Consider the following 144,179-nt stretch of genomic DNA (forward strand, 5'->3'; position numbering starts at 1 on the left):
TCCAAATCAGGGATCGCATAAGGGTGGCAAGAGATAGACAGAAAAGTTATGCCGATAATAGACGTAAGCCGTTAGAGTTCAATGTCGGAGATAAAGTTCTTCTTAAAGTTTCACCTTGGAAGGGTGTTGCTAGGTTTGGTAAGCGAGGGAAACTCAACCCTAGGTACATTGGACCATTCGAAAATTTGGCAAGAATTGGTCATGTTGCTTACAAACTCATGTTGCCGTTAGAACTTGGTAGCATTCACGACACCTTCCACATGTCAAATCTGAAAAAATGCCTAACTGATGAGACACTTATCATACCACCTGACGAGATCAGAATCGACGACAAACTTCACTTTGTTGAAGAACCCGTTGAGGTTTCGGATTGGAAGATTCAAAAGCTCCGTAGAAGCCGAATCAAGTTGGTTAAGGTGCGTTGGGATTCACAACGAGGTCCCGAGTACACATGGGAACGTGAAGACCAAATAAAACGCAAATACCCTCACCTATTTCCAAAAGAACCGGTCCCGGATAGCACGACTTAAATTTCGGGACAAAATTTTCTTAACTGAGGGAGAATGTGACAACCAGCACTTTCAGGTCAATATCCGTACAAATTCTTAGCATTTATTTATACATAATTGTCATTTAATAACATCTTAGACTGCATGCACATGCGTAAAAAGATTTGGGTTGAATAAATACCATGCATGCATATTATATACTTTTAGTTACTTGGGAAATTACTACGTCCCACACGTAACGGGCGACAAACAATCATAGATTATAAACAAATATCAATATAATCAGTAACGTAAAAATTCATTTAGCATTTAGGCTTCATACAACGATCACTAGAATTGTTAGTCATGAAGGAAGTTATATAATAATGAACAAACTCATTAGATACAAAGGCCAAGTTTGGATTTAACATGTTTAGATATTTGGCTGCACATTCATGGGTCACATCCCTCAATAAAATAAATCGGTCAACATGAAGCCACAGAATTAAACTAGACTTGCTTTATAGATATACTTCTTCAGCCTCCCACCCTATGGCCGAACTATGTTCATAGTCAAGAAAATAAAATCATACCAAAAAATATATAACTAGTTGCATCATGTCAATGACCTATTCTGGCACTCACCAAACAAAAAGGAATGCATAAGACCTTCCTATTCCTGAATAAATTATGCATAAAGAAAAGTAGGAGTGTGGATTTAGTTGGATACCAACAAACACCAACTCTATATAATCAACAGGGATTGTATTTTAGGCCTAAAAACAAGTGATGGGACTACTCTAGATTGATTAAGGATGATTAAAGACCTGTTGGATATTTCATGCACACAATAGTTTTGGAATATGGATAAAACAAGGATTTAGGAATAAATTGATATAAAGTTGGTGCATGTTATAAAGTTGGAGCCGCCATATTAGAACAAAACACTAGGCGAAATGACAAGTCCTTATTAGAGTATAATCAAGTTAAATAAATATTGGATAACCTCCTTTTGGTTTTACTGCATGTTCCTAACATGCAACAAACCGTTATACACACAAGTGACCCTTATCTTTAGTACACCAAGGTTGACTCTACACCACACACTCACAACCAACGATGAGAATGTGTGTAGTCACAAACACATTTTCTTGAAACCTTGTGACCACTAGTTTTAAACTTAGATTCTTTATATTAAACCCCCACCCTTTGATCGATAACATGCAGACCCTTAGGCCTATATAAAGGGTGCTAACTTACCTTCATTTCACCACACCCTCACTTCACAAACCATACTCTTTTGAAAGATGTTCTAACTAGTCGAGAAGAAGGAAAACACTCATCAAGCAGCAAGGCTTGGATGCTAGGAGGTGCCATCCAGAAATCAAGCTCATCACCCTTGCCTTAATTTTTTTTAGTAGTAAGTTAAACAAGCTTTAGAGCATCACACTTAAGTAAAAATAATAGCCAAACCCGTAGGGTCTTGGTTAACCCAAGAACCGAACCCTATAGTTTATATATGGGTTCGTAAGTTATCACCCAACAACAAAAAAAATAAAATAAAATAAAATTTTAAGCATAATAAACTATACACGCACTCTTATATAGATAATGTCACTTAGAAATTAAGTGTTGAACCTTGAATAAACAGACCTACATGTACTATCTTCAGTAATATAAACTAATTAACTTCTTAAAGAGAAATGGGTCCATTTTAAAATAACTAGTAGAATAAAATTTGTATAAAATAGAATGTAGTAATAAGATAACACTTTAATTATATATATAAAAACTTGGTCAGTTAGTGTTTCTATTTTACAAAAGGTGGCCAAGTATTTTAAATACATAAAATTTTCCATCGGAAGTAGTTTTATAAGGGGGCATGCTGCTATATATAATTTAAACCGACCGCTATGTTTAGACAGTTTTCATCCGTAAGAACTATGGTGAATAAAGATGATGATAATATAAAATTTTTAACAATTACTAGACACGTAAAATATCACCAATATGTCATAACATTATATGAAATTATAAGTGTTGGGTGAAACCGTTATAAAAACCGACATAACCGTTAAAAATGTTGTGCCAACTCTAAAGTAGTCCGTACTTGTCATAGGATACGCATAGGTCGGATACTGTCAAGATTTTCTATCGTTATTATTATAACTCACCAACCCAACAAGGTGAGTTTCACAACCCCTTTTTACTGTTTTACTATTTTTGGGGTGGCAAAATATGCGCTCCAGCCACACCTTCGTAACTCCAAATACCCGGATTAGTTATAGTCCCCCCCGTGATAAATGATCTTTATATAATCATGAGTAACTCGAGGCCCTTAGATCCTCGGATCAATACGTTCTATAATCATTAACTATGGGTTTAGCCGAGGAATATGTGGGTAGTACTATCGGGATGGATCCCCCGCTCATGGTTAGTAGCTCTAACCAACGTGATAATGGGTGTATATATTCTAACTTTATACCGTGGTGTTACGGTAACGGGCAAGCAACAACAGATTTAGGGTTGATTATAGGCTCATGTGTTATATTAATTCGTACTCCTTGCAAGCTTACGGAGGATCATGCATTACATTATTCTTATACCTTACATGTTTTAAATTCTTTATTTGACATAAACGTTTTAACTTTTGGAAACAAATGTTTTATATTGTGTCATTAAACTTGTGAGCTCACCAACATTATGTTGACGTTTTCAAGTATGTTTTTCAAGACGCTAAACAAGTAGGAAGAAGTATTGTGGGTACCGAGCATTGCATGTCGGATCACCTATTTTGAAGGATTTTTGTCTATAACTTAACTTGTTTTTAAGTCATAGACATGGAAATCCTATAACTAAGTCATGTTTTGAAATACTTTCAAACCTTTTATCTTGTAAAATAATTAAACTATTTGGTGATCTATGAATGTGATGTTTGCTTTAGTCAATAGCTGTGATTATCCATGATTCGTCGCACGCTCGCGTTTTCGCCAATGCGGGGTGTGACATTTTTCCATCCCCAATTGAATATCCTTTGATATGTTTTTGATTTTTAGTAAGTTTATGTAACATCCTACATCGGTTGGGGCGGAGAACAAAACCTTTTTTATAAGGAGGCTGTAACATCCTGAAAATTTTGAACCAATTCTGATAACTCATGAAATATGAAGGACCGAAAATATTTCCAAAATATGTGATTGAGAATGGTGAAATAAGAAAGCGGGTTTGTCCCACATGGGTGGAATAAGAAAGTGGATTTGTCGCATTGATAAAAAGATAAACTTGTGAGTTTCTTACAAGAAGAAGGGCTTATAAGATAATATTCTTGTGTGACAAGACACTTCATGGCCTTAGTAAGGGTACGAAGCACCCGACATGCACGCGAATGAGCGATGGGCGCAATTTGACGCTTTGATGATGCATTTTGCATTTCGCACACTCGCATCACCGCGAGTTGCCTTAGTATTTTTGTGAAGAGGAACCAAAATGAAAAATTAAATTTTTGCTCCATCGCATTGCGCAACAGGCTCAAGACCAAGCCTATCGCGATACGCGATGGAAGTCTCACAAAACCCAATAAATGGGAGGTGTCGCGCAACGTGACCATATTAGCATTAAGTCATCGCAATACGTAATGACTAGGTTAAGTAAAAGGAATGCGTACCGAACCACGTGGAAACATGTGGCACAACGTGATAGGCCATGTGGCAGCACACGAAGGTGCTGTGTCATCTTATTACGCGATGGCCCCTCAGAAAAGCCATCGTAATACACGATGAGACCCAAAAATTCACCTAGGGAGGTCGGGTTCTGGACAACAGCATCCCACAACACCCTCTAATACACACATAACATTGGATGTTGTGCAAGGGGCTGATTTCCGAACCCGAAGTTCCGACAGTGTAATTGCTAGTACACAAAGTGAAGTAGAAGTGTTGTCTGATCAACCTTAGGCGTCTAACTCCAAATACTCTCAGAAGATAGGGGTGCCGTTTAACTAAATTATTATATTGGCTTAGACCCTAGTCAGCGGTATAGCCCGTGTGACATTTGTCAATTTCGGGTTATTTTATACTTGTATTCTTTATGTAAACCCGACCCGTTTTGTATCCTGAATATTTCGATATTATCAAAACGATGAATTGTATGTTAAATTTTTGTTTTATAGTTGTTGGATAAAAAAAACACCCTTTTCGGTTCTTAAAATTCCCCGAAAACGCTCAAAACGAACTCCAGGGACTAAAACTACCAAAATGGAGACTTGAATGACCCATTTGTAGTTTGTGCTTTCTTGGGTCTATAACCAACCCATTTTCATGAAACACCCTTTATGAAAGACCCATTCAACTTACCATATATATACACACCCATCTTCTTCATTTGTGCTTGCTCATTTCTTCATTTCTCTCTCAAATTCTTGAATTCTAAGGTTGTTCTTCATAAGCTAATCTTTCATTTTAATTAACTTCTCAATACTTAAAGCTTGATGTTACAACATATATATAATACACACTCCTTGTTTACCTTCGGTCTTTCATTTCTCCGGTCTCGGCCGGTTGAAATGTCGGGCTAGTAAGGCAAGGTTACATGGATGACTTTGTAGTCATTGTTTATATATTTAACAAATCTAACCATATAACTTGTTATACTTGCTTAACTTCTACATATTTTAGTTTATTGTTCATATTTGTCAAGCTCCATGGTATTGGGTATGTGGTGACTAGCCTCGGTTTCATCCCGAGTTGAGAAACGAACCAAAAACCGAACTTTTGTTTAAAAGCATTATTGTTAACTTTTTGAATGTAAAACTTGAGGATTATTATTTATAAGTTATTTTACAAGTTCCATGGTAATTGGGTATGTGGTAACCATCCTCGGTCTTATTCCGAGTCAAGGACCGAACCAAAAACCGAACTTTTGTTTAAAAGCTTTATTGTTAACTTTTTGAATGTAAAACTTGAATATTATTATTTATAAGTTATTTTACAAGTTCCATGGTAATTGGGTATGTGGTAGCCATCCTCGGTCTTATTCCGAGTCAAGGACCGAACCAAAAACCCAACTAAACCGAGTTCACTCGCTTAAGACACACAAGTGTGTTTTTAGCCACCAAAACTCATATTTTTCTTCAAGATTATATTTTAAATCAATTTTAGTTAGTTTCTCATACTTGGCATGTCGGTAACCAACTTGATCTTATAACAAGTTCGAACCGATAAGGTCGTATACTCGCTTAACGAACGTTAAGGTTCTTCACAATAGAACTACATACTTGGTTAAGTCTATTTTGATTTTATTGAGTTATCTCATAACATTTATTATCTTGGGAAGTTAACTGTGAGCTTGGTCAATTATCAAGTCTCGAACCGACAAACCCGAACACTCGTTTAAATCTCGTTTTGGGTATTCTCGAACCGACAAACCCGGCTCCACATTGCTTGCTAGCTAGTATAGTACAGGTAGAGGAAATAAAATTAAAGTGGTAATACATACGCACACCAAAGTCATCCATTACAACTATATACGAATCTAAAACTTTGAGGAAACTAATTAGTAGCTTTCTTTATTCATGTTTATTGTAGGTACACACAACAACAGGTTACATTTAAACAGCCAACTTACAGCTTTCAAAAAGGAAATAAAGGAATTAAACCAATGACATAAGAGTCTAAAAAACAATAAAAGAAATTAGAGAAAATACAGAAAGGTTTTAGGCATAAATAGAATTACTTATGACAAATAAATATGATGAATAGATCCTCTTTTAACACTTTGGCATATCTGATGGCGGAGGCAAGATTCTTTCGTCTACCCCTTTTCCATTTCTTACAATGAATATCATCTCCATCCCCCAACTTACATGGCGCTCGAAGTGACAATGCATAAACCATACTCCTGGAAAATGAAGTGTATATATTAGATAATTAAAATATTAACAAATGTAGAGATTAATTACGTGCATGGAAATGGGCTTAATTACCAGGGTTATTTGCTCTAAATCTGATGGCTGTCCAACCATTTTGAGGAACCGCAATAGTCTGTTGAAGTGGAGGGTCAACAAGATTATAGTTCAGAGGATCCCGTTGTCGATCGAAATTTCCAAATCCGGATCCCACAACATAGAAACTGTATCCATGCAAATGCATGGGATGATCTACCCCTGAAACCACGTTTGTTCCTTGGAAAACAAGCTCCACCGCGTCATTATATTTCAGGACTTTAACCTCAGTCCCATTCGTAGGAGTTTGTAGCGAGATATTCAGATTATCTTGTGTGTAGTTGAAGACGAAAGGGGGGTTATCAGGAAAGTCGTCACCATAAACACCATTCACTCCGCGGTAGTAAGCTCCAAGAATGGAAGTCCCTGGAACGTCAAATGTAATATTGTTTATGCTTGCGGCAAACCTGTTATCCCTCGGTCCCAAACACGTAGTGTTACTAGCACAAGGCAATGCGTTAATAGAGAGTGTGTATAGTAACTTCCTTGTAATTTTCATTGGCACGTCGATCGGATGATCCCTGCTTGCCAAACTTCGTAAACTGCTAGTGAAGTTAGCAGATGCATTTCGGTTATTAAAAGCAGGAAGAAGAGGGAAAATAGGTGAGGGTGAGGGGGTGTATTTTCCATTGTACTCGATGATGGCTGTGGTGGTGGTGTTATCAAAGACACTGCGAGGATTGCTGTTATAGAACTTTGCGGCCATATAGTAGCGATTGCGAGGCTGGTTTGCTACTAGCAAGACGTCTATGGTTTGTCCGGGTGATATTGCCACATAGCTGGCTTTCAGTGGCTTTGTGTAGGCACCATCAGTTCCTACGACGGTGAGCTGGTGGTCCGCAATTGCAAAGAACATGATGTTGTTCATGGCCGCGTTTACCATTCGAAGCAGGTAAGTCTTTCCTTTGTCCACATTTACTTTTGTTGTTTCTGGAGACATTATATAGGATCCGTTAGTATATATATTTTTAGTTAACTATATATAACATGTTAAGTCGATATATATCTACCTGGACGAGAGCAATTGTAGAAATCACCGGGCTGACCATTAATTGTTAGAGCATCAGAGGGAGCTGGATCACCTCCATTACGCATGAAGTCTTCCATAACCGTCTGTATATCATTCTTCCACCAGTCACCTGAATTGTTTTGAATATATATAATTAGAACAAAGTTTATGAAGTTATTCATGATGTGGAAATTAGCAGGGAAAGCTGGTTAATTAAAGACCTAAGATGACCGGAACCTCGGCATGAGGTTTTGGAAATGGAAAACTTGTTCCAATCTTGGGAGAGACGACTAGTAAACCATGCACGGTGGCTCGAGACCAGTCGCTGTGTGCATGCCACCATAATGTGCCTTCCTCATCGGAGAGGATAACCTTCTGGCTGAATCGAGTGCCAGGTTGGATTGGGCATTGAGTGATAAACTCAGGCCCGTCCGACCATGGATATCGCGGTAGTTTCACTCCGTGCCTACAATTGCACCACTAATCATGCTATTAACGAATCATTTCAAAGGAGACCACCCTTTATAACATATATAGTAACTGAGGTCATAAACATATATTATTTACCAGTGAATTGTTATATTCTGGGATGCTTTGTTGATAACATCCACAATAACGGTGTCTCCTCTTCGAGCAGAGATTGTTGGACCAGGGTACTGCCCATTAACTGTCAAGATGTTCTTGCTGCTGCATAGCCTTGTGTACTTGGTTTCTTGAATCTGCAAAAAGAAAGGACATGTATATATTGATCGAACTCAAGAAATACATTCAAATTTCTTAATACGAGTACTAATTATTACAGAATTGAAACCATACCACAAAGTTGTATCGAACCAGCGCTGCTTGTGATTGCCACAAATTACCAAGAAGCACAAAGAGCCCCAAAACAAGAACATGAATGTTCATGTCGGCCTTCATATGTACGTATTTGATGAAACTTAATAATTAAGACGTGCTTAGTAATTAGTTATGTGTTTTATTTAGTATGTTCTTGAAGAGATGGGTTGCATACGATATTTATAGCAGCTTGTTAAAAAGGTGGCTGCTGGTGGGTTGGTACTTGGTCGTCTAAATCGTCCTAGAATAGAAACAAACTCGTTTTGTTTACTGTACGTGTTAACGTGCATGCAAATCGATTTGGACCCAGTACCAAGTATTCAATATATATTCCAACTTTTTCCTTGACCTTTCTCTCAAGTTCAGTCTTTTGAAAATTCTATTTCACTGTCTATAATATTCTTTTTAATTTCATCAGATAATTATCCTTTATAAAAAATATGGATGGCCCTCTATTGGGTCAATGTTAGGTGCGAGTTCCTAAAATTAAATAACATATTCCAATGGTGATCCTTTATTAGATTATCCTTCATATTTATTTTTTAAAAATAAATTAAGGCTGTGAAACGATTTACTACTGTAATTCCATAACTAAGGTAGCGTTTGGTACGTAAGAATGACAGTAGAAATGGAATGATTCATTACGTATGAATGAAAAAAGTGGTGTTTGGTTGCTCAATGAATTGAATCATCCATTATACATGGAATCCCATCCATCAAATCCATTCCTTCCCACCCCCCTTCTTTTTTGGCATTCCATTCCTCCTTCACCCTACTCTCTCAACAACACCATCACCTAACAACCACCACCACCACCACTACCATCGGCACCACCACCAACTCCGCCGACACCACCACCGCTGCCACCACCATCGCCACCGCCACCACCATTTTCGTCGTCGAAGCTACCACCGTCGCCATTGTAGGGTTTTTTTTTTTTTTTGGGTTTAAAAAGTATTCACTTTTTTGAGATAGAAGTGTTTTTATTATTTCTATTTCATTTCGACAATTTTTTTAGATACCAAACAATAAAAATTAATAATTGATTTCATTCTCATATGTTAACCAAACAAGGAAAATGAATGGTAATGATACATTTCATTCCTTTGTCCATTCCATTCCTTCTCTCATTCCATTCCTCCTTCATTCCATTACCTCCAACCAAACATACCCTAATTGTTAATTGATCAATCGATTCTATGGATTTTTTATTGCGTTAATTTGTAGGTGAAATGATGGACATCAAAAGTTATTTGGTGTTGTCAGATCTTTCCTGATGATTTGAAGGTTTTGTCTGAGATTCACCATTTGAAATGGTGGAACCTATAAATCTATCATTTGAAATGACATATCTTGAATAAATACTCGTCAGTACGTACGTTTCAGATATGATTACATCTTCTTTTTTTTTTGGGATAAGTTACTTCAAATGAAGGATTACACCTTGTCTTTGTGGCTTCCGCCATTTCAAATAACGGATCTCAAACAAAACTTCCATGTCACCAAATAGATCTGACAGCTTCATAACAACTTTCTAGATCCGTTATTTTAAATGACGAATAACCTGTAAACACAAAGAAATATTTTCTCTCTCCTATAAACCATTTACCCACTTAGATGATGATGTTTTAGCGTCCTCGTTTTTTTAATTGGGTTAATACCTTGACTAGAGTTGGACCCAGTACCATGTTATGTTTTGCAAATTCTTACTTTTCTATTTTGACATTCTTATTATATTATGTTAGATACATATCCAATTCCAGATATAGGGTCCTTCGGTACAATGGTCCTTTGTCTATTTCTTACTAACAAATCTTTTATATCTTATTCGGTCAATATTGTCAAAGCATCCACTAAAATTTCTAATTTCTTGAACAGCTAATTTAAATTTTACGGTTATTGATCTTTCATTTTTGTTGAAACTAATTCCGTCTTATTAACAACGCTAGAGTTCTTTTGTTAATTGTAAAGAGATATTTTTAGGTAGCGTCTGGTATACAGAAATGAAGGGCGGAATGGAATGACCTACTACGAGAGAATGGAGAAAAGTGTGTTTAGTTGACCAAAGGAATGAAATGACTCATTACTTAGTCCATTCCATTCCCTCTAAAATACTTCAATTTCATTCCATCCATACCCCATGTTTTTTTTCATTCAATTCCCTCTTTCATCCTAGATCACCTCCACCACCCTCCCACCACCACCACCACCACCACTGCCACCACTAACCACCATTGCCATCCACCGCCACCGTTACCGCCACCACCCAGTGCCAGCCACCCACCACCGTCGACCGCTCGCCACCACCATCAACCGTCTCCCCCACCCCTCAACATCAACACCCGCTGCCCACCACCGCTACTGCTACCACCACATCCACCGTTACCGCCACCACCCACTCCCAATACCACCACCCACCTCCAACCACCATTATCTCCCGTCGCCCACCACCACTGCCACCACCAACCACCATCACAGCCCACCAATGCCACGACCACCACTTACCTCCCACCACCACCGTCACTCACTACCATTTTAATTTTAATTTTTCTTTCTTTCCTACCTACCAAATAACGCAAAGTGATCATACATTTCATTTTCATATGGTAACCAAACATCTCATTAGAATGGTAATAACCTATTTTATTCCTTGGTCCATTCCATTACCACGTTCATTCCATTCCGCCGTCTATTCTATTACCTCATACCAAACAGACCATTAGCCTTTTCACCTTTTCAAATGTAACATCCTAAACCCCCGTTTAAGTAAGATTATAAATTTTAGAAATCTTTAAAATAATAATGGTAGTGATATAATTGTCTTGTGTAAAAATAACATTTTACAAGCTTAAATTTAACTTGGGCATTATTATAAAATATAGTGGGCTGTGTTTGACTTAGTCAAGAGTGACCACTTATTAAGATTAGTCCAGCAAAAAAGAAAAATAGAGTGTGTGTGTGTGTTCATTTGGGCGACAGGAAGAAGGGAGAGAAAGGGGAGAGCAAAACCCAAATCCTCCCTTTTAAATCTCCATTTGTGCTAGTGATCATCTAAGCTTCAAAACCCATCATAGGCACCATCTATTCTCTTGTAATTTCTCCATCTTGTAAGCTCCATGGCTGAGCTTGCAACCCTTTGAATGGGTGTAAGGCCCCGAACCCCGGGAAACCCCACAGTTGGTAATCATACAAAACACTTGATAAATTAAATAAACTTAAAAACAATTCTTCGCATTAAAATAGCATTACAGAGTATAATTTAGCGGAAAACGTAAATAGATGAATTTCAAGTTCCCAAAATCAAAATTAATTATAATTTTTAAAAGTTGAAATAAAAGGTTTGTAAGTAATTCTTCATTCCAGTATGCCCTTCACCGTCCAAGTAGCTCCGTGCACGTCCAAGCGATAAGGCATCCTCTTCCTAACTTAAAACTCACACTAACATGCACACAAAGTCAGCTTAAGCTGAGTGAGTTCAAGTTTTAAATAAGTAGCAACAGTTTTAATAATCATTCCAACGGTTTTAAAACGATAAACGGAAGTACATCGGTTAGGTCACCACATTCAAATAAATAATCATCCTTACGTATGAGCATCTCTATACGTACATTCCTATATATATATATATCACTATATATATATATATATATATATATATATATATCATTCAATAATAACATTCAGGGCCGAGAAAACGTACAACCCAAACACGTAACATTCAGCGCATGCAAACACAAAGTAAGCATACGCAACATTCAGTAGTCGAGACGACTACAAACATTCAGGGCCAAGAAAACGTACAACCCAAACACGCAACATTCGGCGCATGCAAACACAAGGTAGGCATACGCAACATTCAGTAGTCGAGACGACTACAACATTCGCCAAATAATGGCCATTCTAAATATATATAAATATATATATACATACACATTCCATAACATTCCAAGGCCTACCGATACTAGCAAGCCTATGTAAAACCATTCAAAACATTTCATCAAGTAAGAAAAACACTTAGGTGTGCATGCTAGCCCAAAACTTAAAAAGAGTTAAACGGGGCATCGAGAACTCACCTAAAATCAATCGAACACTTGCAACGAGCTAGGAAAATCCCTAAGTGCACAATCACAAGCAAATGCCTGTAAATTATACACAACACGTTACTAAACTAGACTGTAAGAACACTCTTGCCTAATGGGCCGTTCAAGCCTAACACTTTGGCCCAAGGCCCAACAACTTGGCCCAAGGCCCAACACTTGGCCCAAGGCCCAACGACTGTCCCAAGGCCCAACGACTGGCCCAAGGCCCAACGACTTGGCCCAAGGCCCAACAACTTGGCCTAAGGCCCGACGAAAATCAATTCGGGTCGAATGCGCGTGTAATAAACCTTAAAACCATTTGTTAAACGAATCAGCCCCGAATGGACCAAATTCCGTTTTAAATCTTTTCATTCGTCAAGATTATGTCACCCGAGTTGATAGGGTTGACGGTTACTTTTTACAACTCTTACTTTACCGTTTAAAAGAAAATTCGCGCACCGCCGACTCTATTGATGAAGCACTAACCACAACAGCCCCGAGCATCAAAAAATAATTTTTCAACAGCCCTTAAACTCCCCTAGGGCCATGCAAACTGATTCGGTTGGTCATCCAACCGATTAACGCATCGAACTAAACAATTCTAGACAACCGAACATAACAATCAAACTACAACTAGTTGATCAACTTAACGAAAACCTAAGATCATGATATTTAAGTATGATATACGGGACATACCTAGGAAGATTGTGGTGCAAAAACTCACTTCAAACAGCCCCGACAAGAACACAATTGAACATCCACCGGTTAAGCCTAAAACGAACTTATCGATCAATAACGAGTAAAACATGTATATTTTAGCATGCGAAGATGCATTTAATTACATAGGATAACCTTTTATTTCAAATTTTTACCAGACTTTAATAAATGTCTTAGGTTTATAAAAATATTTTTATTATCTTTTTCTTTTGGACACGAAAATTATAAAAATTCCTCCAACACAGCAAGGTACGCGCAGCTATTTCAGCAATGGTTTTATTTTTATAAAATTCATTACCGAACCAAATTAAACGATTCCAATTGGGTTTGGTTACTAACTCAAAATACTAACTTCCAGAAGTGGAACCAACCAATTTGGACCTGTCGAAAAAAGGTTATGACGTCGAGAAGACAGACCAGAATCCGTCATCCCGCATCAGCTTTGACACTCGATTTTATAAATTCATAAAAACCATTCAAATCTCGTCCAAAAATTACGTATTATACATTTCTGGAAACTAGACTCAAGGTAGAACATCATGGAATCAAGAATCGATCAAAAACAGTGGATTATCATCGCGTTACAGACCCTACAATAAACGTATACGAATCTGTCAGCAAACTGATATCATCAAAACTCAACCTTAACGACCAATAAGCGCGTTAATATGATCAATTAAGGTGTAAAAGACATGGGGAATCATAAAACCGACCTTGAATTGAAGTTTTCACGGCGGAAACATGGTGGGGCAGAAGAAAAACGAGCAGGGGGGGTCTTGAGGTCCGATCGGCAGCTAGAAGGGTTAGGGTTTATTTGTTTTATGATATAATAAAAATAGTTACATCCAAGTCCCTCCAAATTGAAGTGTAAGGCAAAATGGAAGGAAAAGTTAAGTTCTTTAACGTACATGGATAACGTAAAGGCTTCCGAGACACGTCAGATAAATCCCGAGAATTATACATACTCTACAAGCTTTAATTCTTGGAACCGGAATTAACGGGCGTTACAATGGGTTTTGGGGATTTGACTCAAAACTAAGTGAAATATGATACATGTTAGTTTGCAAATAGCTTAGATGATGATTGCATGTGGTTGATTGATGCTAGATTGTTTGTAGATTAATGTTTCTAGTAACTTAATTTTTAGTGCTCATTAGTAAAAATAGGGGGTTTTATAAATTGATGTTTTATGTGGATTCGGATGAGATAAACAAGTAGAAATCTAGTAGAACTAAAGAAAATGTCTTTTTGTGAATTTAATTTGTAAAATTAGAGTTGTTTTATAAACTCTTTTTCATACTAAAACAAAAGTTGCAAGCTTGATGAAAGGTGGACTGTAAGTTTACGGATATGTGTTGGCTTTAGCCAAAGTCAAAGTTGCTAATTGGAGTAAATAATATGACGAACCGAAATTTGATGCATCTTTTATGATTGTAAAATACAAGGTGCATAATGGTATGAAAAATGATGAACTAATAATCTAAACGGTAAATGTTTAGGTAACCAAGCCATTAAGATTGAAGATTATCGAGCGGGATCTTCTTCGTCTATGAAAGGTACACATCTCATCGACATCCTAAATAAGTACGATGCTGAAATTTTACAGGTACAATCACTTAGTTGACAAATTTATGTAATGCTTAAGTTAACCAATGTGTGAAATATGCAAAGTAAGTAATGCTTTGGTTATAAACATGTGTTTTGGGATGCTTGGAATAAAGTTTGAATTGCTATATATATTGTTCAAAAACATTCTCATTAAAGAGTCTAGAATCATTTGTTGTCATTTGGGACCTCTTTTTACAAAATGTTTCGCGGTACTTATTTCATGTGTACGATTTTTAAGATGTAAATAGCTTATCTTACTAATGTTTATAACGCGTGCTATGGTGTTAGGTAAAGCTCAGCAGTGATGGTTCTCACGTGTGACCAAGACCTCAGATCAAGTAAAGACATTATGGTCTGATATTTTGTAAAACCTCTTGTTTTGTGGCTGTTAAAAAAAAGATTGTAACACAAGGGATGTGTGTTTTAGGTTCTATGTTTTATTATGGCACGTTAACTTTTAAAACTTTGGTCAATCATATGCCTTTTGTGGAAACTGTATATCAAAACAGTTTGTTTCTGTCCACTTTTATTTTGTTTATTTGTCAAATGGAACCTAGCTGTGCTCAATTTTATATAAATTTATGTATTACAAATTAGGGTGTTAAATCAAATAACATATTTTTATGAAATGATGAAGGTTAGAAGAGGCTAACCAAGCATCTAAAACACTATAAGAAAGGGGTTCTTAGGCCACTTGACCTAGGTTAAATGTTTGAGTCAAACGTAAGGTCCGTATTTAAGTCGTTTGTTTGAAAATAACTTCATTCCGAGTCTTCCAAATCACCCACAAAACGTATAAATAATACTTCCACCATTTCTTTCTTTTAGTTTGGACAATTCTAGCGAGTCTATGCAGGTTGCCATAATGATCAGCCTCATCACGGTGGGGCCGTCTATATTTAGCCATGCCATAATCGATCTCCAAGCACGAAACATGATATGATATGGCAGATACCAAGCAAGTGTTCCATAGTTTTTATGTCATTAGAACCAAACGTACACATGATGAATGGTATATCAATACGCTCATTGCAAAGATTCGTCTGAGTCGAAAATTAGTCAACGTGAAAATGTTGATCTTCTTAGGTACTCTTTGGCCAAACGGGTCGGATGACATGCATCTAGGAGGATTCTCTTTTGATAGCTTTTATCGCTCGTTTAACACAAAAATCGTTTTGGTACCATTCCTACCTATCGTTTTTGAACCACGATCAGATTAGTGTGTTTTCTAGGTTTCATAGCATTACTATTACTATTACTAATTAACATCTTTACAACAAAAAAAATTCCAAAATCCAGCAATTAGTTATGTGTTTTTGAACCACGATCAGATTAGTGAGTTTAATTGGCTTGCTTAGTAATTAGTTATGTGTTTTATTTAGTATGTTCTTGAAGAGATGGGTTGCATACGATATTTATAGCAGCTGGTTAAAAAGGTGGCTGCTGGTGGGTTGGTCGTCTAAATCATCCTAGAATAGAAACAAACTCGTTTTGTTTACTGTACGTGTTAACGTGCATGCAAATCGATTTGGACCCAGTACCAAGTATTCAATATATATTCCAACTTTTTCCTTGACCTTTCTCTCAAGTTCAATCTTTTGAAAATTCTATTCCACTGTATATATTACTGTTTTTAATTACTTTCTTCATCAGATAATTATCCTTTATAAAAAAAATGGATGATCCTCTGGTGGGTCAATGTTAGGTGCCCATCAGAGTTCCTAAAATTAAATAACATATTCCAATGGTGATAATGCTTTATTAGATTATCCTTCATATTTATTTTTAAATAAATTATGTCTGTGAAACGATTTACTGTAATTCCATAATTATTATGACTAGAGTTGGACCCAGTACCATGTTTTGCAAATTCTTATTTTTCTATTTTGACTTTCTTATTATATCATGTTAAATACATATCCAATTTCAGGTATGGGATCCTTCGGTACAATGGTCCTTTGTCTATTTCTTACTAACAAATCTTTTGTATCTTATTCGGTCAATGTTTTTTAAAGCATTCACTAAAATTTCTAGTTTCTTGACCAACTATTTTAAATTTTACAGTTATCGATCTTTCATTTTCGTTGAAACTAACTCCGTCTTATTAACAACGTTAGAGTTCTTTTGTTAAGTAGAGAGATATTTTAGTCTTTCCACCTTTTCAAATAACATTTTTTTTATTAAATTATGATTTGTTAGAAGAGGCTAACCAAGCATCTAAAACACTACAAGAAGGGGGTTCTTAGGCCACTCGACCTAGGATAAATGTTTGAGTCAAACGTAAGGTCTGTATTTAAGTAGTTTGTTTGAAAATAACTTCATTCCGAGTCTTCCAAATCACCCACAAAAAACGTATAAATAATACCTTCCACCATTTCTTTTTTAGTTTGGACAATTCTAGCGAGTCTATCCAGGTTGCCATAATGATCGGCCTCATCACAGTGGGGCGATCTATATTTAGCCATACCATAATCGATCTCCACGCACGAAACGTGATATGATATGACAGATACCAGCAAGTGTTCCATAGTTTTTATGTCATTAGAACCAAACGCACACATGATGAATGCTATATCAATACGCTTATTGCAAAGATTCAAATGAGTCGACAATTAGTCAAGTAAAAGTCCATGTGAAAATGGTGATCTTCTTAGGTACTCTTTGGCCAAATGGGTGGGAGGACATGCATCTTGGAGGATTCTCTTTTTGATAGCTTTTATCACTCGTTTAACACAAAAATCGTTTTGGTACCATTCCTACATATCGTTTTTAAACCACGACCAGATTAGTGTGTTTTCTTGGTTTTATAACATTACGATTACTATTACTAATTAACATCTTTACAACAAAAATAATTCCAAAACCCACACGTTGCTATGGCGAACCGACACTAATTTGGTAGGTATCAACAGTATCGGCACTAAATCGTAAACATAATTTTGTAAGCAAAAAGTAATAACATGCAAAAAAAAGAAAAAACATAAAATAAGAAAGAAAACAAAGCAGGTTCGCGTTGCGCAACCACATGTCGTCACGTAACAATAAATGTTAACAAATTGACAAAATTCGCTGAGCACTCCCAAGGATTTATAGAGGAAAATGACATTTTGAACTTAGAGGAAAGTAACAAGAGCATCGATCATATACTTAGTGGAAGACTTTCCAAATATTTGGATTTGTATCAAACATGGATTGAAATAATACAGATGTGTAGAATATTCAAATTTCAAACCATGGTATCGGGTCCAAATCAATTTGCATTTTGCAAGCTTGTTAGGCACGGTTAACATAGGTGTGGAAATTACATCGATCACATTTTGAAGCATTTGGTGGCCGTGAAACAATTGAGTTTTGTACACTATTATGGTACCTGAAGAAAACATCATTCAAGAGATTAAAATCTTGAGGCTTCTGTGGATAAAAAAAATAGAGACAAATTGAAGATTCATGGTCGGAGTTCTTGTACAAATTTAACATTACTTGTAACTTGTAATAAGTTTCCCTTTTGGGTTCATACCGCCTTGCTATGGCCTAGTTTTTAATGATATTCCCCTTGCCGTTAAAAAATGTAATTAAGTTTTTTGACGAGAGTCGTAGAGTTAACATATTATTAGGTCCTTTTCGTTTCAAGGATTTGGAAGGAATTCTAAGGAATGAGATTTTATATCCCATGAATTGATATGTTCGTTTCATTAAATGAAAGAATGGAAATGGAAACTAAATCCCATCAAATCCCACATTTCATGGGATTTCAAAATCCCACCTATTTTAAAAGATTGTTAGGGAAAATAAAAACCCCTCTAAAAAAATTCAAAAAAATTAATAAAAAAATCATAACTCAAAATATAAATCAAAAACGAAAAATGTAAAAAAACTAAAACGTTTCCTTCGTTATCCTCGTTCTTCAAAAAAAAAGAAAAAAAACCCGAGAATAAAGAAGATTCCAATTCCAATACATATTAACCAACCAAACACATGAAAGGGATTCTCAAACATTTTATTCCATTCCAATTCCAATTCCAATTCCAAATCCTTTAAAAAAAGTCCATAAAACGAACGGGCCCTTAGGGTATATTTTTATCATAATTAATGAATATAATTTGATTAAGTTTCCTTTGTAACTATCTCTGTTCCACTCTTATATATAGTTGAAAAAACATACAATTGGGTTATTGTACTCTCATAAACAATACCCTGCAAATTTATCAATTGAACTTTGGCCATTCATCTTCAAGATTTCAAATTCCGACATTAGAGTTTGAAGTCTTACTTTTCTGACCCAACCTACCCCAAGATGTCAGGCTTTGATTGCATCCCACTTCTCGTTAGATGTTATTAAACTCAAATACCCCCATTAAATTTAAAAATTGTTCCGCCCTTTTTTTTCCGACCCACTCCGATATGAATTATAACGAAAACAGTTAATTATGCAATCACCGTAGGTAATTAGCAGTAGATACATGATAAGGATAGATAATCATTAATTATTTCACCCCAATTAAGTCAAATCCTCATAACTTCTACAAGAACACGTCCACAAAGAACTTACTTGGATTGGAGATTTAATCACTAAATTCATTCAATCACTGAACTCCGTATTACATTCTATAATTTACCTTTATCTCCTAGAAAACTTTTTATTCTTATTTGAACCATTTTCTATATAATATGAAATATATAGGGGATGGATCTTACGAGAAGTGATATTATAGCGAGAAGTGCGAGAAATAAATCTTAGCCATTGATATGTTTGATCTATGGTTCATAATCATAATGGCGTTCTTGTAATAAATATGGAATTCATTTATAGAATCATTTAATGATTAATACTAACATAATATTCCTATCCGAATTTAATACCAAGGTTTGACTTCATTTTTTATTTATTTTGTTTTTAATAGACAATTATTAAATATACATCACGATATAACTTTAATTTGTTGTTTTTCTTTTTTTTTTCATTTGTTTCAAATCATAAATAACGTGATTTATGAAATTATTTTACAAACTATTTTACACAAATGATATTGTGTAAGTTCATATATATACTGTGTATGTGATATCACGAATGTGTATGTAAAAATTTTATAAGTGTAGGTTATTACCATGAACTGTTATTTATTATATGTAGTTTAATGTAAAATATAAAACAAAATTATTTTATAGTGTGTATGTACTATGTAGGTGATATTTCGAATTGTGTATTATAAATTATATCTTGTGTAAATTCATATATGTACTGTGTAGGTGATATTTCGAATTGTATATACGTATATTATATCATGTGTAGGTCCATATATGTACCATGTACCTGATATTACGATTTGTGTATATGTAAATTTTATCGTATGTGGTTATGTAAGTTCATGTATGTACTATGTATGTGGTATTTTTAATTGTGTATGTGTAAATTTTATCGTGTGTAGGTTTATATATATATATATACACACACTGTGGGGGTGGCATTTCAAATTGTATGTATAAATTTTATCGTGTGTATGATCATTTATGTACTGTGTATGTGATTTTACGAATTCAGTATAAAGTTAAAAATCTTCCTAAATTTGGTAAGTTATTAAAATGAACGAATTAATCATATTAAATATACAAAAAAAAAACAATTTTAAAGAAAATAAATAGTTTGTAACTTAGTTATATTTGTTGATAAAATGGAATTATGAAGATCGATTATTTTATGGTAAATGAAACTAGTTATATTATAAAAATATTTTAAATTAAAAACAAAAAATATGTAACTTACCCCACACATAAGTTACTTGCCATATATGAAAAACTTTTAATAAGATGCCCATTCTATTCAAATAAATCATAAATAAAAGAAAAAATATGATTGGTTGTAATTACTTCTCACACTTTTCACACTTCTGAAATAAACATAATCCTATATATATATATATATAGAAAATGGTTCAAATAAGAATAAAGAGTTTTCTAGGAATTGTAAGAACCAATATATTTTTGCATTTGACATTAAAATCTATGGTAAAAGAATATATATATATATATATATATATATATATAATATAGGGATAGGTTATTGTAAAAAGACAATGTTTTCTAAGAATGGTAAGAATAATTATAGACCATTAGATTAGGGGATCCAAGGGTTGAGATTTAAAATTACCAAAAACCGACATAGTTTCCTAGAATTACTCTTTCACCATTATAACCGACATAGTTTTCTAGAATTATTCATTTACAATAGGTTTTAATACCAAATGTCAAAAATCTATTGGTCATTCCTAGAAACTCTTTATTCTTATTTGAACCCTTATATATATATATATATATATATATATATATATATATATGAGAGAGAGGAGGGCAAATTAAGACGATCCATATTAAGAAATTTACAAATAATATTGCATATGGTACAAACTTGAATGAGGGTAAAAGAGTAATTTCCCATATTAAAAGTCAAGTTCTATTCAATTCTATTTAATATACTTACAATATTGGTCCCTCAACTATAATTAACATTTGTAAATTTAAAGAATATTTATAACAATGGCCCTTAATCTTTTATCTATATCTTATTTTAATTTTCACTTTTAACCCAATTACCCCCATGATTTTTAATCTTTAGTAACTTTTTCATACTTTAATATTTTTTAAAAAAAATTACACCATAAAAACGAGCATATTTTTATCTTTAATTTGAGTATGATATTGTTATAGTTTTTTATTTCAGTTAAAAAAATATCGTTTTATGTACATAGAGTGTTTGCGGTCTGGTTTAAATTGCTTTAATTAAACAGTGGGCCAAATCGGTAGTAGCGGTTTTTGTCGTCGAAAACCAAAGCATAGCCTTTAAAAATATCGGCCGAAAGTTGAAGAAAAAAAATTAACTGTGAAATCAAACCAAAGACTGGTTTGAACAATTTTACGGCTTCAAACCGTACAATGAACACCCATAAACTTATTACGTAATTACCGACGCCTACGTTTCCCGCTGCATGACGCGGGCACTCGACTAGTGTGTGTGTGTGTGTGTATAGGCGAAGTATAAAATGAAAACCCACTTGAGTTGTGAAAACTCTAGAAACTCATTCTCAACCACATGTTTTTAATTAATGTTTAAATCTTGTGGTCCACAATTAAAGTGAATAAAAAATGTAAATATAAATATAATTTTTTCTCTCTCCTGAAAACATATATAAAAATTAGTAAAAAATGTTAAAAAATAGCAAAACATTTTTTTTGATGTTTCGATGTTTTGTATTAAATGTTACAACATATATTACATGTAACAAAAAAAAACAAACGATGTTACATAGGGTTTTCGTATATATATATATATATATATATATATATATATATATATATATATATATATATATATATGGTAAGGTTAAAATGAAAACCCACTTGAGTTATGAAAACCCGCGAAAACCCTATGTAACATCGTTTGTTTTTTTTTTTGTTACATGTAATATATGTTGTAACATTTAATACAAAACATCGAAATATCAAAAAAAAATGTTTTGCTATTTTTTAACATTTTTTTACTAATTTTTATATATGCTTTCAGGAGAAAGAAAAAGTTATATTTATATTTACATTTTTTATTCACTTTAATTGTGGAACACATCATTTAAACATTAATTAAAAACATGTGGTTGAAAATGGGTTTTTAGAGTTTTCACAACTTAAATAGGTTTTTATTTTTTACTTAGCTTATATATATATATGTTAAGGTTAAAATGAAAACCCATTTGAGTTGTGAAAACCCGCGAAAACCTTATGTAACATCGTTTTTTTTGTTACATGTAATATATGTTGTAACATTTAATACAAAACATCGAAACATCAAAAAAAAATGTTTTGCTATTTTTTAACATTTTGTTACTAATTTTTATATATGTTTTCATGAGAGAGAAAAAGTTATATTTATATTTACATTTTTTATTCACTTTAATTGTGGACCACAAGATTTAAACATTAATTAAAAACATGTGGTTGAGAATGGTTTTCTAGAGTTTTCACAACTTAAATAGGTTTTTATTTTATACTTAGCCTATATATATATATATATATATATATATATATAGGATGATTGTCATTTAAGAACTCTAATCTAGTTTGATAACTTTAAGAACTCATCTAGATCATAGATCATTTAAAATTAATGGTTCAAAAGAATAGTGACATTGAGGTAATTAAATAAAAAGGTTGTGGACAATAGTTAAATTGGAAAAAGGGTGTTATAGGGATTAATCTGTCGTGGGATGTCTTTGACGGTTATTCAAATTATTTTTTAGATTTCATTCAATTTAATTTATGTTATGGTATAAGTGCATTTCTAAAATCCAGTGGGAAATAATGGAAGAACATGGCTGAGAATGTTAATTTGCTGAAGCAAAATATTATTTTTATATTATTTCGATGCTTGCCGATTCCAAGTAATTAAATTTAGTTTCATTGCGTTTGTATTATATCATTAAACATTAACATTGTTGGTGGCTCATGCCACTATTATATATATGTTCCCTAAGGTATATACGTATAAAATAGTTAAGTTACGTATATTTAGACGTCTATTTTTTTATTTAAAGCTACACATAAAAGAAATTAAAAACTGATGTTAAACAATGTATATGCACATATGTAAAAGCCTATTATTTATTTTGTGCATATAGGTACACACAACAATAAAATAAAAAAAAAAAACAATGTTAAACGATATATATATACACAAATGTAATTTACTAATTTTTAAACATATGTAAATAGTTCACTTACATTTATGTAAACATCTATTTTACAACACAAACGTAATTTTCTAACTTTTACACATGCGTAAATACTTAACTTACATATATGTGATGTTCGGTCAATTTGTATGTAGTTCGTGTGTTTATTTTACTTGTTTTAGTTGTTTATTTCATGAACTTTGGTACTTCATACGTGTTTGTTATATTTCATGTCATAGGTGATTAAAGCAGTTAATGGACCTGTACGAGCACGGAATGAAGACCCGGGATGATGTGTGACTAGCATGATAAAAAACTAGAGAATCTGGGTAAAAGTTGGTTTAGCATATCATTTGCTGAAAACAGAGTATCATATGCTGAGCATAAAAGGAGCGTACATCAGAAGTTTTTAAAGTATGGTTTGTTGAATTAGAGTATCATACTCTAAAGTTAGAGTACCATTTGCTGAGTAGAGTATCATTTGCTGAAACTAGAGTATCATATGCTGAGCAAAATAAAACCACGTGATTCCAAATTTAAAACCCTATATAAGAAAAAAGTTAGCGTTTGAGAAAAGGGATCTCTGGATTCAGTTCCATGCAGTTTCTAGAGCAGCAAGAGGAGAAAACCTTCATTCCTATTCATCTCAAGGCCATATATATGATCCAAATCATCAGAATCGAAGATCGAGAGATGCCGAGACGCCGCTAGATCCTTCGAGTCATACTCGGGATGTATAGTTTGTAATATTTCAGTTTATTTCTCATGTACTAGAACAACTAATTATAATTGTCTTGATGTTAATCTATGAGTATTGATGTTTAGTATGTCCGTGCATTCAGTCGGTTTAGGTTTTTGTCGATCAGAACGATTAGTTTGTCGGTTACTATAATAATTGCTCATAGGATTGTTTTGACCTGTTAATCGTGAGAAAGCATACGTTTGCCCTTAGTTGAGTCACACTTGCAGGGACCGTTTGATAACCAATGCCGTATGTTAGCAAGCGTGGATACCTAAGGTTTAACCGGTTAGTCAGTCTGTAGTTGACACAAGATAGTTTATCTGTTAAGTTACATGAGTTTGCTGTTAGTTTGCTTACTTTAATTCCCGGGTGTGATTTGTTTTGTTTAATTGATTGAATACTTGATTACTTGTTTGTCTGTTATAAAACTCAATTTGTTTGCTAGTGTGATCAGCGCTTTGAATAGTTACTTCATAATGTTAGGAATTGGTTTCACTTTACACTCACCACATACTTCTCGTGGTTCGACACCCTACTTACCCTGACTAGCTTAAGGTGATTAGGACACTGATTTAATTGTTTTTTACTAGAAAACGACAGTCTAGCATCAATATGTAAGCATCTATATTTTGTTATGTATTTGTGGATTACAATAAGATTCTAAAAAACATAATTAATTTCTAAGAGTAATTTAATTCCTAACATATTTGTAAAACCTAAAAATTGAAAAGAGACAATACAGATGAGAGAAAATAGGAGCAAAATTAATTAATTGGTTGAGATATATATATATTACTATTCTACCCTTTTGATTTATTTTTAAAATTTAATTAGTAAAGAAAATGAGTGGCTAATATTGGTTTTTAGAGTTCTTAAATGAAAGTAACCTTATATATATATATATATAGGGAGAGGATTAAAAGAAAATTCATCTTTAGGGAGAAAACTTAAAAACTTCTAAAGAATTATTTTTAATTAAATATAAAAAAATATTTTTAAATTTCCGTTTTTGCCATTATTTTTATATTTTGGTCCCCTTCACTAGAAAAAAATAAAAAAAATAAAAAAAAACCCACTGTAATGCACATACGTATTACTTTGCGAAACCGTTGTATTACACATGTGTATTACTATGTTTTTTTAAGTTCAATAGTGTTTAGTTGTATATATTCAATATTTGTGTATTGTATATGTGTAGTAGTGTTATATTATATGGAAAAAATAATAATAAAATAAAAGTCGATGTAGTGCACATGTGCGTTAATGTTGTATTACACATACTAACCAATGTGTAATCGATGTGCGTATTAGTCTTATATTGCATATATACAATAGTGTGTATCAAATATGTGCAATAGTGTTGTATACTATGCAATACAAACACTTTTGCATACATGCAATGCACACAATTACACATGTGCACTACACCGACGAGGTTACCGACAAGGTTTTTTTTTTTTTTTTTGAACTAATAACAAAATATAAGAATAATGGAAAAAACAGAAACTTCAAAAAAAAAATTTTAAAAAAGTTAAAAATAGTTTTTAAGAGTTTTCAAGTTTTCTCTTTAAGTGGAGTTTTTACTGGATCCCACCCCTATATATATATATATAGGGGATTGAGGAGAAAGTGAATATTGGGGGCTATTAAGCACCTAAGCTTAGACGTGAAACCATAAAAACGACATAGTTTTGATTAAAAACTAGTTAAATCTTAATTTAAATTCCTATTTTTATGTGCAAACAAAATTGCAAACCCAGGTAAGGTTTTCTCTCTGATCCAAATGATGCTCCAATTCAATTATAATTCATCACTCTATGATGATACATAGAATCCATTCTTCATAAATAATTCCTCACATCCATTCTAATGCACAAAACAAAATTCTTCGTAACCACATCTGGTCATTAAAAATTGAAATTAAGTTGACATTACATATGGTCATAAACAGTTTAACTTAAATCATGTTAATCAAAAAGCGTGATTGATTTCCCTATATGGTCAATTAGTCAAAGTTTACAAGTCTTTTTTTTTTTAACAATCCTGTTAGGGCTTTTTTAATTTCATTAAAGAGTAGTCTGGACATGAATCGTAATCAAGTTAGGGATGATCGGATAAGAATTTTATGATCAGACTGAATTTGTAACCCGGGTAATTGAAGATCAATTGTGATTTGCAAATTGAAGAAGATGAATTGCCAGACATAATTGCTCATGATCAACGAATAATAAATTAAGTATTTATGAAGTTTTCCTAAATTAGTGGAGATGGAACAGGAATAAAATAAATAAAATGATATTCTTTGCACAAAAAATAGGAATTTAAATTAAGATTTAACTAGTTTTTAATCAAAACTACGTCATTTTGATGGTTCTACGTCTAAGCTTAGGTACTTAACAGCCCTATATTCACTTTCCCCATATATATATATATATATAGGGATAGATTATTGTAAAAAGACAATCTTTCCTAGGAATGGTAAGAATAATTATGGGCCATTAGCTTAGGGGATCTAAGGGTTGAGATTTAAAATTACCAAAAACCGACATAATTTCCTAGAATTACTCTTTCACCATTATAACCGACATAGTTTCCTATAATTATTCTTTTACCATAGGTTTTAATGCCAAATGTCAAAAATACATTGTTTCTTACCATTCCTAGGAAACTCTTTATTCTTATTTAAACAGTTATATATATATATATATGTATATATATATAGGGGAAGGTTCATGTGCATTTTAGTCTTAACATGAGAACGTAGGAAATAATACCAATTTATAAAAAAATGAGAATATAATACACAATACTAACTAAAATATCAATATACATAAACAATTATTTATAATAACAAAGAAAAAAACTTAAAAATTACAACAAAAGAATCAAAATCAAGAAGAAAACAAGAACAGCAAATACTAATATAAGCAAAAGAAAAAATATAATAATAACAACAAAATATAAATAAGCAAATGCTTATAACGTCTCATAATCGAAAATTAGCAAATACGAACAAAAAATAACATCAAACACTTAGAAAAATAAACCTAAATAATAATAACAAATTGGTTCTCACTGTTTTCATGTTAAGAATAAAATGTATTTGATCATGTTTCTATATATATATATATATATATATATATAGGTTATTTTATAAAGACAATGTTTCCTAGGAATGGTAAGAATAATTATGGGCCATTAGATTAGGGGATCCAAGGGTTGAGATTTAAAATTACCAAAAACCGACATAGTTTCCTAGAATTATTCTTTTACCATAGGTTTTAATACCAAATGTCAAAAATATATTGGTTATTACCATTCCTATAAAACTTTTTATTCTTATTTGAACCATTTTCTATATATATATATATAGAAAAGGGTTTAAATAAGAATAAGAAATTTCCTAAGAATAATAAGAACCACTAGGAAATTAACATGTGGAATTATTTTAATTTTTATTGAAGGGTAGTTACGTAATTTTATATTTTCATATAATTTAATTAAAAAATCATAAAAACCGTTTTAGTTCCAACAATTATGGGATTTGAACGTGGTCTTTGTTTTCCAAAATACCAAAAGTCAATTAATAAGAAACTGCATCTTCAATCTTAAGAATTTTTGCTAGGAACATGATTTATTATGCAAACCCTTCCCGATAAATTCTATGAATGGACGGCGAGAACTGTAAATGATCAATTGATTACTAATAGTGTTTATTATTATTAATACCGATGGTGTGTTATTTCCGATTCAGTCGTTCAGTAATAGTGTTTTAGTTCATATAAAATATCATGCATGGTTTTCTACAAAAATTGTCCGATGTATTCAAGGTTGACACAATTCCATTTACAGTGTGTTAGGAATTAAACGAATAGTTTTTAAAGTGCCTTACAATTGTTTAAATTTAAATTATTATTGTTTAGATTGAAGATACAAAGCATTTAAATGCATGTTGCAAGCTACAACGTTATATTTTTTAAATTTTTAGTGATAACTATAAGTGTTTGTTCACTGCCACACAATTGAAAGTATATTAGATGGTGTTTGAATTGCTTGAGCACACCTTGTATACATGGAGTTTGATCCGATCGATGATTTCAAAATAAATCTTAAAAGGTAGAATTATGAGATATGGTGTTTTGAAAATAATGGAAAACCCTATATATTAGCCATAATAATCGCATCTTCCTATCGTATTTTGACTAAAAAAATTGGCTGTTCCAAATTTTAATAAATTAGGTGGACGATTTTGCCCCTTAGAAACTACGGGAAGAGTAAAGTTAAGAAATACCATGGTTTTTTTACAATTTCTAATCTCAACCGTTAGATTGGTTGATCTAATGGCCTATATTTATTCCTACCATTTTTAGAAAATAATGTGTTTTTCCTATAACCTTACCCTATATATATATATATATATATATATATAGAAAATGGTTCAAATAAAAATAAGAAGTTTCTTAGGAATGGTAAGAACCAATAGATTTTTGACATGTGACATTACAAATTATGGTTAAAGAACAATTATAGGAAATTATGTCGGTTATAATGATAAAAGAGTTAATTATATGAAACTATGTCGATTTTTGTTAATTTTAAACCTCAACCCTTTGATCTCCTAATCTAATGGCCCATAATTATTCTTACCATTCGTAGGAAACATTGTCTTTTTACAATAACCTATCCCTATATATATATATATATATATATGTTTAAGTTCAGGAGAGAAACGAAATTAATGTGATAAATGAATATGAGCCACTAGTTTTATTTTAGGTTTTATATGTTTAAAAATAAATGAAAAAAATGTAAATGCAACAATAAATGCATTCTCTCTCTTCAATTAATACAACTAATATAACTATAATAAATCACTATCTAATTATGGATACACATATCATATACGTGTGTAGGTTATATGTTTTTCGTGTGTAGGTAATATGTTTTCTTATTCTTAGAACAAGTGTATGTTATATGTTTTTATTTAGGTTGTATATTTTTTATTGACATTTAATGCTAACGTATGTAAGATAGTTTTTTGTATTATTCATCACAATGTACCTACTTGTTGATTGATATTGATATATTGAGTTGAAAGAAATTGGTTTTGGATAGAAAAAATTTAATATATGAATAAATTGTATTTTTGTAGGATAAAATTTCCAAGGGCTGCTCAACCAAACCCCCGACCCATGCCATACATCCAACCCATTAACCAAATGCGGGCTTGCTATAATTGTGGTGAACTTGGCCACTTTCATAGTGCGTGTCCACGACTCGCAAACGTGAACACACTTCGGCTGGCTCCTGCTCCGCAATTCCAGCTCCAAGCTTACCAAGCCTACCAATCGATTCAGCCACAAGTTCCTCAATTGATGGCTAATCAAGCTCCACCATTGCTAGCTATTCAAGCACCTGCACCTCATGAGGCTCAAGCCGCTCAAGTCGCTCAAGCCGTTCAAGCTCCTCAAGATAACCGTGGGCGTGCTTTCATGATGAATGCCCACCAAGCGCAACAAAACGGCGATGTGGTGAACGGTACGTTTCTTGTAGACAACCACTTTGCTACCATTTTATTTGATACCGGTGCCGATATGAGTTTTGTGTCTTTTGAATTTGAGTCCTTGCTTGCTAAGCCCCGATCTAGACTTAAGAGCTCATACACTGTTGAAGTAGCGAATGGTAAATCCGTGACGATCGACTCTGTTATTCGAGGTTGCAAGATAAATCTTAATGGCCACACGTTCTCAATCGACCTCATCCCGATGCAATTGGGAAGTTTCGACATCATAGTAGGCATGGATTGGTTGTCCTCTCACCGTGCCGAAATTGTTTGCTTCGAGAAGATAATTCGTATTCCGATTGCCGATGGTCAAACCCTTCGTGTTATTGGTGAAAAGCCTTCTCCTTCGAGTCTTAACCTCATAACGTGTTTTCAAGCCCAAACATACTTGCGCAAGAAGTATGTAGCGTTCGTGGCTCACGTTGTTGAAAATAAGGAGAAAAAGATTGAAGACATTCCGGTTGTTCGCGACTATCCCGAAGTGTTTCCCGATGACGTTTCTGGTCTTCCTCCCGTTCGAGAAGTCGATTCCGCATTGATCTTGTGCCTGGTGCAACTCCGATTGCGAAGGCTCCTTACCGTCTTGCACCCTCCGAGATGCAAGAATTGTCTACCCAACTCCAAGAACTTTCGGAAAAAGGGTTCATTCGCCCTAGTTCGTCTCCATGGGCCGCACCCGTTTTGTTTGTCAAGAAGAAAGATGGTTCCTTCCGTATGTGTATCGACTACCGCGAGCTCAACAAGCTTACAGTCAAGAATTGTTACCCCTTGCCTCGCATCGACGATCTTTTCGATCAACTTCAAGGAGCTTCTTGCTTCTCCAAGATTGATCTTCGTTCGGGTTATCATCAACTACGCGTGCATGAAGATGATGTACCCAAGACCGCCTTTCGGACTCGATACGGACATTATGAGTTTAGGGTTATGCCCTTTGGGTTAACCAATGCACCCGCGGTATTCATGGACCTCATGAACCGCGTGTGCAAGCCATACTTAAACAAATTCGTGATTGTCTTTATTGATGATATCCTCATATATTATAAGTCCAAAACCGAGCATACAAAGCACCTTCATTCCATCCTTGATCTCTTGAGGAAGGAACAACTTTACGCGAAGTTCTCGAAGTGTGAATTCTGGTTGAGCGAAATTCCGTTCTTGGGGCACATAGTAAACGAAAAAGGAATTCACGTTGACCCCGCCAAGGTCGAAGCCATCAAGAATTGGAAGACTCCAACCTCTCCTACCGAAGTTCGTTGGTTTCTTGGTCTCGCGGGTTATTATCGTCGCTTCATCCTCAATTTTTCCAAGATTGCTTTGCCCCCTAACCGCTTTGACTCACAAATATAAGCCTTTCGTGTGGGGGCCAAAGCAAGATGAAGCATTCCAAACTCTTAAACGTATGCTTTGCGATGCGCCGATCCTTGCTCTCCCCGAGGGCAACGAGGACTTTGTTGTTTATTGCGATGCTTCTAACCAAGGCCTCGGTTGTGTCCTTATGCAACGAGGTAAAGTCATCGCCTATGCTTCACGGCAACTCAAAGTTCATGAAAGAAATTACACGACGCATGATCTCGAGCTTGGTGCTATGGTTTTTGCGTTAAAAATTTGGAGACATTACCTTTATGGCACAAAATGTGTGGTATTCACCGACCACAAGAGTCTTTAACACATTTTTGACCAAAAGGATTTAAACATGCGGCAACGTCGATGGGCCGAATTACTTAGTGATTACGACTGCGAAATTCGCTACCACCCCGGTAAAGCGAATGTTGTAGCCGATGCCCTTAGCCGAAAAACTCATGTCAAATCTATCTTGCTTCATAGTGTGACCGTCCAAACCGATCTCCAACTCCGAATCTTTGAAGCTCAACATGTCTTTGTCACCGAGGGTAATATGCACGACGAAATGTCTTGTGGCGCTGAGCTTCAACTCGAAATCAAGCGCAATGGTTTGTTGTATTACCTTAATCGTTTGTGGGTTCCCAATCGTGACGATCTTCGTACTTTCATCATGGAAGAAGCTCATAAGTCGCGATATTCTATTCATCCCGATGCGGATAAGATGTATTTCGACTTACGGTCCACATTTTGGTGGCCTGGTATGAAGAAAGACATTGCATTGTACGTCGCAAGGTGCCTTACTTGCTCTAAAGTTAAGGCCGAGCATCAACAACCATCTGGTTTACTCGTGCAACCGCACATCCCGATTTGGAAATGGGAAGATGTGACCATGGATTTCGTGTTTAAACTTCCAACCACTCGAAACCGCCACGATGGAATTTGGGTTATTGTTGACCGTTTGACTAAGTCCGCGCACTTCACTCCGATCAATGAAAAATTCTCGGTTGATCAACTCACTCAAATCTATGTTCAACGTATCGTGTGCCGTCATGGTGTACCCTTGCGTATTATTTTCGATAATGATAGTCGTTTTACTTCTCACTTTTGGTCATCTCTGCAAACCGCGTTGGGAACTCGTTTGGACCTTAGCACCGCCTATCATCCTCAAACCGATGGGCAATCCAAGCGGACAATTCAAACGCTTGAGGATATGCTTAGGTCTTGTGTTTTGGATTTTGGTGGAAACTGGGATTCTCATCTTCATTTGGTTGAGTTCTCCTACAATAAAAGTTTTCATACGAGCATCGGTATGGCTCCATTCGAAGCACTCTATGGTCGTAAGTGTCGTTCTCCGATTTGTTGGAACGAGATTGGTGAAACCCAAATCATCGGTCCCGAACTTGTCCAAGAGACCACTGATCGAATCGCACAAATTCGACAAAATCTCTTAGCCGCTCGTATTCGCCAAAAGAGCTACGCGGATAATCGTCGACGACCTCTCGAGTTTAATGTTGGTGATCGTGTTCTTCTCAAGGTATCTCCTTGGAAGGGTGTTGTTCGTTTCGGTAATAAGGGAAAACTGTCTTCTCGATATGTTGGACCTTTCAAAATTCTCAATCGTGTTGGTAGCGTGGCCTATACTCTTGAACTTCCGCAAGAACTCGCGAATATTCATCCGACGTTCCATGTGTGGAACCTTAAGAAATGCTTAGCCGAGGAAAATCTCCACATACCACTTGACGAAGTGCGCATCGATGAATCTATGCACTTTGTTGAGAAGCCGGTGGAAATCATGGACCGCATGGACAAAGAGACCAAACTTAGCCGTATACCTTTGGTAAAGGTTCGTTGGGAATCTAAACGAGGCGCTGAATTTACTTGGGAGCGGGAATACCAAATGCGAACTAAGTATCCCCATTCGTCAGTTTTTCGATTTGTTTTCGTATTTGTAAACCCGACTCGTTGGGTCGTTTCGATGTACTAAATATTTTAATAAAGTGATTCTCGACATTTAATATTCATTATTCGATGTTCGTTGTCATTCAAGTATTTATAAAGTCCCGAGCCTTAAAGTAATCAAGCCGTACGGGTTAAACACGTAAAACCGAAAACTATTTAATTTAATTATAAAGTTTAGGGTTAAAAAATGTAAACTTGAAAACTTTATTTAACTTAAAAGATATTTATATTATCATTTAAAGGTTCTTTAAACTTCAGGGGCTAATAGTGTAACATTTTTAATTCAATTTATATTAAAATAAAACCCTACCCGCCTCCCCCCGCCCACCCCCGTTTTTCCGGCCACCCTCCGGCCGCCGGAAGCGGCACCGGAGGTGACCCAAACACCACCAAACTTCGTCGTTTTAACCAAATAAATATGTAAACGCGTTTCTCCGTCAATATAAAACATTAACCAACTATTTAATTGCGTTTAACATCCGTAAATCACCCCGTAATCGTCGCCGGAAATCCGGGTAAATCACATTAATGCATTGACGCGTATACGCTCCGATTAGTTGTATAAATAGGGACCTAAGCCTTGTTACAACTCGCTCATACCTTCTTTCCCTCTAATTCTCTCTACAATAGTCGTAATAATCCGGCAAAGCTTCGGCTCCGGCGAGTTCTTGTTCTTCACCAAATCAACACCTTTTGAGGTAATTGTAACATGTTTTTGATTAGTTTTGATCCAATAAACAAAAACCCTATACTAATTTAAACACACATGAAACAGAAACTGAGATTGAATTATTAGGGTTTATGTTCTTCATGTGAAGAAGATGAACCTGAAGTATTATATATATATAATGTTTTTCAGATGTAAAACGAATATGACTCACAGCCCAACTGGTTAACTACATAACATGTATCCAACAGACCCGGGTTCGAAACCCGGGTCAAGCGCTATTTCATTCTTTTTTTCTGATGATCTGTTTATTATTATTATTAATATTAAATAAAATCATTAAACTGTAATACTATATATGTATATTTACAACTAAGATCTTAACGAATATGAGGCCTAGCTCAGTTGGTTAAACATGAAACTAATAACCTCCGGACCAAGGTTCGAAACCCGGGTCAGTCACGTTTTTATATATATATTATTTAATAACAGTTTATTTATTTATAACTAATAAATCATTTTAAGCAATTAAAAATCAAAATAAAATTATAAATTTTTTTTAAGTTAAATAAAAATTATATAAATTAACTATAAAATGTATCTCACCATTTTACACTAGAAACCGAGTTTTTCATTCGTAAGCCGTAACTAAAAATCGTATATTAATTGCGACGTAAACTTTAATATATTAAAAATCATCTCGTTAAAACAAAAATTATATTTTTTCGACTTGTAAACATTAGTTCAAGTATTTCAAACATACAAACTTCGTATCCCCGCCGTTAAAATAATTAAACCATATTAATAACCGATTTCCGTTAAAACATAAATAATAATATAATAATCTAAGAGCCATAGGATTCGTAATAAAATTATAAAATAATAACTAAATTCTAAAAATTATTCGTGCAATTAATCAACTTTAGAATCCCGTTAGAATAGCCGTTAAAAGTCGTGTTTATTCTTATTTATAGTTCGTACGGATTGACCGCTTCGGTTTCCTTTGACGCCTTCAAGTTATTCTTATTCCTTTTTCACTAGAACTACTAAGGTGAGTTTTTCACCACCCCTTTTTAATGTTTTAATGTTTCGGGGTAGCATATGTATCCTTATAAAGATTCAAGTATTATTTCTTCTATTACAAAACTACAATTCGTATATGGACTTGTGTGTTACTTGTATTACTTGCACGATTGGGAAGCCTCATTAAGTATGATCATACGCCCCCCTTTGCACTCTGGTCCATTTGTATCGAGTGGAAAAGGGCCTCATTATCCAAGTACGTTGGTTGTTACCAATTGGAAAGGACCTTACTTGCGCGATTATCCAGGTACATTGGTTGTACCAACTGGAAAGGACTTACTTGCTCGTTTATCACATGTCTATGAATTGTATGGTTTTTATGTACGTATTTAAACTGTGGAAACTCACCAGCTATATTTATAGCTGACCATATTTTATACATATGTTACAGGTACCGTGATTAGAGGTTGAAGTATTGAAGACACTTAGATTACTTAGGGTAATTCAATAAAAGAACTATTGTTATGGCTATGTTTTGGTTTGAACTTGTATTGTTACTTTCGAACTTGTGTTACTTGGCTTATTAAATGAATTAATGTTATTATGATCACTTAATAGTGCCACGTGTGTTTGAGCAATCTGTACATCACACTCGGGCGTTTCCGCTTAAGCCGGGGTGTTACAGTTACATGGAGGACTTTGTAGTCCTTGTTTATATTTTTAACAAATCTAACCATATAACTTGATATACTTGCTTAACTTCTACATATTTTAGTTTATTGTTCATATTTGTCAAGTTCCATGGTATTGGGTATGTGGTGACTAGCCTCGGTTTCATCCCGAGTTGAGAACCGAACCAAAAACCGAACTTTTGTTTAAAAGCATTATTGTTAACTTTTTGAATGTAAAACTTGTGTATTATTATTTATAAGTTATTTTACAAGTTCCATGATAATTGGGTATGTGGTAACCATCCTCGGTCTTATTCCGAGTCAAGGACCAAACCAAAAACCGAACTTTTGTTTAAAAGCTTTATTGTTAACTTTTTGAATGTAAAACTTGAGTATTATTATTTATAATTTATTTTACAAGTTCCATGGTAATTGGGTATGTGGTAACCATCCTCGGTCTTATTCCGAGTCAAGGACCGAACTAAACCGATTTCACTCGCTTAAGACACACAAGTGTGTTTTTAGCCACCAAAACTCATATTTTTCTTCAAGATTATATTTTAAATCAATTTTAGTTAGTTTCTCATACTTGGCATGTCGGTAACCAACTTGATCTTATAACAAGTTCGAACCGATAAGGTCGTATACTCGCTTAACGAACGTTAAGGTTCTTCACAATAGAACTACATACTTGGTTAAGTCTATTTTGATTTTATTGAGTTATCTCATAACATTTATTATCTTGGGAAGTTAACTGTGAGCTTGGTCAATTATCAAGTCTCGAACCGACAAACCCGAACACTCGTTTAAATCTCGTTTTGGGTATTCTTATAACCAAGGGTTTTGCAATATCGCATTTTAACCCACATTATTACTTAACATAGGTTGAGTAAAAAAGAAAAAAACTAATGAATTGAATACCGAGACCCGGTTTCGAGTAAACTTATTTTACAAAACTCGTTTCTTTAATTTCTCAAATATTTATATTTTAAATCCTAAACTTTATTTATTTACTTTATTTGTCATGTATTTTATTTTAAACCCTTCCAAGACTACCTACTAACACAAGACCCGTTTAATATAGGTCGTGCTCGTTAAACCGATCTCTCCGATTATTCACGACACTATCTTTCAAGTTACTTGTTAATGTGAGTACTTTTTCATCCCCCGTTTTCCATCTTTCATTTGGGGGTGGCATTGCATACTTATTCAAATTCAAATGATTTATACTTGAGTCTTAAACCACAACACGTATTGTATATGTTTACTTAAATAAATGCTCGATTTGGTGTTATATGCTTTACATGATTATGTGCAAATTCTTGAATGCTAAGGCGGGTAGCCTCTTGAATGCTAAGGCGGGTAGCCTCATCAAAGTATGATCATACGTTAATTCCGAGTATATATGGTATCCCCATATAGAAATGTGTCGTCAATGTATTCCTATTGACGATTTCATTATTGTCATCAATGTATTCTTATTGACGGTTTTATTATCTAAATTGTTGCTATTATTTATTGTTTTCATATACTAGTTGTGGATTTCATACTATATACTTATTGTCCAAAACTATGAAAATTGCTCACCAACCTTCGTGTTGACAAACTCTATTTTATGCAATGTTACAGGTTTGATGTTAGCTTGATTGGATTACTTGAAGAAACTTATTATCTTGGCTTTAGGATATTAGAAAATAAAAGAACAAGTGATTTGTTTATCTATCTATTTGGCATTTTGTATGTACAATTGTTGTGTTATTTATGATGATATGGATTTAAATGAGTTGTTTAAATATTGTAACCTTATAGTGTCATTGTGCAATGAGCAATCATGTCGCGCCTCGACGTTTCCGCCTTCATTGGTCGGGGTGTGACAAACATGAATACTTTGATATGATTAGGGGTGATAGTATTTTACCTAAATACCCAGTCCTAATTTAATAATGTTGTTTCTTTCTCTTTCCTTATATTATATTTTTTATAGTGGTTTAATTACAACCACAAAATACCAAAATTGAAATGAAATGTGTGGTTAGAATGTGGTTTTTAAAGTTCTTAAAACTCAATAAGGTTCTCAAAATATACCTCTCATATATATATATATATATATATATATATATATATATATATATATAGGGGAGATTTCAAATGAGAACCCCTTTGAGTTTTAAGAACTCGAAAGAACTCAATGTAACGATTTTTTTTTCGAAATTTTTTTTACACATGCGTAATATGTGTAGGTTACATACATGTAAAAAAATTACAGAATTTTTTATGCACCGAGTCGACTTTTTACATATGTGTAACGGACGTAAAAGCTAGTGTAACCACTTACATCTTTATTCTCTCTCCTACTTTGACTTTTTTGCTAGATTTAATCTCAACCACATATTTCAATTCAATTAGTTAAATGTGTGGCCTAGAATTGAGTTATTAAATTCTTAAAACTCACCATGATTCTCAAAATATCCCTCCCATATATATATATATATATATGATATTTATATGAAATACCGTGAGTCCATGTCTTCTTTGTTTAAGATCTAAGCAGGGATTTAATGTTACAAATATAATTTAAGATGTAAATTCGATATTAGTATGCAATACCGTTACGTCTTTGTTTAGGATGAATTGTTAAATCACAATGTTGACTATCATTAAAGCTAACAATGATGACGTCGATTTAAATGATCGGCCACACTTTGACTCATCATCACACTTTTGTCATGCTACAATGTCTCCAAAGACATTACATTGATCTCAAAATGAGACAGCTCAATTACTGTCAACAAAATCAGTGATACACCCGTCAGTGCCACGGATCAGTCCACCTCTGCATCCGCATCAATGGGCCTGCCACCACCGACGCCAAATCCAAGTTCAACGAGGCCAATGCAAGATCAACCAGGTAATCATCAGGTAATCAACTGCCTCTGACTCCCACATAGTGAAAGCACACAGCTCCCCATGTCCATCATCTGCCTCTTAACTTCATATACACTAAACCGTATCAACTAACATATATATATATATATATATATATTTCTGAAATGATGTTTTTAACTATGACCACACCGACCATCTTACAATATTTGACATTTGGTCCAAAATCCAAATGAATGGAGAATAAATGAAACGAACAATCTGTCCATGTCTGTAAAAATCTTTATGTTCTTTAAGGACTCTTCAATATAAAAACTTAGTTATTTATCCTGTGTTTAATATTACAGCCACTTTAATTATTGTTAGGCTTCTTTACAATTGGGTTTATGCTTATATATTGTGCTTTCAGTTGTATACACATAATGGCATAAAGTGCATAATTTATCTTGATATTTGTTCAATAACTCTTCAATATAAAAACTCAGTTATATATTCTGTGTTTAATATTTGTCACTTTCAAGTTTTTGAAAGTGAAAATGCTATTTTGACTTTTGAAAGTCAAACCTAGATTTTAGCATCATTCTTTAGGAATTTAGGATTATGCTTATGTCAATTGCTATTTTCTGTTTCACTAACGGTCACTAGCAGCTGCAATATTATTACAGATCCAACACCAAAGAAGCATATGTAACATGTGGCAGCATATTAGACTACTTTTGCCAGGACTTGCAAGTCTCTACGACTAATTTTGGAAATGACTACTACTTTTGGCAGGACTAATAAATATATGGAAGGGCTACATTACTATAATGTAGCACAAAGAACTTAGATATAGGTATTTTTGTGACCCCAGAAAGCCCTCATGGGCTTAGATGGAATGACTAGATAACCAAAAATGTGTAAGCCTTATATGTGTAAAATCGTTTATAATGATCACCAAAACACCCCGTGTTGCGGCGGGTCAATCTGCTAGTTAAATAACATATTCCAACGGTGATACTTTATTGATTATCCTTCATATTTATTTTTTAAAAATAAATTATGACTATGAAACGATATACTGTAATTCCATAATTAGTTGTTAATTGATCAATCGATTCCATGGATTTTTTTTTTCAAAATAGGAAAAATCTAGGTGAATAAATTGAGAGAGGAAATTTTTTATTGCATTTGTAGGTGAGATGCGGATATCAAAAGTTATTTTGGTGTTGTCAGATTTTTCCTGGTGACCTAAAGGTTTTGTCTGAGATTCACCATTTGAAATGGCAGAACCTATAAATTTGTCAGTTGAAATGACATATCTTGACACACACCTGTCAGTACGTACATTTCAGATATAATTACATCTTTTTTTTTGGGACAAGTTACTTCAAATGACGGATCAAACCTTTTGTGGCTTACGCCAATCCAAATAACATATCTCAAACAAAACTTCCATGTCACCAACTAGATCTGACAACACCATAACAACTTTTTAGATCCGTCATTTTACGGATAACATACAAACACAAAAAAATATTTCTCTCTCCTATAAACAATTTACCCACTTAGATGTTTTTTTTTCAGAGTTAAAATGTTCGCAGTCTGTGGACCACATCTGCAGACTTTTGTAGAAAAATATGTGAACCAAGCCTCTGCAGTTTGCAAGAAGAAGGCTGCTTATTTTTTAACATCTGTAGACAACTAAAATAAATTGGAGGTAGTAGACGGCGACGGTGGGTGCTGGTGTGTGGCGAACGGTGGGTGGTGATGATGGAATATAGGTGTTGGTAAATTGTGGTCTTTAACCTTTTGTAGACCTTGAATTTTCGTCCGGAGTGTTGTTTTTGCGTACTCGTTTTTTTAATTGGGTTAATACCTTGACTAGAGTTGGACCCAGCACCATGTTAGCGAATTCTAATTTTTGTGTTTTGACTTTCTTATTATATCATGTTAAATGCATATCCAATTCCAGGTATGGGACCCTTCGGTACGATGGTCCTTTGTCTATTTCTTACTAACAAATCTTTATATCTTATTCGGTCAATGTTTTTAAAGCATCCACTAAAATTTCTAATTTCTTGAACTATTTTAAATTTTACGATTACTGATCTTTCATTAATATATATATATTGAAAAGAAGATTGAATCCCTCTTACAAAATTATTATTCAATTTACTATTCATTTTCTTAATATTTTATTAATTATTATAACCACTAATTCCCTAATCATAATTCCATAAATAAAAATAATAATTTTTATTTCCTTTATTATAATTTTTTTGTCAACTAATTAAAAGATTTAATAAACTATATTTTTAAACACTAAGCTTGGACAAGTGTCGGCTTTACATATTTTATTTGTTGGTTAAATTATTTTCTTAAACTTTGCTTTCATATTTTTTATATTCCGTCTTTACAATGACCGAAATTTTTTTTTCTGATTTAAAAATATCTCATCGTCGCATTGTTTTATATCCGCGTTTCAACGTTTGATACCTAACTAGCCTTTAAAATATTTTTTTTTTACTAATTTATGTTTACAAATTTGTGTTGGTATCGTTGATACTAACCGGATTTGTTTTGGTTCGCAACTATAACATGCCGGTCTTTGTGGTTTCACATATGATAATTTATTGTATTTTGGCATTGACGGGTTTATTTCTTTTTGTTTAGTTCCGATGTCATAATTTGATACAGACTGACTTCGCGTCGACTTCCAGCGAGTTTATGGTTTAATGTTTTTACTTATGTGTAAGGCCCCGAACCCGGTAGCCTTACTTTAGCGTCGGATTTACTCATAAACACAGTTCTTACAAATCAGAGTTCATTAAAACTTTCGCGGAATATAAAAACTTTCATAAAACATTTCATAACAAAACACGTCTTGTCTTAAAACATCATTTTGTCTTTCAAAATAAACGAAACATTAAACTTAAACGTCTTGAGTCTTCCGATGCCAGCCTCTTAATCAGTGCCACATGTCTCCTCAAGCGAGATGCCTCATCCTACTTACCTGCGTGCATACTAAAAGTCAGCTATGCTGAGTGAGTTCTAGTTAATCATACACTATACAATACACATAAACTTATATTCTTTCATTCATACTTTCATACTTTCATACTTTCTTTACATACATAATCATACGTTTTAAAGAGCCTTTCGCCCTATAACCTCACAGATATTATAAGGGTCTGGTCCCTAACATCACAGATATTATAAGGGTCTGTTCCTAACATCACAGATATTATAAGGGTCTGGTCCCTAACATCACAGATATTATAAGGGTCTGGTCCCTAACATCACATATATTATTAGGGTCTGGTCCCTCTTCGTTACCATACAACCATACATCATACCTCGAGTATTATTAGGGCTCGGTACCCTTTTCGTAACCATACAACCATCATTTCCTTCTTTTATTAATTTTATCGCATTCATACATATGAGCAAATACATTATACTTACCTTATACGTAACACTACAACCTGACAGTACGTGCAATATCCGAAGATCGTTCACGTACTGACAAGCAATCATTCATACATTTCACATCATTCATATAAGGCATACACTTATCACTTAGGATAAGTGTATTAACAAACATATCGAGTATGCACACAGCCCCGAAAACATAACACAGAAGTGGGGCTAGAAACTCACCTGAACTCTGCTTCTTCCTCCGATAGTTGTAAATCTCTCCTTTAACTGAGCTCGGCTGACTGCATAAGTTACACGTATCAATACTCGCCTGATCTAATCTGGTGGCCTAGTATTGGCTTACTTTTACTTATCGTTTTTAATCTATTTTCTAATCGAACTTGACTTTAGGCGAAGTTAAACCTTAGGCGAACTTAGCTTTAGGCGAAGTTAAACCTTTGGCGAACTTAGCTTTAGGCGAAGTTGTCATCAGGCGAACTTAGCTTTAGGCGAAGTTGTCATCAGGCGAACTTAGCTTTGCAGGCGAAGTTCATCAGGCGAACTTAGCTTGCAGGCGAAGTTCATCAGCTGCAGTTACTGTTCGCTCTTAAATCCTTCGTTTCTTAACCAAATAACTCGATTTAGGTATCCACGGAATCGTCTGACCAGCGCCTACAAACCCCAACCATCAAATCGACCAAACATTGATGTTTAAAGGGTGCGATTTAGGCATATAGGTTACGGGTTCTTTTTATCAATCGATTAACCCATCAAATCATAACCATATTCTGTAAGTTTAGCTTTGTTGGATTCGTTTTTACCATACAAACACAGATCTATCATTTCTATACTAATCCAAACCTAAACGAACAAGTTCTCGATATAAACGTACCGTAAATGAGTCGAACCACGAACACGAGCTAGTCTCGTTGCTTTGGTTCGTCACGACGATCTAGCACCAACAAGCTCGGGTCCTCGCCTTTGGATCTTGGTTCGGGTCGTGTGTGTTTTGGGTGTGTGTAGAGATATGGATAAATGGATAGAATGGAAAGGATTGGGGTTTAAGGGGGTATTTATACTCTCTTAAGCCCATGGACCGAAGGCCCATATTTCCTTTTGGTCCATATCTAATCCCATCTAATTATCCTACTAAGTCTTCATATTTAGCTATTATTATCGTTCCACTAACTCGTTTATTTCACCCGACAAAATAATATATTAAATATTACTTTAGAAATTTCAGGATGTTACATTATGTTTTTTGTTCGATTTAATAGTCCCGTCGCGAAGCGCAGGGTCCTAAATTCTAGTTTTCATTAAAACTAACTCCGTCTTATTAACAACGTTAGAGTTCTTTTGTTAAGCAGAGAGATATTTTAGTCTTTTAATCTTTTCAAATAACAATTTTTTTATGAAATGATGATGGTTAGAAAAGGCTAACCAAGCATCTAAAACACTACAAGAAGGGGGTTCTTAGGCCACTCGACCTAGGATAAATGTTTGAGTCAAACGTAAGGTCCGTATTTAAGTCGTTTGTTTGATAACAACTTCATTCCGAGTCTTCCAAATCACCCACAAAAAAGTATAAATAATACCTTCCACCATTTCATTTTTTAGTTTGGACAATTCTAGCAAGTTTATTCAGGTTACCATAATGATCGGCCTCATCACAGTGGGGTCTTCTATATTTAGCCATACCATAATCGATCTCCAAGCACGAAACGCGATATGATATGGCAGATACCAAGCAAGTGTTCCATAGTTTTTATATCATTAGAACCAAACGCACACATGAAGAATGGTATATCAATACGTTTATTGCAAAGATTCGCCTGAGTCAACAAACGTGAAAATGTTGATCTTCTTAGGTACTCTTTGGCCAAATGGGTCGGATGACATGCATCTAGGAGGATCTTATTTTTGATAGCTTTTATCACTCGTTTACACAAAAATCGTTTTGATACCAATCCTGCCTATCACTTTTGGACCATGACCAGATTAGTGTGTTTTCTTGGTTTCATAGCATTACTATTACTATTACTGATTAACGTCTTTACAACCAAAAAAAAAATTCAAAACCCTTGCGTTGCCGTGGCAAACTGACACTAATTTGGTAGGTATCGACGGTATCGACACTAAATCATAAACATAATTTTGTAAGCAAAAAATAATATGAAAAAAAATCACATAAAATAAGAAAGAAAACAAACGGATTGGCGTCGCGCATCACATGCCACCACGTGACAATAAATGTTAACAAATAGACAAAAATCATTGTATTGAGTACTCATAAGGATTTTTTTGAGAAAAATGACAATTTGAACTTCGAAGAAAGTAACAACAACATCGATCATACTTAGTGGAAGACTTTTCAAATATTTGGATTTGTAGAAAATATGGATTGAAGTAAAAATACAAATGAATTAGAATATTCAAATTTCAAACTATGGTATCGAGTCCAAATCAATTTGCATTTTGCAAGCATGTTAGGCACAATTAACATATGTGTAGAAATTACATCGATCACATTTTGAAGCATTTGGTGGCTGTGAAACAATTGAGTTTTATACACCGTTATGGTACCTGAAGAAAACATCATTCAAGAGATTTAAATCCTGAGGCTTCTATGGAAAAAAATATAGCCAAATTGAAGATTCATAGTTGGAGTTCTTGTACAAATTTAACATTACTTGTAAGTTGTAATAAGTTTCCGTTTTATGGGTTCATACCACCTCGTTAGGGCCTAGTTTTCAATGATATTCCCCTTGCCGTTAAAAAATTTAATCAAGTTTATTACGAGAGTCAAAGAGGTAATGTATTATTAGGGTGTATTTTTATCATAATTAACGGATATAATTTGACTAAGTTTCCTTTGTAACTATCTCTATTCCACTTTTGTATAATAGGTACTCTCATAAACAATACCTTGCAAATTTATCAATTGAACTTTGGCCACTCGTCTTCAAGATTTCAAATTCCGACATTAGAGCTTGAAGTCTTGCTTCTCTGACCCAACCAACGTCACACCCCTACCAAAATCGACGGAACATATCTGGGCGTAACGTATTGATCGGACAGTAGTTTAAAAAACATTAATTAAAGTGACAATAATTATTTAATTCATTAACATCAAAACAAGTACACAATTACAATAATCAAATCAAATACATATTTTGAAGAAATATCCTAAGGCCAACTAACTATTTTCGATCTTGATTACATCAAAGACTTGAATAAATATCCTAAAAATAGAGCATGCAATAATCACACATAAACATAAATTGAATTATGTTTTGAATAAATGTGGTAATAAAATTCAAATGATACATAAGGTATACATGCTACCCCCAAAATATATAAAAGATGAAAAAAAGGGGGTATGTAAACTCACATTGAATTACTTGGGTTGAAAGGTTAAGGTCTTGGTTAAGCGTGTGAATGTCCAATTTGTAAGCCCTAATAAATAAAAGTAATAAGGCTAGTTTTATTTTGTGTTTGACGAATAATTAATTATAAGGATTATAATGGTAAGATGATATGATAACTTGTACTTGAAAAAGGAAAAGAAAGATGAAAACATAATTAGGATAACTTGCTGTCAAAACATAGATAAATTATTAAAAAATATGAAACAATTCCCAAAAATTATAAAAAAACTCCAGTCAACTAAATCAATGTTTTAGGAACAACATTTATTTAGAAAGTTGTGTAACATTTCAGGTTTTATTGTATTCGTTTATCTTATTTTATCCGTGTTTGAACATTATTCGGGTCCTAAACTCTATTAATATTTTGAATTTATGAATTATTAAGTTTCATTATATTCATTCTTAGCCCTTAATGTTTTATATATTGTTCATACATTTAAACATAACAAAACAAGTTCAACAATTAACCATTTAACAAACGTAAGGGACCATTCTTTTACAAACGGAAAACACCCCTCCATTGAACGCCGGAGCGCTGTGCGGCGGCCCTAGGCCCGTCGTCGCGCGACGCCTTGGGATACCTGCACAGTCAGTTCGTATTATATTGTTTCCTAAACTCGTTTAAGGCATAAAATCGCTTATTTTCGGCATATTAGAGAGAATTAAGGGCCAAGACATCTCCATATAACTAAGATACATGTTATAACTCGTTTCTTAACAATCAAGATCAAATCTTCTTGATTATTTCAGTGATTTCATCATTAAAACGTATATTATTACTTAAACGGGTCAAAAAGTCCAAAAATGGTTCGGTTTAGCTTTTTCAATATAAACAAGGCTTAAACCCTGCCACAAAACTTTACCTAAACCCTAATCATCATCCTCCAGCCGTCCATACTCTCTGCCTCTCTCAAATCTCTCGGTTTTTGGTGATTTGTTGAAGAACCGTTCAATAAACGGTTGACTTTGCAAGACTAAAGACCTTTGACTTGTTATATCTCATCATTCGTGCACTTTTCGGGTAAGTTGTAAACTGAGTTTTTGTTCATAAACATCTTCTAGTCGATAACCTTCAATCAATTTCTGAGATTGAAGGGTATTGACTGGTCAATTGCTTTAAAACCCGATGAAGGGTAAAACAGTCAACATCTTTGACTTCTTGTTTTCTCATACTTCTGGTCGGATTCAATGTTCGATCCAGAAGACTTTTCTTCTCGTAATTAAATTTCAAGGGTTCTGACCAAAACCCGACTCTCGACTCGAAGTTCGGATTCTGGTCAGACTCGACTCGTTTAAACGTTAAAATCGCCATAACTCGAGTTATACTTATCCGTTTGGATTGATTCCAGCGGCATTAGATTCTCTTTTACTTATACTTTCATACCGTTAAGTTTCAGGTTCTGTTGGATATTCTCGTTCGGCGCGTTAATCGGAAGACTCTTCGTTTATTCTTTAATATATTATTAACTCGCTTGTTCTAAGGTGAGTTTTGTCATTCCCCCGTTTTCACATATTTTCAAAATTTTTGGGGGCATATACGTACTTAAAGTATTTCGTATTACATATATCTTAATCATTAGCAAACGTTGTATTGTGTGTGAATTGCTAGACATATTTGCTATTTGACTACTTGTTTAATTTACGCATTCGGAGAGGTCCACCATATTCTCATTATAGTATGATCATACGACCGTCTTTTTTTAACCGGAGCCCGATTCGCTTGGTAATGGTTCACTTGACACCTAATTGCTCATTGGTTTAGTTATATTTGCCGCTTTACTTACGTTTTGCTACTTTTCATATTATTATGCATCATTGCAAAATTAATGGCATGCTCACTCAACCTATGTGTTGACAAACCTATTTATTTTCTACGTATATGTAGGTTATCGTTTGATTTGAAGATTGGAAGTATTGGATTGCTAAATGAGACCATAGGATTTTAAGAATAATTTAATTTAAGTATTTGGATTATTTTCTATTCTTGTTATGATATATTGTTTGGATTATTTGGTTATTTATGGATATTGTGATTGGAATTTAATGAATTTAATTATTAGATATTGTCACAATTATTGCATGATAGTTACCTCGAGCTATGAGCAATCATGCTCATGCCACGACATTTTCACCTTAGGTTGGGGTGTGACAAGTTGGGTCAGATTCAGACCCGAGATTGACTAACACAAGCCATTCATCTAAAAGCGTACAGATCTGCGCACTAATTTTAGTTTGACCGCTATGGAGTCATAAAAATGAATTAAAATGCAAATAAAATGTCATTATAACCACAACTCAATGAATTTAGTCATAGGCTTTGGTCTCGCACCACTTCAGTTTATTATGACAAAGTTATGGCTCAATCTTTGTTGTCCAAGAATTCTGTCAATTCTGAGTCATTACAATTAGTAATGTCCTTTGCACTTTGAAATGGTTTTTGATGGAAATAAATTATAAGCCATTTGATAGGGTGAAGGATACATCATATAAAGAATATGTATCATCAAACCCTTATGGTTATTGTATCAAAAAAAATCAAATTAAAACATAAAGTTACAAGAAATGTAAGAACTTTGGTTAAGGTGTCACCTTCCAACCTTTAGTTCTTTGTCTCCTCCACAACACACACCATGGTGTATAGATTATGTGGGATTCTTGAAATGAATATATGATGGCTTTGCAACCATGTAAATGAAGAAGATGAACAAGAATAAAAGAAACCTCAAAGATAGTACAACTACTGTTACATAACAACTTCATTACCTTAATTTTTGACAAAATAGTAACAATAAGAAAAATGAAGAAGATGGAGATGAGAGAGGAGAGAGCAGAAGATAAATTCTTCTTTAAATTTTAAAAAAGAATAATAATGGCATAAAAGAAAAAGAGGGGATGATAGTCTCATATAAATAACAAGATTTAGAGGGGCTAACTTAGAAAAGTTTGTTTTGAAAAAGGTTGTAAAACTTAGAGAAGGGGAAAGGGGGTGGGGTGAACGGTTTTGAGTTAGATTATATTGTATTTTTAACATATGGGAAGAAACATTTGCTACAATAATTAGTTAGATATAGTACTTAGGCTAGTTACATGTTTAAAGGTTCATGTAAAAATTTATTATATTATAAAATGAAGGAAACACACTTATGATATAACTTTAATATCAATGAGCAATAACATGATTAAAACATAAGCATCCAACATTTCATTGATTAAAAAGGTTTCTAATCACATCGAAAACTACAACTGGGTGGGTTTCGGGTTTGTTCGGGCTAACGTATCTATCGAGATTACTTTGTTTAATGACGCTTTATTTCCCATTCATACTCTTCAATTATTATATAAATTCATCCCCTTTATTATAAAAGATCTGGTTATCCACACACCCTTTCACGTGGGGTTCCATACGATCGTGTAGCCCCTATGTAGGGTGTGTGAGTTTTGAGAGGGTGTACGAATATCATATCACATTATAAATATGTTCATTTCCTTTAATATATATATATACACACACACATATATATATATCTTCTTTACCGGATCAGTTATCTTTAAAAAGTATCGGGACATACGAATGTGACGAGTTTGGTTTATTTTGTTAGATCATATTTGGATAAGTTAGGGGAAAAGACCAAATCAGCTCTTGGGCTTGGCTAGATTAGGCTCGTCGGGTTATAATAGCCTTTGGATCCAAATGGATCACATGGCCTAAACAAATCGCATGGCCCAAATGGATCACATGGATCCAATTCCAATCGCACTCCATTCCATTCGCGTCGCATAGGCAAAAATGTTGGCGGGAACCGGGATTTGAACCCGGGACCCTCCATTCATTCCACAACAGGCCTACCATGCTGCCAAGGCAGCTGGATGTTAATCTTATGAATCCCATTCTTTATATACAATTACTCCTTTACCACCACCATTCAATCCCTTTCTAAAAGCTTGTAACTTTTTTTTAAACACTATTAGTTGCAGCTTTTAGCTTCAAGCTTTTTCTCCTAACCTAAAAGTTTCAAGCTACTCCAACTAAATAAGACTTTTTATTAAATATGAGATTTTTCTTTAAATCTTGTAGCTAAAAGGTATGCTTGGTATGGAGCTTTTAAGAGATTCTAGCTTTAAGGTTTTAATAAAAAACTCATACCCAATAAAAAGTCTTGTTTGGTTGAAAGAGCTTGAAACTTTTAAGTTATGAGTAAAATTTAAAGCTTGAAGCTCCTACTAGTAGCGTTTAGAAAAAGCTACAAGCTTTTATTATTTAAAATTACTTAAATAACCTTCCAAGATATGTATATTTAGTATTATTTTTTTGGTAAGTCCATTTTGGTTATTTTATATATTTTATTAAAGCTCCAGCTACTTTGTCAAACATGTAAATATATCTAAAAAGCTAGCTACCAACTACAACTACCAACTTCCAGCCACGACCCACCAGCTAGTTTTGCCAAACATACCCATAGTTTTTGAATCATTGTATTATGTACCTTAGATACAAGGCCGACTTAACGAGTTTGGAGGCCTAAATCGAAATGAAATTTTGTGGCAATTTCATGACCGTTGTGAAAAAAATAAAATTAAATAAAAAACGCTTACTACAAGTTTTGAACTTAGGACCTACAAGTTAGCAACAATTAATCTTGCCACCAGGACTATAAATAACTTTGAATTCACTTTGCCCATTATATATAAAATGTAATATTTATTATTATTTTTTGTGAAGTTGGAGGCCTAAATTAAACATGAACCTAAAACCCTTGTCTGATTTTACTGGCCCACAGGCCGGCCCTGCTTAGATACAGACCATTTAAGGGGTTACATTTAGGGGTGGTAATCCTGACCCAAACCTATTGATATGGGTCAGTTTGGGTATTTTTTAAAGCTTTATGGGTTGATTTGGGTAAGTTGTTTAAATCAGATGGGTCAGAATGGGCCATTACAAAAAACAGGGGGGTGTAAGTATGGGTGAATATGGGTTGAAGAATTCTAATGAACGGGTTGTTAGGGTTTACTCGTTTGAAACTCAACGCCATCCGCCACCGTCATTACGATACATCTGCTGCCGCCATCCATCAATCTGCTGTTAACCCAATCACAAACTCGTCTCTACATATCTCTATTTGAAACCCAATCGCCACCGTCACCGCCATCCGTCAAGCCAAGATGCATCTTCCTCTCCAGGACTTCGAAAAGGTACTTTTGGGACACCAATTGGCATTAAATGAAATAAAAAAGAACTAAGTACTATATTTTACTTTGATGTGGAAACGTAACAAAGCCTTTCTTTTTCTTTATAATATTGTACTTTATCCTAATCAGATTTTATTCAATTCATAAGATTTTATTCATCATTTATGAAAATTTTATAAAGAAAGCAAGAAAAAAAGGGAAAATTATTACGAATAGTGTCCTCTAATGATGAACAAGTATGGGCACATTCGCTCATAGAAAATGGCATTCACTTCCCCATTGCGTATTGGTACTTATCGAGTATAGAATAAATCTGCTTCTCTTTGTTCCTACGAACAAAATTGTTCAACTATTACCAACAGAATAGAACAAATATGAACCCTTGCGTTGAAATAATTTACTAAAACTAAATAGGGGGGTCCATAACATAGTCATAGTATAGTCTTTTCCAATGCAATAAAGTTACATAGTGTCTTTTTTCTTTCATAAAGGGGTATTTCCATGGGTTTGCCTTGGTATCGTGTTCATACCGTTGTATTGAATGATCCAGGACGGTTGCTTTCTATTCATATAATGCATACAACTTTGGTTGTTGGTTGGGCCGGTTTGATGGCCCTGTATGAAATAACAGTTTTTGATCCTTCTGACCCTGTTCTTGATCCAATGTGGAGACAGGGTATGTTTGTTATATCCTTCATGACTCGTTTACGAATAACCAATTCCTGGGGCGGTTGGAGTATCACGGGGGGGGACTATAACTAATCCGGGTATTTGGAGTTACGAAGGTGTGGCTGGAGCGCATATTTTGTTTTCTGGGTTGTGCTTTTTGGCAGCTATCTGGCATTGGGTATATTGGGATCTCGAAATATTTCAGTCAGCCATCGTCATTCATCCAATCAATCCGTCAGCCCGTCATCCAAAGCTGCCACTGATACCTCCGACATCCTCCGATACCTACGGCATCCTTCAACCTCCGTCATCCAAAGCCGCCGCCGCCGCTGTGAGCTACTGAGTGGTTGACAGTTGACACCTCCGCCGTGAGCTGCTGAACCGATTAACTCAAAGCGGCCACCTTGAGCTACTTACTGATTAATGTGATGATTGTGTCATTTGTTAGCTTTTGTAGCTTTAAATATTACTGTTTCATTTGCTTGCTTTTGTTATTATTTTATCAAAATTGATTTTATCAGACAATTGATTCTTAAATATGATTGTGAGAATTTGTTAGCTTTTGGTGATTTTCTTTGGTCTTTTGGTGATGATTGTCATTTGTAGCTTTTGCTAGCTTTAAATATATAAGGAGAAAATAGAAATATCTAGGGTATGTTTGGTTGGAGGTAACGGAATGAAGGGGCAATGGAATGGAAGAAGGAATGGAATGGATAAGGGAATGAAATGGATTATTCTATTCCTTTGTATTGTTTGGTTAACCTATGTGAATGAAATGAATTATTACTTTATGTTGTTTGGTATCCTAAAAAATTGTATGATCGAAATATAAATAATAATAACACTCCTATCTCAAAATAATTTTTTTTACAAAAAAAATCGCAATGGCGATGGTGGTGGTATTAGCTCCGGCAACGAAAATGGTGATGGTAGTGGCGACGGTGGTGGGGGGGGTAGCGGTGGTAGCATTGGCAGTGATGGCAATGCTAGGGTGCAGTGATGGTCAGGCGGCGGTGGTGACAATGTTTTCGGTGGTTACAGCGACGGTGTTGGTGACGGTAGTGGCGGTGGTTGCGCTGGTGGTAAGGTGGTGGTGGTGGAGGCGATGGTGGCGGTAAGGTGTCGGTGATGGTGATGGTAGTGGTAGTTGTTAGGTGGTGATTGTGTTGTTGAGAAAGTAGGGTGAAGGAGGAATGGAATGAAAAAAAAGAAGGGGGGTAGGAAGGAATGGTTTTGATGGAATGGGATTCCATGTGTAATGGATGATTCAATTCCATTGAGCAACCAAACACCACTTTTTTCATTCCTACGTAATAAATCATCCCATTCCCCCTATCATTCATGCATACCAAACGCTACCCTACTGTTGTGAAAACTTGATGGTTGAGTTTCTTTACTGTTGTGAAAACTTGATATTTGTTCATGTGGTTTGAATTGTTTTTTCCTTTTTTACTTGAATTTTGGTAGGTCAAGACTTATGAATATTTGGCAAATATGTCAAGTAGCACTGGCTTTGATCGAATAGTAGACATAGTATAGGTGAGGAACAAGATGATGAAGTTCATTCAGATATTTTGAGTAAACTACATTCTCGTTATCGGGACTACTTTGATCACTTACCGGTTGAACCTGATGGGAGTAAGAAAGTAAGTTGTAAAGCATGTGGAAAGAAGTACAAAACTAGTTCGAGGACATCTAACTTAAAACGACATATCCCTAAGTGTTTTGATCTTGATGAGCCAGGTCCACCAAAAAACGTGGCCCTTTAGATCTAGAAATGTACAAGGAGAAGATAGCAATTTCTATCATCAAACAAAACTATCCTTTTAGCTATGTTGAACATGAGGGAACAAGAGATTTGCACAAATTCTTGCATCCTAATGTTAAAGACATGACAAGAAACACTGCAAAGGCATATATCATAAAAGTATATGATCTAGAGAAGATGATTCTTAAAGATAAATTACAACGTGTAACTAGTAGGATATGTTTGACTTCCGATTTATGGACTTCTCTCATGACAGACGAATATATGGCGTTAACAGCTCATTATGTTGCTGTTGATTGGGTTCTAAGGAAAAAAGTGCTGAATTTTAGAGTTATACCTCCCCCTTCACAGTGGTTTTAGAATAGCAGAGCACATAATCAATTTGTTAGCAGATTGGGGTATTGAGAAAAAGATTTTTACAATTACACTAGATAATGCAAAGTATAATGATGTTTTAGTAGCTTCTTCAAAGAGTCATTTGCGTTTGAATGACGTACTACTATGTGATGGAGATTTTACTCATGTGCGTTGTTCAGCTCATGTGTTAAATCTTGTTGTTCAAGCTGGATTGAAAGTAATTGAAGGATCCATTGAATAGGTTCGAGATTCGGTTAAGTATGTCAGAGGAAGTGCTACCAGGAAATGTAAGTTCACAGATTGCATCGAATCACTTTCATTAAGATGCGGGAAACATGTTCGTCAAGATATTGTAACGAGATGGAATTCTACCTTTCTTATGCTTGATTGTGCATTAGCTTATCGTCGGGCTTATTCTCGGTTAGCACTAGTTGATTCCAATTTTAATACAAATCCATCATAATAGGAATGGACAGGGGCGGAAATAATCACAAAATTTTTGAAACCTTTCTATGATATCACGACTTTGTTTTCTGGAAGCTCGTATCCTACTTCCAACTTATATTTTCATTACATGTGGAAAATTCAATTGCATATCGAAGAAGCGATTCGCAATACGGATGATGTTATAAGTAACATGGCAAAAGGCATGAAAGAAAAGTTTCATAAATATTGGGAAAGTTATAGTATGGTCTTGTCTTTTGCGGTTATTCTAGATCCACGGTACAAGGTTAAGCTTGTTGAGTATTGTTTTTCAAAACTTGACATGACACATAAAGAGCGAAAAGAGAAATTGGCGAGTATTGTTGATAGCATGCATAAGCTATTTATGGAGTATGATATTCAATCGAAGACAATGCATGATTCTTCGATACCCGAGAGTTCAAATTTTGGTGACGACACGTTGGACGAGTTGGAGGGATTTGAGTCATTTCAAAGAGGAATATAGAAACATTGTTAACGAAAAGTCTCAGTTAACATTGCATTTAGAGGAACCTCGACTTGACAAAAACAACTTGATGTTTTACAATATTGGAAGGACAATCAACGAAGGTATCCAAAAATGGCTATAATGGCTCGCGATATATTGAGCATCCCAATTAGGGATGAGCAAAAATCGGTATGGTACCGATTGGTACCGGTACCGATTTGGTATCGTCGGTACCGATTCGGTACCAAGGTTTTAAGTTTTCGGGACCGGTATGGTACGGTACGGTACTGGTATTTCCTGAATTTTACCTTAAATACCCGTACCGGTACCAAAAATTTGCGATTTTCGGTATCGGTACCGGTCGGTACCGAGGTCATCCCTAATCCCAATTACTATCATTTCTTCCGAATCATCTTTTAGCATTAGGGGTCGAGTTTTGAACAAGTAGAGAACTTCACTACTATCATCAAATGTTGAGGCGTTGCTATGCACTCAAGATTGGTTGGATATTTTAGAAGGTATTAAAAACTCGTAATTCACTTAATTTTATGTTTGTATATATATTAATATAACATTCATTTTTTACATATTTAGATGAAAACGAGATCGATATTGAGGAACAACTTGTAGAAGACATAGAAGCATTGATTCCGACTTATAATGGTAGCAACTTATATTGATCAAGAAGGTATTAAAGTTCATTCTCTTTGCAACTTAATTTTATGTTTGTATATGTATTAATAAAACAACTATATTTTTTTAAAAAAGAAAAAGAGATCGAGATGGAGGAACAACTTTTAAGAATGAAGCATTGATACTTTCATTGTCTAGGTGAAGCATTAATCTTTTAATGTTATGGTTTTTTTTTTTTTTTTTTTTTAGAAAAATTTGAAATATATCATTGTCTAGTGGCATGATGAATGATTAATCTTTTAATATTACGATTGTTTTTAGTTGAAAAATTGAAATATATCATTGTCTAGTGACTTGATGAATCATTAATTTTTTAATGTTATGGTTGTTTTGGGTTGAAAATTTGAAATACATTTCATTAAGCCATAGTGATAATTTGGTAATAGTTTAATAGATAAGGTTCTTTTTAAATATATAACCATAAAAACAACCAAAGAGAAAAAAAAACACCAAAAAAATAATCTTTAGCTCCAAACATGATTTTAAATCCTTTCGATGATTTTCTTATGGTGTTCAACTGCTCACCTTTCGCATGACCTTTAAATATAATACAATCAGCATAGGTTATTATGGGTTTAAGTAGAGGTGATGAATAGGTCAGAATGTGTCAAGCTAAAAGTTGGAATGAGTCCAAATGGGTTGAGACCAAAAACCCCTCCAAAAAAATTCAAAAAAATAATAATAATAATAAAAAATCATAACTTAAAATATAAATAAAAAACAAAAAAAGTAAAGAAAAAAAAAACTAAAATGTTTAATCTGTTGTCCTCATTTAAAAAAAAAACCCTGAAACCCGTTCCGACCATAACCTGTTCTGACCCAAACCAAAACAACCCATTTTATAATTGACTCGTTCTGACCCTAACCCGTTTCGACCCATGACCCATTCAAGTATTCGACCCAACCTAACCTGTTTGCCACCCCTAGTTACATGCTTAATTTGTTATAATGTACGTGCGAAGGGAACTTGCATAATGAAAACTCATTATAACAACAAATCATTCTTGTAAAACTAGACACGTCGTTGTAATGTGTTGCACATACCAATTTAATAATTAAGCGGGCCATCAAAACTCATTATATTATATATTAAAATGCATCGTTCGGTTGTCTCACAAGATCCACTGTAACAACAATGTATAATTTGTGAAGCTACTAGTACAAACTACTGAAGCTACTTTCCAACTGCTTATCTGTACAAACGTTTCTTTATACATGGCTTCATCTTCTGTACACGTGCCCTTATCTGCCTCTTTTTCTATGCTACCTGGACATCACATATCATCTTTATATTCAGGTTTGTCTCTCTCTCTATTCATCGTCACTCTCTTTCGCTTGAGAGATCAAACGATTGTCCATTTTTCGTTGTTTATGGTGGCGATTGTAACTCACAAATCGTTCTGTTTCCGGCGCCGGACGACGATTGTGACTTGCTGGCGGCTTTACGGCTATCTATGGCGGCGGAGAGCAGTTGCAACTCACAAATCATGTTGTTGCCGGCGTCAGACGACGATTATAACTTGGTGGCTTTTCACAATCGTTTTGCGGCTGACTCACCGGCACCACTCCGAGTTTCCACTCTGCTATTGAGGATTTACCCATGAAGAAACGTGGATTGACTTACTGGTAGACGATCTACTTTCCTCGGGTGTGATTATGCTATTTCACCGATGGTTCTCTGGATCTGGGTTCTTCCACCTACAAAATGAACAGCACCGTAAACTTACCCCTCAGAAAGAGACAGAGGGGTCCTCTTTGGGGTAACCCTCCGGTGTGAGAATAAGTGTTTGTAGGAGAAGATAATAATATGAGAGTAAGGAAATTGGAGTGTATTGCTTAATATAGCTGAATACTGTGTAATTGAGTGTGTCTCCTTGTGGAGTTGATGTGGTATTTATAGTGCTAGGGTTTCCCATGATTGGGCTCAGACCTAATTAGGGCCTTGTTGGCCTCCTCCAATTGCTTTGCGCCACGTGTCCTTGGGACACCTGGTGCTTTTTCATTGGTTATAATCACGTGGTAGCACATGGGTTTTGCTGAGTTGTCCACCTTTCATTGGCAGCTGTCAACATCAGCATATTCTTATTCCTTAAAAAGATACCTTCTGGAAGGTTGTCTGACGTGCACAATCAAGGTTGCCCTAATCCTGATTTGGATAAGGACGAGGTTGATTATGTGCATGTGTGATATGCGCCTATCCTGAGGATGCGCGAGGTCTTCTCTTTATTCTCACGCGCAGATGTTTCATGCGCAAATGTGATATGCACGAGCATGAGATATGCGCCACGCGCGGATGCGCCACGCGCATATGTGATATGCGTGAGCATATGTGATGCGTGAGCATCTGTGGTGCCTGAGCATGTGATGCCTGAGCATGTGATGCATGAGCATATGTGATATGCGTGAGCATATGTGATATGCGCCATGCGCATAGGTTTTGGCTTTGTGCCTTCATAATGTCTTAATTTCAAGCCTCTTGTCTATATCTTGTGGGTTGACCCGCCTCGGTCGGTGTTGAGGCGGGTACATACCTCTTCAAGCCCCCCCAGTCTAATGTGTGTCTTGTCTCGCGCGAGCGAGGTAAGATAGATATTAGACTTAGTAGTTTGCTCTTCTAGTAGGGGTTTGTCTTTTTCTTCTTATTATTCATCGTTGCGCGAAATTCTATCCTTTTGGTTGAAAACGAATCGTCCCTGTACGTGGTTGGTTGTTGCTGACATGCGTCAGTGATGGAGACGTGTCAGACCTTTCGTGTGCTCGAGGTGCTACAGTTGCCTTTCGTGTCCCCTCACATAGTGTCAGGGACACGTGTCGCGCTCGCGTTGGTCCGTTCATGCGAGTGGTGGCGCGTGAACTCTGGCTGCACCTGTATAGTTTCTTTTCGTGTCCCCTCACACAGTGTCAGGGACACGTGTCGCGCTCGCGTTGGTTTACACCTGCGAGTGGGGGCGCGTGAAGTCCGATCAGCACCATTTTTTCTCTCTCCTGGGCCTATAAAAGCCAGCCCTTAGAGTTTTTATTCTTCATCTTCTTTGTTGTTTATTCGAAGCTTTCCTTTCTTTCATTCTATTCCGATTAGCTGTCTTCTGCTTCCAGATCTCTGTTCTTCAGATCATCCTTTGTCCGTTTTTACAGTTGTATGTCTGATAGCTCAGACAACACAATCTCCCCTATCCATCGCCGTGTTAAATCGTTAGTAATGTCTACATTGAAGAAGACCGGCAAGGGGAAAAGGGCTGCTGAGGCCTCATCGGAGGAGGTAGGGAGGACCAAGGCAGTGAAGAAGTGGGATGAGATCCCCTGTAAACTTAGGCAATCCGATTTTGATAGCCTTATCGCCTCTCAGGGTTTTCTCCCTGAGTTTGGCTGCATGTTGCCTGGGGCCGGGCAAACGGCGGCGGACCCGCCCACCGGCTATATATCCCTTTACTGCCATTTTTTCACCCACTGCAACCTTCGTCTCCCGATGACAAGGTTTGTGGGTGCGCTGCTTAAGTTTTATGGGATTCATATATCCCAAGTCCATCCGTTTGGACTCGTGCGCATGACTCACTTTGAGTTCATGTGCAAATCTCAGCGCGAGGAGCCCACCCCTCGTCGCTTTCAATTTTTTTATAAGCCCAAGATCCAAGATTCTTGGTTCTCATTTATTCCTCGCAGTCAGAAGGTCAAGTGCTGCACTGTTTCATTCAAGAGCCTTCATGACTGGTCTGAGAGGTTTTTTTATATCAGGGCTGGTGTGATCCCCATCCGCATGACCATGCGCGCGATATCTTCTGCGCCTGCGGATGTGGGCGTCTTCAAGAACCCAACTGGCGCCTGGGTTAAAAAGTTGACTGCCGAACCATCCCCCGCCAAGAACATTTGCGAGGAGGCACTAGTGGGGGTTGGTATGAGCAGGAGGTGGGCCGACAGCGCGACTGAACCCGTTATCCAAGTTGACGGCTTGTGTAAGTTAACTCATTGCCTTACTTCTGCGCGAACATAAATCGTTTTTCTGATATCATTTGACTTGTTTTGTGCAGTCAGCAAGGAGTATGTCCACGCCACCTATGACGAGCATATGGAGGGTGGCTCCGTCGCGCTGGGCGCTGGTGAGGTTGGCTTCCCCGATCGCTTCGATGACATGTTCATCCCTGTTGATCTGGGATTTCTCTTTGACAGCGATGCGCCTGGTAAGCCCTTGTACTTATGCATTTGCCTTTATAATACCAAATTTGGCTAACACTTTTGTTGCACGTATCGTAGACGCGCTTGAGAACTACGAGCTGGAGCTCGCGGAAGAGGAGGAGGAGGAGGAGGCGCCCCAACTAAAGCGTAAAGCTAAAGGGAAAACTGGCGCAGGGGCCAGTAAGAAACAGAAGAAAGATGATGCCCCTGTTGTTCAGGATCCTCCTACTCAGGCGAAGGGACTTGAGAAGACCCAGGTGTTTACCACCAAGTTTTCCTTGTCTTCCCTGCCTCAAAAAGTGGGCAGACCTCCTGTCCATACGAGGTATGGTGCCGCTACCTCCTCCCTTCGCGCGGCGGAAAAGGGAAGCGGCGTTGCGCCTTCGACAGGTATACTTTGCTTATCCTTTGGTTATCTTTTATGGTTCTATGAGCGCGATTCTGATAGAATTACTAATGAATCTTTGCTCACTCAAATGTTTGTAGATCCGGCGACCTTGGTGGATCAACCTCAAGCGCAACAAGATGCCGAGGCTGCGCCGGAGGTCGCTTCGAAGTCCCCTGTTTTACCCTCGAAAAAGGGTAGAATGGACTTCATGGCGATGTTCGCCTCGCGAACGGAGTTGCGCCAAGGTACGTATTGTGCTTTTATTTTCTGACTTTTTTCTTTTAGATCAAGTCATGAACCATTTCTTTTTGTTGATTTTTTCATAGGAGTCATAGCTGGCGTACAAGCTACTGGCGGCACTCCTGGCGCCGGTGCCAGCGCCGTTGGTTCTGCTCCTGCTCCTGCAAGCGCTGAATCTCCCCTTATCGGGATTACTAAGGAGCAGGAGGCCGTTTTACGCGCCGACCTGGCGGCGTCGAGACCTCCCTCACCTCCTCCTGCGCACAGCCCTCCTCGCGAGACTGATTTTGATTCTAGGTTGCAGGAGAAAAGGCCTGTTTCAGAGGAGGATGAGGAGTTTGAAGTTGAAGACTCCGACGGTGGCCGCGCCAGCCCTGCAGCGCCACGAGGTTTCGCGGCGCCGTCTTCTCGTGGGCCTGGCGCTGACTTTTCTGCTTCGTCCCCGCAGGTATAAGTTCGTTTTTGCTCCGCTGCGCGGACTTTCATATTAGTGTTTTGATGACTTAGATCATTACTTTGTGTTTGCAGGAAGCCGATCACATTTACCGCCCGAGATGGAACATTACTGAGGACAGCTCATTTCAGTCCATGGGTGTGTGTGAGGACTTCTGGGCTCATTCTGTGCCTCCAGCTGAAAGGAGGTTTCAGGAGGGCCGCGCTCGCGATGACTTGCTCAAAGATCATCTGTTTGCTGGGTCGGCTTTCTTTGCTGCCTCCCAAGAGCTTCGCTATGATTACGTAAAGGTACGTGATGCTCTTGCGGAAGCCAAGCAAGAGGCTAAAGTGTCTGCTTGGCATCTTTCTGATGCTCGAGAGAGAGCTGAGAAGCTCCAAGCAGAGCTCAGTGAGAACATAGCAAGTGCCAACACCGCCTTCGTGAAGCGCGGGCATGAGCTACAGGCTGCGCGGGAGAAGCTACAGGCGGCCGAGGCGGACGCGGCCAAGTACGCGCGTAGAGTGAGCGACTTGGAGCTTGATGCGGAGGCGCGTGACCAAGCTCTCGTCCAGTCTATAACTGACAAATCATCACTGGAGAGTGAGGTTGCGCGCCTGAAGAAGGAGCTGGTGGCCGCGCAGGCCGAGAAAGATGAAGCCTTGGCGACGGCAGCGTCTAGCCAGGAAGCACTCGAGCTTGCGCGAGCGGAAAAGGAAGAAGCCCTGGCGGCATCAGCGTCCGACAAAGAGGAGCTGAAACAGACTAAGGAAACTGTTGAGTTGTTAAACTCTCAGATTCCTGCTCTTGAGACGTCTGTTGCTTCCCTCGCGCAGGATCGCCAATGGCTAATCTCACAGGGTGTGACTCGTTGCGCCTACGCGATGAAATACTCAGACGAGTTTCAGGCCCTGGTGATGGATTGCAACGCTGCCGCGCGCTTGGTGGGTCGAGCTGAAGGGTTTAAGGATGGCTATGAATATGGCATGCTGAAGAAGAACCCATCCGACTACCCTTATCAGAGCGACGTTGCCTGCGCGGACATGGCCGCGATGGGGGAGAAGTATTTGAATACTCCCATTCCCATCCTTGCGCAGGTATTTTAACCTTAATGAGATTACCTTGACTTATTTTCCAAGTCTTTTTGTACTCATATTTTTCCTTTTGATTTGCAGATATCCGCGCTCGCTGACCAGCCCGATCTCGGCGCGCTAAAGAAATTACTTGACGAGTGCGAAGGGGCTGGTGGCGACGATGATGGCGCGGGGCATGCTGCCCCTGCTAGCGGCTCTGGCGTGGCCAAAGGATCCGCTCCTGACACTATTGTGATAGAAGAATCCATTCAGGACGAACAACTTGACTATGGTCAGTTTGGAGATGACGAGGAGCGGGCTGCGCCAGATGCTGAGGGCGGTGATGAGGACTATGAAGAGGCTGACGTCGACGTGGAGACTTGAGAAGCCCTTCATGTTTTTTATTTTTATTTGTAGTTTGTATCTCATCATCTTGTAAACTTGTAAATTTCAATGCTTTGGAATGAAATTTTGTTTTTCCCTTCTTCGCATCTTGCGCATTCTCCATTCATCTCTTTATATTGCATGTTTGCTTGTTGAATATAAGATATGCTTGCACGTTGAAATAAGAACAAGGTTGTAAGGAAATTTTTATACTTAATCCTTGTCATATTGTAAGTGATTTTGCCATATCTTGATTATGTTGACACGTGCCTTGGCGTTTTCATTATTCCTCTTTTGCGCGACGTTATCGCGCATTTATTATATGGAATTATGAGTTTTTTAGCCTTTACGTGTCAATATGTGTTACTCAGATATCCATTACAATTTCATGCGCGACCTCGACCTGAGACCTTAACAACTATGTTTTGGCATTTGCTTTGCCTTAGTTGTGCTTAGGTATTTTTATGGTCAGGCTGCGCAGCATGTAGGATGGATGTTGTGAGTGATTTGAGCTAAGGCTCACATTATCGGGCTAAGGCCCTGAGCTAAGGCTCATATTATTGGGCTAAGGCCCTGACGTTTTAGAGTTAAGACTCGTTAACGCGTTTGAGCTTGAAGCTCGCGCATGTATGTTTTACTTCGTTTTATTTCGTTTTGATGTCAATACAATGTTGTCATATTGCTCAAAATTAATAAAGGGAAGTGTGAAACATGTATGCAAAAGGTAATAGAATCCACATTAAGAGAAGATAGTGCGTATCATTATTCATAATGGCTTAAAGAGCCTTGATTACAAATTTGACAATTTTTACATGAAACATTTTCTAAGCTGTGCCGCGTTCCATGCGTGCGGGATCTTCTTTCCATTCAAATCTTTCAAAGCGTATGTGCCTTTTCCCAATTCTTCCGAGACTTGATAAGGTCCCTCCCAATTGGGGGACATCTTTCCCGGGGGTATCGCGCGGCTAGCTTTATTGTTTCGAATGACAAAATCATTCTTCTTGAAGTGGCATTCTTTCACGCGCTGATTGTAATATTTTTCCAGTTTTTTCTTGTACTTGGCTTCACTGATGATAGCCGCTTCTCTGCGTCCTTCAAGTAAGTTGAGATCCAACCTCCTTTCGCGCTCGTTATCCATCTTGTTCATCATGAGCACTCTATGGGATGGGCATCCAATTTCTGCTGGAATCATAGCCTCCGTTCCATAGGTTAGGCTAAACGGGGATTCACCATTGCTGGTTTTGCTTAATGTCCTGTGTGCCCACAGGACATTAGGTAGCTCTTCGACCCAAGAATGGGATTCTCCCTCCAACCTTTTCTTCAGCCCATTTAACAAGCTTTGATTCGCGCGCTCCACTTGGCCATTCCCCTGAGGATGGTATACCGAAGTGAAGATTTGGTTGATGCGCAATTCCTTGAGCCAGTTGGATATCTTCCTGTCAGTGAATTGTTTGCCATTATCGCTCACAATTTCCATGGGCAAGCCAAAACGGCATATGATGTGGCTCCAGATAAACTGCTTCATCGCTTCGGCTGTGATTTTTGCTAGTGGCTTTGCTTCAACCCATTTTGTAAAATAGTCTACTGCCACTACCAAAAATTTTACTCGCCCTTGCGCTTGCGGTAGGGGACCCACAATATCGATTGCCCATTTGTGGAAAGGCCATGCGGAGGTCACCGGAATCAAGTTGTTCTTTGGCCGCATGGTGTTTTGCGCATAGCTCTGACATGCTTTGCATTTTTGGATCTCTTTTAAAGCGTCCAAGTACATGCCTGGCCAATAGTAACCTGCGCTCATTGCCTTGGCAACCACCATGCGCGGGCCAGCATGTATTCCACAGATTCCTTCGTGTATCTCTCTGATCACATAGCTTGCTTCCTCAGCATCTAGGCATTTCATGAGCGGTCCAAGATAAGAGCGTCGATATAATGTACCATCAAGCAGTTCATAGTTCTGCGACTTGTGTCTTATCTTCCTCGCCTGTGTGCGATCGTCCGGTACCTTTCCCTCCTTCAAGAATTCCATTACTGGAGTTATCCATGATGAAGGGGTTGTATGAGTTACAAGGACAGACTTCGCTCCCACCGACGGGTTGCTCATTACTTCTACCCTGACATCTTTGCCAAAGTGATCGAAGCTGGTTGATGCCATCTTGCTCAGCGCGTCAGCAGATTTGTTTTCACTGCGCGGAATATGAATGATTCTGAAGCAGTCAAATTGCTCGATGAGCTTTTTCGCCTGCTCTAGATACAGAGGCATGGTGTTCTCCTTGGCATCATAAAGGCCATTGACCTGTGCTGCTACCAAGTATGAATCAACATGGGCCTCTAGCTTTTTAACTCCGAATTTGTGCGCGATGCGCAGGCCAGCCAGCAAGGCTTCATACTCAGCTTCATTGTTGGTGCTCTTGAAGTCTAACCTGATGGCGTAGGTATATTCATGATTCTCTGGATCCACCAGCTTGAGGCCTGCGCCAGACCCTTCGTTGTTTGAAGCTCCGTCAGTGAACAAACTCCAAACATTTTCTTCATCATTGGCTCGCGGAGGGTCTACCTCGCGCTGAGCCTCTTCAATTTTTCCTTCTGGGACTTCTGCGATGAAATCAGCTAAGACTTTTCCCTTTATTGCTGGACGGGGCTTATAGGCGATCGTGTGTTCTCCTAATTCCAGCGCCCATTTTGTCAGCCTTCCTGAGAGCGCGGGACGCCGCAAGACTTGCTGGATGTTGTAACCAGTCAGAACTTCAATGGGATGACCATTGAAATATCTATGAAGCTTGCGCGACGCGTGTGTTAGTGACAAAACTAACTTTTCCATGATGGAGTAGCGCGTCTCAGGATCTGTTAGCACCCGACTCACATAGTATATTGGCGTTTGGATTCCCTTGCGATCCACCAACAATACTGCGCCGATGGCGCGCTCTCCTGCTGATAGGTACAATGTCAAAGTTTCACCAGGAAGTGGAGCTGTGAGCGCGGTTAGATTTATCAAACATTCTTTTATCTCACTGAAAGCTTGCTCGGCCTCAGGAGTCCATTTGAATTGGCTTTTCTTTAAGCAATTCCTCAATGTGTTGACAATTGGGGTAGATTTGCTTGCATGGTTCGCTAGGAACCTGTTGATTGAAACCAATCTACCATTCAGCTTCTGGACTTCTTTCATGGTGGATGGCGAGGGCATGTCAAGGATGGCCTCCACCTTCTCAGGGTTCACCTTGAAACCATCCTTGGTGACCATTACACCTAGAAATTTTCCCTCTTGTACGCCGAAAGTGCATTTGCTCGGATTGAGCTTCATGTTAACTTCCTTTAGGCGCCCGAGGGTTTCTTCGATGTCTTTGAGCATTTGTTTTTCCTCCCTGCTTTTGATCACCAAATCATCCACATAGACTTCTAGGTTTCTTCCAATTTGCTCGCTGAAAACGGCATCCATAAGTCTTTGGTAGGTGGCTCCCGCATTCTTCAAACCAAAGGGCATTTTTGTGTAACAAAAAACACCCTTGTCGGTTCTGAAGGCGGTCTTGTCCTCGTCTTGTGGTGCCATTTGAATCTGGTGATAGCCCTTGTAGGCATCCAGGAAACATTTGAGCTTGAATGGCGCCACGGAGTCCACCTTTGCGTCGATGTTTGGGAGGGGGTAACAATCTTTTGGGCACGCTTTGTTGAGGTCCTTGAAGTCAATGCACATCCTCCACGACCCGTTACTTTTCTTTACCATCACAGGATTGGCTACCCATGTCTGGTATCGTATCGGGCGGATGATGTTTGCGCGCAATAGATCCTCGACCTGCTCATTCATGGCCCTCGCCTTCTCATCCCCCATGACTCTCTTCTTTTGAGCAATTGGCTCTACAGACTTGAATGTGTTGAGAGAATGTTGCGCCAGATCTAGCGGAACCCCAGTCATATCAGAGTGTTGCCACGCGAAGACCGACAATATGCTGTGAGCAATCTTTTCATTCTCAACCTCGTGTCGTCTGATATCGTAGCGCCAATTGTGATTGTTTGCTCCGGGAATTTTGGGTTAAGAATCCATTCCTCTGGCGCGTTGTCTGCCATTGGAAGTTTCATTCTCCCTTCCCGCGGAGTACTTGTCACTGCACACAAATGATCTCGGTATACAAAAGTTACACCTGTTGGTGTTGGGAACCCCAATGCGCCGTGCGCTGGCGACGGTATGGCGTTGAATTGGGCAATCGTTCCCCTACCCAAGATCATATTGTGGCATGAAGTGGTGGGCAAGACCAAGAAGTTGACAACTTCGGCTCGCTTGTGTTTCTCATCCCCCATAGTTAGCTCAAATTGTATTTGACCTAGGGGATGAATGATTTCATTTGAAACACCAGAGATTGGTGCATTCACAATTTCAAGCCTTGCTTGGTCTGTCGGGTCCAGTTTCCTGAAACATTGCTCATACATGATGTCTGATTCGCTGCCAGTGTCCACCAGGACTTTTGACACTTCATAATGAGCAATGTGTGTAGTGATGACAAGAGGACTGCTGATGGAAGGGCCTCCCCTGATTCTTGGGAAGATGACTTGTTGCTCGCGCCAATCTCCTTGGATTTGCGCGCTTCTATTTCTTGATATTTGCCCTTGCCTTCCTCCCTCAGCTACACAGATTCTTTTGTACTTTTTGCTGGCTGAGGCTCCTTCTGATTGTTCATTTTCTGGTCTTGAGTTTTTTACCAGGTGAGCCAGCTTGCCTGATTTCACATCTTTTTCAATTGCATCCTTCAAGTGGTGGCATGCATCAGTGTTGTGTCCTGTGGACTTGTGAAACTCACAGTACTTGCCACTGTCTGATGGTCCCTTGTAGGGTAGTGGCTTGGGGCTTTTGAACTGGACATTCTCAGTGCTTAACACCTGTGAAGGCGTTTTAGTGAGGGGAGTCCATATTCTTGGCAGAGGTCTGTTAGGATCTCTGCCGCCTTCCCTCTTGTCACCCTCCCCGCGATTTCGAACGTCTTTTTGTGGCTGGGGTGAGCTTGGTTGCGCCTGCTTTTCTGCGGAAGAAAAACTGGTTGGTTGCAACCTGGACCATACAGAGTTCTGTTTGCCCCTCCTTTCGTTGCTGCGCGGTGTCTCAGCTTGATGCGCTCTTTCTCTTGCCCTATCTTGGGTAATTTGTTTTTCATTTCTCGCGAAGACTCGCGAAGCTTCCATTAGTTTGGCCCAAGTGGTTGGCATGCCATCTCTGCTTACGAGAGCTCGGCGGAGTTGATCACTGCGCGCGCCTTGTATAATTGCCACGCGCAAGAGTTGCTCAGTGATACCTCCGATTGCCAGAGACTCCTGATTGAAACGAGTTATGTAGTCTTCAATCGTTTCATCATTCCTGCGCACGCAGTGCATGATGTCATCAGGGTCGCGCGTGTGTCTGCGCTGCTGTACGAAGTGGGCTTGGAACTTTTCCAATAGTTCCTCGAACCCATCGATTTGCCCAGTCGGCAAGCTCTCGAACCAGACACGCGCCGCGCCCGTGAGGCAGCGAGCAAACATGTGACACCATGTTGGCATCGTCCAGCTTTCTAGGTTTCCAGTGTTGTAAAAACCTTGTAAGAAATCGTCTGGATCTGTTGTGCCGTCATATTTTCCCAAACCACTTGGCATCTTGGTTTTGTGCTGAATGGGGGCCTTCGCGATGCGCTCAGTGAATTTTGAATGTTTCACCAAGATGGCTGGCCTGTACGGTGTGGTTACGTCCACTTGCCCTCTAACTGGTGGGCTGTACGGTATGTGCAGATCCAGATCGGCTTTGGCTCCAGGCGCAATGTTCACATGCGCGCGGAGCTGTGAGCCTCCTGCATGAGTATCTCGCGTCTTCCTCATGCTGTGCACTTCTTCATCACTAAACTCAGTGTGTGCAGTGTGAACAGAATGACCATCTTCCGGCGCGCACGCCCTTTTTGTTCCATGAACGTTTTGCTTGTCAAACGCTAGCCTTTGTGTTAAGTCGGCTGACTTTTTGTGTTTGACCAGCTCATTGTACTTGTCCATTAGACGTCGTTGCTCGTTTATGAGCCATTCTTTGGGGTCATTGGTTTCATCTTCTGGACCCATTGGTCCTTTTTGTTTCGCGCCGGTAAGATTTTGTAACGTGAGATCGTCTGGAGGAGTTTCAGTCTGGCCATGATTTGTTGTGATGAAGGGACGGTTACTGGTGGCGCGCGTAGAATCACGCGGCACCCTCAGAAACTGCTGTCCCTCATTAACATCCTCACGTTCAATATCCTCCAGAACTTGATCAACGTTACGAACGCCAGAAACCATGGTGAAAATTTGTTTTTTTTTTAGAGATCTGATGAGATCTTGTTGCCGTTGTTCCCACGGATGGCGCCAATGAAGAAACGTGGATCGACATACTGGTAGACGATCTACTTTCCTCGGGTGTGATTATGCTATTTCACCGATGGTTCTCTGGATCTGGGTTCTTCCACCTACAAAATGAACAGCACCGTAAACTTACCCCTCAGAAAGGGACAGAGTGGTCCTCTTTGGGGTAACCCTCCGGTGTGAGAATAAGTGTTTGTAGGAGAAGATAATAATATGAGAGTAAGGAAATTGGAGTGTATTGCTTAATATAGCTGAATACTGTGTAATTGAGTGTGTCTCCTTGTGGAGTTGATGTGGTATTTATAGTGCTAGGGTTTCCCATGATTGGGCTCAGACCTATTTATAGTGCTAGGGTTTCCCATGATTGCGCATATCTTTCAAACGAAGAAGCAATGCTTCAATTCGGTTGTTTAAACCTCCAATTAAGTATGAAATCAATTGACTCTTATCTTTCTTCCGTTCAAAATACCTAAATTATCAGTTTGAAATTAGGAAAAAAAAAACTTAACGGGGTTAAGTTTCTTTTTTTTTTAATGGTGGTCAAATGAAAACAAATAGTGTGAGAAGAAACCAGTGATAGCAATTTTTTAAGGTGAGAATGCGAGTTTATTATTGGCCAACCTTAAAAATATGAAATTAATAAAATCTAATTTTCCTAAATTAAATACGAAAAGATGGGCACAACGCTATATAGGTTAAAAGCATTGTTGTAATGCGTTAGATACATTTGTTACATTTAATAACGCATTAGAGCATTCTCATCCAACCCCTCATTTTATGTGAGTGGTGTTTTTATAATTTAGAGAGTGATTCAGGGTATTATGAGTGAAGAGTTTTTATATTTTAGAAAAATTAGTGATTTTTCTGTATATTTGACAAGTTACTGTTCGCTCTCTATAATTTTTTAATATATTTTGAAAGTCGTTGTGAGTGAAGAAAAGAGAAAAGGTAATGATAAAAGGTATAAAAAGTATTATTTAATTAAAATAGAGAGAGAAAATGTAATGAGTTTTAGTGTAATTTTTGGTTTAGGAATAGGGGATGGGATGAGAATGCTCTTAGAACTTCTATACGCACTATAATTTGTATAAAGATATGATGAGTATAGTCAAATTAAAAAGAATAAAATTTTTAATTTTTTTATAAAATATTTTAAAAAAGGTTAGTGAACCAAATTGATAAAAACGATTTTAAATGAATGGTAAATTTTAATAACTTTTTTATTTCCACATTTAACCATATTTAACTTCTATTAACAATTTTATACATAGTCTTATCAATCTTGTGGCATTATGTTAATCATGAATCATTGCATTCATGTGATTAACGACCATGATGTCCATGAATTCATTTTGCCACAAACTTTTCGTTATAATAACATATGTAATTAAAATTCAATCTTTTTTTATAAGCAATAAAATATACAACTAAAAAGTTGAGTTCAAATAAAAAGTATCACTTTTCTAAAAATGCTAAGAATGAGAGTATTTTGGTCCATTATCAAAATCTCAAAAACCCACTAGTTAGCATCCATCATCTTCACACAACTCCTAACTTTCATAACCCATATCTCAAAAACCACCACCATTCCACAGCCACCATAACCAGATTCACCACCCGTTGCCACCGTGTTTGCCGGAATCATTTCAATATAACACCCAACCACACCATCTTTCTCTCAATCCTCGGCTTCATTTACCTTTCCACCCTGCCATCTACCTCCACCACCGTCATCCACTCTCCGCCACCACCACCTTCAACCTGAAACGCTGTGCATCCAACCACTACCGTCCGATTAAAAGCATTTGCTCCGCCATCCGCCGCCGCACCGCCGCCTACAACTCTCTCTCTCTCTCTCTCTCTCTCTCTCTCTCTCTCTCTCTCTTTCCACCGCGGATGGGAAGCAACGCCACGCACCCGTTCTTATCTCTAAGCACGACGACCACTTGGACGTCGATGCTATACTGTTTTATACGACATAACTTCTCATTAAAATCAAAACGATTACAATAAAGTGGCAGGCAAACGGACAACAAGCTGCGCCGCAACCCCCTTCTGAATATCAAAACCAATTCTACTAAAAACAAAGCGTTGAATCGTAGGATACGAAAATGTACTATGTACGACACGCTGAACCTTGTTTAGAAAATTCACAATGTGTCGGTGAGACTTAATTTGATTTGGGGCTATATTATGATGTTTTGGATAAATTGGGACCTTGCTTAATAACACATTAGTTTGGTCTACAATAGCATGATTATAAAACATAATAATGGGATAAAATAAAAACACAATAAGATTAAATCACAATGATAATAATAACTATACTAAAACACTGTATTAAAAACACACTAAAACACAAATGTATGTTTCATCGCAATCATAAAACACAATAAAAATCGCTATACGAATGAAAAACACAATTAAAAAAAACACAATGGAAAAACATTATTTTGGTATTGATAGAAACATTATTAGTAAAACACAATTGAAGAAAAAAAATGATAAAATATAACTCTTTTTAAACTATACTCCTAAAGTAAGGAATTTGGTAAAACACGATAAAGTAACACATTTGTAGAAAAATACAATTGTTTATATAAGAAATGAAGAAAAAACACAATGCTTAGAATCTATAACACAATGTACAAAAAAACCCATTAAATTTCTAAAAATTTTTTTTATAGCAATATGGTACTCATATTAAAGATTAAAAAGCATTTGTTATTATGGTGATTTTTTTATAAGAAAAAAGTGTCGTATAAAACGGTTATAGACATTTTAAAATAATGAGGGTAATTGACATGCGTGACGCATGTAGAGAAAGAATGTGAACAAATATATGTTATTCCTGTTATGTCATTTTTCTTTATTTCACACATGATTTTCTCTCAAACTAATCTCAACCGTCAAAATCCAAAATCAATGGACTATATTATTTCTTATCCTTAATATAAAAATCATACCTTTTATTTTAACTTGACCTTCAATCTTTTTTTTATAAACAATAAAATAACAACTTAATTGATTACTATTATATAATGTTTGTCGAAAACATCAACCTGATCATTCATAACTGATTATACGTTATAACTTAAGTCCTAAAACATCAGCTTAAATATGTAAAAAAAATTAACAGAGCTAATTTATTTTAACAGGGTCTAATAAAAATAAATAGTGTGAAAGGTAGGATCGACGACAACAATTTTATGAGGTATGCCTATTATTAGCAAATCTCACAAAGATCGATGAGATTAATAAAATTCAATTTTTCTTAATCGAACTATACTATTAAAGCAACACAAGTTGTCCACATGACATTTAACTATGCACTCCACATAGGATGCCAAGTAGATGTTATGTCACTATTTCCTATTATATTATGACCCATGGCCCATTTTTCTATTATAACCCATTACCTGTAAGGCTTTATAAAATTTTGAAAAACATATTACTGTGTGATACGAGTTTCGAACCCAAGACCTCATGTTTCAAACCAAATATGCTTACCAACTCCACTAAAATGGTAATTGTGATTGATTTCTTGACTTTATATATATATGTATATGTATATGTATATATATACATACACATATATATGTGTGTGTGATTTCTCTTCAAATATAAAACCAAAATTATATTTAATAGTTTACATTTTCGTAATTCACAATATGCATTGTCTTCTCATATCTGTTAACACAACCATTTAAGACTGTTCAAAATTATATTTAATAGTTTACATTTTCGTAATTCACGATATGCATTGTCTTCTCATATCTGTTAATATAACCATTTAAGACTGTTCATTGTTTCTCTCATTAGTTTAAAATATAATATACTTTTATTTATTTTCTTTTACAACAAAACATTAGTTTTTGTAAATTTAGTTTTTAAACCTGTGACAACATTTTATTATAAATATCATTTTTATAGCAATATTGGTATGAGTATTTATTTGAAATAAATCAAACATCAAAATTTTGGATTTTAATTAAAATTATAGTGCATAATATATCAAAAACTTAATAAAAAAGTCATAAATAAAAATTATTATATTAAACAATTGAATTTATGTATTACATATAATAATTTTTTATTTTTATTATATTTTTTACCCGTATGAAATATGAGCTCTAACGTAGCACAACAATAAAGATGATTAAGATAGAATATGAAAATAAAAGGAAGAAAAGTTGCCGACAATTATCGTATTATCCCGAGGGGCCCCGATGGGTTTTTGTGCCTGAACAAAGTTATGATCACTTTTCTTTCTTTACCCTAGAAATAGTACGTACTATCTACTCTCCTATTTTTCAAAGACTAAACAAAATCATGAAGTTTTGTTTTCAGTTTCCTATTATTGTATGTCATGGTGATTATAATGTGACGACTGGTCATGTTATTTTGGTTGCTATCGGCTATTTATTTATTTATTTCGAAGTCCGTCTAGATCGATGACATTTTAATTTCAATTGAAAGGCATAAGGCGGCTATTAATTGAACATAAATTATAAATATTTATATTGGACTTTGGAGGCTTCTTCTCCATTATATTATATACTTTGTATTTTTCTTTAAAATTTGTTTGTATGTTAAAAACCTTTTACTTCCGACTCTCCATATCTATCTATATGCTATACTTACGGGCACTCATTTACTATCTTTTATCCTTTTATACACTCACAACAAGTTAAATATAGATGATTGGATATATGCTTTTAAATATGGGGGTGCATTTTAGTTCCTATAGATAGACAACCTAATGTAGTATGTTTTAGTTGTTTTCTCTATTTTTTACTATATATCATATAAAAAGAATGAATATAGAGGCTCCGATATGAATTCTTTAAAATGGCTATATAACATGATGTTACGATTAAACCAAAGGAATGTCTATGTCTTTAAGATCTTATTCTTATAAAATTCCTTGTCTAAATATTGTTCTCGTGGCACCTACGTACACGCCTACACCCAAAATCAATATGCGAGAAGATGTGAGATCGAGGAGCGCATCATTAATTCTACTTTTCTTTCAAATCACAACTTCAAATTGGTGAGGATGAATGGCCATGCATGCTACAGAGTTATACAACAAACCATTTATAAACGTGACTGGAATGACATACTGTGATGAGCATATGCCTCAACGTTATAAGGACTTAAGGCAACAAGACTACAACATGCGAAGGACAATCATTTAATTTAACTTTCATGAAGAAGTTCAAAAAATGGATTATAAATGCAACCTTATTTATTCCCGTAAAAGTTATTAAACAAATGTGCATTAAAAACCATATAAGTTAGGTATCGTGCTTCAAATTGTTTCTTTTCCTATTTCTCCATTAAGTATGCTAAAACCTTTACTAGTAACCACTATAACATAGACGAAGAGCCTTTAGTTCTTTTCTTTTTTAACCAGTCAATTCAAAACCTTTCAAACGATTTAACTAATTAATGACAACACATAAGAGTATGGCTCCAATTATACCCTACCTACAAGATTGGGTACGGTTGTTTGGTGCGTGTAATACAGTAATTGTGGTATCTTTAACTGGTTTTCAGTTAACATAATCGACATACTTACATAAGCTCATCATGATGTAGGTTTCAAAATTCGTATGTATTGATTGTCTATGTAAATTGTGTTAAGATTACTTTTCAGTTTTCACTGTTAAACATTAAACAAATAAGTACTACCATCAGATATCTCTATTTGTGGCCTAGTGGTAGGAGGCTTGGGTTTTTCAAAGGATACCCAAGTTCGATCCCTACTTGTGGCACTTTAGGTGGATATTGACAATCAAGGATTTGAGTCATGCCTTGCGAGGTTGTTACTTCGAATCCTGAGCCCACCCGGGTTTTTGTCCCGCCGTGTGTTACACCAAAGAGTTCTACTCTTGTGATGACATAACGACTGTCAAGTGGCAGTCAGTGGTATGGTTTCCTGGGGAAACGCCCAAGCCAACATAATCTGACCAGAGGGGCAACTGAACTCTAAAAATTGAAGAGTGCGGTGACCTAACACACAAGAAAGTCGTCGTTCTAAGAAAAAATACTACCGACGGATGATTCCATCGGTGAAAGTGTTGATTAAACAGGTTATCACAAAATAGACATTTTAATTCAAAAAAAAAAGATATGTTAATTAAAATACATATAATAATGATTATTATTATGGTATGTGACAATAACAATAGATAATGCATGTCTATTAGCACTAAGTATATATTTTATTCTACACAAACTCTTTATTTATTTTTGAAAATCCATTATAATTAATAATGAGAAGATTTATGGGCTATATCGTCCATTATAACTCTCAGTTGATCACCATTGACATTTGTTTTAACGGTTAACAAATATAGATGTCTAGGTATTTCATACGGGGTGTCTTAATGGCAAAAGGCCATCACCAGTTGGCATAAACCAGCCGTACGGAGCTTTTAAACACCTTCAAGTTATCTCCAGTTTCGAAAAAAACCCACCGCCCGAAAGTCCACTAGTAGTAAAACCCGGATGCCCTCAGAATCGAATTGAAAATCACAAAGATCTCAGTCTTCCTTTATAGAGCCACCAATATCCTCCCAAAGTGTTGTAAATGAGAATTGAACTTGAGTCTCCATTGAAAAACCCAAGCTCCCTATCATTACACCACATTGGATGGATAATCACCATTGACATTGATTCCAATAATTATCACAACTAACCAATATTGAACTTAATTGGCCAACGTTGCCTAATTAACCATAATTAATTGTGACAATTGAGGCAAATCCAGGTACACCTCAGTACGTATTTACCGATTAAGCAAATAAACGCTTATTACGTATTGATCAAACGATTAACCTAACGGGTCCGGTAATGACCCAGATATCCCGGGGGCATCTATAAGTGATATACGTTTAATATAAGCTAATATATTAGTATTATACCCATAGTTCGATAGCAAACAAGTTAAACGAAAACATGCTCGTTTAACTATCCGCTATAGATTTAAACGCGAAAGATAGTTACAAAACAAGCATTGTATCTCCGTTAAGCCGAAAAAGATTTACAAAACACTTAGTGGGAATGTTTTAAGCGATCCGTGAAAATATTTTCGATTTTTACAAATGTAAAGTATGTTTTTATAAATTTATACAAAAATAGCCAAAAAAAACACTCGTTTTCACACTATTTGTCGTACCCGATATGTTTTTCGCGCCAAAAACCAAACCAGAAATAAATTTGAACTTGGGCTTTCACAGTTGGGCTTGCAAATCCAGAAATTAGGGTCAAAATGGGCCAAATGAGGCCCATTAGTTCTTACGTCCGCCACATATATTATTATTGTTTTATAAATTTACTTAACCATTAGGAAACTAAGATATTTTGTACCCAAACTAGTTCCAGAACTCAACCAGTTGCTTCTACTCTCAAACCATAAACCTTAAGGTAATTATCCATATTTGGATCATTTAATCTTTGTTTAAACAAGTTTAATACCGTGTAAACATAGTTTGATTACCAAAAATCATTCTTAACCATGAAAAAACCTTAAAAATGGTCCAAATATATTTTTGATCATACACATGGTTAAGAATCATAATCATACTCTTTTTGTCTATAAACACGGATTATAGGGTTTAAACGGCGTTTTTACGGTTCAAAAGTTCGTTTTTATACCCTAGCCGAAACCCTAAGTTAAGAGGCTTCCATGTTGATGAAACTTGCTTGTTTTGTGACATAGGACCTGTATCTATCTTGCATAGAAGTGTGAGAACCCGAAAACTTGATTAGAAGGGCGAAAACGAACCAAAACCGCTAAGGTAATACCGAATCACTCGATTACGGGCTGTTTAGTATTCGATTATGATGTCCATATTTTTAGGTCATGAAATTTTTCAGAGACAACAGGGACCATATCATTGAGTCCCTGTTCAAATTTGGTATTTTTTTGACCATCTGAGAATATTTGGCGAATTTATTACCGAATTGGGGCATTTATTTGAGAAAAATAGTTAAAATGCTTAAAAAATAATGAAATTTTTCGGGGAACTCAGATTTGATATATTTTAATCACATATGAAATTTGGGAGCACTTGGAAAAACCTAAGTAGGTTTTGTGCATTCGCGTTTATTTGAATTTTCATAGTCATTTTTGGCTCGGAAATGATATTTGGCAAGATTGTTAGAGTTTGGGATTTTTCCAGGTTGTTTTGAGATATATTTTGATTACTCATAATTTTTTTTGGAATTTTTGGAGATCGTTTGGTATAAACAGACGATTTTCGGGCTAAATATGGCAGATAAAATGAATTTTTATAAATTAATAAATCAGTAAATAATTCCAGAAATATTTTTATAAAAATATACATATTTTAATTGATAAGTGGCTAAATTTTCATAATTTAAGGATTAACAAATAATTAATTGTACTAATTTAAAGATTACACAAATTCAATTATAATAAAAACCAACGAGTTCGTGATTAACGAACCTGTGGGAATATCAGAACACCAAGAGTGATCAAAAATCATATTTTTGGATTAATTAAGTAAAAACGAACTTTTTATGAGAAACCTGGACAATTTAGATAGATTATGCGCGTTTTTTCTCAAATCAAACTGAATAAACGGAAACGAGCCCCGTAGCGAATCCAGAACCCCAATATGTGATCTTTCTTTATAACTTAATCATTTTATCAACCAACACATTTACCCAAGCTTACATTTCCATAATTGTTTTCTGAACACATAAACGAACAACTTGGCCCAGCTGGGACAACGGGGAAACTAAGCCAAGTTCGGTTTTAAGTATTAGACATTGAACAACATCACAATTTAAGCCTATTAACACTTTCTGGGCGTAACAACTATACCCAAATTAGATATACAGCCCGGTTTAGTATTGAAATTATAATAATATTAAAATATTAATATTATTATAATATTGATTATAGAGACCAGTGATTACAAGTCAAACAAACCTCAAACTAACGTGCTATTGAATACTGAGTAAAAAGTGAGTTTCATGACCCCTCTCCTTAAACAGTTTTACGAACTTTTGGGGTGAAAAGCATGTTTCATTACATATACATATTTGAAACGTGTAATGATGTGAATTATCTAAGTGCTAACACACAAAAGTCCCCACTAACAAAGTGATTAACTTTAAGCCGGTGGCTTATGAATAGTACTATTGGTTTGACAAACCCAAATGGAATCGGTCTGGTTGTCGTGTCACATAGCGCCGTTTTCACATGACCATACTTATACAAACAAGCTATGTGGTGTTAGACATAGCTACCAGGGCATGTTGTGGGCGGAAGGGGAGCCATAGTGGTTGATTGGGCGTGGGAAATGGATGCACGTAGCACAAACAGTCAAGGCTTCACGGTAGCTTAGCATAATTACATCATTTACATACATATATACTTATATCATAATTACAAGTGTTACTTGTGATTACTCATAACTGTTTTCTTGAAACGCGTGAAACTCATCAACTCTAGTAGTTGACCCATAAACGTGCTTTTCATGTATGGTACCAAAGTTGGATAATGTGATGACGTGCTACCTGTCGTGGAAGGTGCTCGATGCTTAGTGAATAGATGCAAGTTATTAGTAAGGAGTGAGACAGTTAATATATAATTTTGTTTGTATCACCTAGACTGTAGACAGAGATAGAAGGATGTAATATAATGTAAATTAGTTTGTAATGTTTCATTATAAACAATGTTGTTGATACCAGAGGTGTCTGTTACATTCCCGTTTTACGCTTCCGCATTTTGCTTGTCGGGGTATGACATTAATTACCTTACCGGTAACTTAGATTAACTATCATTGGCCAATCTTAAGCCTACTGTCACACCTGATTTCATGGGCCTAGGCGTGTGAGCATAGTTGCTACATGTTTTATAAATATATCAAAATTGTTGCGTAACGGAAGTCTTTTTCTTTAAAATATTATTACATTGAAAATCTCAGGAATTAAACACCCGATATAGTCTTACAAAAGATTAATGGAAATTCATTAATTTGCATCCATTTTACATATTCAAAATATCTAAGCTATCAGATCGTCTAACAGCTAATATCACTATCTTTTATTGCTTATAACCTACTTTACTGATTACTTGGAAAATAGTTTATAAAATACTTTAGCAACACATGCTAGTGAACACGTTAACTCTAAAACGTTTTTATAAACCTTTAGACCGACATACTAATTATATGCACATAGTCAACCCTAACGCCTTATAGAACGACGCAATGAGCAGGGAATTGATGCTAGGTGTGGTAGGGTATGCCTACCCTCTGTTCATATATGTATGGATCCGGTGTAAGACTCCGGACCCAGGAGCCCTACTTTCACGTTGGTTTTACTCATAAACTCAGTTCGTTACAGCAGAAGCACATACAATTTGCAGTGGAAACTAAAACTTTTACATAAACTCTTCATTCACTAACTAGTCTTCAGTATAGATAGCCTCGTACGCATTTTAAGCTCTCCGCGTCATCAACTATACCCGCATGTATACTAAAATTCAGCTAAATGCTGAGTGAGTTCTAACGTTTCTTTATTTTCATAAATGATCAATTTAAAACAATTAACACGTGTCTCTTTCGTGTCCGAATATACATTTACACGACCTTTCTTTCGTTCGTATTCGTTTACATTCTTACCCTTGTCTTCTTCATTCATATCAGAGCATGCACACCGTTCATATACGCTATTTATTTTCCTAGTATCCATAGCTGGACCAAGCAATCACACAACGTATGTGTATACGTTCATTAATTGCCATACCATGCAATCGTACAACATACATGCACGTATTTATTAACTACCACACCTAGTATCCTTAATTGGACCACCTATTCATTTTATCCATAACTGGACTACCTTATCATCGTATCTATAACAGGACCACATTACCTTTTGTATCCATAACTGGACCACCTTATCATAGTATCCATAACTGGACCGCCTTACCATAGTATCCGTAAGTAGACCATATTACACATATATTATTCTATCAGTTAATAGCTTGTATCTATAACTAGACCACATACACGTTTATTATGTCCACGTTCAGTACCTTGTATCTATAGCTAAACCACATTACCATAATAACACATGCCCTAAACACAGTATAGGCTTTTATGTCACACCTGAACCTAACGGCAGAACATTCTGGGGCGCGACAATATTTGTATGATATCTCAAAGATACTAATATAAAGCGTCGATATCTAAATTTATTCATTCATAATTAAAGTACACAAAGTGTTCAAATTAAAATAAAAATACAACAATTGGGTTCTATCTTTATTAATTATCCTAAAGTCCAATTTAACTTCTCCACTTCAAATCATCTGTAATAACAACCTGTAATATGCGTAAAAATAATATGTCAACAACACATGTTGAGCGAGTAATTCACAGTTTGGTGTAATAATAATATTGAAAAATAAAACAATTAATTGCGTTAGTGAATAACATTAATTAACACAAACAAGTAGATGTGTCTTTTCAACATGTTACTAGATTCGGGTTTGTTTACTTGGATAAGTTCGCAACCAATAAGTGCGTCTTTTTGAACATGTCACTAGATTCGGGCATGTCTACTCGGACGACGTATGATCATACTAAAAAGGATGAGGATGAGATACCAACCAATCATAAAAACAGTAAACACATAAATCATATATCATTCAACAATTAATCGAGCAACATCACAACCACGTAATTTATGGAATTGTGTTTTGAATATAATTATATAATAGTAAATAGCTTAGTACACATAGTGGCCCCAAAACAAAAAAATAAGAAAAAAGGGATGTGATTACTCTCCTTAAAATAAATAAAGGCGGTAATGAGAAAACGGGTAAAGCGGTCTAGTTAGTTCCACGAGAAGCTTCAATGATATATTCTAATTTTAAAGGCATAACTAAAATAAATATTCTAACGATATAAACGAATAAAACATGATAGTATGGGCTTATAACGGATTTGGGATCGAGGAATAATAATTTATATTAATTTTATATGAGTGTAATAAGAACGTAATCAATTTAAATGTTATTACAAGTTACGTATTGATTTTTAAATAATAAAATGTTAATTTTAATACTATAAAATTATATAAACGCATATTATATATTTAAACGAAAAACTTGGTTTGAAGGTTTAACAATGACTGGTTCAGACGGGATGAAACTACTTTTTAGTTATTTATTTATAAAATCCTATTAGGTTAATGATATATATATATATATATGAAAAATTAAAATACAAAGGGAGACAAAAATGAGAAGTGTGAAAAGGATTTGTGGCCACACAAAAAACCCTTCAAAAAAAAAATCCCAAAAAATTAGTAAAAAAATCATAACTCAAAATATAAATAAAAAACAAAAAAGTTTAAAAACCAAAAATGCTTCCCTCGTCATTCTCGTTCCAAAAAAAACCATCCGAAAAGACACAATGCAGAGACAAAAGACACAATGACGAAAATGAACAAAAGACACAATTATAACTAAAAAAGACACAATAAATCTCAAAATATAACACAATGCCGAACAAAATATAACACAATATTGAGTAATATAACATAATATCAAGAAAAAAAGACACAATGTCAAGGAAAAAAGACACAATCAATAACGAAAATAAACACAAAACACAATGCTAAACAAAAAGACATAATGGTCATTTTCACTTAACATTGTGTCTTTTTCAAGTTGTTTTTTTTAAAGAACGAAGAAGACGGTGAAAGCATTTTTGTGTTTTTACTTTTTTTGTTTTTTTTATTAAATTTGGAGTAATGATTTTTTTTATTTATTTATAAATTTTTTAAAGATGCTTTTTTGTATGGCTATAAATCCTTATATATATATATAGGGAAGGGATCTTTTGAGAACCTTGTTGGGCTTTAAGAACTTAATAACTTCATTCTAGGCTACACATTTAATTAAATGGATTAAAATATGTGGTTGAGATTAAATCTGATTAAAAAATCAAAGTAGGGGAGAGAATAAAGATACAAATGGTTACACCATTTTTTACGCCAGTTACACATATGTAAAAAATCGACTCGGTGCGTAAAAAATTATGTCATTTTTACGTGTATGTAACCTACATATATTACGCATGTGTAAAAAAAATTCAAAAAAAAAAATTGTTACATTGAGTTCTTTCGAGTTCTTAAAACTCAAGGTGGTTCTTATTTGAAAATTTTCCTATATATATATATATAGGGAGAGGATCAAGAGATAATTCCTTTTTAAAGAGAGAACCAAAGAACAAATAAAGAAATATTTTTAATTTAATTAAAAAAATATGATTAAATTTTTTTTTTCATCCTTCTTATATGTTGTTTTTCTTCACTAGAAAAAAAAAATAAAAAAATATAAAAAAACTCATTGTAGTGCACATATGCAATACATTGACTTTTTTTTATTGCATATGTGCACTAGTGTGTATTTTGAAATGGTGCAATATTGTTGAATAGCATATCTATGCAATTTTTTGTATTTTATTAGTGCAATGGTGTTATATTATATAAAGAAATAAAAAAAATCGATATAGTGCATATGTGCATTAGTGTTGTATTACGTATATGCGATAGTGTGTTGCATACAATTATTAGTGTTGTAATTGCATATATTCAATAGTGTGTATTGTATAATGCAATGTGTTGTATTATATGTAATAAACCACTATTGTATATATGCAATACACATATGTGCACATATGCATATGCACTATATCGATGTTTTTATAATTAGGAACAAGATCATCTTATTAGGAGGAAAGAAAAAAAAATCACAAAATATTTTTTTATAAAAAGTGAAAAATAATTCTTTATTGATTCTCTAGCTCTCTCTAGATCCCACCCATATATATATATATATATATGTATATATATATATATATATATACATATATATATATATGGGTGGGATCAAATGAAAACTTCTCTTAAAAAGAAAACTTAAAAACTCCTAAAGAATTATTTTTAATCTAAGTTTTTTGTAGTTTCTTTTTTCATTATTCTTATATGTTGTTATTGTTGCCAAATAAGAAAAAAAAAAACTTCTCGGTCACCTCGTCGGTGTAGTGTGCATTGCATATATGTAAAAGTGTTTACAACACTATTGCACATATTTGATACACACTATTGTATATATGCAATATAAGACTAATACGCACATCGAATACACATTAGTACGTATGTGTAATACAACATTTACGCACATATGCACTACATCGACTTTTATTTTATTATTATTTTTGCATATAATACAACACTAATACGAATATATATACAATACACAAATATATATTAATATTGAATATATGCAATTAAACACTATTGAACATAATAATACATAGTAATACACATGTTTGATACAACGGTATCACAGAGTAATACGTATGCGCATTACAACGTTTTTTTTTTAATTTTTTTGTTTTTTTCGAGTGAATGGTAACAAAATATAAGAATAATGACAAAAACGGAATTTTAAAAATATTTTTTTATTTTTAATTAAAAATAATTTTTTAGTAGTTTTTAAGTTTTTTCACTAAAGATGAGTTTTCTTTTGATATTCTCCATATACACACACACACACACGGAAAAAACGAGAATTTATTTTGTGTTCTTCTGTCTAATTGAGTTATAGTCATGGTTGTAAAAATTCTGACTAGATCCTGATTAATCAATCACCAAGTAATCCTAAATAATTCCAATTAATCCCGGTCATCACGCTGCCCAATTAACGACTCGTGATTACTACAACATTGATTTTAATATCTTTTATTTTTAACTTTTTGAATAACGTTTAAAACATGTCCAATCAATCAATCATTGGCAGTCAATTTGATAACCAGCTTGGTTTATTGGTGCATAATTACATGCCCTTCCTCGACTATAAATAAAGCCTTAGAGATTATGTAAGGTGATATATTCACTTTAATATACAAACGTCAAGAAGACCATGGTTTTGCTAGGGCTTCTTGTGTTTCTCGTACTCATCCAGTCTCAAGCAGCCCATTTTATTCCAAAAACCTATGACTATGAGGTTATATATTCATTCATCTTTATTCTTTTTAGGAGATTACTTATTTACTTACCTATATAGTATATATGCTGCATAAATTTTGAAGAACTTTCTCATCTACAGGCCGAATATTTAATTTCCCTAACTCCTTTCTTTGTTTATTATTATTTTCTTTTTATAAAATATTAACTTTTTTTAAATGTGATGAAACAAGGGATAAATTAACCGTCTCTAATTTGCTTACTACAGTATTCATTTTGAAAATTTCTAGCTGAAATACGAGTTCATCAAATTATCCTCTGCAAATCTATTAACCAAATTTAATGGATTTTGTATTATAACACGGTGAAGAATCTAATCATGTCAACATCATTGTTTGATGAGGACAGATCGATATGATTTTGTATGGACAAATAAAAAGTGAATGAAAAAAATGTACTAACTTTTCCGAGATGATACGTTTGGCCTTCAAGTAGGTTAATGTAATAATATATATTACTAAAAATAAATAAATAAATAAATAAATAGATGCCTTAAAGTTGCTGAGGGTTAACTACAGTTAGGGCTTTTAAGTGTTGAATAAATTGTTAATAAAAACCCCAAGTTTTTGAAACAAGAACACATAACCACGTACGAATACGAAGTAATGAGTTTTTAGGCTGGTGTTAGTGACAATCTAATCATACACTGTTTTCAAGCAATCGTTTGAGATTGCATTAATAGTCGTTTGAAGGTTAGGGTTTCCATCCCTAATTTTAAACGGCCGTTTAAGTTTTTGGGTTGGATGATGGTTTGAACTTGGAAGTGCCGTATTTGTACAAACCAATTGGTCATTGGTTGTTCAATAAATTAATAAATAAATAAACGACTGTGAATAAAACAAGAAACTTGATTTCCAAACTCGCCAATTTTATGGAATGTTTCAAAAACCATCATTTGTACAAACCTGCTATAAAAGAAAACATGTAAAATTAAGTTACACCTTGTTTCATAAGAACGATGGAAACATTCTTTTTTCTTTTAAACTTGATTTCCAAACTCACTATTTCATAAAAAAAATTACACCTTATTAGATGAACATTATTAGATGAGCATGAGAATATAAAGTTAAATTTATATAATTTGCTTATAACGGTGATTTGAACTTTTACCAAGCGATTCAACACTTTAATATTTTCAATACTTTAATATCATTAGGCTATTTGTCCTTTGATAGAGAATGATAAAAGGTGGTTAACTGTGGCTTGCTATAATTTATTGGTTGTAGGTTAAAGAATCTAACTTCACAAGGCTATGCAAAAACAAGACGATTTTAACTGTTAATGGAGAATTTCCGGGTCAACCATTTACGCTCGTAGAGGAGATACACTAGTTGTTAATGTCAAAAACCGAGGCAACCTTCACATCACCATTCACTGGTATATTTCATATGCACTTATATTTTTTAAAATAAAAGACTGAACGACATATTTAAAAGAAAAAAACGTAAAATTACCAAGAATTCCGTCTTTCTTAGCCATTAATCATTTTAGCCCTTAAGCTTAACTTATATGAGACAGCTAATATATTTGATTTGCAATTAAGACATCGATCAAGCACCATAAAGATCGATTAGATTATTTCTTGTTAAGTTTTAGCCTTCGGTATAACTAAGAATTATAAATATTTAATTCGTGTTGAAATAAAGGTTTATATTTATTAATGTTAGGCATGCATATTTTTTTAAAAACAAATTTTTTAACACCATGATTCCATCATACCTTGTATTTGCAAAAATTTAAACCTACCACTACACTTGTGAGAGGTCATACCCTATATCACTAACCCAATTGGCCATGAGTCGCTAGACATACATACACTTATTACTTACAAATATTTATACAAGACTTTAATGAGTTTATAATTTATTTAAACTATAAAAATCCATAAGCTCAATAAAATTCTTAAATTTATACCTTTTTAACACATTCATTTCTTAATACATTACAAGTTTTTCAAATTATTAAGAATATTTAACCTAACGCATAGTTTAGAAAAGGGGCTACTGTTACTCTATAGAGCAGTAACTAAGTTTTGAAATTATTTCAATTAGATCACTTATAAAATATTTTGTTCCAATCAGGTCACTAAAGATTCTTTTGTGTTCTAATCCTAGATATTTTACCTAGATAGTAGATTATCTAGGTTTTTTTTTTATTTTTAATAGTTTGACATTGAATAATATTTTTTTAAAAATTGAAAAAATTAATAAAAATTAAGAAAAATAATTTTTAAACTGTGAAAAATAAAAAAAAATCTGAAAAATTGCAAAAGATCACAATATCATGAAAATTTTCCTAGTTTTTTTTGTATGGAAGCAATTAATAATTCTATTATTAAATATTTAATATCACCTAACTATATTTTTGAAAATTTTCTAAAAAAATGGTGGTTTCTTATAAAAAAACGTAACTTAAAAAATGGTGAACTACTTTATTATTTATTTATTTTTGCAAATTTAAATTATTTTCTCAATTTTTACTATTTTTATCAATTTAAAAAAAAATATTTTGTAATTTCAAACTATTTATAAAAAAATAACCTACATAACCTGCTATCCAGGTAAAATATTTAGAATTGGAACACAAAGTAAACTTTAGTAACCTGATTGGAACAAAATATTTTATAAGTGACCTGATTGGAACAATTTCAAAACTTGATTATTATTCTATAGAATAATCCCTTTCAGAAAAAGGAAGAAAAAAAAACTTATACCTAATCCCACCTATGCATCCAATTGTCTCCTTGCCATATCCGTCAGAAACATACACGGACAGAATGCTCAATACAACAGCGTTTGTGGGAATCTATTGCGGTTGGTCTTAATACAATGACCCTTCAAGTTTTTCAGAAGTTTAGCCTCGTTGTTAAAAAAAAGTAATAACAATTAATGGACGTGTGCTAAGTGTCGCCGTTGATTTCCTTTTTATTACATATATCAAGACCATAAGACGTTATGGTTAAGCCTTTGATTTGTAATTATGCATTTTCAATATACACTGAACATGCATGTATAATGATTGTGTTTTTTGTTCCTTTTTCTATTTTGGTAAGAGTTCACATCCGAATGAAACGCCAACATATAAAGAATGAATTAGTTCCAACATATAAATAATGGTTGCCTATTTTTGCGACACAAATGGCTTTTTAGTAAGATATTTATATTTCGACCTTTCACCATCATAATACACGAAATGAGAAGTCTAAAACGCATCAAGTAGTTTTTATTTGATATTGTAAATAAGTTATTTGAGATTGAAGTTTAATATATTACTTCAAAATACAATAACTTTAGACCAGATAGAACATATAAGTTAATTTATTTATTTTAATTATTCTTTCTGAAATGAATAAATGCGATTAGATGTACGGAAACGTCTAAATACATACGCAAATGTCTAAAAAGTATGGAGACGTCAAAAAAAAAAAGTACTAAAACTTTTAAATATGTACGGAAACTTGGAGGTAGCGTATGAGGCATCTAAGCAGAAGGAAACAACTAGGGCTCAAACATTTATTTATTTTTTCTGATTCTAGACTGTTTTATGATCCCAATATTTTCAGGAAAAACGTTTAGGGACTAGATGTTTCTTCAATGATTGCGTCTATATAGATATTTCCTCTTAGCACGTGTCAGCACATAAGTGGTTCACTTACTCGAGAAAGCCCCTATATGGCTATATCTTAGACTGTTCCCCTATGTGTTACCTTAATTTGAAACTTTTGTTTTTCCCCAAGTGCCAAAGATTTCCTATGTTTATTTTTGTTTTTAGTCAATGATTAAATGGTTAATTTTTGTGATTTTCCTATGCGAAATGGTTATTTCCTTCGCTACTTTGGATTCAAGATCGTTAATTCACTGCCCGAATTTTGAAGTGTAGTTGTGTTTACCTTCTGGTAGCTAGATCTTTATTTTTTTTATTTATTTTTCAAGTAAGCTGTGCTTTCCATACTAAAAATTAATATCCGTTTTTTAATAGTATTTATAATTAAAAAATAATTTTATAGTAAAAAAAATATCAGCGGTCACAAATCTCACCAAACTCAGATAGCTTTTAAACTGGTTATAACATCGCATTTATTTGTGAAATCCTTTTATCATCAAACCCTAAGTCTATTATTAACTGCTTACAATAAATAAACTTAAAATCTAGAAAAATATATAAATATTAGAAAAAAATATAAAACAACCACGTAATATGAGAGAGAAAAGTTAGTTACTTTATATTTATATACTAAATGATATTATGTCATGATGGCTTACGAAGTATTTTAGTAGCCTACATATTTTTTACAGTATTTGTAAAATAGTATTTGTGGACATTAAAATTAATTTTCCACGCCAAAAAGAAAAAAAAATCTTATGCTCACCTTACCTTGATGGCTTGATCTCTTGATATCACAAATTGTGGCGTGTGATGATACAAATTGTGGCGTGTGATGATAAAGAAATGCAAACCTCCCCTCCGCACACACAAATATAAGGCCATAAAGCATTCCCAGTCTATTTCTTACCATACATTCATATATATTATATAATTACATTAAAAATTACTGTATTTTCTCTCTCCTGTTCAATTAAATAATACTTTTTATACCTTTATTATTATCTTTTCTCTTTCCTCCACTTACAACAACTTTTAGAAAATATTAAAAAATTATAGTGAAACCTCAAATTTAACTTTCCCCCATAACATTTTCTCTCTCTTCTACTCGCAACCACTCATAACCATACCATATCATTTACAAATCTCTCACACATATTTTTAGAGTACAGGCTAAGAATGCTCTAAAAGCAAAATAAACCAATAGACTTTTGGAAACACAAATACCAAAAAAGCTGTTTAGAGAAAATAAAAAATGAAGCAAATTAACGCTCATCATTTAAATTCGATGGCATGACTTGAAACAATTTAGCAGAAGTACTAAATTCATATAACAGTTGGATATAATAAAAACGAAGTTGTAAACTAATTTTTTATTTTACTTTAGGCATGTTGCAAATAGAGAGATGATATATCTCTATTCGAACGTTACTTATTTTCTAAGGACTTTTGGAAGCTCTTATTAGGTGACACAAAAATTAACAAAAGATGTTGTAATTATAGGCATGGAGTGAAGCAGCCAAGGAATCCATGGTCAGATGGACCTAATTTCATCACACAATGCCCAATTCAACCCGGTGCCAATTTTAGCCAGAAAATCATTCTCTCCGATGAAGAAGGTACATTATGGTGGCATGCCCATAGCGATTGGTCTCGTGCCACCGTACATGGTTTGATCGTCATACGGCCAAAGATAGGAAGACCTTACCCTTTCCCTAAACCCTACGCCGAGTATCCCGTTATTCTAGGTTAATTTTTCATTCGTACCCTTGATATTATTATTAGTAGTTTAATTATATGTAATCCTAGTTATTGAACTTGGTCTAATTGCAGCTGAATGGTGGCGTCAAGATGTTGAGGCTGTGTTACTGGACTTTTTGAAAACAGGAGGGGATCCTAATACTTCTGATGCTTTAACCATTAATGGCCAACCTGGTGATCTTTACCCTTGTTCTAGTTCAGGTTGGTTTTTTCTTTGTTTTTATTATTAATGCTATCATTAGACTCAAGTTTGGGCTTCTAAAATGAAATATTGATCTTTTAAAACCGAATCGTTTCCATAAGTCTTTTGAAATATTGGGCTCATTAAATAAATCTAGTTTATCTTTTCAGAAACAACAAAATTCTTTGTGGAACATGGAAAGACTTATATGCTTCGGATGGTCAATGCTGCAATGAATCTTTTGATGTTCTGGGTGATCGAAGGCCATCAAGTAACGGTTGTAGGAGCCGATGGTGCATACACAAAGCCACTCAAAACTGACTATGTTGTGATCTCCCCTGGCCAAACCATTGATCTTCTTTTCAAAGCTGACCAACCCATAGGTCGATATTACATGGCGGCCAAACCATATAATAGTCAACCACTACTTAGTTTCGATAACACCACCACCACCGCCCTCATTGAATACAAAGGCTGCAATACTTCATCTTTGCCTCCGGTTTTGCCACATCTTCTGAAAGTCAATGACACAAAAGCGTCGGTTAATTTCACCGGAAGCCTTGGGAGTTTAGCTACTTATGCTCATCCTATTGATGTTCCATTGAAGATCACAAGAAACTTTTTGTTTACAATCTCAATTAACACTTTACCATGCTATAATAATCCGTGTTTAGGACCTAGGGGATTAAGGTTTGCTGCAAGTGTAAACAACACATCCTTTGATTCTCCCAAAATTTCCATACTTGATGCTTATTATAGAAGAATCACTGGTGTGTATGGAGATGCATTCCCAAATTTCCCACCTTTGTTTTTTAATTTCACCGCGAATAATATTAGTACTTCATTGGAGACACCGTTGAATGCCTCAGAGATTAAAGTACTTGAGTACAATGACACAGTGGAGCTGGTGTTTCAAGGAACAAATCTCGTTGCTGGCATCGATCATCCTATGCATTTGCACGGACATAGTTTCTATGTTGTTGGATGGGGATTTGGTAACTTTAACAGAAGAAAGGACCCTTTGAATTATAATCTTGTGGATCCTCCTCTTCAACAGACCGTTGTAGTACCAAAGAATGGTTGGACAGCCATTAGATTCAAGGCTAATAACCCTGGTGAGATTTAGTTTCAGAAACAGTTACAATGCATACATGAGCACTAATCACACACTAAATAACCTAACCTCTCCATCTTATCATATTTGAAACATTTTGTCCCTAGTAACTTATTTTGCCGTGTATACTTTTTCATATTTTTGTAAGAAGGATAGCGATATCAGTTTTGCGAAGTAACCATACTTTCTCATTCATGCAACATTATCACTTTGAGTCCTATATATATTGAATGTGTATACAAATTAGCATACCATATAAATGGGAACTTCAATGTGAATATGTGATCTAATGCATGGTTTCCTAAAACTGATCACTAACAAAACTAAAAACCTAAACACTAGATTATGAACTTAAGTTTATTTAGATAAAACGTAACCATTACCTTTTTCTCTTACAGGTGTATGGTTTATGCATTGCCATCTAGAACGTCATTTAAGCTGGGGAATGGAGATGGCATTCATTACAAAGAATGGTTTCACGGCAATGGAATCAATTTTGCCACCGCCTCCGGACATGCCACCTTGTGCTTAGAACATCATACCCGTGCGAAGTATCTATGTTGTTTGAGTTTGTATGTGTATCATGTAAGTGTTAATCTGGGTTTGATGCGTATAATAAATTAAGTGGCCTTTGATCTCTACTAGTAGCAAATAAGTGTTTTGGTTCAATGGTTTGTATGTGTACAATATAGAAAAATTATTAATTAAGAAAGCTTTTTCTTTGCTGGTAGCCGAACAGCTTTATAAGTTGTTTATGTTTTCACAACTTCGTCTGGATAGATTTCTTTTTGTTAAGAATCATGTAAAAGTTGTTTATGCTGACAAAACTCCAGGGACTAAAACTACCAAAATGAAGACTTGAATGACCCATTTGTAGTTTGTGCTTTCTTGGGTCTATAACCAACCCATTTTCATGAAACACCCTTTATGAAAGACCCATTCAACTTACCATATATATACACACCCATCTTCTTCATTTGTGCTTGCTCATTTCTTCATTTCTCTCTCAAATTCTTGAATTCTAAGGTTGTTCTTCATAAGCTAATCTTTCATTTTAATTAACTTCTCAATACTTAAAGCTTGATGTTACAACATATATATAATACACACTCCTTGTTTACCTTCGGTCTTTCATTTCTCCGGTCTCGGCCGGTTGAAGTGTCGGGCTAGTAAGGCAAGGTTACATGGATGACTTTGTAGTCCTTTTTTATATATTTAACAAATCTAACCATATAACTTGTTATACTTGCTTAACTTCTACATATTTTAGTTTATTGTTCATATTTGTCAAGCTCCATGGTATTGGGTATGTGGTGACTAGCCTCGGTTTCATCCCGAGTTGAGAAACGAACCAAAAACCGAATTTTTGTTTAAAAACATTATTGTTAACTTTTTGAATGTAAAACTTGAGGATTATTATTTATAAGTTATTTTACAAGTTCCATGGTAATTGGGTATGTGGTATCCATCCTCGGTCTTATTCCGAGTCAAGGACCGAACCAAAAACCGAACTTTTGTTTAAAAGCTTTATTGTTAACTTTTTGAATGTAAAACTTGAATATTATTATTTATAAGTTATTTTACAAGTTCCATGTTAATTGGGTATGTGGTAGCCATCCTCGGTCTTATTCCGAGTCAAGGACCGAACCAAAAACCCAACTAAACCGAGTTCACTCGCTTAAGACACACAAGTGTGTTTTTAGCCACCAAAACTCATATTTTTCTTCAATATTATATTTTAAATCAATTTTAGTTAGTTTCTCATACTTGGCATGTCGGTAACCAACTTGATCTTATAACAAGTTCGAACCGATAAGGTCGTATACTCGCTTAACGAACGTTAAGGTTCTTCACAATAGAACTACATACTTGGTTAAGTCTATTTTGATTTTATTGAGTTATCTCATAACATTTATTATCTTGGGAAGTTAACTGTGAGCTTGGTCAATTATCAAGTCTTGAACCGACAAACCCGAACACTCGTTTAAATCTCGTTTTGGGTATTCTCGAACCGACAAACCCGGCTCCACATTGCTTGCTAGCTAGTATAGTAAAGGTAGAGGAAATAAAATTAAAGTGGTAATACATACGCACACCAAAGTCATCCATTACAACTATATACGAATCTAAAACTTTGAGGAAACTAATTAGTAGCTTTCTTTATTCATGTTTATTGTAGGTACACACAACAACAGGTTACATTTAAACAGCCAACTTACAGCTTTCAAAAAGGAAATAAAGGAATTAAACCAATGACATAAGAGTCTAAAAAACAATAAAAGAAATTAGAGAAAATACAGAAAGGTTTTAGGCATAAATAGAATTACTTATGACAAATAAATATGATGAATAGATCCTCTTTTAACACTTTGGCATATCTGATGGCGGAGGCAAGATTCTTTCGTCTACCCCTTTTCCATTTCTTACAATGAATATCATCTCCATCCCCCAACTTACATGGCGCTCGAAGTGACAATGCATAAACCATACTCCTGGAAAATGAAGTGTATATATTAGATAATTAAAATATTAACAAATGTAGAGATTAATTACGTGCATGGAAATGGGCTTAATTACCAGGGTTATTTGCTCTAAATCTGATGGCTGTCCAACCATTTTGAGGAACCGCAATAGTCTGTTGAAGTGGAGGGTCAACAAGATTATAGTTCAGAGGATCCCGTTGTCGATCGAAATTTCCAAATCCGGATCCCACAACATAGAAACTGTATCCATGCAAATGCATGGGATGATCTACCCCTGAAACCACGTTTGTTCCTTGGAAAACAAGCTCCACCGCGTCATTATATTTCAGGACTTTAACCTCAGTCCCATTCGTCGGAGTTTGTAGCGAGATATTCAGATTATCTTGTGTGTAGTTGAAGACGAAAGGGGGGTTATCAGGAAAGTCGTCACCATAAACACCATTCACTCCGCGGTAGTAAGCTCCAAGAATGGAAGTCCTTGGAACGTCAAATGTAATATTGTTTATGCTTGCGGCAAACCTGTTACCCCTCGGTCCCAAACACGTAGTGTTACTAGCACAAGGCAATGCGTTAATAGAGAGTGTGTATAGTAACTTCCTTGTAATTTTCATTGGCACGTCGATCGGATGATCCCTGCTTGCCAAACTTCGTAAACTGCTAGTGAAGTTAGCAGATGCATTTCGGTTATTAAAAGCAGGAAGAAGAGGGAAAATAGGTGAGGGTGAGGGGGTGTATTTTCCATTGTACTCGATGATGGCTGTGGTGGTGGTGTTATCAAAGACACTGCGAGGATTGCTGTTATAGAACTTTGCGGCCATATAGTAGCGATTGCGAGGCTGGTTTGCTACTAGCAAGACGTCTATGGTTTGTCCGGGTGATATTGCCACATAGCTGGCTTTCAGTGGCTTTGTGTAGGCACCATCAGTTCCTACGACGGTGAGCTGGTGGTCCGCAATTGCAAAGAACATGATGTTGTTCATGGCCGCGTTTACCATTCGAAGCAGGTAAGTCTTTCCTTTGTCCACATTTACTTTTGTTGTTTCTGGAGACATTATATAGGATCCGTTAGTATATATATTTTTAGTTAACTATATATAACATGTTTAGTCGATATATATCTACCTGGACGAGAGCAATTGTAGAAATCACCGGGCTGACCATTAATTGTTAGAGCATCAGAGGGAGCTGGATCACCTCCATTACGCATGAAGTCTTCCATAACCGTCTGTATATCATTCTTCCACCAGTCACCTGAATTGTTTTGAATATATATAATTAGAACAAAGTTTATGAAGTTATTCATGATGTGGAAATTAGCAGGGAAAGCTGGTTAATTAAAGACCTAAGATGACCGGAACCTCGGCATGAGGTTTTGGAAATGGAAAACTTGTTCCAATCTTGGGAGAGACGACTAGTAAACCATGCACGGTGGCTCGAGACCAGTCGCTGTGTGCATGCCACCATAATGTGCCTTCCTCATCGGAGAGGATAACCTTCTGGCTGAATCGAGTGCCAGGTTGGATTGGGCATTGAGTGATAAACTCAGGCCCGTCCGACCATGGATATCGCGGTAGTTTCACTCCGTGCCTACAATTGCACCACTTATCATGCTATTAACGAATCATTTCAAAGGAGACCACCCTTTATAACATATATAGTAACTGAGGTCATAAACATATATTATTTACCAGTGAATTGTTATATTCTGGGATGCTTTGTTGATAACATCCACAATAACGGTGTCTCCTCTTCGAGCAGAGATTGTTGGACCAGGGTACTGCCCATTAACTGTCAAGATGTTCTTGCTGCTGCATAGCCTTGTGTACTTGGTTTCTTGAATCTGCAAAAAGAAAGGACATGTATATATTGATCGAACTCAAGAAATACATTCAAATTTCTTAATACGAGTACTAATTATTACAGAATTGAAACCATACCACAAAGTTGTATCGAACCAGCGCTGCTTGTGATTGCCACAAATTACCAAGAAGCACAAAGAGCCCCAAAACAAGAACATGAATGTTCATGTCGGCCTTCATATGTACGTATTTGATGAAACTTAATAATTAAGACGTGCTTAGTAATTAGTTATGTGTTTTATTTAGTATGTTCTTGAAGAGATGGGTTGCATACGATATTTATAGCAGCTTGTTAAAAAGGTGGCTGCTGGTGGGTTGGTACTTGGTCGTCTAAATCGTCCTAGAATAGAAACAAACTCGTTTTGTTTACTGTACGTGTTAACGTGCATGCAAATCGATTTGGACCCAGTACCAACTATTCAATATATATTCCAACTTTTTCCTTGACCTTTCTCTCAAGTTCAGTCTTTTGAAAATTCTATTTCACTGTCTATAATATTCTTTTTAATTTCATCAGATAATTATCCTTTATAAAAAATATGGATGGCCCTCTATTGGGTCAATGTTAGGTGCGAGTTCCTAAAATTAAATAACATATTCCAATGGTGATCCTTTATTAGATTATCCTTCATATTTATTTTTTAAAAATAAATTAAGGCTGTGAAACGATTTACTACTGTAATTCCATAACTAAGGTAGCGTTTGGTACGTAAGAATGACAGTAGAAATGGAATGATTCATTACGTATGAATGAAAAAAGTGGTGTTTGGTTGCTCAATGAATTGAATCATCCATTATACATGGAATCACATCCATCAAATCCATTCCTTCCCACCCCCCTTCTTTTTTGGCATTCCATTCCTCCTTCACCCTACTCTCTCAACAACACCATCACCTAACAACCACCACCACCACCACTACCATCGGCACCACCACCAACTCCGCCGACACCACCACCACTGCCACCACCATCGCCACCGCCACCACCATTTTCGTCGTCGAAGCTACCACCGTCGCCATTGTAGGGTTTTTTTTTTTTTTTGGGTTTAAAAAGTATTCACTTTTTTGAGATAGAAGTGTTTTTATTATTTCTATTTCATTTCGACAATTTTTTTAGATACCAAACAATAAAAATTAATAATTGATTTCATTCTCATATGTTAACCAAACAAGGAAAATGAATGGTAATGATACATTCCATTCCTTCTCTCATTCCATTCCTCCTTCATTCCATTACCTCCAACCAAACATACCCTAATTGTTAATTGATCAATCGATTCTATGGATTTTTTATTGCGTTAATTTGTAGGTGAAATGATGGACATCAAAAGGTATTTGGTGTTGTCAGATCTTTCCTGATGATTTGAAGGTTTTGTCTGAGATTCACCATTTGAAATGGTGGAACCTATAAATCTATCATTTGAAATGACATATCTTGAATAAATACTCGTCAGTACGTACGTTTCAGATATGATTACATCTTCTTTTTTTATTTGGGATAAGTTACTTCAAATGAAGGATTACACCTTGTCTTTGTGGCTTCCGCCATTTCAAATAACGGATCTCAAACAAAACTTCCATGTCACCAAATAGATCTGACAGCTTCATAACAGCTTTCTAGATCCGTTATTTTAAATGACGAATAACCTGTAAACACAAAAAAATATTTTCTCTCTCCTATAAACCATTTACCCACTTAGATGATGATGTTTTAGCGTCCTCGTTTTTTTAATTGGGTTAATACCTTGACTAGAGTTGGACCCAGTACCATGTTATGTTTTGCAAATTCTTACTTTTCTATTTTGACCTTCTTATTATATTATGTTAGATACATATCCAATTCCATATATAGGGTCCTTCAGTACAATGGTCCTTTGTCTATTTCTTACTAACAAATCTTTTATATCTTATTCGGTCAATATTGTCAAAGCATCCACTAAAATTTCTAATTTCTTGAACAGCTAATTTAAATTTTACGGTTATTGATCTTTCATTTTTGTTGAAACTAATTCCGTCTTATTAACAACGCTAGAGTTCTTTTGTTAATTGTAAAAAGATATTTTTAGGTAGCGTCTGGTATACAGAAATGAAGGGCGGAATGGAATAACCTACTACGAGAGAATGGAGAAAAGTGTATTTAGTTGACCAAAGGAATGAAATGACTCATTACTTAGTCCATTCCATTCCCTCTAAAATACTTCAATTTCATTCCATCCATACCCCATGTTTTTTTTCATTCAATTCCCTCTTTCATCCTAGATCACCTCCACCACCCTCCCACCACCACCACCACCACCGCTGCCACCACTAACCACCATTGCCATCCACCGCCACCGTTACCGCCACCACCCAGTGCCAGCCACCCACCACCGTCGACCGCTCGCCACCACCATCAACCGTCTCCCCCACCCCTCAACATCAACACCCGCTGCCCACCACCGCTACTGCTACCACCACATCCACCGTTACCGCCACCACCCACTCCCAATACCACCACCCACCTCCAACCACCATTATCTCCCGTCGCCCACCACCACTGCCACCACCAACCACCATCACAGCCCACCAATACCACGACCACCACTTACCTCCCACCACCACCGTCACTCACTACCATTTTAATTTTAATTTTTCTTTCTTTCCTACCTACCAAATAACGCAAAGTGATCATACATTTCATTTTCATATGGTAACCAAACATCTCATTAGAATGGTAATAACCTATTTTATTCCTTGGTCCATTCCATTACCACGTTCATTCCATTCCGCCGTCTATTCTATTACCTCATACCAAACAGACCATTAGCCTTTTCACCTTTTCAAATGTAACATCCTAAACCCCCGTTTAAGTAAGATTATAAATTTTAGAAATCTTTAAAATAATAATGATAGTGATATAATTGTCTTGTGTAAAAATAACATTTTACAAGCTTAAATTTAACTTGGGCATTATTATAAAATATAGTGGGCTGTGTTTGACTTAGTCAAGAGTGACCACTTATTAAGATTAGTCCAACAAAAAAGAAAAATAGAGTGTGTGTGTGTGTGTTCATTTGGGCGACAGGAAGAAGGGAGAGAGAGGGGAGAGCAAAACCCAAATCCTCCCTTTTAAATCTCCATTTGTGCTAGTGATCATCTAAGCTTCAAAACCCATCATAGGCACCATCTATTCTCTTGTAATTTCTCCATCTTGTAAGCTCCATGGCTGAGCTTGCAACCCTTTGAATGGGTGTAAGGCCCCGAACCCCGGGAAACCCCACAGTTGGTAATCATACAAAACACTTGATAAATTAAATAAACTTAAAAACAATTCTTCGCATTAAAATAGCATTACAGAGTATAATTTAGCGGAAAACGTAAATAGATGAATTTCAAGTTCCCAAAATCAAAATTAATTATAACTTTTAAAAGTTGAAATAAAAGGTTTGTAAGTAATTCTTCATTCCAGTATGCCCTTCACCGTCCAAGTAGCTCCGTGCACGTCCAAGCGATAAGGCATCCTCTTCCTAACCTGAAACTCACACTAACATGCACACAAAGTCAGCTTAAGCTGAGTGAGTTCAAGTTTTAAATAAGTAGCAACAGTTTTAATAATCATTCCAACGGTTTTAAAACGATAAACGGAAGTACATCGGTTAGGTCACCACATTCAAATAAATAATCATCCTTACGTATGAGCATCTCTATACGTACATTCCTATATATATATATATCACTATATATATATATATATCATTCAATAATAACATTCAGAGCCGAGAAAACGTACAACCCAAACACGTAACATTCATCGCATGCAAACACAAAGTAAGCATACGCAACATTCAGTAGTCGAGACGACTACAAACATTCAGGGCCAAGAAAACGTACAACCCAAACACGTAACATTCGGCGCGTGCAAACACAAGGTAGGCATACGCAACATTCAGTAGTCGAGACGACTACAACATTCGCCAAATAATGGCCATTCTAAATATATATAAATATATATATATACATACACATTCCATAACATTCCAAGGCCTACCGATACTAGCAAGCCTATGTAAAACCATTCAAAACATTTCATCAAGTAAGAAAAACACTTATGTGTGCATGCTAGCCCAAAACTTAAAAAGAGTTAAACGGGGCATCGAGAACTCACCTAAAATCAATCGAACACTCGCAACGAGCTAGGAAAATCCCTAAGTGCACAATCACAAGCAAAGGCCTGTAAATTATACACAACACGTTACTAAACTAGACTGTAAGAACACTCTTGCCTAATGGGCCGTTCAAGCCTAACACTTTGGCCCAAGGCCCAACAACTTGGCCCAAGGCCCAACACTTGGCCCAAGGCCCAACAACTATCCCAAGGCCCAACAACTGTCCCAAGGCCCAACGACTTGGCCCAAGGCCTAACAACTTGGCCTAAGGCCCGACGAAAATCAATTCGGGTCGAATGCGCGTGTAATAAACCTTAAAACCATTTGTTAAATGAATCAGCCCCGAATGGACCAAATTCCATTTTAAATCTTTTCATTCGTCAAGATTATGTCACCCGAGTTGATAGGGTTGACGGTTACTTTTTACAACTCTTACTTTACCGTGTAAAAGAAAATTCGCGCACCGCCGACTCTATTGACGAAGCACTAACCACAACAGCCCCGAGCATCAAAAAATAATTTTTCAACAGCCCTTAAACTCCCCTAGGGCCATGCAAACTGATTCAGTTGGTCATCCAACCGATTAACGCATCGAACTCAACAATTCTAGACAACCGAACATAACAATCAAACTACAACTAGTTGATCAACTTAACGAACACCTAAGATCATGATATTTAAGTATGATATACGGGACATACCTAGGAAGATTGTGGTGCAAAAACTCACTTCAAACAGCCCCGACAAGAACACAATTGAACATCCACCGGTTAAGCCTAAAACGAACTTATCGATCAATAACGAGTAAAACATGTAGATTTTAGCATGCGAAGATGCATTTAATTACATAGGATAACCTTTTATTTCAAATTTTTACCAGACTTTAATAAATGTCTTAGGTTTATAAAAATATTTTTATTATATTTTTCTTTTGGACATGAAAATTATAAGAAAATTCCTCCAACACAGCAAGGTACGCGCAGCTATTTCAGTGCGCAACAAAATGGTTTTATTTTTATAAAATTCATTACCGAACCAAATTAAACGATTCCAATTGGGTTTGGTTCCTAACTCAAAATACTAACTTCCAGAAGTGGAACCAACCAATTTGGACCTGTCGAAAAAAGGTTATGACGTCGAGAAGACAGACCAGAATCCGTCATCCCGCATCAGCTTTGACACTCGATTTTATAAATTCATAAAAACCATTCAAATCTCGTCCAAAAATTACGTATTATACCTTTCTGGAAACTAGACTCAAGGTAGAACATCATGGAATCAAGAATCGATCAAAAACAGTGGATTATCATCGCGTTACAGACCCTACAATAAACGTATACGAATCTGTCAGCAAACTGATATCATCAAAACTCAACCTTAACGACCAATAAGCGCGTTAATATGATCAATTAAGGTGTAAAAGACATGGGGAATCATAAAACCGACCTTGAATTGAAGTTTTCACGGCGGAAACATGGCGGGGCAGAAGAAAACGAGCAGGGGGGTCTTGAGGTCCGATCGGCAGCTAGAAGGGTTAGGGGTTAGGGTTTATTTGTTTTATGATATAATAAAAATAGTTACATCCAAGTCCCTCCAAATTGAAGTGTAAGGCAAAATGGAAGGAAAAGTTAAGTTCTTTAACGTACCGGGATAACGTAAAGGCTTCCGAGACATGTCAGATAAATCCCGAGAATTATACATACTCTACAAGCTTTAATTCTTGGAACCGGAATTAACGGGCGTTACAATGGGTTTTGGGGATTTGACTCAAAACTAAGTGAAATATGATACATGTTAGTTTGCAAATAGCTTAGATGATGATTGCATGTGGTTGATTGATGCTAGATTGTTTGTAGATTAATGTTTCTAGTAACTTAATTTTTAGTGCTCATTAGTAAAAATAGGGGGTTTTATAAATTGATGTTTTATGTGGATTCGGATGAGATAAACAAGTAGAAATCTAGTAGAACTAAAGAAAATGTCTTTTTGTGAATTTAATTTGTAAAATTAGAGTTGTTTTATAAACTCTTTTTCATACTAAAACAAAAGTTGCAAGCTTGATGAAAGGTGGACTGTAAGTTTACGGATATGTGTTGGCTTTAGCCAAAGTCAAAGTTGCTAATTGGAGTAAATAATATGACGAACCGAAATTTGTTGCATCTTTTATGATTGTAAAATACAAGGTGCATAATGGTATGAAAAATGATGAACTAATAATCTAAACGGTAAATGTTTAGGTAACCAAGCCATTAAGATTGAAGATTATCGAGCGGGATCTTCTTCGTCTATGAAAGGTACACATCTCATCGACATCCTAAATAAGTACGATGCTGAAATTTTACAGGTACAATCACTTAGTTGACAAATTTATGTAATGCTTAAGTTAACCAATGTGTGAAATATGCAAAGTAAGTAATGCTTTGGTTATAAACATGTGTTTTGGGATGCTTGGAATAAAGTTTGAATTGCTATATATATTGTTCAAAAACATTCTCATTAAAGAGTCTAGAATCATTTGTTGTCATTTGGGACCTCTTTTTACAAAATGTTTCGCGATACTTATTTCATGTGTACGATTTTTAAGATGTAAATAGCTTATCTTACTAATGTTTATAACGCGTGCTATGGTGTTAGGTAAAGCTCAGCAGTGATGGTTCTCACGTGTGACCAAGACCTCGGATCAAGTAAAGACATTACGGTCTGATATTTTGTAAAACCTCTTGTTTTGTGGCTGTTAAAAAAAAGATTGTAACACAAGGGATGTGTGTTTTAGGTTCTATGTTTTATTATGGCATGTTAACTTTTAAAACTTTGGTCAATCATATGCCTTTTGTGGAAACTGTATATCAAAACAGTTTGTTTCTGTCCACTTTTATTTTGTTTATTTGTCAAATGGAACCTAGCTGCGCTCAATTTTATATAAATTTATGTATTACAAATTAGGGTGTTAAATCAAATAACATATTTTTATGAAATGATGAAGGTTAGAAGAGGCTAACCAAGCATCTAAAACACTATAAGAAAGGGGTTCTTAGGCCACTCGACCTAGGTTAAATGTTTGAGTCAAACGTAAGGTCCGTATTTAAGTCGTTTGTTTGAAAATAACTTCATTCCGAGTCTTCCAAATCATCCACAAAACGTATAAATAATACTTCCATCATTTCTTTCTTTTAGTTTGGACAATTCTAGCGAGTCTATGCAGGTTGCCATAATGATCAGCCTCATCACGGTGGGGCCGTCTATATTTAGCCATGCCATAATCGATCTCCAAGCACGAAACATGATATGATATGGCAGATACCAAGCAAGTGTTCCATAGTTTTTATGTCATTAGAACCAAACGTACACATGATGAATGGTATATCAATACGCTCATTGCAAAGATTCGTCTGAGTCGAAAATTAGTCAACGTGAAAATGTTGATCTTCTTAGGTACTCTTTGGCCAAACGGGTCGGATGACATGCATCTAGGAGGATTCTCTTTTGATAGCTTTTATCGCTCGTTTAACACAAAAGTCGTTTTGGTACAATTCCTACCTATCGTTTTTGAACCACGATCAGATTAGTGTGTTTTCTAGGTTTCATAGCATTACTATTACTATTACTATTACTAATTAACATCTTTACAACAAAAAAAATTCCAAAACCCAGCAATTAGTTATGTGTTTTTGAACCACGATCAGATTAGTGAGTTTAATTGGCTTGCTTAGTAATTAGTTATGTGTTTTATTTAGTATGTTCTTGAAGAGAAGGGTTGCATACGATATTTATAGCAGCTGGTTAAAAAGGTGGCTGCTGGTGGGTTGGTCGTCTAAATCATCCTAGAATAGAAACAAACTCGTTTTGTTTACTGTACGTGTTAACGTGCATGCAAATCGATTTGGACCCAGTACCAAGTATTCAATATATATTCCAACTTTTTCCTTGACCTTTCTCTCAAGTTCAATCTTTTGAAAATTCTATTCCACTGTATATATTACTGTTTTTAATTACTTTCTTCATCAGATAATTATCCTTTATAAAAAAAATGGATGATCCTCTGTTGGGTCAATGTTAGGTGCCCATCAGAGTTCCTAGAATTAAATAACATATTCCAATGGTGATAATGCTTTATTAGATTATCCTTCATATTTATTTTTAAATAAATTATGTCTGTGAAACGATTTACTGTAATTCCATAATTATTATGACTAGAGTTGGACCCAGTACCATGTTTTGCAAATTCTTATTTTTCTATTTTGACTTTCTTATTATATCATGTTAAATACATATCCAATTTCAGGTATGGGATCCTTTGGTACAATGGTCCTTTGCCTATTTCTTACTAACAAATCTTTTGTATCTTATTCGGTCAATGTTTTTTAAAGCATTCACTAAAATTTCTAGTTTCTTGACCAACTATTTTAAATTTTACGGTTATCGATCTTTCATTTTCGTTGAAACTAACTCCGTCTTATTAACAACGTTAGAGTTCTTTTGTTAAGTAGAGAGATATTTTAGTCTTTCCACCTTTTCAAATAACATTTTTTTTATTAAATTATGATTTGTTAGAAGAGGCTAACCAAGCATCTAAAACACTACAAGAAGGGGGTTCTTAGGCCACTCGACCTAGGATAAATGTTTGAGTCAAACGTAAGGTCTGTATTTAAGTAGTTTGTTTGAAAATAACTTCATTCCGAGTCTTCCAAATCACCCACGAAAAACGTATAAATAATACCTTCCACCATTTCTTTTTTAGTTTGGACAATTCTAGCGAGTCTATCCAGGTTGCCATAATGATCGGCCTCATCACAGTGGGGCGATCTATATTTAGCCATACCATAATCGATCTCCACGCACGAAACGTGATATGATATGACAGTTACCAGCAAGTGTTCCATAGTTTTTATGTCATTAGAACCAAACGCACACATGATGAATGGTATATCAATACGCTTATTGCAAAGATTCAAATGAGTCGACAATTAGTCAAGTAAAAGTCCATGTGAAAATGGTGATCTTCTTAGGTACTCTTTGGCCAAATGGGTGGGAGGACATGCATCTTGGAGGATTCTCTTTTTGATAGCTTTTATCACTCGTTTAACACAAAAATCGTTTTGGTACCATTCCTACATATCGTTTTTAAACCACGACCAGATTAGTGTGTTTTCTTGGTTTTATAACATTACGATTACTATTACTAATTAACATCTTTACAACAAAAATAATTCCAAAACCCACACGTTGCTATGGCGAACCGACACTAATTTGGTAGGTATCAACAGTATCGGCACTAAATCGTAAACATAATTTTGTAAGCAAAAAGTAATAACATGCAAAAAAAGAAAAAAACATAAAATAAGAAAGAAAACAAAGCAGGTTGGCGTTGCGCAACCACATGTCGTCACGTAACAATAAATGTTAACAAATTGACAAAATTCGCTGAGCACTCCCAAGGATTTATAGAGGAAAATGACATTTTGAACTTAGAGGAAAGTAACAAAAGCATCGATCATATACTTAGTGGAAGACTTTCCAAATATTTGGATTTGTATCAAACATGGATTGAAATAATACAGATGTGTAGAATATTCAAATTTCAAACCATGGTATCGGGTCCAAATCAATTTGCATTTTGCAAGCTTGTTAGGCACGGTTAACATAGGTGTGGAAATTACATCGATCACATTTTGAAGCATTTGGTGGCCGTGAAACAATTGAGTTTTGTACACTATTATGGTACCTGAAGAAAACATCATTCAAGAGATTAAAATCTTGAGGCTTCTGTGGATAAAAAAAATAGAGACAAATTGAAGATTCATGGTCGGAGTTCTTGTACAAATTTAACATTACTTGTAACTTGTAATAAGTTTCCCTTTTGGGTTCATACCGCCTTGCTATGGCCTAGTTTTTAATGATATTCCCCTTGCCGTTAAAAAATGTAATTAAGTTTTTGACGAGAGTCATAGAGTTAATATATTATTAGGTCCTGTTCGTTTCAAGGATTTGGAAGGAATTCTAAGGAATGGGATTTTATATCCCATGAATTGATATGTTCGTTTCATTAAATGAAAGAATGGAAATGGAAACTAAATCCCATCAAATCCCACATTTCATGGGATTTCAAAATCCCACCTATTTTAAAAGATTGTTAGGGAAAATAAAAACCCCTCTAAAAAATTCAAAAAAATTAATAAAAAAATCATAACTCAAAATATAAATCAAAAACGAAAAATGTAAAAAAACTAAAACGTCTCCTTCGTTGTCCTCGTTCTTCAAAAAAAAAAGAAAAAAAAACCCGAGAATAAAGAAGATTCCAATTCCAATACATATTAACCAACCAAACACATGAAAGGGATTCTCAAACATTCCATTCCATTCCAATTCCAATTCCTTTAAAAAAAGTCCATAAAACAAACTGGCCCTTAGGGTATATTTTTATCATAATTAATGAATATAATTTGACTAAGTTTCCTTTGTAACTATCTCTGTTCCACTCTTATATATAGTTGAAAAAACATACAATTGGGTTATTGTACTCTCATAAACAATACCCTGCAAATTTATCAATTGAACTTTGGCCATTCATCTTCAAGATTTCAAATTCCGACATTAGAGTTTGAAGTCTTACTTTTCTGACCCAACCTACCCCAAGATGTCAGGCTTTGATTGCATCCCACTTCTCGTTAGATGTTATTAAACTCAAATAGCAAGGCAGACGCCAAATTATTTCGCTTGGCGTCTATTTTTGTGCATGGTTCCATAGCCTCAAATACCCCCATTAAATTTAAAAATTGTTCCGCCCTTTTTTTTCCGACCCACTCCGATATGAATTATAACGAAAACAGTTAATTATGCAATCACCGTAGGTAATTAGCAGTAGATACATGATAAGGATAGATAATCATTAATTATTTCACCCCAATTAAGTCAAATCCTCATAACTTCTACAAGAACACGTCCACAAAGAACTTACTTGGATTATAGATTTAATCACTAAATTCATTCAATCAATGAACTCCGTATTACATTCTATAATTTACCTTTATCTCCCAACTTGATTTTTTCAACATTAACAGATAACATCAAATCATTTTACATTAAAATGTTGCTTACACGGGGTTTGAGTTTCACATTTAGCATTGAAGAACGTCTACATAGTCATTCTAGAAAAGTTGCGTACAGTTAAAATGAACGTCTACTATCTTTCCTAAAATTGTCTAAATAGAAAAGGCCACCAACAAAAATGAGCTAGAAAAGTTTCACAAACTGAAAATAAATGTCTTATGATGAAATTGTATGTTCAATATCTATTTCAGTATAAGGATATTATCCGAATCCAATTTGAATTGAATTTGGATAATTCGGATCAAATAGGAGCATTCCTAATTCGGATAGGATTTCTGATATGGTCCTAAAATTTTCAAATTTGAAAATTCCGAACCAAATAATCCGTTATATGATCCGACTAACACTCCTAGACATATCATGCCCTTACTTTTTATTGTCATGTTACTTTTTCCTAGTTAATTTGAAGAGCATTTTAGACCTTCCACATCTAAGAACTAGTTATGTAGCTTATTTAACAATTAGGGTTATTTGAGTCATTTTATGTAGGAGGACGATATGTTGAATCATCTCTCTCTCTCTCTTTGACATGATGAATCTAAATTCTAATCGTTTCTTCATGTTTGCAAATTTTTATATCTGTTGTGAATCATCTTCCACATTTACAAAATTATAGTTCAAATCTAAAATAGATGTTGTTCATCTCGCTAAACAAATGTTTTCACGAAATTTTCTATAGATGCCTCCTGGATCTATGTTACATTGTTATTAACCTTTTTCTGTATTCATGAATTTTTTGTACGAATCATATCTTCATGATCGTCCTGATTGTATCTACCATGAAGTGTTCCATCCCTAATTGAATGTGTCCTAAATATGTTTTTGGTTATTAGTAAGTTCACATCTAGAATACTTTTTAATCCGATTTAGAAAATTTCTTAAATGAATTCAATACACATATTTTGAAAACCTTCCAATAATTTCACACATCATACATCCATCAGCATCACCAACTCCCCCCCACCCCCACCCCTACCCACCACCCACCTTTCAAGATTTCAATCTACGCTAAAACTTATCGGCCATCGATCCTACCGTCTTCCTCCAATCATAGTTGGAAATGGGGTTTTTTATAGCTGCGCGCCAAGTGTTCGATGAAATTTCATTTTAAGTTATAGTATAATTTTGGCACATTTTATGACAACTCATTCTTCTACTTTGAACGGCTCATGGCCGTGTCCGTACCATATGTTTCATTGTTGTTCGAATAGTATAATTTCTCGCTTGATCTCTCATCTCAAGAGTGTGCATCTTACTAAAGAAGAACGTAAAAGTGTGTTGCGGGAGACGATTGCTACAGACCATGGGTTGTTTTTGAAAGCGATTGAAACATTAAAGGTTTTGGATCATTGGTTGTGTGGGGAGTTCATGAACCTTCATGGCTTGAAACGTGCTTGTCATCACCCTGATGGCTCTGTGAAGTTTACCGATCATGCAATTGACTCGGATACACACATTATTGGGATTTCGAAACCTTCTATCAGGGGCTCGAGACAACTGTTCATGAGTCCTTCGTGTTGGATATCTCCCTCCTTGATCGTGTACTTAAGGCACCTATCATTATCGTCAAGAGTATCCCTTATAGTTGTCGGTTGGCTTTCTCGCAAACTTTGAAAACAACACTCTATAAAGTAGTTGCTTAACTAGGTTTTGTTGATGCGTGAGTTAGGCTGTTACTTTACCCTCGTTGCACTTTACAGGTGTAACATTCATTAATTTTAAAACCTGAAACACGACTCATTGTAGTTTTTTATGTGATTAGAAACCTTTTTAATCAATGAAATGCTGGATGTCTATGTTTTAATCAAGTTATTGGTCATTAAGAGTAAATTATATCATATTTACTATGCTAACATATTCGCAACTTTTGATGAATCGAAAGTTGTTACCTCACATCGTTACTTCTACTGTGTTACGTATTTAAAGCGTTTGGAAACTCTTATAACCTAACTCGATATTTAGAGTCCCTAATAAGTTATGTATTTTGTCTATACATAATAAGTTATAACTCATAAGTGTGTTTCCTTCATTTATAACACAATAAATTGTTATATGGACCTTTAAACATGTAACTAGCCTGAGTACTATATCTAATTAATTATTGTAAAAAATGTTCCTTCCCGTATATTAAAAATACAATATAATTCAACCCAAAACACCCCTAAAAACGTTCACCCCACCCCATTTCCCCTTCTCCAAGTTTTACAACTTTTTTACAAAAACAATCTTTCCCAAGTTAGCCTCTCAAAATTTTGTTATTTATAGAATACTATCATCCCCTCTATTTCTTTTGTATCATTCTTATTATTCATTGAAATTCAAAAAGGAATTTATCTTCTCCCTCCTTCTCTCTCTCTCTCTTTCTCTCTCTCTCTCTCTCTCATCTCCATCTTCTTCATTTTTCTTATTGTTACTATTTTGTCAAAAATTAAAGTAATCAAGTTGTTGTGTAACACTAGTTGTACTATCTTTAAGGTTTCTTTTATTCTTGCTCATCTTCTTCATTTACATGGTTGCAAAGCCATCATATATTCATGTCAAGGATCCCACATAATCTATACACCATGGTGTGTGTTGTGAAGGAGACAAAGAACTAAAGGTTGAAAGATGATCTTCAATTGTCACACCTTAACAAAGTTCTTACATTCCTTGTAACTTTATGTTTTAATTTGATTTTCTCTTATAACATAGCCATAAGGGTTTGATGATGCATATTATTTATATAATGTATTCATCACCCCATCAGTGGCTTATAATTTATTTCCATCAAAAACCATTTCAAAATGTAAAGGACATTAGTAATTGTAATGATTCAGAATTGACAGAATTTTTTGACAAGAAAGGTTGAGCCATAACTTTGTCATAACAAATTGAAATAGTGCAAGACCAAAGCCTATGACTAAATTAATTGAGTTGTGGTTCTAATGGCATTTTATTTGCATTTTAATTCATTTTTATGACTCAATAGTGGTCAAACTAATATTAGTGCGCAAATCTGTACCCTTTTAGAAGAATGGTTGTTTTAGTTAATATCGAATCCGAATCTAACCAAACTTTCTAAATGAAAGTTGTTTCTAACACACTAATTTAGTTGAATGGAGTTTTTTTTTTATAATTTTGAGAATTTTTTCATATTTTTTTAATAATTTATTTATATTCTAACAGCAAGCTATCTAAATTATATTTTCATCATTCTTTTCCTTTTTCAAGTACAAGCTGTCATATCATTTTATCATTATAATCCTTAGTTATTCATTAAACACAAACTAAAACTAGCCTTATTACTTTTATTGGGCATACACGTTAGGACATTCATACGCTTAATCAAGACCTTAATATTTCAACCCATCAAATTCAATGTGAGTTTACATACCCCCTTTTTTCATCTTTTATATATTTTGGGGGTAGCATGTATAGTTTATGTATTATTCGAATTTTATTACCATATCTATTCAAAAAACAATTCAATTTATGTTTATATGTGATTATTGCATGCTCTATGTGCTTAAATGTTTATTTTATTGTTTGGTGGTTTGGTATCTCATCCTCAACTATTCTCATCTAGTATGATTATACATTTACCCAAGTACGTTGATGGTCCACACCTTTTAATTGTTTTGCTTTTTCATAAGAATTGTAATATTCATCATTGACATATGATTGTGATTTTAACTATATATATCTAAACTTAAACTTATGTATTCTCACCAACATTCATGTTGACAAACTCTATTTTTATACATGCTACAGGTTCAAGTATTTGATGTAATCAAGATCGAAGATAGTTAGTTGGCCTTAGAATATTTATTCAAAATATGTATTTGATTCGATTATTGTAATTGTGTACTTGTTTTGATATTAATGAATTAAATAATTATTGTCACTTTAATTAGTGTATTTTGAACTACTTTCCGATTAATATCTTACGCCCCGGCATGTTCCGCTGCTTTTGATCGGGATGTGACAACAGGTGTTCAGACCCAAAAATACGCATGAAAGCAGGTCCGAGAATAGAAAAGCCTTGCAACATCATTCAATAATGAGTTCTTTAGCCACATAAGAGAAAGTTGATATATATGGTCCCAAGTGTGCCCTACACTTGTTTGGGGTATTTGAGTTCTTAAATATGATCAAGAACTTCATCTTCGATCATAGTATTGATGATGATCGATCGATCGATCTGTTTTCACTTACCAATTCCCAATAAAACTGTTGATATAATTTGTGGCTTGTCTCATCTCAGTATGATCATTACTTGCCAAAGATCTTGACTATGAAGATACATATTGATGCATTTAGTTCACTGTTTGTACTTGGTTCGATTCGGTTTTCATGATTCCTTTTATGGCACGCAACTTTGCCAATGTTTCAATTTCTTGATTGCTTATTCGCTGTGACCGGCTTTCTTAACACGCCTTCGATCGGTTTCGTCAGCGCACCTAAATTGTTAGACTATAATACCAATTGTTAAACGGAGAGATATCAAGAACACGTAGCATATCACAACTGATCAACTAGAAATTAAAATGCATAGAAAACAAATACATATAGGTTTATATATATATGAATCAACTTCTTACTCCTGTTAGGACTCAAATACATATTAAATTCAAATAAAACAAAAGGATAAACATAATTACAACTCAAACTCTAAATAATTAGTTAATCCCATTTAACTTTGTGATCACCTCTATAATTGAGATCAACCACCCCACTGATAATGTCCTTCGAGTTTACCAGTCTACAAATATGGTATTGTTTATAACTTACACTATATTAATTATATTAATTAAAAATTATTGGCTGATATTTGGAATTTTATATATGTAAAGAGTTCAACAACGGTTTCCTCTCCTCCATGTTGTTCAATTCTGTTACGGACGGGAAAAAAATATATTGATCATATCAAATTCGCTTAGATTAGCTTTTTGGTCCACTTTCAGCTTGTAGAATTGCAGCACCGTCGGTTAGATATTAAGATATACCTGTTTCATCCCAGGATATAGCTCTTTGCTGATAACTAAAGTCACCTTCATTAATTATTTTATTACTTTTTGTTATATATAATATATTTTTTTGACAAAATAGTATTCTGTTCATAAAAATTATAACATCCTCGGATATTGCTAGCTTTGTCAGCATCAACTACTTTTACATGATTCTTAACAAAAAGAAATCTATCCAGACGAAGTTGTGAAAACATAAACAACTTATAAAGCTGTTCGGCTACCAGCAAAGAAAAAGCTTTCTTAATTAATAATTTTTCTATATTGTACACATACAAACCATTGAACCAAAACACTTATTTGCTACTAGTAGAGATCAAAGGCCACTTAATTTATTATACGCATCAAACCCAGATTAACACTTACATGATACACATACAAACTCAAACAACATAGATACTTCGCACGGGTATGATGTTCTAAGCACAAGGTGGCATGTCCGGAGGCGGTGGCAAAATTGATTCCATTGCCGTGCAACCATTCTTTGTAATGAATGCCATCTCCATTCCCCAGCTTAAATGACGTTCTAGATGGCAATGCATAAACCATACACCTGTAAGAGAAAAAGGTAATGGTTACGTTTTATCTAAATAAACTTAAGTTCATAATCTAGTGTTTAGGTTTTTAGTTTTGTTAGTGATCAGTTTTAGGAAACCATGCATTAGATCACATATTCACATTGAAGTTCCCATTTATATGGTATGCTAATTTGTATACACATTCAATATATATAGGACTCAAAGTGATAATGTTGCATGAATGAGAAAGTATGGTTACTTCGCAAAACTGATATCGCTATCCTTCTTACAAAAATATGAAAAAGTATACACGGCAAAATAAGTTACTAGGGACAAAATGTTTCAAATATGATAAGATGGAGAGGTTAGGTTATTTAGTGTGTGATTAGTGCTCATGTATGCATTGTAACTGTTTCTGAAACTAAATCTCACCAGGGTTATTAGCCTTGAATCTAATGGCTGTCCAACCATTTTTTGGTACTACAACGGTCTGTTGAAGAGGAGGATCCACAAGATTATAATTCAAAGGGTCCTTTCTTCTGTTAAAGTTACCAAATCCCCATCCAACAACATAGAAACTATGTCTGTGCAAATGCATAGGATGATCGATGCCAGCAACGAGATTTGTTCCTTGAAACACCAGCTCCACTGTGTCATTGTACTCAAGTACTTTAATCTCTGAGGCATTCAACGGTGTCTCCAATGAAGTACTAATATTATTCGCGGTGAAATTAAAAAACAAAGGTGGGAAATTTGGGAATGCATCTCCATACACACCAGTGATTCTTCTATAATAAGCATCAAGTATGGAAATTTTGGGAGAATCAAAGGATATGTTGTTTACACTTGCAGCAAACCTTAATCCCCTAGGTCCTAAACACGGATTATTATAGCATGGTAAAGTGTTAATTGAGATTGTAAACAAAAAGTTTCTTGTGATCTTCAATGGAACATCAATAGGATGAGCATAAGTAGCTAAACTCCCAAGGCTTCCGGTGAAATTAACCGACGCTTTTGTGTCATTGACTTTCAGAAGATGTGGCAAAACCGGAGGCAAAGATGAAGTATTGCAGCCTTTGTATTCAATGAGGGCGGTGGTGGTGGTGTTATCGAAACTAAGTAGTGGTTGACTATTATATGGTTTGGCCGCCATGTAATATCGACCTATGGGTTGGTCAGCTTTGAAAAGAAGATCAATGGTTTGGCCAGGGGAGATCACAACATAGTCAGTTTTGAGTGGCTTTGTGTATGCACCATCGGCTCCTACAACCGTTACTTGATGGCCTTCGATCACCCAGAACATCAAAAGATTCATTGCAGCATTGACCATCCGAAGCATATAAGTCTTTCCATGTTCCACAAAGAATTTTGTTGTTTCTGAAAAGATAAACTAGATTTATTTAATGAGCCCAATATTTCAAAAGACTTATGGAAACGATTCGGTTTTAAAAGATCAATACTACATTTTAGAAGCCCAAACTTGAGTCTAATGATAGCATTAATAATAAAAACAAAGAAAAAACCAACCTGAACTAGAACAAGGGTAAAGATCACCAGGTTGGCCATTAATGGTTAAAGCATCAGAAGTATTAGGATCCCCTCCTGTTTTCAAAAAGTCCAGTAACACAGCCTCAACATCTTGACGCCACCATTCAGCTGCAATTAGACCAAGTTCAATAACTAGGATTACATATAATTAAACTACTAATAATAATATCAAGGGTACGAATGAAAAATTAACCTAGAATAACGGGATACTCGGCGTAGGGTTTAGGGAAAGGGTAAGGTCTTCCTATCTTTGGCCGTATGACGATCAAACCATGTACGGTGGCACGAGACCAATCGCTATGGGCATGCCACCATAATGTACCTTCTTCATCGGAGAGAATGATTTTCTGGCTAAAATTGGCACCGGGTTGAATTGGGCATTGTGTGATGAAATTAGGTCCATCTGACCATGGATTCCTTGGCTGCTTCACTCCATGCCTATAATTACAACATCTTTTGTTAATTTTTGTGTCACCTAATAAGAGCTTCCAAAAGTCCTTAGAAAATAAGTAACGTTCGAATAGAGATATATCATCTCTCTATTTGCAACATGCCTAAAGTAAAATAAAAAATTAGTTTACAACTTCGTTTTTATTATATCCAACTGTTATATGAATTTAGTACTTCTGCTAAATTGTTTCAAGTCATGCCATCGAATTTAAATGATGAGCGTTAATTTGCTTCATTTTTTATTTTCTCTAAACAGCTTTTTTGGTATTTGTGTTTCCAAAAGTCTATTGGTTTATTTTGCTTTTAGAGCATGTACTCTAAAAATATGTGTGAGAGATTTGTAAATGACATGGTATGGTTATGAGTGGTTGCGAGTAGAAGAGAGAGAAAATGTTATGGGGGGAAGTTAAATTTGAGGTTTCACTATAATTTTTTAATATTTTCTAAAAGTTGTTGTAAGTGGAGGAAAGAGAAAAGATAATAATAAAGGTATAAAAAGTATTATTTAATTGAACAGGAGAGAGAAAATACAGTAATTTTTAATGTAATTATATAATATATATGAATATATGGTAAGAAATAGACTGGGAATGCTTTATGGCCTTATATTTGTGTGTGCGGAGGGGAGGTTTGCATTTCTTTATCATCACACGCCACAATTTGTATCATCACACGCCACAATTTGTGATATCAAGAGATCAAGCCATCAAGGTAAGGTGAGCATAAGATTTTTTTTCTTTTGGCGTGGAAAATTAATTTTAATGTCCACAAATACTATTTTACAAATACTGTAAAAAATGTGTAGGCTACTAAAATACTTCGTAATCCATCATGACAAAATATCATTTAGTATATAAATATAAAGTAACTAACTTTTCTCTCCCATATTACGTGGTTGTTTTATATTTTTTTCTAATATTTATATATTTTTCTAGATTTTAATTTTATTTATTGTAAGCAGTTAATAATAGACTTAGGGTTTGATGATGAAAGGATTTCACAAATAAATGCGATGTTATAACCAGTTTAAAAGTTATCTGAGTTTGGTGAGATTTGTGACCGCTGATATTTTTTTTACTATAAAATTATTTTTTAATTATAAATACTATTAAAAAACGGATATTAATTTTTAGTATGGAAAGCACAGCTTACTTGAAAAATAAATAAAAAAAATAAAGATCTAGCTACCAGAAGGTAAACACAACTACACTTCAAAATTCGGGCAGTGAATTAACGATCTTGAATCCAAAGTAGCGAAGGAAATAACCATTTCGCATAGGAAAATCACAAAAATTAACCATTTAATCATTGACTAAAAACAAAAATAAACATAGGAAATCTTTGGCACTTGGGGAAAAACAAAAGTTTCAAATTAAGGTAACACATAGGGGAACAGTCTAAGATATAGCCATATAGGGGCTTTCTCGAGTAAGTGAACCACTTATGTGCTGACACGTGCTAAGAGGAAATATCTATATAGACGCAATCATTGAAGAAACATCTAGTCCCTAAACGTTTTTCCTGAAAATATTGGGATCATAAAACAGTCTAGAATCAGAAAAAATAAATAAATGTTTGAGCCCTAGTTGTTTCCTTCTGCTTAGATGCCTCATACGCTACCTCCAAGTTTCCGTACATATTTAAAAGTTTTAGTACTTTTTTTTTTGACGTCTCCATACTTTTTAGACATTTGCGTATGTATTTAGACGTTTCCGTACATCTAATCGCATTTATTCATTTCAGAAAGAATAATTAAAATAAATAAATTAACTTATATGTTCTATCTGGTCTAAAGTTATTGTATTTTGAAGTAATATATTAAACTTCAATCTCAAATAACTTATTTACAATATCAAATAAAAACTACTTGATGCGTTTTAGACTTCTCATTTCGTGTATTATGATGGTGAAAGGTCGAAATATAAATATCTTACTAAAAAGCCATTTGTGTCGCAAAAATAGGCAACCATTATTTATATGTTGGAACTAATTCATTCTTTATATGTTGGCGTTTCATTCGGATGTGAACTCTTACCAAAATAGAAAAAGGAACAAAAAACACAATCATTATACATGCATGTTCAGTGTATATTGAAAATGCATAATTACAAATCAAAGGCTTAACCATAACGTCTTATGGTCTTGATATATGTAATAAAAAGGAAATCAACGGCGACACTTAGCACACGTCCATTAATTGTTATTACTTTTTTTTAACAACGAGGCTAAACTTCTGAAAAACTTGAAGGGTCATTGTATTAAGACCAACCGCAATAGATTCCCACAAACGCTGTTGTATTGAGCATTCTGTCCGTGTATGTTTCTGACGGATATGGCAAGGAGACAATTGGATGCATAGGTGGGATTAGGTATAAGTTTTTTTTTCTTCCTTTTTCTGAAAGGGATTATTCTATAGAATAATAATCAAGTTTTAAAATTGTTTCAATTAGGTCACTTATAAAATATTTTGTTCCAATCAGGTTACTAAAGTTTACTTTGTGTTCCAATTCTAAATATTTTACCTGGATAGCAGGTTATGTAGGTTATTTTTTTACAAATAGTTTGAAATTACAAAATATTTTTTTTTTAAATTGATAAAAATAGTAAAAATTGAGAAAATAATTTAAATTTGCAAAAATAAATAAATAATAAAGTAGTTCACCATTTTTTAAGTTACGTTTTTTTATAAGAAACCACCATTTTTTTAGAAAAATTTCAAAAATATAGTTAGGTGATATTAAATATTTAATAATAGAATTATTAATTGCTTCCATACAAAAAAAAACTAGGAAAATTTTCATGATATTGTGATCTTTTGCAATTTTGCAGATTTTTTTTTTATTTTTCACAGTTTAAAAATTATTTTTCTTAATTTTTATTAATTTTTTCAATTTTTAAAAAAATATAATTCAATGTCAATCTATTAAAAATAAAAAAAAAACTTAGATAATCTACTATCTAGGTAAAATATCTAGGATTGGAACACAAAAGAATCTTTAGTGACCTGATTGGAACAAAATATTTTATAAGTGATCTAATTGAAACAATTTCAAAACTTAGTTACTGCTCTATAGAGTAACAGTAGCCCCTTTTCTAAACTATGCGTTAGGTTAAATATTCTTAATAATTTGAAAAACTTGTAATGTATTAAGAAATGAATGTGTTAAAAAGGTATAAATTTAAGAATTTTATTGAGCTTATGGATTTTTATAGTTTAAATAAATTATAAACTCATTAAAGTCTTGTATAAATATTTGTAAGTAATAAGTGTATGTATGTCTAACGACTCATGGCCAATTGGGTTAGTGATATAGGGTATGACCTCTCACAAGTGTAGTGGTAGGTTTAAATTTTTACAAATACAAGGTATGATGGAATCATGGTGTTAAAAAATTTGTTTTTAAAAAAATATGCATGCCTAACATTAATAAATATAAACCTTTATTTCAACACGAATTAAATATTTATAATTCTTAGTTATACCGAAGGCTAAAACTTAACAAGAAATAATCTAATCGATCTTTATGGTGCTTGATCGATGTCTTAATTGCAAATCAAATATATTAGCTGTCTCATATAAGTTAAGCTTAAGGGCTAAAATGATTAATGGCTAAGAAAGACGGAATTCTTGGTAATTTTACGTTTTTTTCTTTTAAATATGTCGTTCAGTCTTTTATTTTAAAAAATATAAGTGCATATGAAATATACCAGTGAATGGTGATGTGAAGGTTGCCTCGGTTTTTGACATTAACAACTAGTGTATCTCCTCTACGAGCGTAAATGGTTGGACCCGGAAATTCTCCATTAACAGTTAAAATCGTCTTGTTTTTGCATAGCCTTGTGAAGTTAGATTCTTTAACCTACAACCAATAAATTATAGCAAGCCACAGTTAACCACCTTTTATCATTCTCTATCAAAGGACAAATAGCCTAAAGATATTAAAGTATTGAAAATATTAAAGTGTTGAATCGCTTGGTAAAAGTTCAAATCACCGTTATAAGCAAATTATATAAATTTAACTTTATATTCTCATGCTCATCTAATAATGTTCATCTAATAAGGTGTAATTTTTTTTATGAAATAGTGAGTTTGGAAATCAAGTTTAAAAGAAAAAAGAATGTTTCCATCGTTCTTATGAAACAAGGTGTAACTTAATTTTACATGTTTTCTTTTATAGCAGGTTTGTACAAATGATGGTTTTTGAAACATTCCATAAAATTGGCGAGTTTGGAAATCAAGTTTCTTGTTTTATTCACAGTCGTTTATTTATTTATTAATTTATTGAACAACCAATGACCAATTGGTTTGTACAAATACGGCACTTCCAAGTTCAAACCATCATCCAACCCAAAAACTTAAACGGCCGTTTAAAATTAGGGATGGAAACCCTAACCTTCAAACGACTGTTAATGCAATCTCAAACGATTGCTTGAAAACAGTGTATGATTAGATTGTCACTAACACCAGCCTAAAAACTCATTACTTCGTATTCGTACGTGGTTATGTGTTCTTGTTTCAAAAACTTGGGGTTTTTATTAACAATTTATTCAACACTTAAAAGCCCTAACTGTAGTTAACCCTCAGCAACTTTAAGGCATCTATTTATTTATTTATTTATTTTTAGTAATATATATTATTACATTAACCTACTTGAAGGCCAAACGTATCATCTTGGAAAAGTTAGTACATTTTTTTCATTCACTTTTTATTTGTCCATACAAAATCATATCGATCTGTCCTCATCAAACAATGATGTTGACATGATTAGATTCTTCACCGTGTTATAATACAAAATCCATTAAATTTGGTTAATAGATTTGCAGAGGATAATTTGATGAACTCGTATTTCAGCTAGAAATTTTCAAAATGAATACTGTAGTAAGCAAATTAGAGACGGTTAATTTATCCCTTTTTTCATCACATTTAAAAAAAGTTAATATTTTATAAAAAGAAAATAATAATAAACAAAGAAAGGAGTTAGGGAAATTACATATTCGGCCTGTAGATGAGAAAGTTCTTCAAAATTTATGCAGCATATATACTATATAGGTAAGTAAATAAGTAATCTCCTAAAAAGAATAAAGATGAATGAATATATAACCTCATAGTCATAGGTTTTTGGAATAAAATGGGCTGCTTGAGACTGGATGAGTACGAGAAACACAAGAAGCCCTAGCAAAACCATGGTCTTCTTGACGTTTGTATATTAAAGTGAATATATCACCTTACATAATCTCTAAGGCTTTATTTATAGTCGAGGAAGGGCATGTAATTATGCACCAATAAACCAAGCTGGTTATCAAATTGACTGCCAATGATTGATTGATTGGACATGTTTTAAACGTTATTCAAAAAGTTAAAAATAAAAGATATTAAAATCAATGTTGTAGTAATCACGAGTCATTAATTGGGCAGCGTGATGACCGGGATTAATTGGAATTATTTAGGATTACTTGGTGATTGATTAATCAGGATCTAGTCAGAATTTTTACAACCATGCCTATAACTCAATTAGACAGAAGAACACAAAATAAATTCTCGTTTTTTCCGTGTGTATGTGTGTGTGTATATGGAGAATATCAAAAGAAAACTCATCTTTAGTGAAAAAACTTAAAAACTACTAAAAAATTATTTTTAATTAAAAATAAAAAAATATTTTTAAAATTCCGTTTTTGTCATTATTCTTATATTTTGTTACCATTCACTCGAAAAAAACAAAAAAAAATTAAAAAAAAAACGTTGTAATGCGCATACGTATTACTCTGTGATACCGTTGTATCAAACATGTGTATTACTATGTATTATTATGTTCAATAGTGTTTAATTGCATATATTCAATATTAATATATATTTGTGTATTGTATATATATTCGTATTAGTGTTGTATTATATGCAAAAATAATAATAAAATAAAAGTCGATGTAGTGCATATGTGCGTAAATGTTGTATTACACATACGTACTAATGTGTATTCGATGTGCGTATTAGTCTTATATTGCATATATACAATAGTGTGTATCAAATATGTGCAATAGTGTTGTAAACACTTTTACATATATGCAATACACACTACACCGACGAGGTGACCGAGAAGTTTTTTTTTTCTTATTTGGCAACAATAACAACATATATGAATAATGAAAAAAGAAACTACAAAAAACTTAGATTAAAAATAATTCTTTACGAGTTTTTAAGTTTTTTTTTAGGAGAAGTTTTCATTTGATCCCACCCATATATATATATATATATATACATATGTATATACATATATATATATATATATATATATATATATATGTATATACATATATATATATATGGGTGGGATCTAGAGAGAGCTAGAGAATCAATAAAGAATTATTTTTAACTTTTTATAAAAAAATATTTTGTGATTTTTTTTTCTTTCCTCCTAATAAGATGATCTTGTTCCTAATTATAAAAACATCGATATAGTGCATATGCATATGTGCACATATGTGTATTGCATATATACAATAGTGGTTTATTACATATAATACAACACATTGCATTATACAATACACACTATTGAATATATGCAATTACAACACTAATAATTGTATGCAACACACTATCGCATATACGTAATACAACACTAATGCACATATGCACTATATCGATTTTTTTTATTTCTTTATATAATATAACACCATTGCACTAATAAAATACAAAAAATTGCATAGATATGCTATTCAACAATATTGCACCATTTCAAAATACACGCTAGTGCACATATGCAATAAAAAAAAGTCAATGTATTGCATATGTGCACTACAATGAGTTTTTTTATATTTTTTATTTTTTTTCTAGTGAAGAAAAACAACATATAAGAAGGATGAAAAAAAAATTTTAAACATATTTTTTTAATTAAATTAAAAATATTTCTTTATTTGTTCTCTGGTTCTCTCTTTAAAAAGGAATTATCTTTTGATCCTCTCCCTATATATATATATATATATATAGGAAAATTTTCAAATGAGAACCACCTTGAATTTTAAGAACTCGAAAGAACTCAATGTAACAATTTTATTTTTTTTTTGAATTTTTTTTACACATGCGTAATATATGTAGGTTACATACACGTAAAAAATGACATAATTTTTTACGCACCGAGTCGATTTTTTACATATGTGTAACTGGCGTAAAAAATGGTGTAACCATTTGTATCTTTATTCTCTCCCCTACTTTGATTTTTTAATCAGATTTAATCTCAACCACATATTTTAATCCATTTAATTAAATGTGTAGCCTAGAATGGAGTTATTAAGTTCTTAAAGCTCAACAAGGTTCTCAAAAGATCCCTTCCCTATATATATATATATATAAGGATTTATAGCCATACAAAAAAGCATCTTTAAAAAATTTATAAATAAATAAAAAAAATCATTAATCCAAATTTAATAAAAAAAACAAAAAAAGTAAAAACACAAAAATGCTTTCACCGTCTTCTTCGTTCTTTAAAAAAAAAACAACTTGAAAAAGACACAATGTTAAGTGAAAATGACCATTATGTCTTTTTGTTTAGCATTGTGTTTTGTGTTTATTTTCGTTATTGATTGTGTCTTTTTTCCTTGACATTGTGTCTTTTTTTCTTGATATTATGTTATATTACTCAATATTGTGTTATATTTTGTTCGGCATTGTGTTATATTTTGAGATTTATTGTGTCTTTTTTAGTTATAATTGTGTCTTTTGTTCATTTTCGTCATTGTGTCTTTTGTCTCTGCATTGTGTCTTTTCGGAGGGTTTTTTTTGGAACGAGAATGACGAGGGAAGCATTTTTGGTTTTTAAACTTTTTTGTTTTTTATTTATATTTTGAGTTATGATTTTTTTACTAATTTTTTGGGATTTTTTTTTGAAGGGTTTTTTGTGTGGCCACAAATCCTTTTCACACTTCTCATTTTTGTCTCCCTTTGTATTTTAATTTTTCATATATATATATATATATATATATATATATATATATATATATATATATATATATATATATATATCATTAACCTAATAGGATTTTATAAATAATTAACTAAAAAGTAGTTTCATCCCGTCTGAACCAGTCATTGTTAAACCTTCAAACCAAGTTTTTCGTTTAAATATATAATATGCGTTTATATAATTTTATAGTATTAAAATTAACATTTTATTATTTAAAAATCAATACGTAACTTGTAATAACATTTAAATTGATTACGTTCTTATTACACTCATATAAAATTAATATAAATTATTATTCCTCGATCCCAAATCCGTTATAAGCCCATGCTATCATGTTTTATTCGTTTATATCGTTAGAATATTTATTTTAGTTATGCCTTTAAAATTAGAATATATCATTGAAGCTTCTCGTGGAACTAACTAGACCGCTTTACCCGTTTTCTCATTACCGCCTTTATTTATTTTAAGGAGAGTAATCACATCCCTTTTTTCTTATTTTTTTGTTTTGGGGCCACTATGTGTACTAAGCTATTTACTATTATATAATTATATTCAAAACACAATTCCATAAATTACGTGGTTGTGATGTTGCTCGATTAATTGTTGAATGATATATGATTTATGTGTTTACTGTTTTTATGATTGGTTGGTATCTCATCCTCATCCTTTTTAGTATGATCATACGTCGTCCGAGTAGACATGCCCGAATCTAGTGACATGTTCAAAAAGACGCACTTATTGGTTGCGAACTTATCCAAGTAAACAAACCCGAATCTAGTAACATGTTGAAAAGACACATCTACTTGTTTGTGTTAATTAATGTTATTCACTAACGCAATTAATTGTTTTATTTTTCAATATTATTATTACACCAAACTGTGAATTACTCGCTCAACATGTGTTGTTGACATATTATTTTTACGCATATTGCAGGTTGTTATTACAGATGATTTGAAGTGGAGAAGTTAAATTGGACTTTAGGATAATTAATAAAGATAGAACCCAATTGTTGTATTTTTATTTTAATTTGAACACTTTGTGTACTTTAATTATGAATGAATAAATTTAGATATCGACGCTTTATATTAGTATCTTTGAGATATCATACAAATATTGTCGCGCCCCAGAATGTTCTGCCGTTAGGTTCGGGTGTGACATAAAAGCCTATACTGTGTTTAGGGCATGTGTTATTATGGTAATGTGGTTTAGCTATAGATACAAGGTACTGAACGTGGACATAATAAACGTGTATGTGGTCTAGTTATAGATACAAGCTATTAACTGATAGAATAATATATGCGTAATATGGTCCACTTACGGATACTATGGTAAGGCGGTCCAGTTATGGATACTATGATAAGGTGGTCCAGTTATGGATACAAAAGGTAATGTGGTCCTGTTATAGATACGATGATAAGGTAGTCCAGTTATGGATAAAATGAATAGGTGGTCCAATTAAGGATACTAAGTGTGGTAGTTAATAAATACGTGCATGTATGTTGTATGATTGCATGGTATGGCAATTAATGAACGTATACACATACGTTGTGTGATTGCTTGGTCCAGCTATGGATACTAGGAAAATAAATAGCGTATATGAACGGTGTGCATTCTCTGATATGAATGAAGAAGACAAGGGTAAGAATGTAAACGAATACGAACGAAAGAAAGGTCGTGTAAATGTATATTCGGACACGAAAGAGACACGTGTTAATTGTTTTAAATTGATCATTTATGAAAATAAAGAAACGTTAGAACTCACTCAGCATTTAGCTGAATTTTAGTATACATGCGGGTATAGTTGATGACGCGGAGAGCTTAAAATGCGTACGAGGCTATCTATACTGAAGACTAGTTAGTGAATGAAGAGTTTATGTAAAAGTTTTAGTTTCCACTGCAAATTGTATGTGCTTCTGCTGTAACGAACTGAGTTTATGAGTAAAACCAACGTGAAAGTAGGGCTCCTGGGTCCGGAGTCTTACACCGGATCCATACATATATGAACAGAGGGTAGGCATACCCTACCACACCTAGCATCAGTTCCCTGCTCATTGCGTCGTTCTATAAGGCGTTAGGGTTGACTATGTGCATATAATTAGTATGTCGGTCTAAAGGTTTATAAAAACGTTTTAGAGTTAACGTGTTCACTAGCATGTGTTGCTAAAGTATTTTATAAACTATTTTCCAAGTAATCAGTAAAGTAGGTTATAAGCAATAAAAGATAGTGATATTAGCTATTAGACGATCTGATAGCTTAGATATTTTGAATATGTAAAATGGATGCAAATTAATGAATTTCCATTAATCTTTTGTAAGACTATATCGGGTGTTTAATTCCTGAGATTTTCAATGTAATAATATTTTAAAGAAAAAGACTTCTGTTACGCAACAATTTTGATATATTTATAAAACATGTAGCAACTATGCTCACACGCCTAGGCCCATGAAATCAGGTGTGACAGTAGGCTTAAGATTGGCCAATGATAGTTAATCTAAGTTACCGGTAAGGTAATTAATGTCATACCCCGACAAGCAAAATGCGGAAGCGTAAAACGGGAATGTAACAGACACCTCTGGTAACAACAACATTGTTTATAATGAAACATTACAAACTAATTTACATTATATTACATCCTTCTATCTCTATCTACAGTCTAGGTGATACAAACAAAATTATATATTAACTGTCTCACTCCTTACTAATAGCTTGCATCTATTCACTAAGCATCGAGCACCTTCCACGACAGGTAGCACGTCATCACATTATCCAACTTTGGTACCATACATGAAAAGCACGTTTATGGGTCAACTACTAGAGTTGATGAGTTTCACGCGTTTCAAGAAAACAGTTATGAGTAATCACAAGTAACACTTGTAATTATGATATAAGTATATATGTATGTAAATGATGTAATTATGCTAAGCTACAGTGAAGCCTTGACTGTTTGTGCTACGTGCATCCATTTCCCACGCCCAATCAACCACTATGGCTCCCCTTCCGCCCACAACATGCCCTGGTAGCTATGTCTAACACCACATAGCTTGTTTGTATAAGTATAGTCATGTGAAAACGGCGCTATGTGACACGACAACCAGACCGATTCCATTTGGGTTTGTCAAACCAATAGTGCTATTCATAAGCCACCGGCTTAAAGTTAATCACTTTGTTAGTGGGGACTTTTGTGTGTTAGCACTTAGATAATTCACATCATTACACGTTTCAAATATGTATATGTAATGAAACATGCTTTTCACCCCAAAAGTTCATAAAACTGTTTAAGGAGAGGGTTCATGAAACTCACTTTTTACTCAGTATTCAATAGCACGTTAGTTTGAGGTTTGTTTGACTTGTAATCACTGGTCTCTATAATCAATATTATAATAATATTAATATTTTAATATTATTATAATTTCAATACTAAACCGGACTGTATATCTAATTTGGGTATAGTTGTTACGCCCAGAAAGTGTTAATAGGCTTAAATTGTGATGTTGTTCAATGTCTAATACTTAAAACCGAACTTGGCTTAGTTTCCCCGTTGTCCCAGCTGGGCCAAGTTGTTCGTTTATGTGTTCAGAAAACAGTTATGGAAATGTAAGCTTGGGTAAATGTGTTGGTCGATAAAATGATTAAGTTATAAAGAAAGATCACATATTGGGGTTCTGGATTCGCTACGGGGCTCGTTTCCGTTTATTCAGTTTGATTTGAGAAAAAACGCGCATAATCTATCCAAATTGTCCAGGTTTCTCATAAAAAGTTCGTTTTTACTTAATTAATCCAAAAATATGATTTTTGATCACTCTTGGTGTTCTGATATTCCCACAGGTTCGTTAATCACGAACTCGTTGGTTTTTATTAGAATTGAATTTGTGTAATCTTTAAATTAGTACAATTAATTATTTGTTAATCCTTAAATTATGAAAATTTAGCCACTTATCAATTAAAATATGTATATTTTTATAAAAATATTTATGGAATTATTTACTGATTTATTAATTTATAAAAATTCATTTTATCTGCTATATTTAGCCCGAAAATCGTCTGTTTATACCAAACGATCTCCAAAAATTCCAAAAAAAATTATGAGTAATCTAAATATATCTCAAAACAACCTGGAAAAATCCCAAACTCTAACAATCTTGCCAAATATCATTTCCGAGCCAAAAATGACTATGAAAATTCAAATAAACGCGAATGCACAAAACCTACTTAGGTTTTTCCAAGTGCTCCCAAATTTCATATGTGATTAAAATATATCAAATCTGAGTTCCCCGAAAAATTTCATTATTTTTTAAGCATTTTAACTATTTTTCTCAAATAAATGCCCCAATTCGGTAATAAATTCGCCAAATATTCTCAGATGGTCAAAAAAATACCAAATTTGAACAGGGACTCAATGATATGGTCCCTGTTGTCTCTGAAAAATTTCATGACCTAAAAATATGGACATCATAATCGAATACTAAACAGCCCGTAATCGAGTGATTCGGTATTACCTTAGCGGTTTTGGTTCGTTTTCGCCCTTCTAATCAAGTTTTCGGGTTCTCACACTTCTATGCAAGATAGATACAGGTCCTATGTCACAAAACAACCAAGTTTCATCAACATGGAAGCCTCTTAACTTAGGGTTTCGGCTAGGGTATAAAACCGAACTTTTGAACCGTAAAAACGCCGTTTAAACCCTATAATCCGTGTTTATGGACAAAAAGAGTATGATTATGATTCTTAACCATGTGTATGATCAAAAATATATTTGGACCATTTTTAAGGTTTTTTCATGGTTAGGAATAATTTTTGGTAATCAAACTATGTTTACACGGTATTAAACTTGTTTAAACAAAGATTAAATGATCCAAATATGGATAATTACCTTAAGGTTTATGGTTTGAGAGTAGAAGCAACTGGTTGAGTTCTGGAACTAGTTTGGGTACAAAATATCTTAGTTTCCTAATGGTTAAGTAAATTTATAAAACAATAATAATATATGTGGCGGACGTAAGAACTAATGGGCCTCATTTGGCCCATTTTGACCCTAATTTCTGGATTTGCAAGCCCAACTGTGAAAGCCCAAGTTCAAATTTATTTCTGGTTTGGTTTTTGGCGCGAAAAACATATCGGGTACGACAAATAGTGCGAAAACGAGTGTTTTTTTTGGCTATTTTTGTATAAATTTATAAAAACATACTTTACCTTTGTAAAAATCGAAAATATTTTCACGGATCGCTTAAAACATTCCCACTAAGTGTTTTGTAAATCTTTTTCGGCTTAACGGAGATACAATGCTTGTTTTGTAACTATCTTTCGCGTTTAAATCTATAGCGGGTAGTTAAACGAGCATGTTTTCGTTTAACTTGTTTGCTATCGAACTATGGGCATAATACTAATATATTAGCTTATATTAAACGTATATCACTTATAGATGCCCCCGGGATATCTGGGTCATTACCGGACCCGTTCGGTTAATCGTTTGATCGATACGTAATAAGCGTTTATTTGCTTAATCGGTAAATACGTACTGAGGTGTACCTGGATTTGCCTCAATTGTCACAATTAATTATGGTTAATTAGGCAACGTTGGCCAATTAAGTTCAATATTGGTTAGTTGTGATAATTATTGGAATCAATGTCAATGGTGATTATCCATCCAATGTGGTGTAGTGATAGGGAGCTTGGGTTTTTCAACGGAGACTCAAGTTCAATTCTCATTTACAACACTTTGGGAGGATATGGGTGGCTCTATAAAGGAAGACTGAGATCTTTGTGATTTTCAATTCGATTATGAGGGCATCCGGGTTTTACTACTAGTGGACTTTCGGGCGGTGGGTTTTTTTCGAAACTGGAGATAACTTGGAGGTGTTTAAAAGCTCCGTACGGCTGGTTTAGGCCAACTGGTGATGGCCTTTTGCCATTAAGACACCCCGTATGAAATACCTAGACATCTATATTTGTTAACCGTTAAAACAAATGTCAATGGTGATCAACTGAGAGTTATAATGGACGATATAGCCCATAAATCTTCTCATTATTAATTATAATGGATTTTCAAAAATAAATAAAGAGTTTGTGTAGAATAAAATATATACTTAGTGCTAATAGACATGCATTATCTATTGTTATTGTCACATACCATAATAATAATCATTATTATATGTATTTTAATTAACATATCTTTTTTTTTTGAATTAAAATGTCTAATTTGTGATAACCTATTTAATCAACACTTTCACCGATGGAATCATCCGTCGGTAGTATTTTTTCTTAGAACGACGACTTTCTTGTGTGTTAGGTCACCGCACTCTTCAATTTTTAGAGTTCAGTTGCCCCTCTGGTCAGATTATGTTGGCTTGGGCGTTTCCCCAGGAAACCGTACCACTGACTGCCACTTGACAATCGTTATGTCACCACAAGAGTAGAACTCTTTGGTGTAACACACAGTGGGACAAAAACCCGGGTGGGCTCAGGATTCGAAGTAACAACCTCGCAAGGCATGACTCAAATCCTTGATTGTCAATATCCACCTAAAGTGCCACAAGTAGGGATCGAACTTGGGTATCCTTTGAAAAACCCAAGCCTCCTACCACTAGGCCACAAATAGAGATATCTGATGGTAGTACTTATTTGTTTAATGTTTAACAGTGAAAACTGAAAAGTAATCTTAACACAATTTACATAGACAATCAATACATACGAATTTTGAAACCTACATCATGATGAACTTATGTAAGTATGTCGATTATGTTAACTGAAAACCAGTTAAAGATACCACAATTACTGTATTACACGCACCAAACAACCGTACCCAATCTTGTAGGTAGGGTATAATTGGAGCCATACTCTTATGTGTTGTCATTAATTAGTTAAATCGTTTGAAAGGTTTTGAATTGACTGGTTAAAAAAGAAAAGAACTAAAGGCTCTTCGTCTATGTTATAGTGGTTACTAGTAAAGGTTTTAGCATACTTAATGGAGAAATAGGAAAAGAAACAATTTGAAGCACGATACCTAACTTATATGGTTTTTAATGCACATTTGTTTAATAACTTTTACGGGAATAAATAAGGTTGCATTTATAATCCATTTTTTGAACTTCTTCATGAAAGTTAAATTAAATGATTGTCCTTCGCATGTTGTAGTCTTGTTGCCTTAAGTCCTTATAACGTTGAGGCATATGCTCATCACAGTATGTCATTCCAGTCACGTTTATAAATGGTTTGTTGTATAACTCTGTAGCATGCATGGCCATTCATCCTCACCAATTTGAAGTTGTGATTTGAAAGAAAAGTAGAATTAATGATGCGCTCCTCGATCTCACATCTTCTCGCATATTGATTTTGGGTGTAGGCGTGTACGTAGGTGCCACGAGAACAATATTTAGACAAGGAATTTTATAAGAATAAGATCTTAAAGACATAGACATTCCTTTGGTTTAATCGTAACATCATGTTATATAGCCATTTTAAAGAATTCATATCGGAGCCTCTATATTCATTCTTTTTATATGATATATAGTAAAAAATAGAGAAAACAACTAAAACATACTACATTAGGTTGTCTATCTATAGGAACTAAAATGCACCCCCATATTTAAAAGCATATATCCAATCATCTATATTTAACTTGTTGTGAGTGTATAAAAGGATAAAAGATAGTAAATGAGTGCCCGTAAGTATAGCATATAGATAGATATGGAGAGTCGGAAGTAAAAGGTTTTTAACATACAAACAAATTTTAAAGAAAAATACAAAGTATATAATATAATGGAGAAGAAGCCTCCAAAGTCCAATATAAATATTTATAATTTATGTTCAATTAATAGCCGCCTTATGCCTTTCAATTGAAATTAAAATGTCATCGATCTAGACGGACTTCGAAATAAATAAATAAATAGCCGATAGCAACCAAAATAACATGACCAGTCGTCACATTATAATCACCATGACATACAATAATAGGAAACTGAAAACAAAACTTCATGATTTTGTTTAGTCTTTGAAAAATAGGAGAGTAGATAGTACGTACTATTTCTAGGGTAAAGAAAGAAAAGTGATCATAACTTTGTTCAGGCACAAAAACCCATCGGGGCCCCTCGGGATAATACGATAATTGTCGGCAACTTTTCTTCCTTTTATTTTCATATTCTATCTTAATCATCTTTATTGTTGTGCTACGTTAGAGCTCATATTTCATACGGGTAAAAAATATAATAAAAATAAAAAATTATTATATGTAATACATAAATTCAATTGTTTAATATAATAATTTTTATTTATGACTTTTTTATTAAGTTTTTGATATATTATGCACTATAATTTTAATTAAAATCCAAAATTTTGATGTTTGATTTATTTCAAATAAATACTCATACCAATATTGCTATAAAAATGATATTTATAATAAAATGTTGTCACAGATTTAAAAACTAAATTTACAAAAACTAATGTTTTGTTGTAAAAGAAAATAAATAAAAGTATATTATATTTTAAAATAATGAGAGAAACAATGAACAGTCTTAAATGGTTATATTAACATATATGAGAAGACAATGCATATCGTGAATTACGAAAATGTAAACTATTAAATATAATTTTGAACAGTCTTAAATGGTTGTGTTAACAGATATGAGAAGACAATGCATATTGTGAATTACGAAAATGTAAACTATTAAATATAATTTTGGTTTTATATTTGAAGAGAAATCACACACACATATATATGTGTATGTATATATATACATATACATATACACACATATATATATATAAAGTCAAGAAATCAATCACAATTACCATTTTAGTGGAGTTGGTAAGTATATTTGGTTTGAAACATGAGGTATTGGGTTCGAAACTCGTATCACACAGTAATATGTTTTTCAAAATTTTATAAAGCCTTACAGGTAATGGGTTATAATAGAAAAATGGGCCATGGGTCATAATATAATAGGAAATAGTGACATAACATCTACTTGGCATCCTATGTGGAGTGCATAGTTAAATGTCATGTGGACAACTTGTGTTGCTTTAATAGTATAGTTCGATTAAGAAAAATTGAATTTTATTAATCTCATCGATCTTTGTGAGATTTGCTAATAATTGGCATACCTCATAAAATTGTTGTCGTCGATCCTACCTTTCACACTATTTATTTTTATTAGACCCTGTTAAAATAAGTTAGCTCTGTTAATTTTTTTTTACATATTTAAGCTGATGTTTTAGGACTTAAGTTATAACGTATAATCAGTTATGAATGATCAGGTTGATGTTTTCGACAAACATTATATAATAGTAATCAATTAAGTTGTTATTTTATTGTTTATAAAAAAAAGATTGAAGGTCAAGTTAAAATAAAAGGTATGATTTTTATATTAAGGATAAGAAATAATTTAGTCCATTGATTTTGGATTTTGACGGTTGAGATTAGTTTGAGAGAAAATCATGTGTGAAATAAAGAAAAATGACATAACAGGAATAACATATATTTGTTCACATTCTTTCTCTACATGCGTCACGCATGTCAATTACCCTCATTATTTTAAAATGTCTATAACCGTTTTATACGACACTTTTTTCTTATAAAAAAATCACCATAATAACAAATGCTTTTTAATCTTTAATATGAGTATCATATTGCTATAAAAATTTTTTTTAAAAATTTAGTGGGTTTTTTTGTACATTGTGTTATAGATTCTAAGCATTGTGTTTTTTCTTCATTTCTTATATAAACAATTGTATTTTTCTACAAATGTGTTACTTTATCGTGTTTTACCAAATTCCTTACTTTAGGAGTATAGTTTAAAAAGAGTTATATTTTATCATTTTTTTCTTCAATTGTGTTTTACTAATAATGTTTCTATCAATACCAAAATAATGTTTTTCCATTGTGTTTTTCATTCGTATAGCGATTTTTATTGTGTTTTATGATTGCGATGAAACATACATTTGTGTTTTAGTGTGTTTTTAATATAGTGTTTTAGTATAGTTATTATTATCATTGTGATTTAATCTTATTGTGTTTTTATTTTATCCCATTATTATGTTTTATAATCATGCTATTGTAGACCAAACTAATGTGTTATTAAGCAAGGTCCCAATTTATCCAAAACATCATAATATAGCCCCAAATCAAATTAAGTCTCACCGACACATTGTGAATTTTCTAAACAAGGTTCAGCGTGTCGTACATAGTACATTTTCGTATCCTACGATTCAACGCTTTGTTTTTAGTAGAATTGGTTTTGATATTCAGAAGGGGGTTGCGGCGCAGCTTGTTGCCCGTTTGCCTGCCACTTTATTGTAATCGTTTTGATTTTAATGAGAAGTTATGTCGTATAAAACAGTATAGCATCGACGTCCAAGTGGTCGTCGTGCTTAGAGATAAGAACGGGTGCGTGGCGTTGCTTCCCATCCGCGGTGGAAAGAGAGAGAGAGAGAGAGAGAGAGAGAGAGAGAGAGAGTTGTAGGCGGCGGTGCGGCGGCGGATGGCGGAGCAAATGCTTTTAATCGGACGGTAGTGGTTGGATGCACAGCGTTTCAGATTGAAGGTGGTGGTGGCGGAGAGTGGATGACGGTGGTGGAGGTAGATGGCAGGGTGGAAAGGTAAATGAAGCCGAGGATGTAGAGAAAGATGGTTTGGTTGGGTGTTATATTGAAATGATTCCGGCAAACACGGTGGCAACGGGTGGTGAATCTGGTTATGGTGGCTGTGGAATGGTGGTGGTTTTTGAGATATGGGTTATGAAAGTTAGGAGTTGTGTGAAGATGATGGATGCTAACTAGTGGGTTTTTGAGATTTTGATAATGGACCAAAATACTCTCATTCTTAGCATTTTTAGAAAAGTAAACTTTTTATTTGAACTCAACTTTTTAGTTGTATATTTTATTGCTTATAAAAAAAAGATTGAATTTTAATTACATATAGTTATTATAACGAAAAGTTTGTGGCAAAATGAATTCATGGACATCATGGTCGTTAATCACATGAATGTAATGATTCATGATTAACATAATGCCACAAGATTGATAAGACTATGTATAAAATTGTTAATAGAAGTTAAATATGGTTAAATGTGGAAATAAAAAAGTTATTAAAATTTACCATTCATTTAAAATCGTTTTTATCAATTTGGTTCACTAACCTTTTTTAAAATATTTTATAAAAAAATTAAAAATTTTATTCTTTTTAATTTAACTATACTCATCATATCTTTATACAAATTATAGTGCGTATAGAAGTTCTAAGAGCATTCTCATCCCATCCCTTATTCCTAAATCAAAAATTACACTAAAACTCATTACATTTTCTCTCTCTATTTTAATTAAATAATACTTTTTATACCTTTTATCATTACCTTTTCTCTTTTCTTCACTCACAACGACTTTCAAAATATATTAAAAAATTATAGAGAGCGAACAGTAACTTGTCAAATATACAGAAAAATCACTAATTTTTCTAAAATATAAAAACTCTTCACTCATAATACCCTGAATCACTCTCTAAATTATAAAAACACCACTCACATAAAATGAGGGGTTGGATGAGAATGCTCTAATGCGTTATTAAATGTAACAAATGTATCTAACGCATTACAACAATGCTTTTAACCTATATAGCGTTGTGCCCATCTTTTCGTATTTAATTTAGGAAAATTAGATTTTATTAATTTCATATTTTTAAGGTTGGCCAATAATAAACTCGCATTCTCACCTTAAAAAATTGCTATCACTGGTTTCTTCTCACACTATTTGTTTTCATTTGACCACCATTAAAAAAAAAAAGAAACTTAACCCCGTTAAGTTTTTTTTTTCCTAATTTCAAACTGATAATTTAGGTATTTTGAACGGAAGAAAGATAAGAGTCAATTGATTTCATACTTAATTGGAGGTTTAAACAACCGAATTGAAGCATTGCTTCGTCGTTTGAAGCACCGCTTGTAGATAAGTTTTACATCAATCAACTCGTATCCTTATTCCGAAAAAAAACCCCTAAAACTTCAATTTGAGATTTTGAAACAAACTTTACAAAGTTAAGTTTTTTTTTAACGGGGTCCAATAAAAATAATAGTGTGAAAAGTGGGACCGGTGACAACAATTTTTTTTAAAATAAGATTATAATCGGGCAACCTAAAAAAGATGAGATTAATAAAAGACAGAATTACAAATTTTGTCCTTTAAAAAAAGCCAAAAACCGGTTCGTGTCCTTTTCTAAGTTTCCTTGCAGGCGGTGTACTTTAAACTTTTTTTTTCTACACGTTATGTCCTTTACGCTAACTGGGTTAGAAAAACTCAGTTAAATGCCCTCACGTGAGACGCATGTGAGGGCATTTTTGTCTTTTCACCACCTGCAACTCCTTCCTTCTCTTCCTCTTCCTCCCTCGACGCTTAACCCCCTCAGGCTCCATTTCCCCCCAACCGATTCAGATCCAAATTCAATCAAAACCTAATCCAATCAACAATGACATCACTTATACATTTTCACAGATCCCAAACATAAATCAATGGTTCATAAACAACAAGAAACACTCAAAATCCAACCTTTAACAAAAATCAAAAACACCCAGATTGCAAACGACCCAGAACAAACGACCCAGAAACAATAAAGATCCAAGCTTTAACAAAAATCAAGAACACCCGTAAAGATCCAAGCTTTAACAAACAAAAATCAATAACACCCAGATGAAATTGACCCACAAAGATTAAATCGAATGGTAACCTAAAACGATGCATAAATCGATCGATGTAGAAATTGAATCGTACCTTGTGAAGAACAGTTAGCCGCCGGTAATAGATCTACGGCGGTTGTATGGCGGTGGTGATGATGGAATGGGAGGTACAGGCGGAGCGTTTTTCCGGTGGGCTCTCCGGCTGCCGGAAAACGGCGCCGACTCGGAAGCTGAGGTTGTATGGCGGCGGACGTTGAAGCGGCGTTGAGGGAGGTTGGTGTGGTACTGGCGGTGGAGGCGGCTGTTGGAGGTTGGTGGTGGGAGGAGGCGGCGGGAGAGGAAGAGGAGAGGTGGCCGGAATTTATGGCTTAGAGAGAAAGAAGAGAGAAAGAAAAGAAAATATATATAATATATTCCCCTGTTAAAATTACAATTATGCCCATCACATGTCTGGCACATGTCATACTTAACTGACTTTTTCTAACCCAGTTAGCGTAAAGGACAAAACTTGTAGGAAAAAAAAGTTTAAAGGACACCGCCTGCAAGGAAAGGACACGAACCGTAATTTGGCTTTTTTTAAAGGACAAAATTTGTAATTGGGTCTTAATAAAATTCAATTATCCTTTAATTTATAACAAGTAAACGTACCCGCGCGTTGCTGCGGGCCAAGTTGGTGCCATGTTTAGTTTGCGTTGAGGCTGTTTGGTACACGAAATGTTCAAAGAGTATTGAAGTCTGTTTGGTTCATAGAATGCTCAAAAGAGCATTGAAATTGAAAACCATTCCTTTCAAAAATCAATTTGTTTGGAACATGAAAGAATTAAAATTGGAATTTACATACATTCCACCACTCATTGGAATGTAATAATTTCACTACCTTGGCGGAATTTCAACTTTAATGTTACCAAATTACCAAAAATACCATGTATTCATCATCCTCAATTCCTCATACATTACATGTTATATAGTATATGAATTATGAAATAGGTCTTCATACCCAATCCAACCTCTACAACATCTCCTATCTCACAAATTTGAACCTAATGTACTCTAAGTATTCAGCAACATCAATCAACTCCTTGTTTCTGATGAACTTAATTCCATCAGCAGTTCCCTAACAACAAAATACTTTCCATCATGTTTACTACATTAATAAACCAAATTTACATAGAAGAATAAAAGAATAAAATATTTCTCATGTTTACCTGGGAAAAGTAGGGATGAGCATTTGGTACTTGGTACCCGTACCAAACCGGTACCGGTACCGAAATTGGTACTGTCGGTACCGAAGTTTTGAGTTTCGGGATCGGTATGGTACCGGTAGTACCGGTATTTCACTTTTACCTTCAATACCGGTATTTCCCGAACTTTTACCTTCAATACCAGTACCGTACGGGTACCGAACCGAATATTTCGGTACCGGTACTGGTATCAAGATTTGACAATTTTGTTCGTAGGAACAAAGAGAAGCAGATTTATTCTATACTCGATAAGTACCAATACGCAATGGGGAAGTGAATGCCATTTTCTATGAGCGAATGTGCCCATACTTGTTCATCATTAGAGGACACTATTCGTAATAATTTTCCCTTTTTTTCTTGCTTTCTTTATAAAATTTTCATAAATGATGAATAAAATCTTATGAATTGAATAAAATCTGATTAGGATAAAGTACAATATTATAAAGAAAAAGAAAGGCTTTGTTACGTTTCCACATCAAAGTAAAATATAGTACTTAGTTCTTTTTTATTTCATTTAATGCCTATTGGTGTCCCAAAAGTACCTTTTCGAAGTCCTGGAGAGGAAGATGCATCTTGGCTTGACGGATGGCGGTGACGGTGGCGATTGGGTTTCAAATAGAGATATGTAGAGACGAGTTTGTGATTGGGTTAACAGCAGATTGATGGATGGCGGCAGCAGATGTATCGTAATGACGGTGGCGGATGGCGTTGAGTTTCAAACGAGTAAACCCTAACAACCCGTTCATTAGAATTCTTCAACCCATATTCACCCATACTTACACCCCCCTGTTTTTTGTAATGGCCCATTCTGACCCATCTGATTTAAACAACTTACCCAAATCAACCCATAAAGCTTTAAAAAATACCCAAACTGACCCATATCAATAGGTTTGGGTCAGGATTACCACCCCTAAATGTAACCCCTTAAATGGTCTGTATCTAAGCAGGGCCGGCCTGTGGGCCAGTAAAATCAGACAAGGGTTTTAGGTTCATGTTTAATTTAGGCCTCCAACTTCACAAAAAATAATAATAAATATTACATTTTATATATAATGGGCAAAGTGAATTCAAAGTTATTTATAGTCCTGGTGGCAAGATTAATTGTTGCTAACTTGTAGGTCCTAAGTTCAAAACTTGTAGTAAGCGTTTTTTATTTAATTTTATTTTTTTCACAACGGTCATGAAATTGCCACAAAATTTCATTTCGATTTAGGCCTCCAAACTCGTTAAGTCGGCCTTGTATCTAAGGTACATAATACAATGATTCCAAAACTATGGGTATGTTTGGCAAAACTAGCTGGTGGGTCATGGCTGGAAGTTGGTAGCTAGCTTTTTAGATATATTTACATGTTTGACAAAGTAGCTGGAGCTTTAATAAAATATATAAAATAACCAAAATGGACTTACCAAAAAAATAATACTAAATATACATATCTTGGAAGGTTATTTAAGTAATTTTAAATAATAAAAGCTTGTAGCTTTTTCTAAACGCTACTAGTAGGAGCTTCAAGCTTTAAATTTTATTCATAACTTAAAAGTTTCAAGCTCTTTCAACCAAACAAGACTTTTTATTGGGTATGAGTTTTTTATTAAAACCTTAAAGCTAGAATCTCTTAAAAGCTCCATACCAAGCATACCTTTTAGCTACAAGATTTAAAGAAAAATCTCATATTTAATAAAAAGTCTTATTTAGTTGGAGTAGCTTGAAACTTTTAGGTTAGGAGAAAAAGCTTGAAGCTAAAAGCTGCAACTAATAGTGTTTAAAAAAAAGTTACAAGCTTTTAGAAAGGGATTGAATGGTGGTGGTAAAGGAGTAATTGTATATAAAGAATGGGATTCATAAGATTAACATCCAGCTGCCTTGGCAGCATGGTAGGCCTGTTGTGGAATGAATGGAGGGTCCCGGGTTCAAATCCCGGTTCCCGCCAACATTTTTGCCTATGCGACGCGAATGGAATGGAGTGCGATTGGAATTGGATCCATGTGATCCGTTTGGGCCATGCGATTTGTTTAGGCCATGTGATCCATTTGGATCCAAAGGCTATTATAACCCGATGAGCCTAATCTAGCCAAGCCCAAGAGCTGATTTGGTCTTTTCCCCTAACTTATCCAAATATGATCTAACAAAATAAACCAAACTCGTCACATTCGTATGTCCCGATACTTTTTAAAGATAACTGATCCGGTAAAGAAGATATATATATGTGTGTGTGTATATATATATATATTAAAGGAAATGAACATATTTATAATGTGATATGATATTCGTACACCCTCTCAAAACTCACACACCCTACATAGGGGCTACACGATCGTATGGAACCCCACGTGAAAGGGTGTGTGGATACGTCAAAGATGTGTGGATAACCAGATCTTTTATAATAAAGGGGATGAATTTATATAATAATTGAAGAGTATGAATGGGAAATAAAGCGTCGTTAAACAAAGTAATCTCGATAGATACGTTAGCCCGAACAAACCCGAAACCCACCCAGTTGTAGTTTTCGATGGGATTAGAAACCTTTTTAATCAATGAAATGTTGGATGCTTATGTTTTAATCATGTTATTGCTCATTGATATTAAAGTTATATCATAAGTGTGTTTCCTTCATTTTATAATATAATAAATTTTTACATGAACCTTTAAACATGTAACTAGCCTAAGTACTATATCTAACTAATTATTGTAGCAAATGTTTCTTCCCATATGTTAAAAATACAATATAATCTAACTCAAAACCGTTCACCCCACCCCCTTTCCCCTTCTCTAAGTTTTACAACCTTTTTCAAAACAAACTTTTCTAAGTTAGCCCCTCTAAATCTTGTTATTTATATGAGACTATCATCCCCTCTTTTTCTTTTATGCCATTATTATTCTTTTTTAAAATTTAAAGAAGAATTTATCTTCTGCTCTCTCCTCTCTCATCTCCATCTTCTTCATTTTTCTTATTGCTACTATTTTGTCAAAAATTAAGGTAATGAAGTTGTTATGTAACAGTAGTTGTACTATCTTTGAGGTTTCTTTTATTCTTGTTCATCTTCTTCATTTACATGGTTGCAAAGCCATCATATATTCATTTCAAGAATCCCACATAATCTATACACCATGGTGTGTGTTGTGGAGGAGACAAAGAACTAAAGGTTGGAAGGTGACCCCTTAACCAAAGTTCTTACATTTCTTGTAACTTTATGTTTTAATTTGATTTTTTTTGATACAATAACCACAAGGGTTTGATGATACATATTCTTTATATGATGTATCCATCACCCTATCAAATGGCTTATAATTTATTTCCATCAAAAACCATTTCAAAGTGCAAAGGACATTACTAATTGTAATGACTCAGAATTGACAGAATTCTTGGACAACAAAGATTGAGCCATAACTTTGTCATAATAAATTGAAGTGGTGCGAGACCAAAGCCTATGACTAAATTCATTGAGTTGTGGTTATAATGACATTTTATTTGCATTTTAATTCATTTTTATGACTCCATAGCGGTCAAACTAAAATTAGTGCGCAGATCTGTACGCTTTTAGATGAATGGCTTGTGTTAGTCAATCTCGGGTCTGAATCTGACCCAACTTGTCACACCCCAACCTAAGGTGAAAATGTCGTGGCATGAGCATGATTGCTCATAGCTCGAGGTAACTATCATGCAATAATTGTGACAATATCTAATAATTAAATTCATTAAATTCCAATCACAATATCCATAAATAACCAAATAATCCAAACAATATATCATAACAAGAATAGAAAATAATCCAAATACTTAAATTAAATTATTCTTAAAATCCTATGGTCTCATTTAGCAATCCAATACTTCCAATCTTCAAATCAAACGATAACCTACATATACGTAGAAAATAAATAGGTTTGTCAACACATAGGTTGAGTGAGCATGCCATTAATTTTGCAATGATGCATAATAATATGAAAAGTAGCAAAACGTAAGTAAAGCGGCAAATATAACTAAACCAATGAGCAATTAGGTGTCAAGTGAACCATTACCAAGCGAATCGGGCTCCGGTTAAAACAAGACGGTCGTATGATCATACTATAATGAGAATATGGTGGACCTCTCCGAATGCGTAAATTAAACAAGTAGTCAAATAGCAAATATGCCTAGCAATTCACACACAATACAACGTTTGCTAATGATTAAGATATATGTAATACGAAATACTTTAAGTACGTATATGCCCCCAAAAAGTTTGAAAATATGTGAAAACGGGGGAATGACAAAACTCACCTTAGAACAAGCGAGTTAATAATATATTAAAGAATAAACGAAGAGTCTTCCGATTAACGCGCCGAACGAGAATATCCAACAGAACCTGAAACTTAACAGTATGAAAGTATAAGTAAAAGAGAATCTAATGCCGCTGGAATCAATCCAAACGGATAAGTATAACTCGAGTTATGGCGATTTTAACGTTTAAACGAGTCGAGTCTGACCAGAATCCGAACTTCGAGTCGAGAGTCGGGTTTTGGTCAGAACCCTTGAAATTTAATTACGAGAAGAAAAGTCTTCTGGATCGAACATTGAATCCGACCAGAAGTATGAGAAAACAAGAAGTCAAAGATGTTGACTGTTTTACCCTTCATCGGGTTTTAAAGCAATTGACCAGTCAATACCCTTCAATCTCAGAAATTGATTGAAGGTTATCGACTAGAAGATGTTTATGAACAAAAACTCAGTTTACAACTTACCCGAAAAGTGCACGAATGATGAGATATAACAAGTCAAAGGTCTTTAGTCTTGCAAAGTCAACCGTTTATTGAACGGTTCTTCAACAAATCACCAAAAACCGAGAGATTTGAGAGAGGCAGAGAGTATGGACGGCTGGAGGATGATGATTAGGGTTTAGGTAAAGTTTTGTGGCAGGGTTTAAGCCTTGTTTATATTGAAAAAGCTAAACCGAACCATTTATGGACTTTTTGACCCGTTTAAGTAATAATATACGTTTTAATGATGAAATCACTGAAATAATCAAGAAGATTTGATCTTGATTGTTAAGAAACGAGTTATAACATGTATCTTAGTTATATGGAGATGTCTTGGCCCTTAATTCTCTCTAATATGCCGAAAATACGCGATTTTATGCCTTAAACGAGTTTAGGAAACAATATAATACGAACTGACTTGCAGGTATCCCAAGGCGTCGCGCGACGACGGGCCTAGGGCCGCCGCACAGCGCTCCGGCGTTCAATGGAGGGGTGTTTTCCGTTTGTAAAAGAATGGTCCCTCACGTTTGTTAAATGGTTAATTGTTGAACTTGTTTTGTTATGTTTAAATGTATGAACAATATATAAAACATTAAGGGCTAAGAATGAATATAATGAAACTTAATAATTCATAAATTCAAAATATTAATAGAGTTTAGGACCCGAATAACGTTCAAACACGGATAAAATAAGATAAACGAATACAATAAAACCTGAAATGTTACACAACTTTCTAAATAAATGTTGTTCCTAAAACATTGATTTAGTTGACTGGAGTTTTTTAATAATTTTTGGGAATTGTTTCATATTTTTTAATAATTTATCTATGTTTTGACAGCAAGTTATCCTAATTATGTTTTCATCTTTCTTTTCCTTTTTCAAGTACAAGTTATCATACCATCTTATCATTATAATCCTTATAATTAATTATTCGTCAAACACAAAATAAAACTAGCCTTATTACTTTTATTTATTAGGGCTTACAAATTGGACATTCACACGCTTAACCAAGACCTTAACCTTTCGACCCAAGTAATTCAATGTGAGTTTACATACCCCCTTTTTTTTCATCTTTTATATATTTTGGGGGTAGCATGTATACCTTATGTATCATTTGAATTTTATTACCACATTTATTCAAAACATAATTCAATTTATGTTTATGTGTGATTATTGCATGCTCTATTTTTAGGAAATTTATTCAAGTCTTTGATGTAATCAAGATCGAAAATAGTTAGTTGGTCTTAGGATATTTCTTCAAAATATGTATTTGATTTGATTATTGTAATTGTGTACTTGTTTTGATGTTAATGAATTAAATAATTATTGTCACTTTAATTAATGTTTTTTAAACTACTGTCCGATCAATACGTTACGCCCAGATATGTTCCGTCGATTTTGGTAGGGGTGTGACGTTGGTTGGGTCAGAGAAGCAAGACTTCAAGCTCTAATGTCGGAATTTGAAATCTTGAAGACGAGTGGCCAAAGTTCAATTGATAAATTTGCAAGGTATTGTTTATGAGAGTACCTATTATACAAAAGTGGAATAGAGATAGTTACAAAGGAAACTTAGTCAAATTATATCCGTTAATTATGATAAAAATACACCCTAATAATACATTACCTCTTTGACTCTCGTAATAAACTTGATTAAATTTTTTAACGGCAAGGGGAATATCATTGAAAACTAGGCCCTAACGAGGTGGTATGAACCCATAAAACGGAAACTTATTACAACTTACAAGTAATGTTAAATTTGTACAAGAACTCCAACTATGAATCTTCAATTTGGCTATATTTTTTTCCATAGAAGCCTCAGGATTTTAATCTCTTGAATGATGTTTTCTTCAGGTACCATAACGGTGTATAAAACTCAATTGTTTCACAGCCACCAAATGCTTCAAAATGTGATCGATGTAATTTCTACACATATGTTAATTGTGCCTAACATGCTTGCAAAATGCAAATTGATTTGGACTCGATACCATAGTTTGAAATTTGAATATTCTAATTCATTTGTATTTTTACTTCAATCCATATTTGCTACAAATATAAATATTTGAAAAGTCTTCCACTAAGTATGATCGATGTTGTTGTTACTTTCTTCTAAGTTCAAAATGTCATTTTTCTCAAAAAATCCTTATGAGTACTCAATACAATGATTTTTGTCTATTTGTTAACATTTATTGTCACGTGGTGGCATGTGATGCGCGACGCCAATCCGTTTGTTTTCTTTCTTATTTTATGTGATTTTTTTTCATATTATTTTTTGCTTACAAAATTATGTTTATGATTTAGTGTCGATACCGTCGATACCTACCAAATTAGTGTCAGTTTGCCACGGCAACGCAAGGGTTTTGAATTTTTTTTTTTGGTTGTAAAGACGATAATTAGTAATAGTAATAGTAATGCTATGAAACCAAGAAAACACACTAATCTGGTCGTCGTCCAAAAGTGATAGGCAGGATTGGTATCAAAACGATTTTTGTGTAAACGAGTGATAAAAGCTATCAAAAATAAGATCCTCCTAGATGCATGTCATCCGACCCATTTGGCCAAAGAGTACCTAAGAAGATCAACATTTTCACGTTTGTTGACTCAGGCGAATCTTTGCAATAAACGTATTGATATACCATTCTTCATGTGTGCGTTTGGTTCTAATGATATAAAAACTATGGAACACTTGCTTGGTATCTGCCATATCATATCGCGTTTCGTGCTTGGAGATCGATTATGGTATGGCTAAATATAGAAGACCCCACTGTGATGAGGCCGATCATTATGGTAACCTGAATAAACTTGCTAGAATTGTCCAAACTAAAAAATGAAATGGTGGAAGGTATTATTTATACTTTTTTGTGGGTGATTTGGAAGACTCGGAATGAAGTTGTTATCAAACAAACGAATTAAATACGGACCTTACGTTTGACTCAAACATTTATCCTAGGTCGAGTGGCCTAAGAACCGCCTTCTTGTTGTGTTTTAGATGCTTGGTTAGCCTTTTCTAACCATCATCATTTCATAAAAAAATTGTTATTTGAAAAGATTAAAAGACTAAAATATCTCTCTGCTTAACAAAAGAACTCTAACGTTGTTAATAAGACGGAGTTAGTTTTAATGAAAACTAGAATTTAGGACCCTGCGCTTCGCGACGGGACTATTAAATCGAACAAAAAACATAATGTAACATCCCGAAATTTCTAAAGTAATATTTAATATATTATTTTGTCGGGTGAAATAAACGAGTTAGTGGAACGATAATAATAGCTAAATATGAAGACTTAGTAGGATAATTAGATGGGATTAGATATGGACCAAAAGGAAATATGGGCCTTCGGTCCATGGGCTTAAGAGAGTATAAATACCCCCTTAAACCCCAATCCTTTCCATTCTATCCATTTATCCATATCTCTACACACACCCAAAACACACACGACCCGAACCAAGATCCAAAGGCGAGGACCCGAGCTTGTTGGTGCTAGATCGTCGTGACGAACCAAAGCAACGAGACCAGCTCGTGTTCGTAGTTTGACTCATTTACGGTACGTTTATATCGAGAACTTGTTCGTTTAGGTTTGGATTAGTATAGAAATGATAGATCTGTGTTTGTATGGTAAAAACGAATCCAACAAATCTAAACTTACTGAATATGGTTATGATTTGATGGGTTAATCGATTGATAAAAAGAACCCGTAACCTATATGCCTAAATCGCACCCTTTAAACATCAATGTTTGGTCGATTTGATGGTTGGGGTTTGTAGGCGCTGGTCAGACGATTCCGTGGATACCTAAATCGAGTTATTTGGTTAAGAAACGAAGGATTTAAGAGCGAACAGTACCTGCAGCTGATGAACTTCGCCTGCAAGCTAAGTTCGCCTGATGAACTTCGCCTGCAAAGCTAAGTACACCTGATGACAACTTCGCCTAAAGCTAAGTTCGCCTGATGACAACTTCGCCTAAAGCTAAGTTCGCCTGATGACAACTTCGCCTAAAGCTAAGTTCGCCAAAGGTTTAACTTCGCCTAAAGCTAAGTTCGCCTAAGGTTTAACTTCGCCTAAAGTCAAGTTCGATTAGAAAATAGATTAAAAATGATAAGTAAAAGTACGCCAATACTAGGCCACCAGATTAGATCAGGCGAGTATTGATACGTGTAACTTATGCAGTCAGCCGAGCTCAGTTAAAGAAGGGATTTACAACTATCGGAGGAAGAAGCAGAGTTAGGTGAGTTTCTAGCCCCACTTCTGTGTTATGTTTTCGGGGCTGTGTGCATACTCGATATGTTTGTTAATACACTTATCCTAAGTGATAAGTGTATGCCTTATATGAATGATGTGAAATGTATGAATGATTGCTTGTCTGTACGTGAACGATCTTCGGATATTGCACGTACTGTCAGGTTGTAGTGTTACGTATAAGGTAAGTATAATGTATTTGCTCATATGTATAAATGCGATAAAATTAATAAAAGAAGAAAATGATGGTTGTATGGTTACGAAAAGGGTACCGAGCCCTAATAATACTCGAGGTATGATGTATGGTTGTATGGTAACGAAGAGGGACCAGACCCTAATAATATCTGTGATGTTAGGGACTAGACCCTTATAATATCTGTGATGTTAGGGACCAGACCCTTATAATATCTGTGATGTTAGGGACCAGACCCTTATAATATCTGTGAGGTTATAGGGCGAAAGGCTCTTTAAAACGTATGATTATGTATGTAAAGAACGTATGAAAGTATGAAAGTATGAAAGTATGAATGAAAGAATATAAGTTTATGTGTATTGTATAGTGTATGATTAACTAGAACTCACTCAGCGTAGCTGACTTTTAGTATGCACGCAGGTAAGTAGGATGAGGCAGCTCGCTTGAGGAGACATGTGGCACTGATTAGGAGGCTGGCATCGGAAGACTCAAGACGTTTAACTTTAATGATTCGTTTATTTTGAAAGACAAAATGATGTTTTAAGACAAGA

General features: G+C 34.5%; 2 protein-coding genes and 1 pseudogene across 2 annotated transcripts; 1 reads left to right on the forward strand and 2 right to left on the reverse strand.

The window, feature by feature from the left end:
- Positions 1 to 5,978: 5,978 nt before the first annotated feature.
- Positions 5,979 to 94,026, reverse strand: LOC143551590 (laccase-2-like). The gene is made up of 13 exons (XM_077041989.1): positions 93,925 to 94,026; positions 93,676 to 93,827; positions 93,330 to 93,574; positions 93,110 to 93,238; positions 92,082 to 93,029; positions 91,873 to 91,996; positions 66,197 to 66,220; positions 26,055 to 26,061; positions 8,063 to 8,214; positions 7,717 to 7,961; positions 7,497 to 7,625; positions 6,469 to 7,416; positions 5,979 to 6,383 (listed from the first exon to the last, which is right to left on the reverse strand). Exons 1-13 carry the CDS (start codon positions 94,024 to 94,026, stop codon positions 6,253 to 6,255), a joined length of 3,336 nt encoding a protein of 1,111 aa, XP_076898104.1. The 3' UTR covers positions 5,979 to 6,252.
- LOC143551594 (laccase-15-like) lies at positions 82,734 to 90,036 on the forward strand (annotated as a pseudogene).
- Positions 94,027 to 110,519: 16,493 nt separating the features above from the next.
- LOC143551591 (laccase-15-like) lies at positions 110,520 to 117,814 on the reverse strand. The gene is made up of 6 exons (XM_077041990.1): positions 117,723 to 117,814; positions 116,329 to 116,480; positions 112,364 to 112,608; positions 112,150 to 112,278; positions 111,055 to 111,999; positions 110,520 to 110,657 (listed from the first exon to the last, which is right to left on the reverse strand). The coding sequence occupies exons 1-6, from the start codon at positions 117,804 to 117,806 to the stop codon at positions 110,524 to 110,526; spliced, it is 1,689 nt and encodes a 562-aa protein (XP_076898105.1). The 5' UTR covers positions 117,807 to 117,814; the 3' UTR covers positions 110,520 to 110,523.
- Positions 117,815 to 144,179: the final 26,365 nt, after the last annotated feature.

This window comes from Bidens hawaiensis, unplaced genomic scaffold (genome assembly GCF_021521415.1).
Source record: "Bidens hawaiensis isolate Kalapana, Puna unplaced genomic scaffold, B.hawaiensis_p1.1 tig00016463_1, whole genome shotgun sequence".
NCBI lineage: Eukaryota > Viridiplantae > Streptophyta > Magnoliopsida > Asterales > Asteraceae > Bidens > Bidens hawaiensis.

What these genes read in the sequence shown, in the direction of transcription:
- LOC143551590 (XM_077041989.1), bottom strand. Translation starts at nt 94,026, where the DNA reads ATGAAGGCCGACATGAACATTCATGTTCTTGTTTTGGGGCTCTTTGTG. An exon ending in CGAGGTTCCGGTCATCTTAG is followed by an intron (nt 93,239 to 93,329) that starts GTCTTTAATTAA and finishes AAAACAATTCAG; the next exon opens with GTGACTGGTGGAAGAATGAT. An exon ending in ATTTAGAGCAAATAACCCTG is followed by an intron (nt 91,997 to 92,081) that starts GTAATTAAGCCC and finishes TTCATTTTCCAG; the next exon opens with GAGTATGGTTTATGCATTGT.
- LOC143551591 (XM_077041990.1), bottom strand. Translation starts at nt 117,806, where the DNA reads ATGGTTTTGCTAGGGCTTCTTGTGTTTCTCGTACTCATCCAGTCTCAA. An exon ending in CGAGTATCCCGTTATTCTAG is followed by an intron (nt 112,279 to 112,363) that starts GTTAATTTTTCA and finishes GTCTAATTGCAG; the next exon opens with CTGAATGGTGGCGTCAAGAT. An exon ending in ATTCAAGGCTAATAACCCTG is followed by an intron (nt 110,658 to 111,054) that starts GTGAGATTTAGT and finishes TTTCTCTTACAG; the next exon opens with GTGTATGGTTTATGCATTGC.